The sequence below is a fragment of the Falco cherrug genome, chromosome 3, assembly GCF_023634085.1.
Source record: "Falco cherrug isolate bFalChe1 chromosome 3, bFalChe1.pri, whole genome shotgun sequence".
Lineage (NCBI taxonomy): Eukaryota > Metazoa > Chordata > Aves > Falconiformes > Falconidae > Falco > Falco cherrug.
In genome coordinates, this window is record NC_073699.1 from 98,202,864 (window position 1) to 98,342,223 (window position 139,360).

The window sequence follows — 139,360 nt, forward strand, 5'->3', positions numbered from 1 at the left end:
CGTAGATTGCAATACAAAAGCAGCAGGCTCAGTGTGAACCGTAGCTGTTGGTTATCACGAAAATTCACTCTCTGCAGAGATTTACTTTACTTTGAAGTGTGTTGCCAATAGTAAAAAAAGGAAACGGTGGAATTCTGTTAGTACTTGCAACTGCTAAAAACAAAAACCAACCTGGATCAAGGAGAGCGAATCCTCAGTATTTTCATAAACACTAATGGTGTTATGTCAAAGAGGGGCTCTTGGCGCAGTGCTCTGCGTGCCCTGGGACCCGGCTCTGCAAACACTTACACGCTTGCTCGGGGGAGGTCGGCTGGCCAGCAAGGGCTGCTCGGGCGCTTGCCCTGCAGCACGTGTGTAAATCGTTGTGAAACTGAAGCTTGGTTCAGGCAGGGCCAGATGTGACCTTAATCGGGCAGCTGGAAAAATCTTGGGATTCATCCAGGTTTGCCAGGTGGGCAGGAGGGATTTGGCCCGTTGAAATGTTTCTGCTGTCCCAGGAACTTTCACGAACGGCAAACCTGGACGTGAACTCGTACACATAATTTTCATGTCTTTCCTCCCCATCATCACAGGTAACAGCAGAGTCCGCTCCGGGCTCTGGCCAGTGCTGATGTGAAAGGCAAGGGGGGTGAACGCACCGCCAGAGTGCAGGCAGTAATTTCCTTTCCTCTGGTTTATCCAGCCCTCCCACCCCACCAAATCCTGCAATATGCCGCAGAATGAGAATTTGCTGATGCAGATACGCAGACGTGCACACACACACACCCCCAGACAGAAGTGTCTGTTTGCACACGAATAAATACGTGTGAATTTTTTTTACGCGTACGCCTACATGTCCACTTGATTCCCTGTCCTGAGGACAGCCTTGCTTTGTGTCGATAGGGAAATTCCAAACGCGTTGCACACCTCTACTCCAGAGTTCAATTTCTTTTACATAGACGACCTCGCTTCAGATGTGTTACCTTTACTGATAGGATCTTTTCTTGTAGCACTATACCTTGTGGGAATATTTTTTGATGTAAACCTAATTTGAGAAGCTTATTAAAAATAGAAACTTTTTTTGAAGCACTCACATTGAGGAGTACAGGTAATGTTTTAAAAAATTGCACAAAAGAAAAATGAATGTTGGAATGATTAATTCAGTGTTTGAAAAAGAGATGGCTCTGTTTGAACAGTGAGTTTCATACCTTGTTTGTAAAAAAAAAAAAAGTTTTTAAATACAAAAGCAGAGAAAGGTTGAAAGTTACATGTTTTTTGTATATAGAAAATGTCATGTCTAGATGATCTGATTTGTATTGGCTTTGGCCAGGAAGAATTATTACTTAAAAGGCTCTTAAAGAACAACTGTGCTTAATTTTCTGTTCGTATTACATGGGTCCCGTTTCTGGGGAATGGAGTCACGCTTCACACTGTTTATTCCTGTGCTGAAAACACACCTTGGAGCAGCAATTCTCGAGTGCAGCTACCGGGCACTTCAGAGGGTGGCTGCGGTGCAAACCTGGAGCTTTGCTCTCCAGCTCCACTTTGGCTTTAAGTCTCTCCCGCCCGCGCTGAGGGAGCTGCTGGCAGCGCAGGGCACGGCTGGCTCCGAGGGAGGCCTCGGCTGTGCCCTTCGCGGCCGCCCCGGTGCCCGAGCCCTGCCGGGGATGGGGCTGGCAGCGCCGCAGCAGCCGCCCCGCGCCGAAGCCGCTGCTGGCCGAGCGCGACCTGCTTGGTTCCTGCCCGAAGCCTTTCGGCCCCCGATTTTCCTCTCCCTGGGATGCTGCTCCGTGTTTTTTCAGCACTTCCTGTTGCAGACGAAACCCAAAGAGTATAACCCTGAGCAAGAAGTGCTTGTAACAAGGGATCCAGGCCCAGCGCTAGCAGCAGCGATACCCGCGGTGAGCCGGCCGTCCCCACACGGCTCTCAGGGCCGCGGCGCAGCCTGGCACACCAAGCGCGGTTCCAGTCGTGGTCTTGACTGATGGCGAGACCGGTCTTTTTCAGAAGCCAAAAGGAGAGGATCCCGAAGCAGTTTCTGAGGAGAGGGTCCTTCTCCTGTCCAAAGATTGAGCTGGGCAGCTGGGAGTGGGCGGCAGGGCCGAGTAGGTGAAGTCTGGGGCTGCGCCCGTCCCCTCCCCAGAGGTCGCGCAGGCTCGGGCTCCCGCGGGCACAGGGGGCAGAAGTACTCGCCCTGGCCAGGCGGCCCCCCCAGCACTCAGAAAACCAGCCCCAGTTGTGTTACGATGAAGTGCTTTCAGCCAACAGGTAGTATTTATACAATAACAGTCTCTAAGGTTTCTGTAGTTGTTTTTTGGGTTTTTTTTTCCTTGTCGCTAGCTGAAAGGACTTAAGTCTTCCACTGAGGATTTTATGGAGGCTTCATCCAAGGTTGTTTCTTTTCTGTTCGTTCCTATTTTGAGCAGTCAAAGCTCCTGTGCCCTTTCCCTCGACCACGCAGTAGGTGTGCATTGGAAGTGGTGTTTGCGGCGAGTTAAGTCACCCGTTGAAGCTGTCGTTGCTGTACTACGGGAATGCTGATGCGCAGAAACCCTGGGGCACGGGGCCGTGGGGGACCACCGGCCCCCCGGGCAGCGCCCGCTGCCCCCACACAGTGGCCGGCCGGGGCCTCCCACCCTGGCGTTGGCTCGAACAGTCCAGGGCGCGCGTGCCACCCCTCTGAACGGGCGCTGCGGAACGCCGGGCCGCCAGTCGGGTGCGGGTCCGTGTAGCCGAGGGCAAAACGGGGCCAGGGGTGGCTGCGGGTGGCTTGGTCTGCGTCTGCTGTCTGGCCATGGGGCCGGCCGCTTCGCCAAGTGACTAATCCGGTAAGGCATAGATACGGCTCTTCACGACAGTCAGCTAACGTTGAAACTCACTAATGTATGTATTTGCTCTTTTTTTTTTTTTTTTTTTTTTTTTTTTGAATAATATATTAACTTGTTGAACACTGTTCTTTTTGCAGTGTTACAAAAAAAAAAAGGGGGGGCGGGGAGGGGGATTTCCCAACCTTTTTTCAGTTTCGGGTGAGCTACTGAAAATCGTTTTGTACTAGCTATGTCACCGCTCCCGGCAGCCGGCAGCGGCGCTTGGCCGCGCTGGGGTAAGTTTCAGCCATTCTACAGCAGTAGTTTTTAAGGTTTTTGTTGGTTCTTTTTTAATTTTATTTTTAAATCGGCTGGTATTACTAATGAGGGTTGTTGCAAATCACACTTCCAGTGTAGTTCCTGGTGTAGGCCCAGTAAAAGGGATATCGCAGCTTTGTGTTGGGGAGAAATTGAGCTGACATGGCCAGTACAAAGGAGAAATAGGGAGGGAATAACGTTTTGCACCTTATTGAAAAGAGGAGAAGATTTTAAGTGCATACAGACATAGTTAAGAGCTTTTATTGTGACAGGAGAACTTTTTTCCATATGCGTGCATACTCTCTGTAATTCCAGTGTAAAATATTGTACTTGCACTAGCTTTTTTAAAACAAATATTAAAAAAAATGGAAGAATTCATATTCTATTTTCTAATGGTGGTGTGTCTATTTGTAGGATACACTCGCGTCTGTTTATTGAATTTTATGGTCCCTTTCTTTGATGGTGCTTGCAGGTTTTCTAGGTAGAAATTATTTCATTATTATAATAAAACAATGTTTGATTCAAAATTTGAACAAAATTGTTTTAAAGAAATTGTCTGTATACCAGTACAAGTTTATTGTTTCAGTATACTCGTACTAATAAAATAACAGTGCCAATTGCAGACGCGTGTTTCGTCTTTGTGAGTTATGACTGAACGGGAACGAGCTTTCCTAGGGATGTAATTTGCCCAATTTAATTTCCTCCCTCCCCTGGCAACGCGTTGGAGAGCGTTTGCTTTTGATTGTGACAACGCAGAAACGCGCATGTACCCAAGTGTGGCCATAAAACTGTCTCCAGACCGTCAGAGTGAAGTTCTTTATTGCGTAACAAAAACCTTTCTATTTGCAACTTTCCAACATTTGAAACGATGGTGCCATGCGGGCCGGAGGCGTCGGGCACACGCAGCTGCCACAGGGCAGGGACGCAGCGAATGCTCATCAGCTTTTTGGCCGATGACATAGAAGCGCTTCACAGTTATCGCAGGCAACACCAACGAGGTTTGGACTCTGATTTATTTATTTATGTATGAAAACGTCAACCAGTAAACATTCTGTCAAGGAAATGCCGGGGAGGGCTCACTTGAACATCTGCATGACCACAGGTGAAGCGAAGGCTGCAGGGGGGGTGGTCCACACTGTGTTGGGGGGTGCGGAGCTGTGCCAGCATCTAACCAGGACACGGCTGGGCCCCTCCGCCCCGCCGGGCAGCTCCCAGCCGGCAGCAAAGGGCCCGCTCCTGCGCGCCGGCTCTGGCTGCTGCAGAAGGCAAACTGCTGGCCTTGGGCCTCGGGGGTTTTTTATTATTATTTTCTACACAAGGAAGGCCAAACATGGGGATATAAAAGCCCTCCTGGCTCCAACAAAGAACTTTTGGTAGAAAACATACTGGCGACTAACGCAACATCCCTGGGGTGGAGGGGTGGGAGGCGGTGGTGGACAGACGCGGTGCCTACCCTGGCAGAAAGCTGTAGCACCAAGGCTGTTCCAGCAGCGCAGCTCGGGTGTAAGCTAGGGCGTGCTCGGTTCAGGAACGGCTCCAAGCTCTCATCACGCCCCTGACTGAAGAACACCGGCCCCTGGCCCGGCGCGGCGGGGCTTGGCTAATGGCTGCTGTGTGTCTTGCTCGCCCCCATCCCTCCTCCCCTCACTATTGACCAGCTGGGAGAAGATACAGGCACACTTTGTATGGGAAAAGCTCCTCCAAATAGAAGCGGAGGCCCCTCCTGCCCCTGCTTACAACTCTTCACGGGGTGGCCCCCTCCTACATTCAGCCCCCCATGCCCTAAGGGGAGAAGAAAGCTGTGCGGAGGCGCTGCACAGAGGCACACAGCCAAAGCCCCTGGCCCACGGCTGGCGGGGCTGTGAGCAGCGGGGGAGGCGCACAGCCCCTGGGTGGGTGCACTTGTTCCTTTCAGAGAACGGAGACCTGTGTGGCTTGTTTTGCATCTGGCAGGACGCTGGCTGAAGGCCCACACTCCTCTAACAGGCTGGCCTGATGCCCACGAGGGCTCTACGCGTGCGCTCCTCACAGTCACCACGCAGTCACTCGGCCGTAAGCCAGGACCTTCGTCCCCAAGTAGAGCTCAGGTAAGCTGGGCTGCGTGGGCAGGAGGGCCAGCCTGCCCCTCCACCAACCACGCCGCTTCGAGGTGACTCCAGAATGTGACTGGGGTGACGGGGACACTGTGGGTCCTTACGGTGCCAGAAGCCAGAGCTGGACACGCTCAGCAGGGGTTGCTTTAATGACGTAATGCTGCCCTTCTCAGCATCCCTGCCTGTAGGTCTTTGGTATGTTAAACTAAATCACTGCGGAACCTCAGCGTTGCTCTTGGGTGCCCAAGTGAAGAATTGCCAGGCTGGGGGAAGCGGGCATGACCTTGGCCTCCAGGGCAGGCTGTCACACTCACAGCGTTCCTCTAGACAGGATGGGACCGGGGTGGTAGGGTTAAAGAAGACCTGGTTATGCAGAATCACTCAACACTTAAGAACTTACAGATTTCATTTCCCCCAGAAGGACACCAAGTAACGGAGCACCTGGTTAAAATGTGCAGGTGAGGTAGAGCCACAAATGGCATGTGGCGTTTGTCGGTGGCTGTGGTCTCTGCTCAGCCCACCCTGCGAGGCACAGCGCGCCCTCAGCTCCCGCTCTGCCCGTTCCTTGTGAGAGCAGCAGCGGGCTTGAGCAGGGCACAGCACCTGGGGCTGCGTGAAGGTAAGGGCAACTACTACAGCACGGGGCTGGGTATTAAAGGAGGGCTCAAACTCCTCTTTTTTCCATTTTCCTGCCTGCCTGAGAGCTAGACAGTGTCAGTGGTGAGCACTGACATAGTTGAGGGTTATCCCTGAACAAAACTCACAACGCTGGGTGAGATGCAGACATGCCACCAGTGCTGCCCTTCTGCAGCCCATTTCTCTCTCCTGTTCGCTTTCAGAGACAAGGAGAAAATTAAATAGAAAGGAAACATGCTGCTTATCAAAATGATAGTAAAAGCCACTATCTAGAAAACCAAATGCCCTAAGTCAAAGCTTAATCGGTAACTATTCTTCGTGTCAATGTCATTCACAGCCTAGAGAACTCAGGGGGACAACTCACCATTAGCCTATCCCCGTCCTTTCCTACTAGTCACTGGTCGGTCAGAGGTACGTGCGGAAGGGGAAGGAAAGCGGGTGCAAGAGTGGCCACGCTCACCACACCTGCGGAGAGGCAGCCTCCCCTCGCCCCAGCACCTGCCCTTTGGAAAAGAAACTATTCCGAAGGCATTTCATGAAGCTGCTCTGTTCAGTGTGCGTGCGATCTTTTAAAAAAATGTTTACAAATATATATATATATATATTTATATGTATATGTTTCTTAAATTCCATTTAGAAATGTAGCTAAAAAAAGTAGAAAAGCGCTAGCGGGAGTGGGCGTGAGACCAGCAGGCCGCTGCCCTTCCCACGCATGAAGGCACGAGCATGGAGACACACCTGTGGTCAGGCCTGCGCCGCGATGGTCCAACCCCACTCCTGACGGAGGTGTTCCTTTGCCTTCGTCCCCCGCCCTTCCCAGCATGTGAATAAAGGAACAGTGACCACCCAGAGCCGTGCTGATCACAGCAGCAGTACTGCCTGTACCCTGGGAAGCGCAGGGAAGCGCAGTATGTGGCACACGGTGGGGGTTGTGGGAAAGAAGCCTGGCATCTTCTGAACGTGATGCTCCCAGGCTGGAGGGAACAGAGATCAGGTCCTTCACGACACAGGGCCTGCTTCTCCTCCACGTTCAGGTTCCTTTACAATATGTGGGCAGGACAGACGGTCCTTAAAGCCAGCACAGGCATAACCTGTGCTCACGTTAAGGCCCTTATTCACCTCCGAAGCAGAGGAAGGAGTTACACCACAAGAATTACGTCCTACATGTTAGGTGGAAGACATGTAAAAACCCAGGGTATTTAGGAGATATTCTGTGCTTTTTCTAATGTGCACAACCCACTGCAGAATCCCCAGGGATCAGCTTATGGCCTTGATTTGCTCTTCACTGTGGTCAGTTGTACCAATCCTTGTGCATGGCTTTTTGAGCAGTCCAGCATATGAGTTTAATTCTAGAGTTTCTCTTTGCTATTCCTCTTTCTACAGATCACTCCTTTCCTTTCCAAAGGAAGCCTGCCTCTTTCCACAGATGTCTACAGGAGGAGAAAGCAAGAGTCTGAAGTACTGGAGTACCATCAGCTGTATTACAATCCGAGCAGCACTTTAAAGTAAGTGGCCAAGCATTATTAATTCATTGGTGCTCACTTTCCCATCATTTATCGTAACGAGCTAGTGTGGTATTCACATGGATGCAATGTGTATTTCCAAAGAAATTTCATTGTGATTTAACAATTAATTAGTGGGACATTACACTTTATTAAAGTGTTACCCAGAGTCTTAAACATTCATTACTGCCTTTAGAGCAAATGCTTTAACTCCATCTCTGCCTACCAGCCTCCTGCAATCAGGCTACTCTGCCAAAGCACTCTTCCGCTTTTCATGGTGTCAGAGACTGCCAAGGAGCGGTACCAAATGACCAAAAGTGAATCTGATCCCTCCGGCCTCATCCACCTGGCCACAGACAACGCACAGCACAGCATTTTTACATGTTTGCTAAATGGGTATCAACAGGAAAGGGGACAGAGAGGGCTGCAGAGAAACCCCTCCTTGGTGGGGTTACTGTTGCTGAGTTTCAGTGTCTTAGAGATCTGTTCACAGAGAGCAGGCAAAAGCAGGAACCCAGGGAATTCAGTAACTGCATGCACGGATAAGCAGGCAAGCGCTGAGATGTTTTCTCCTGAATGATCCCCACAGATGGGGGTAGGGGGACAGCACGGGTTTGCTACATTCAGTGCCGGCTGCTCTGAAAAGGGAAGTCCCCCCTTGGATAGGGAGATTGAAGTAAGAATGGCAGTACCAGCCCTGTGAACTGAGAGTGAGAGATCCGGCGCGTTTCTCATCCCAGCCACCAGCAGCCAGGCCTCATGCACCATCCACCTCTGGCGCTCTGCAGGCTGGCAGCCGTGCCACAAACATCCATTCTTTTGCCAGAACAAAGATAAAGAGAATTTGATTTTTGATTTCTCCATGCAATTGCTTGCACATTTTTCTCTCCCAGCCTGTAATTTCTGGAGGGGGCGCTGCCAGAAGCAGTGGCAGCTAGCAGGCCACCCTTAGAAAAGGGGATGCATGTATGTATGCAGGAGTAACAGCCATGTCTGCAAGCCAGTTCCTTGTTAATTGAGGTTCAGCGGCTATTTATCAGAGGGGGGGAAAACAGGTGAAGAAATGTTGATTAAAAAATAAAAAAGGCACAACAATGAAACATGAGGCTGTTGCATTTTGAACCAACAGCGCTGTGTTAATAGCACAACCTTCCTCTTCCAGATCTCAGCCACAGGCCCTCACGCCGTCCTGAGAGAGGAGAGTTTGCCACTAACACAGTATGGAGGAGAAAGCAAAAACCAGCAGCCCTTCCTGCTCCTCGCCCCCACCCCTCGCTCTCAGCCCCCCAGTCCTGGGCTAAGAGAAGACCTGGCTGTGCTGCTGGGTGACCCGGATAAACGTCGTCCTCCTGCTCAGTTCCTTGAGTTTGGCAGCTCCCACATAGGTGCAGGTGGAGCGCAGCCCTCCGAGGATGTCCAGGATGGTGAGTTCCACGTCCCCTCTGTACGGTACCTCCACAGTTCTGCCCTCCGAAGCCCTGGAGAAGACAGCAGTTACTGCATTTATGTCTAGATGCAAAACATAGTAGCGTTTACTGGAGTAATGTGGAGCTTAATGCTCTGCATGTTGCAGTTCACAAACCTTGCCCCAGCTTTTTCTTGCTTGTGTGCCTATTGCTACCTGGTGCTCGCAAGCACTGAAATGCCTCAACTCCAGTCACCTCCAATACTGGGAAGTAGAAGCAGACCAGTCTCGTAGATGCCCCAGTATCCCACGAGTGTATTTACAGATCTGCCCCTTCCTCCCCTCCACCATCTGCCTACAAGCAGGTGAAGCTGACGGGTTTATTGACAGGTCAATTTAACCTTGAGAGCTGCAAACTTTAAAGCAGAAGGAACGTCCAGGCTCAGTCAGCTTACAGAAGGGTTGGAGGGGGTTCTGAGCAAGCACCGCTCAGCACAGCTCGGCAGAGGCTTCACAGCCCCTGGGCGCTGTCCCACATCGCTGACCAGACACAGATGGAAATGCTCTGGCTGCCTCCTACCAGTCTCGTTCTCCAGAGCCCACGGAGAAGGAGTGGGAAACCTGCTACGGAAACCTGCTACGGAAACCTGCTACGGAGCTGTCCCCTGAAGCCAAAAGGTGAGCACAGTTCAGAGCCAGGCAAAAAGGCCAGAAAAAATGGCAGTGCTGTGAATACTACGTACAGCCGCACGCAGCACTGACCCGCACTGTTCCCAAAAGCACATGTGAAGAATTACACGGTGGAAGAATCCAGGCAAATAACTAACTTTCCTCTTCGGCCTTCTCCAGCCTCGTGCTCAGCAGTTCCTCCTGCAGCAGAGTTCCCCAGTACCAGCTGACCTCCCCAGGCTTCAGAGCAAGCTTGTTCTGCACAGCACGCTAGCTCCTTTGGGAAGGCAGGCCTCGGGAAGGGAGGTCTGAACACATGTGGAGGGGAGAGGGGATTGCTCTCCTTTTCCCCTACAAAATGGAGGCAGACATCGCAGCAGGGACCTATCGTTGTAAATGTGTCTTTATTTACTTGGCCCTTAAACAAGTTGTCTAGGGGATAGTGCAAGAAAGAAAGGGCCCGTCTGTTCGGAGCCTGCATTTGCAAATCATTAACAACAGCACCAGCAGCTGTGTGGAGGTACTTCACCGTAAGCCTGGCCGTATTTCATCCTGTTAGTTTAAATGTGAGGTCAAAGACCAAGGGAGATAATAAAGGGGAAGTGTTAATACGCCATGTGAGTAAGGAACCATGATTAATCTCCCTACCTCTGATGAGTAATTGACTCTTTCTTGAAACTCCTAAATAAAACACTGTAATAAACGGTCAATGTATGTACCGCTGCCATCTAGCAGACTGCACGGGGCTCAGAGGTCTGCTGTAGGGTCTGTGCTGCTGGGAGCTCACAGGCTTTTATTTTCCTGCCTGCAGGAAGAGAAGGCCTGGCCCACAAAATGAAACAAAACTAGTCACCCTACCATTCTGCAGAATGGGTTCCAGCCATGCCCACCCCTTCCAGTCAAAGTTAGGAGAATCAGCCCAGGCTCCAGGGAGCTTCCCGCGAGACTGGCAGAGACAGTGCACTATGGCTGGGATTTGGGGAAACCGGTGTGAATTTCACCTACCAGATCCTGCCATCTGAAGAGCTCTGCATGCTGTACTGGGCAAGAAATGCAGGGTTTACTGCATTCATGCATGACTGCCCTTTCAGTTCATGCATGAGAGTCCGAATTATTTATGCATGAATGCCCCATCAGTTCGAAGGCGAACGCCCTGTTAATTCAGCCCGAGCATGAGTGGGGCAGAAGCTGCAGGGGTTTGATAGCACAGAGACAACTGCAAACAAGGGCAGCCCCAGTTACAGTGGTTCAACAGACCTCCAGAGATGGGAACATCGCTCCCAAGAGCGTGAACACTTGGCGGTCCTATTTTTCAGAGCAAAATTACAGAAGTGTGGGACACATGCAACCACTGCCCCTGGGAGATGTCCGTGCAGTGGCTATGGCGGTGTTAGGAAGCTGGAGCTTGCGGGATGCTGCTTTTGGCTTTGGAGACCAAAACCTACAGAAGTGGTGAACACCCTCCATCAGAGCCCCACAGCTCTGACAGCCAGCCAGTTGCTACTGCTCCTCTGCCGAGAAGCTGGTGGCATGTCCTATTGATCAAGGAGTAACCTACAGATAACCATACTGGGGGAAGCATGCGGGAAGAGAGGTGTGAGATTAGCTCCACAGAAAATGTTGAGAGTCCGGTTTCATGTTCATCCTTGGAAAAAAAGTGTCAAAAAGGGTTGAAAATTCTCCTGCTGGGGATAACGGATGTTCCAGAAAGAAAAGGTGGAGTATAGGGTGAAGTGGGACAGAAATCTAGAGCTGTGAGTTAAGCAACTGCAAGCACAGCAAAAAGGCCTGAGCTCAGTTAATGTTACGGCTGTGGAACGTGCCCCAGGAGTGTGTGAACACCATTCCCCACCCCCATTCTGGATGTGTGTGAAGCCCCACAGCTACTGAACTCGTGACCCTATCGGAACCTTCAGCAGTGGTGTTAACTTCTGCTTGTACAATCTTAATCATCGCGCTAAAGCACAATGAATAACTTGGAACTGCCAAGTTCTTGGTTGGTTGTTTTGAGGGGACAAGGCCTAAAATTTGTAGCAAGAATTCAGATGATGATGATGTTCACCTTCAGAGAGGTGAGGGTGGAGTTTGCAATGGGTACATATGCACACTGCTGGGGCTTTCTTGGTTAAGCGTGTTTTGCACAAACGAACTGCTCAGACTGCTGCAGTATTGACCTCCGTGGTCTTGTCCACAGGGGTGAGGGGGTGAAGTCTATATTCAGGTGGTGAGTGTATATTCAGGCTGCGTTAATCTCTAGTCCCCACGGGAAAGGGGCAGAGTTTGTAACAGACAACATATTGCCCAGACCGTGCTGAGGAGTGCCCTGGTTCCCAGGGGGAGTGGGTGGAATTTTAGTAATGCACACGTTGGCGCACCACTGACCACTGTGTCTGTGCCGGGGGTGGGATCTGTGATGGGTATATAACCAAACCGTGACGCTAATCCCCTTTAACATGGGTGTTCATGTTACTAAGTGTACTGTTACAGTATTAATTCCTGCCGCCTGGTCCAAAGGAAGGAAAAGTGGACTCTGTAACTGATGTACATTAAGACTGTGATGATACTAAAAGAGTCGATAATGGATTAACATTCAAAGAGTTCTTTGATATGTGCCTTGCAGAGGTGTGGCGTGCCATATAAGCCATAAATTGCTGGGCTTGCTGCATTCCTGTGAGTGCCAGATTAGTTCATGCACGAGCCCTGAATAAATTAACGCATGAGTGCCCAGCTAATTTATGCATGAATGCCAAATTAATTTTTGCCTAAGCACACAATTAGTTCATGCATGCATGCCCAAATAATTTATGCCCAAGCACGCTGTTAGTACATGCATGAGCACCCAGTTTGTTAGTGCATGAGCACCCAACTGTTGCACATGTGGGTGCTGTGTTGGGCATATACAGTAGTTCGGGTAGCAAGGGCTGCCGGGGTGACCTGTGTAGGAGAAGGCCATCATCTGCTTCATGCCAGGTGCAGAGATGGTCCCACCTAGCTCTGAAAATGGTGTAAGCCACCAAAACTTCAGCCAGGAGAGCACATGACACCTCTGCTCAAGTTTATTTAAGGAACAGCAGCAGCCACTGGGAGAGGAGACACACCTGTGTAGAGGAAGTGCAGAGGAATTATGGAGGAATGAAGCTGGGTTAATTAACACTGATAACATACAGCTGTGGGCTGGCTTCAGGGGCGGTGGGTTGGCTGATGTGGATAAGGTGCAGCTGTGGCTGGTTCCTGCTAAGTAGTTAAACAGCTCTAAGGGGTATGGAGGAGAAGGACCAAAGGAAGAGGAGCATGGGATGAAGAGAGACCTGGAAGAAACAGAAGGAAGAGAGAGTGCCCTGGATGTAGGAGAGACAAGGAGAAGCCCTGGGAGAAGAAGGGGGCCCAGATGAGGAGAGGCTGGCTGGAAGAAGAGCTGGGGTATGGAAAGAATCCTGACACAGCAGAGGTGAGAAGCAGGGTGGATTGGCCTGAAGAGGATGAAGAAACATCAGAGACAGTAGATGAACCGCTGAAACCTTGTGGGGGATTGGTGGCTGTGCTGGGGCAAGGTGTGGGAACTTCTTATTGAATTTAAGCTGGTATGGGATGGTAGAAGCCTTGTTGCAGCCAGCTAGTTTTGATAGTGCTGCAACATACCTGGATGTGCCTGAGGAGACATGCAGCTGGAGATCCACCCTCACAAGGAGGTGCTCCTTGCCAAAGGTGTGCACTCCCAAAGGGACTGTAGTCCCTGCATGACCTATGCCAGAGCAGGGATGGCTGAAAAGGGATTGTGGCCTCCACACAACCCAGGATGGAGAAGGTGTGATAAGAAGGAGTGGCAGACAGAAACTATTACACATGTGACCACAATGTCTTGTGCCACCCCTCTCCTCGCTGAAGGAGCTGGGACAGACTGAGTGACCTGTGGTGAAAGTAAGGGGAGCTGAGACATGGCAGGGCAAAGAGAGGTGGCTGGCTTAAGTGGAGTCTGGAAAAGGGGGAGGAAAGGTGTTTACTTAAATGTTTAATTTTCCAAGGGTGACTAGAAGTTTATATTAGCTGTCAATAAATTAAAACTAAGTTAAAAAAAAATATCCCCAAGTTGAGACTATTTTACCAACAACAAATGCCTGTGCGTGTCTGGTGCTGGATGACCTGGTTTTGGCTGGCACTAATTTTCTCCCTAGTAGCTGGTACAGTGCTGTGTTTTGGATTTTGGCTGAGAGTAATGTTGATGACACTGATGCTTTAGTTGTTGCTAAGCAGTGTTAACACTAAGTCAAGGACTTTCCAGCTTCTTGTACCACCCCACCAACGAGCAGGCTGGGAGGAGACAGCCAGGACAGCTGACCCAAACTGGCCAAGGGGATATTCCATACCGTGTGACACCATGCTCAGTATATAAATTAGGGGAAAAGCTGGTGAGAGGCTGCTGCTTGGGAACTGGCTGGGCATCAGTTGGCAAGTGGTGAGCAACTACATTGTGCCCCACTTGTTTTGTATATTCTAATTATTTTATCATTATTGTTAGTAGTATTTCCCCTTCCTTTTGTGTCCTACTGAACTGTCTTTACCTTGACCCATGTATATTTTTTTTTCTCCTTTATTCTCTCCCCTGCCCACTGTGGGGGCTGGGGGGGAGGTGAGCGAGCAGCTGTGTGGTGTTCAGCTGCCTGCTGGGTTGAACCACGACAGTGCATTACAAAGGGTATCACAAAAGCTGGCACACTTGGCAGTGAGCTGCATAAGCAAGTCAGCAGGAACCACTGAGGGATTTGCAGCTCTGACATCTTCCCCGGAGTTACGACCAGAAACTAACCCTTTCTCGGAAAAGAAAGGTGGACGGAGCAATTGGGATTCCTCAACAGCTGGGAAAGGTGTACTCGGATGCTCTCATCTGCTCATAGAGCAGAGACTGTGTCATTTGCCACTAAATGGTGAATAGAAAGGGAGAAAACTACTTGCTTTAGACTTTTTGCATGGGGTCTGGTCTGCGGTGTGCCCTGTAACTCCTGGCCAACTTAAGCCTGCTGCTTGAGTGGGCACCCTGGCAGGGTGGATGGGGTGAAGCACATGTGATGGTGCTCTGTCAGCCCAGCAAAATGTGGGTCAGGACAAAGGGGTCAGGCTGCTCTGGCATGAGGCAACCTTATGAGTAAAGCATTTAGGAAATGGCAGAAATTTGGGGCTGGTCTTCCAGGCTATCATATGGGATACAGAAAAAGTAAGCGGCAGCCAGCTGCTGGTGCTATTCTGTCTCTGTGGCCCAAATTCCACCCCACAGTTAGTACAAAGGGCCAAACCCCAGCTCAGCAGTAGCTGTGGACTGCTGAGTGAACACAGCAGAACTGCAGCGTTTACACAACCTGTGAAATCTCAAACAGGTCAACAAAACCAAATTGGCTCTAACTGAACGATACTGTGTGTGGTCTCTGTCCCTGTTTGCCTTATTTCTTTTTTCCCACAAAAAATACCTCAATAATTGCCTTTCAGAAATTCCCAGCTCTGATCCATGTTCCTTGTGGAAGGAGGTAAAAATAAACCAATATATAAATGACATAGAAGTAATGAAACTGGCTACACAAATTTCATAAAAAATTAAATGGGATCAACTTGACATATTCATTACAAAACCAACTACTCTCATGACTTTATTCCCTGCTACAGCCATCTCACCTGTCAATTTTCATTTAACTGTTTGCTGGAGGCTCAGGTTCTCCAAACAAAATGTGTAATTTTGAGACTATGAAGTTAAGTGACAAGTAGCCTGATTCTGCAGGGGGCTTAGTGCACACAGAGCTCCCCACTGTTTGAATAAAACATCGTGAGTGTTCAGGCTCTTTTAAAGACAAAACAGCTTATTAGGATCACTGATACAGACCTACACCTGGGCTTTTAAAATGTGTATGAAGAAGCCCCCACTGACTTGACCTGGTTGGGGTACCCAACATTTAAAATGCTGACTTAGTTTTTACTTTGTTAAAATGCTTCTGGTTCAAGGTTGCCATAAGCTAAACTAGTAAGTGACTGAACTTCCTGTACCTTTTCCTGCAGCAGTAATTCAAACCAAAGCCTTGCCCTGTTTCCAGGCACTCCTTCAATGCCCAGCACATTTATGGTGCTGGATAACTAACAGTTGCTATTTTTAAACCACAGTGACACTTGTGCTGAGACAGGCCGTGCAAGACCCAGACCAAGGTTGGTATGGGTAGCAGCTCTGCACTGCAGCTGCAATGTAAACAAGATGAGAATCTGCTCCTTCACAGGTAACAGCCAAGGCTTACAGATTTCATGTTTGGAGCTGTTGTAGCTAGCGGTGGACTGGGGGACTCCTACGTTACCTATTAGTGGCACAAAAAGGCAGTATCTCAACAGAGACTAAAAATTTCAGATTGTGCTTCTGCTCCCTTGTTGCTGAGAAGGCTTCAGACCTTGAGCCCCAGGGTACTCTACAATCGGGATGCAAATCAAAATACAGCTATGGATCAAGCAGGATTTGTGTGGTATTGCCCATAAGGAACTGAAAGGGTCTGTCTAGACTGAGCCAAATACACTGCCTTTCTGTGGCTCCCTTTACCCCTAACAAGGCATAGCATTTGCACTTTATCTCATTTTTAAGGGGGACCAATGTCAATTAATTCTCCTGCTGGTGATAAATTTTGTTGTGAGATCACACCCCCCCCCCCCCCCCCCCCCAACTAGGTGGAGTAGAACTGAACAGCTGCCTTGGTCCTTTGGCCCACTGGTACGGTGAGCTTTCTCAAACTTTCCCTGCAGCCTCTCACCGCTCTGTGGTGGCCAGGCCCTGAATGACTGTGCGGCGCTGAGATCCATGCAGCATGCCTGGGCTGCTCTGTGAGCTCGCAGGGAGCTGCCATTAGCTACATGCCTGAGCAGCGCGAGGCCTTTCCCACACTCCAGCTGACACAAGCACAGGGTAGCAAAGGACAGTGAGTTATCGTATTTCAGATAACAGGTTGCCAGCACTCCTGTGTAACTGGCAGCTGCCACTTCTCAATTATGAGATAATTACTAGTGCTGTCCGCTCAGACCATTTGTTCAGAGGCTTCGATGACAAACAGATTTGCTGGAGGACAAAAGAAGCCCCAAAACTGTACACAGCTTCTGGGAAGCAGCATACAAACACAGAGAGAATCAAAGCTCAGAGGTATGTGGCACATCTTTCTGGTGCATTGTTTCAGCTTGTCTCATATGCGGATGGACCCTTGGGCAGCTTGCTTGTCTGCAAATAAACAGTTGTGCTTGAAAGGAAAAGCGCACTGAACCTGCAGTGCCAAAAGGGCCTTGCAGGTCAGCCAGGTGAAAAGCCAGTCACTTGAGTTCTCACCTGAGCAATCCTCTGGCCACCCTCAGTGTAGCCAGATATCCCGCAGTGTTTTTAACTGCTACACATGCAGCCCTGTATGAGATTTTTTTAAAAAATAAAACATCCCTTGCACATTGACACTGATCTGAACCCCAGAAAGAGCTACACAGGCTCAGGTGAAGTAGGAAGGGTACACTCCAGTCGAGACTGACCTGTATGTCCTCCTCAGGCACAAGGCAAAGATATCCCTGTCCCCTTCTCATCCTATTAGATGCAGAAAAGTCCTGGTTTTAAAAATCTGTCAGGATACATGTTCTCCTCAAACCATAGTATTTGCTGTCTGTTTTTGCTTGTTAAGAAATCTCTTTTTTCCTGCAAAAACAAATGCCCTTGGAACTTGCCAAAACTCATCACAAGCTTTTTTGCCCTTGAAACACTCTCTACTATCAACTCTCATCCCTATGTCCAACTGATCTTTTTCTCTTCAGAAGTCTTCCTCAGATAGTAGTATTGACCCAGACTATGCCTACTAGGCACAGACTATCCGGTAAGCGCAGTGTCTACAAGCTCTCCATTTCCCCATTCTCACACGGGCTTCTCTTTTCATGAGCCTTGGGCTTTCTGCCAGAGCAGGAAAGCCAGTGACTTCATTTGTCTCCAGGTCTCTCCTGCACAATGTCTATCACCAGCCTTCCTTAATCTCCACTATTATTACAGTCTAGGAGCTCATAATAATTTAGTATCTTTATCAATGACACAGGCAGTGGGAAGAGCACCCTCAGCAGGTTTGCAGATGACACCAAGCTGAATGTTGTGGTTGACATGCCCAAGGAGGGATGGGATGCCATCCAGAGGGTCCTGGACAAGCTCAACAAGTGAGCCCCTGTGAACCTCATGAGGCTCAACAAGGCCAAGTGCAAGGTCCTGCACCTGGGCTGGGGCAACCCCCGGTATCGATACAGGCTGGGGGGTGAAGAGGTGGAGAGCAGCCCTGCAGAGAAGGACTGGAGGGTACTGGTGGACGAAAAGCTGGACATGAGCCGGCAATGCGCGCTTGCAGCCCAGCCAGCCACCCGTGTCCTGGGCTGCATCAGCAGCAGCGTGGCCAGCAGGGCGAGGGAGGGGATTGTGCCCCTCTACTCCGCTCGGGTGAGACCCCACCTGGAGTGGCTGCGTCCAGCTCTGACGTCCTCAGCACAGGAAACACACGGACCTGTTGGAGCGGGTCCGGAGGAGGGACCACGGAAATGGCCAGAGGGATGGACACCTCTCCTGTGGGGAAAGGCTGAGAGAGCTGGGGCTGTTCAGCCTGGAGAGGAGAAGGCTCCGGGGAGACCGTACTGCAGCCGTTCAGTACTTAATGGGGCTTGTAAGAAAGATGGGGACAGACTTCTTCGTAGGGCCTGCAGCGATAGGACAAGGGGTAATGGCTTTAAACTAAAAGAGGGCAGATTTAGACTAAATGTAAGGAAGAAGCTTTTTATGATGAGGGTGGTGAAACACTGGCACAGGTTGCCCAGAGAGGTGGTAGATGCCCCATCCCTGGAAACGTTCAAGGTCAGGTTGGAAAGGGCTGAGCAACCTGATCTAGCTGAAGATGTCCCTGCTCGCTGCCGGGGTTGGACTAGATGATCTTTAAAGGTCACTTCCAACACAAACCATTCTATGACTTAGTCCAACAGAGACAGGTGCACATGCTCTGAGGTAGGCTGTGTCTTACCGCTTCATGAAGTGCTAGGTGAATTAGTGCACATTTTTATGGTGCATTTTAACTCTTCAGAGTTGGCAGACAAAACCCACAAAAGCCAACGTCAGGGTGAAGGACAGGAGGCGGGTTCAAAGATGCCTTCTATCTAGTGTGATGTCTGGCACTGCTGTGGTCCTATTAGCATGTCTCTGTCAAAGTGAGAATTCCATTTTGTTTTGTGAATCTCATTCTACTTTACATTCTGCACTGTCACCTTCACAGTGCTGCAACTCTTACCCGTGGTAGCAGCTGAACACGTTGGGAAAAACCCACATGCTGGAGTAGTTGTAGCAGATGAGGCCAACAAAACCCATCAATCCTGAACGTCTGGAACAGTGGGTAAGGTCACTGCTCTGTTACAAACAGCAGTTTACCAGATGGGACCAGAGCCTGAATGTACCCCAGCAGAGGAGAATAATCAAAAGGGACATCTCAACAAACCAATGTATACTGTAAGACAGGAAACATTCTCTAACAGAGTATGCAAGAACCACAAGAACCACGTGGTCTAAGGGCAGTAACTATACCTGCCACTCATAAGAGAAACGGCAGAGGTTTTCTGGAGTCATCTGCTTTTTCAAAAAGTCAACATTCTCAGCACTTACTGGAGTAAGATAGCAATGGACAAGAGATTCCTTTGTAAAGCCTGTCTTCCTTTCCTGTCCCCTGAGGGTATTAACTCAAACCCCAAGCTCCTGCATGCTGCATGATTTGGGGCTACTCTGGTGCTGTTACCCAAAAAGGTGTGGGAAATCTGCTGCCTAAGACCGCCCAGCAAATGCAAGAGGGAGTCCTGGAGCTACTGCCTGTGACTGAGAGGGCTTCGGAGGTCCTGGGCCCTCACTAGTGTTACAGCTGTAACTCAGATCTATACTGGGGAAACCCCAGCTCAATTTCACCAGGCACCCACTTTTTGCAAACAGAAGGGAGCATGTGGGCCAGCCAGGAGCCCATACTCCAACCTGGACAAGCAGAGGGCCAGAAACTGCAGCCTGGTATGCCATGTTCTGGCATTTAATTCATACACATCCCAGGAGACCCGTAAGTCAGAAAAGTGCCTCATGAGTTCCCAGACCGTGCAGCTAGTGCTGCAGCGACAGCACACCGCACTGGCCGCAATCAACCGAATGCGGTTGCTCTCAGCTAGCCACCCCCAGCTCCTTTTCCCTGTCTCCCCCTTGATGTCATCCCTCCCTCAGATCTGCTGCCAGAAGTGTTGGTAACAGCTTCCTAAATGGGAATAGAGGCATGGGCCTGTTTCCAACAGATGCCTTTTGTGCAATTCCACTCCAGAAGTTACTGAAAGGCTGGCTCCTGTGTAGAATTCATACCTGTACTCAGCAACGCCTCCTGCGTGCTTCTTCATGGCTGTATCAGAGCTCATTCCATAGAAGAGTTTCACCTTCTTGCCATTCTTCTCCATAATCTCTCCAGCACACTGGTCATGGCCTGCAAACATTCCTCCAAGCATAACAAAATCAGCACCAGCTCCTGTGATCAACAAAGTGACATGTAAGAAAGCAGGGAAGGGAGAAGAGGACGAAAGACAAAGCAAGAACACAGTGGCCTCCAAAAACAATAGCGAGCCCTGAATAATTGGGTACAGAGAGTTCCCTCCTGTAACAGATGCAGCAAACTTGGAAGAAGTGCTCTACTGAAGAACTGACACATGCTGAACTGTATTTCTCCGGTATTTTAAATGGAAAGAATAATCCTTTTCTGTTGTGATGACAAAGATCTAGATTTTTCTGCTCCACCCCAGACTTTTATTTTCAAATTCAGTTTTAACCCTTTACTCCCTAATAGTATCTGAGCACAGTTCCTTATTAATTACTACTGTGACTGCAATATTCGGAAGCCTTAATCGCAAGGCTGGGCCCTGTTGACCTCGGTGCTGCACGGAGAAGAGGGCAGCTCCTGTGTCAAGGCCTTTCTAGGCTACAAGCTGTGAGTGGGAACGTACCCTGAAGGCAGTATGTACTCCTCCCTACACTGACATAAACCCACCAGGTTTTGTAATGAAATAATTTTTCAATCATCCGTCTGTTCAGTGTGGGTCTGGGCGATCACTTGTCAAAGAGATCTGGATGGGTCTGCATTTGGTTCTTGTTGTTTTAAAACTCTAGGCCAAGGACCACCACCCCTGGGTTCTGTGGTTCTCAGCATGCATCACAAAGGAGGTCTAAGCCATAGCTACAACTCCTAAATATGTTCCAGATACTGAATAACAACACTGAATACTCAATCATGCCTGTTTGGTTTGTCCATCTCCTGTGGCTTTGCAAATCATGAAATCAATTCCACTGGGAGTAAGATCAGGAAGAAGGTTTTTGGAATCACTCTTGATTTTCTGCAGTGATTTCCAATATTTCCAGCTGGGCTGGAACTATTCCACCAGCAGCTCCTCCTGTGGTATTTTGGCATATCTAGTCTTGCTTGGAAAAGTTTGGCTTTTACTCCTTTATGAGCCTGTGGTGACCCATTCCTGAAACAAAACATTTTCCTGTTCAGCCTCTGCTTCTTCGGTGTGTATGTGTCAGAACAGGCCTCCCCTCTGCCCAGCTTTTTCCCAGAACTGGCAAAAGAACAGGGCTATAAACCTCACTTCATAGAAAGCAGATGAGCCTCAATTAACCCCGCCCCATCATGAACATGTCAGAACTCTGGGGAGATCCCAGGCTAGGTAAGTCTGGCGTTAGGATTTGCTCTAAGCTCTTGTCACTATCCAAACGATACTACTGGACCTTGAAATCTGAAAAGTGAAATCATTAAATCTGCTCAGCTTCTGCCATCTCCCTAAAAGCTCTGTACACAAACTTGAATGTGGGAGTATTTGCATCTTAGAATACATAACAACTGTGGAGTATGCACTGATTTATAAAAGCCAGTTCCCTCCCTCCACCCCTTTTCCAAAGAGCATATCTAGCAGCAGCACTTGGGAGCAGAGCACCCAGCTGCTCTGCTGACCTCACCTCCCTTCGCCTGGTTGTTGTCTGAAAAGAACAGTATGTCCATGGTAAAAGGATCTTAAAAACAAGGCTTGTGCAGAACGGCTGAGCGCATCACAAGCAGTATTTATAGCCAGGCACCCATTCAGGTGTCCTGTCATGCCAGCTACCTGGCAGATTTTTCCTGAGCTCTCTCGTTTCAGATGGCTGAGTTTTAAAGCCTCAGTTTGACTCAGTCTGATACTACTATTAACCTGCCAAAACCAAGGGAACACTCATCCTTTAAGACATTCTCAATTACTGGTGGGGAGCTCCTGTTGTTACCTGGCACAATCTTGCTCCATCTTTACAAAAAGTACCCTGGGAAATCTAGTTGATGTCTTCGTCACGGGTGGAAGAAAACAACATGAGAAAGAAGGGATGTCTTTGGGGTCAAGGTTTCAAAGGAGGGTGTTTAAACAAGTCAAAGTCCTGCCCAAGGACTCTGTCTGGTCAATACTATCCCCCGATCCCCAGTTCTAGTCCTGCCTCTACTTGTGGGTCTCACAGACTCCAAATTATTAATGCAAGACAGTCACATGAAATCTACACTTCAGAATCACGTGATTTTGGTTCCTGTGCACTTAAGTATCTATTTATTATGTTTCTTTTGACTGTGTATTTTGGGAGGAAAACAAGTATGTTTGAATTACAGGATTGAAACTCATCCAACTTGAGTAACTTTTGCAAACTACAACATAATTCACCAAGCTCTTCCAGAAGAGAGGAGCTATGTTACAGCAGACGCAGCACATCCAAACACTGGAATGACACATGCTTACTGCTCTGCAGCTCCAGGAATGACAACCCCATATTAAATACACTTTTCCAATGCTCTCTAGAACTTTCCAACTTGCTTCAGTGTTGCAAAGATGTCCAAAGGTTTCAAGTCTGTTCCGCTGCTTTTCTAACAGTTAACATCCAACCAGGAGGCTGTAGTTTTTAGCATCGTCTTTCTTTACTTTGGCGTGGGGTTTTTTTGTATGAACAGAAGCATTGATGATGTTTGCAGCACCCAGCTGCAGTCTTTCATTTTCAAGTACATACAGACAATATGCCATTATTTTAAGATGTGGGGGACATGGAACACCTGGCAACAACCCCCTAGATAATACAGGATGTGATGGGTAACACTGCATACAAGCATCCCAGTAGCTCACCCAGAGTTTGCTAGACTTGACCCGTTTCTACACAATGCCACTTCAATGCACTGACTTGCTCCTTGAGGCCTGCACTGCATCTGGGCTGATTTTGCTCATTCACATTTCACAGTGCCTCCTCTTTCAAGCCCTTACAGAATATGTGTGCTGATGCCAACCCCATCTTGCAGCACTCACAGTTCTGCTGGATCTGGATGGAGTCCCTCAGATGTCTTTTGTATGCCTGGTAATACAAGTTACTGATAACCAGATTGGCTCTGCACAAATTCAGCTGGAGTCAGCCTGGATTTGTAGTCTGGGCAGCCCTCCAGGCAGATGCAGCATTAAGTCTGCCTGGACCACAGCTGGCCCTGGAATAAACATTCACCTGTGCTCCAGCTGAGCCAGCAAGCCTCTGCAGCAGTAGGTAACACACACAGCTATTGAAAACAGGAAAAAAAGCCAGTATGATCTCTCAAGTATATTTTGGAACCAGTATATGTCCCCAGTTGACTTTTCCACATGATTCTTCCTTCCTTTTCCTTCTCTGCTCCTGTATCTCTTCTCTCCACTGCTGTAAGGAACAGCAGTATTGTGTTAAAGATGCTGGCATAGAACTCAAAAGGCACATTCTGTTCCTGGCTGTGTCACAAAAATATATGTGACCTCAGGCAACTGAACTTAGTATTTCTGTGCTTTGACTTCTCATCTTTAAAAAAGGAGACAGTAGTGCTTCCCTGGGGCATTCTAAGAAATGTGCTCATGTTATCAGCCTTTCCAAGGGTCCAGTTATGTGACCCATCTGTGAGCCCAACACAGAGTTTTTCCATGTTCTCTCTTATTCCTGCATCAAAACACCTCTTGTCCTCCTGATCAACCTACATCTTTTCCATTATCATCTCCAATACCCAGATGGCAGTGACATCTCCAGTTTACCAAATCCGTACTAGGTTCCCATCCAGCAGTTCCAGAATTCCAACAGTCTCTCCCAAAGTATCTGTCACTTCTGGCATTTCTGCCCTCCACTTTCAGCACTTCACTGTTCCTTGCCTTCTTCAACAGGCTTCCACTGTGTTTCCCCTCTGCCAAAATGCCCAGTCTGCCTCTGACTCCTGACACCAGTCAATGTGTTTACCTTCCACTTGTAAAGCTTAGCATCTTCTTCATGGTTCACAACTACTCACTTGCACTCAGTCCACTCTACTCCTCCTGTTCCCATGAACTTGCCCCCTCCAGTCACATCTTTAGCCATCTCTCAATGCTAGTCTTCAGATCTGGGACTCCCTCAGGCTTTTTATGATTCAAATGGCTGCTTTGTCACTGCTTTATAAAGAACACCTCAACATCCCTTTCATAAAGACTTTACAGTGATCCACCAAAACCAGATAGTATAATCACTTTCATCAAAAGCCTTCTTTGGGCCTCTTGTCCACGCTTTGTCCAGTCCTCCATCCCCAGGTGAACTGTACATGAGTGTATTATATCACCCAGTCTCTGATATCCAATATATTTATCTAACTACTCCTCCTCAAGAGGCTCTCGGCAAGCACAGAGGTCTGTGCTAGACAATTCAGTATCAGTATCAAGGTTTTAGCTTGTAAATGCTGGGCATCAAGGCTATCTTCTACGTGGCTCACATAGCCAATCACCTCAACAGCATGCAGCAGACACTGATAGCAGTAACATTATCTAGAAGCTTATTTTGCCATCCACCTTTGACAAAGGCACACCTGGCTCCAGCTAGTCAGATGTCCACAGTGTGCCTACCTCAATTACACACAACCAGCTATGGTAAGTTTATTGCCTCAAGGTAATCTCTATCAGTTCCAGCCCTGTACTTGTGACACACGGGTCAGATGGATCTGTCTGGCCTATTGTCAGCGTAGAACTTCTGCTTGCATAATCTCAGCTTTCTGATGCTCCTCTGTCCCAGGGACAACCTGTAGTAGCCTTCACACATGCACCACTGTGAATCCCAGCACCTCTTGACAATCAGCAAGGCCAGAATCTGCCCCTTCACAGGTTTTAAGCAAGTTTCTGTTCAGTTAGCCCAAAGAGACCACAAGGACCCTTCAAACTTGCTATAAACATCACAAAGGAAAACATTTTAAATACTTTGAAGTTGCTTCCTGTTATTCTAACTTCTGGAAAATACTCTTGTTGAAGAAAGACCTTTTCCACGGACCAGGTTTCTGTGCGAGTGGCTGGGAACGCAGTGAGGTCGCAGTCTCAGTTCACAAGCTCCCAGTGACAACACCATCAGCAAGAACCCAGAGAGCTGCAGAGCCAGAGAAAGTCAGGCAGAACAAAGGCCTCGCTGCAGGCGGCATGATGTCAGAGTAGGCTGGGCTGAGGAAAGGTTGGGTGTTTTTTTAATACAATCTTGTTGTCAAAGAGGGTGGATGCCGCTGTTCAGCTATGTCAGAATCACCCAACTGGAAGTATCTTTTCCCTACGCCACATCACCCACTGGGTAACGCAAGGGCGATGTGAAATCCTGTGACTGCGCAGATTCCTTGCTAGTAGCAATCACTCCACGGCTGTGCTTAAAATTTTCTAATTAAGTCTTCCTTGTCATCTGACCTGTCTAAAAACAGGAGCTGTCTGCAAATTTAGAAGACAGATTTTGGCTTCAACCTTTCCAGGAGGCCCAGAGTTTTTCTTGGCAGGTCTGTAATCTGAGTTTAGGCCTGCCCCTGCTTTCCATATTTGCAAAGCTTCCTGCCAAGCAGACACGCTGTGCCATAATGTGCTATCTCTGGTACTGCACTGCCCTGAACTCCCAATAAAGGACTGTGCTCTCCCACTGTATTCCGAGTATTACCCCACTGTCACATCTCCAAAGGGTCTGGCATTTTGGGGGGTGGGGGAGTGTCTTTAAATGTCCTGACAGCCCACTGTGCGTTTAGCACCTGGTTCACATATGCTGCTGCAATAAGTTTATGGTGAAGTGACAATCCTGACCTTGACCCCCTGCACTGATGTAACTTTCATGCCCCACAGACAATACACAGAGATTAAATTCTCTATTCTCAGCAAGAGCTGGTACAATTCACTAAAGCTACTGACATGACAGCAAAATCTGTTAATTATTAACTTAGATGTTTTAGACATCTGCTCAGCTCTAGGGGATACAGTATAAATAAAATCTCATCTCTTCAAGTGGACAGCTGATCCCAAGAACATCTCCAGGGATCTGGCCTGCCTTTCTGTTTTGCTCTTCTGTCCAACACACATTCCATCAGGTCTTCATCCACTCAAGGCCCAAGTCAGCCAGATCTGGCGAAGTTACAGGCATCTTTGAACCCTACTCAGAAGAAACCCTTATCAGTTTTCCTTGTACTACTGTCCCAGAGGCTGTATCTCATGCACACCTGGCAGACAGTTTCTAAGTAGGACTTTGACCATTTTACGTTTTGTCCTGCAGAATTTGGACTGCCTGGTCCAAAAAGCAAATTCATGTCTGGTGTATTAGTTTCGCTGGAGTCGCCCACAGGGACGAATGCAACCACCTATTGCTGAATACACGCATGAATTCTGCATCAACCTAACTCCTGCATCAGGGCTGAGGGTGCCGGGGTCGGTACAGCGGGTGGCACTGCGCCGTCCTTACCAAACGCTTTGGCGACATCTCCTGGGCAGCTGCATCCTCCGTCCTGCACAAAGGAAACACGACAGTGAGTGGCAGCGAGCTCACCCGGGACCCTGCGACCTGCAGCAGAATGGCCCCTGCTCAGGAACAGTGTCAGGAGCTGACTGTGCACCTTTGCTATTACAGCCTCTTGGCTGAGTTTTAAGGGAATCTGTATGATCCTTTCTATTGCTTTTCCTTTTTAGGCTCTTTTACTCTACCATCCACTCTACAGACAATACCACTGCTAACAGCAGCAATGCAACTTCTGACGGCAATCTCCCCAGCCCCAGAAACTGGAAACCGCAACCTCCTCTGGTGATCATTGCTGCCATTTTAATGAAAGGCTGTGTGATGCAGAGGTAACACAAACCCCCTACCTTAAACCACCAAAGACATTTAAAATAACTTTCTCAGCAGTTTACAATACATTAAAAGGTCACAGTGGGAGGGGTGAGGAAATATACCATCAGCTAGGTTGGATTTTGATCTGATAATCTCTAAGCAAATTGGGTAATCTAATCTTTGGTAAGTGAAAACGAATCTCTTGCCATACTCCTCACTGTTTGCTATGGGTTTGGTAAAGAAACAACAGCACTTTGAGATGTGCAGCATTTTAGACCTACGTGTTTCAGTTTCAGTGCAGAGCAAAGAAGCGGCTGACGAGGGGTTTCGGTTGAGGGGAGGGGAGCTACGCATGTGGGATCGGGCTGTAAAAAAGGAATGGCACATAGCAGAACTTATCATGTGCTATGGTTCTTTAGGTTTTTGTAAAGGTCTGAGCCTCGGATGAAAGATCTTTCTGCTCTACACAGTCATTGTACCAAGAGGGCTCCCCATTCCTTTGATGAGCAGGGTCCGTGCAGACTGCCGACAGCTCTCCTGCTTTTGAAGCTACTCCCCAGGCTGAACGGTTACTGCATTTTGTTTCACCTCCCTGTGGGGCAGAAACGCATGCCTCTGTGTGACCTGCCACCGAGCACAGCCAGGTACCCCCGCCATCCGCCATTTTAGAGCTGGCTTTTGTGGGTAGCTGGCAGTGGGGCCGAGTGTCAGAACCTCCCTGTGTGCAGAAAAGGATTCAGACACAAACTGAGCAGCTAGATCCAGAAGTGAGTGGCTTTTCAAAGGGCATCCCACTGCAAACAGCGCCTGGTAGAACTTTAAAGGCTTTTATTTCACTTGCTGATAACCTCCGGCACATCATGCCTTTTGTTGAGCTAGACACTCTTGCTGTCAGCTCCAGAAAGGAGTGCTGGGCTGACAGCTGAATCTCCCTCTCCTGTTAAGGGCTCTGCTTGTGCAGTTCTTTCCCTCTGACAAGTCTGTCAGAGCCTGGAGGAGGGTGTGAGTGTGTGTGCATGTGTCAGGGGAGGAAAAGCTGAGGTGGAAAGAGGGGTCTAATAATCTTCAAAGAGTAGTGTCAGGAATTTGACTGACTCTTACTGTCTGACTGAGACAGGCTGGCTATGAATGCTCTCCGGTAGATGGATTTCAGTCTGTTCTCGTTGGGTGGCTCGGTGTCTGACTTTTATAATTAACCTAGTAGTGGCAGTGATGGAGGATTTACGTTTTCAGAAGTACCATGGGGATGGGGGCCTTAGCGTGTAATCATTAATCATCGGCTTCAAGAAATATCACTTTGAATGTCACCAAATTACAAAATGCTAGGCAGATTAAGAGACTTTCCCAAAAGCTGAGTTACCATTTAAGATAAAAGGAACCGATGATGATGATTCACAGCACTCCTTTATCTGTAAATGTCTCCACTTAACTTCACATACGCAGGTAAATTTAATGATTCACAGAAAGGGAAACAAAAAGAGGACATACTAAGCAGTTATACCAGAAGATGCTACATAATAACACTATATGCATTAAATCACTTCATCCCATGTGAAAATCGAGCACTCTGTTTAGAAAATAAGACTGCTTCTGCTGCATTGTCTGGGAAGCTGCCTCTTGCAGTTCAGGTCATCCCAACAGGGGCCTGGCTCTGGACTCAAAATGACTTGCAGAACTGCTGGGCTTCAGTCACAGAGCTTGCTGCAGGCTCAGGCTCTACCTCAGAGCCCTTGGGAAATGTATCTGTACAAATCTGCCTGTGAATTCAGGAGAACTGGCATTACGCTGAAGTAAGCCTGCTGGAAAGGGTGGCCGTATAGCCTGCAGGGGGCATGACTGGGAGATAACTGGGTGCTAAACTGGAGAGGGGAAAACAGCTTTCCAGTCAACAGAATTACTTTAACGTGCTAAAATAAACGTTATTTTCCCAGTCTTGTTCTCTGAACAGATAAACCATTTTACAACAACAAAATCTAGCCTGAGGAAAAGAAATACAGTATGGAAAACCAGTATCAACTGGCTGAATATTTAATATTATATGCGCCTTTTATTACATTTATAACTATGATTTATATGTTTCAAACAACCTTTATAATAAACTGTATAACCAGCCCTTCTATCAGCAAACAGATAGCTATTTATTATGCAGGAGATGTATAAAGAATGTGGCATATACAGCAGTAGAAACAATACATATGGTGCTTTATTCTGAACTACATATGCTGGGCGTATTTCTGTGGAAATTCTGGAAAGTGTTCTGTGTGGAGGAAGAGATGGTATGGCAGTAGCTGGGTGAAGAACACCTTAGTCATGCTTTTAAATGAACACTGGCGGCCCATCACCCAGGCAGGGTGAAAGGGATATAGGGATCTCCACCAAATGATAGCCAAAGAAGAGATGACAGATGCAAGGCTGCTTTCCATTCCCCACATTGCTAGCTTACTAGAATACGTGACTGCCTCTCTATCCAGCAGAGTAGTTCTCTGACCTATAAGGAACAGAAACTTTATCTCAAGTAGGGCATTTCTGGAGGAGCTCTGCTAAATGGCCCCTCCACTGTAACTCACTGCTGCGCTTTCTCAAGGCCAATGGATTAGCAAGAATGAAAATCGAGACCATTGGCTCCCAGACAAATAGCACAGGACAGAAACAGTGCCTGTATCTTAGACAGGGTTTCCTCTCTTCTTTCAGTGAGTCATGAAAGATTCATTTCTGAGGTGAGCTTTAAGTCTTAAAGATAATTTAGCATGAGGAAAGTAACTGGTGCAATTCTACCTTCCGCTTCTCTGTGCAAGTGACTCTAGAGAGACACCAGGCATTCACTCAGACTATCATGTTTGTCTAAAAATTGTCACTTTCTTCATCAATATATCAGCTCCAAAAATCATCCATGATCACTTCAGTAATACAAACATTTAATATCCCAGTTTGTGCTGCCATCCTAGCAGAGCTACTTCAAAATGGTTCAAGCGTGCAGTGCCTCTACTGCGCTCAGCGCCATCACTTTCTCATTTCGTGGGTGGGACTTCTTTCCTTTCAAATGCAAGCTGGCCCAATGTTACAACAAAGAGGAGCAATTCAGTGAAGGTACTGGACAAGACAGAAGTGGATGCAAGAAAGCACCCCAAGGGACTAACCTGCATCATACCATCAGCTATAATCTACACGAAAATAGCTGGTAGGCTTTGAATCTTTTCACATCCTTCCTGCTGCTTCCATATCAATATGATAAAAAACTGCTGGATATATTTTCTCCTGCCAAAATGACGTAGATAGCTGTGGTAACACCTTGCCTGTAGTGGTTTCCTTTGGCTCAGGCAGGGTGTGCCCCTTCCTGAATCTACACAATGACAGTAGTGAGACATTTTGAGGGATGCCACGAATACTTGTTGCCACTAGACCCAGTTATATACTTAGGCTTGCTCCCGTATGGTGTTTTTCCCTGAGGAGGACACCTCTCTTGTGATACTCTTGCCAGAGCTCTGACAATGACCATGCAGCCCAGCCTTTTCCTTCCCCAACAAACACATGAATACCTATCTGAATGCTGCAGAATTCAGGCATAATATCCTCACCCTTGCTTTAGTCTCCTTAGCTTGGGCAACGGAGTTGAGTTCCAGCGGTGTTAGGGATCCCAACTCCAATTCTCTTGGCCAAGATGTTGTAGCAGACAGGTATTGAATTGCCTTCCTGTACTCCCCCTGTCATAGCTTGGGGGTCAATAGCTGTGGGCTCACTGAAGCCAACATTACCGGAGCAGGTCAGGAACTGATCCATCCCCAAAGCAGGAAAGGAGAGGAGGAATAGTACAGAACTGTCTTATTTTTCAACAGTCTAAATACACACTCCCTCTTTTCTTTTAAAATCAAGATAATAACATTCTTCTGAGGGTCCTAGCAGAAAGTGATTATTGCAAAACTAGGATGGGTCTCTGAGCACCATGGCTAGGATGATGCAGATAGTTATCCAGCCTTCATGGTAAAGAGTCAGTTTTTTATGCTCTATTGCACAGGTGTTCTGCTGTCTGCTATAGACATAAACATCTGTAATACTGTCCAAAGTCATAAAATCACAGACTGCTTTTTTCTGCAAAATTCATGCTCCAGCCATGGAGGGGAGGTTATACATATGCATTAATAAAGAGCAAGAGAGATCTAACTATAACGCATACTTGTTTTCCTGCTCCATTATACCCACAGCTCCAAGAAATACAGTCAATACCTTTACCCATCTCCAGTCACTTTGTTCTCCTCTCCCCTCCTTCCTCAACAACACAACACATCCCTTTCCTCACGTGGGTACTAGTCACAACTGGGTCAAACAAATGAGGGCCTTCCAGCGATTTCACTTGGCAGTAGATCTAAAATTCACTGTGTGCTCTTTTCTAGGGCTGCAGCGGGAGACTGTTGGCTGTGAGTGTACCTGTGAGCACAGCACACACTGGTCAGCCCCTGTGCCAGTCAGATTGCTGAGACTGCCAGCCTGACACAATCAGGGGCACAATGACTGGCTGGGCATGCCTAAGCACACAGCACCTCTGGGTGCTCTAGGCTGCAGTCTAGCTCACTCTGGGGCCACGCTTACAGATTTGCTTTTTTTATGTGAGGTGAATCTGGTCTTGCTGGTAGAGTGGAAGCTGCCACTTCTGCAATACTGGCACATGCTCTTTCTTCTCCACAGGCTCATTATTTCCCCAGAGCTTTGAGAGAATGGAAGTGGCTCATGCACCAGCTCTGCTCACAGAGCCACCTCTGAAACACTGCTGCCTCTGCACAGGCAGCTCTGTGAGGATGCTATCTGAATCAATCCAGCTACTAGAGCACAGATGGGGTCATACTATTTTATTCTGCACTCCCCTCTACTATTGCCTGTCCCTCAGTCCTCTCTGGGGAAAGCCTTGTTTACATTTCACTCATTTTTGAGAAATCTTCTGTAGGAATGATCGTGAAAATCAATGTGAAAGTACTATCAAGCTTCCTATTCTGTTCACGTAACAGCTTACTCCATTCAGGGAGCAAAAAGCAGCTTTCCAAAGGCACAAACAGGAGAGAGGTGCCCAAGCCTTTTGAAACATCACGGGGAGTTGGTTTCTTTACATTTCACTCTCTACTAACTACCCTAGGAGCTAGTACAGGGGTCAACTGGAGATGACAGAAGGATAGCCTTTAACATGCAGGGTACTGGACTGTTTGATCCTCTTGTTCCACAACGATTTGCACAGTGGGAATCTGAGTAGATGATATTTACTTACAGAGATGATATGTCCTTTCAAGCCATGTGCTGAGTCTGCACACTCAATAACAGCACTTAGCTGTGGATAGCCCACCCCCGTCTTAATCCGAGTGGTACACACAGAACCTAGACAAGAGAATAAGAGGAAAAAACATATTCCACTAGGCTGACAGAAAAGATACCGCTTGTTTTCTTTTTTTTTTGTTTTTCAGAAGAAAAGTGTTTCTGCCCGTATTTCTTTCCTCAAGAAGTCTCCATTGCCAATGTTGCTTTCTCATGGGTAAAAGCAACACATAGGAACTTGAGTTTTGAAATACTATCACACCACTCCATGGGAGCTGTAACTGAGGTGACTAATATCCCCCCTTTCTTCTCCAGGGCCACAATTCCCAGTTTAGGTCCTATCAGTAATGCTTCGTGGCGAGGGAATTACTGTATCATGAGAAAGCAAATCTGACTGAGGCACCTGAAGGGAAAGGGGACAAAAGCACCAGAGTCACAACCCGTGAGACTCAGCAGCAGCATTTAATACCTGAATATTTCTTCCAATAAAAATTTCTATCTCTTTTCTACATATGTTTTTGAAAATAATTATCAGGGAAAATCTGTGCTTTTGTTTTCTTTTTTTGTGATGATTTTCCACAAGGGACAGAAACCCATCTTTTGCCCAATACTTAAAGCAGAAATATTTGGTTGATCACAATAGTTGGGAATATAAGAAAATCAGCACATAGCATTTAAGAGGTGAGACAAGTAATCACCAGAAAGCTGTATAGCGTACTATTACAGGAAACATACTAATTATATCTGATTATTAAACTATAGTATTTATACACATACATGGTGCATGAATATATGTATATATAGAAATAAATGTGTATATATGTATACGTATGTACATATATGTAAATGTATGTATATATAGAAACATACTTACATATATATAAAAAACCCACTTCAATTATAGTTCAACATGGTAACATGGCCATAGATCTTCTGTAATACCTTCTCTATTTTTCTCCTCAAATTATGAGTCAAAATAAGGACTTCTTTTTGCCAGTTCAAGTCTTACAATTTAGGATACAGACCATAAAGGTCTGCACGATAAGAAGAATTTCAAAACAGATGCTAAACCAAATGCAGTGAAACCTGGATCCCTTCACCCAGCTGATATCCAGGTATACTCAAGCTACCAGTAAAGTAAAAATTTCCAAAGATCTTTCAAAGAACTGACAAGGTGAAAACACTGGAAAGTATTTCTGCAAAGTAGGAAGAAAATTAGTTTTAAAATAATCTCCACAGGGTATGTACTTATATATGCAATGCTTTACAATAAATCACTGACATTTCCCACAGGATGGACCATTATCTGGAAAAGAGCCTCACGGCTTGATCTTCTGTGAGGAACATTTGTTACTTGTGGTGCTGGGTGGTCAGCTTGTACAGATCTGTTCAGAAAGATCTCCAGGGAGGGCTATAAAACATTTGCTCCTATTTCCACTGTGAGGCTACAAACTATAATAATTCTTCTTTTATATCTGAACTTGCCTGTGACCATAGCATCATGACATCTCTGTTGATTATTCACGTATTTTGCAGTATTTACTGTTGTTTGCTGTCTTCCCGGGCACAACTGCAACCTTTATGACATCATTTGCTCTGCTCAAATTATCCATTTATGGACCATAACCATTTGGCATTGCAGAGTAAACAATCTGCTTGCACTGCATTGGCTGCTCACAGCTACATGTCAAGTGGCACTTACGTTGGCAGTTTAAAATCTAGCCCACATATGGTGACTCCAGCCACAGTCTAAAGACAATCACAAAAGGATGGAGCACATGAAGAAACGCACAAGAGAGGCAAAAGAAAAAAGGGAAGACAATATGGCAGTATATACCAGACAACAATATTAGGGAAGGAAAGGCAGGAAAACCACTGCAAGAAATTTAGGGCCCTCCCATTTATCCATGGGAATGTTACAGTGATAGGTAACATATAAGTGCCTTAATGTAAATTTTAGCTCCCAAGCAACAGTAACAGGTAGAGGCAATGTTATCCATGCTTCACCCTTAGCTAATGTCATTTTGTCTTTGAAGAAATTGACAAAACGAGCAACCTCAGCTTAACAGAACGCAAATCATAAAGCTATTTAGAAACCTATCTTTCCTTGATAGAAGTGGATACCTGAACACAGTATCCTTTGAGCTTTAGCTGGGATGACTCAGCCTCTTGTCAACAGGCTAGAAAAAGTGTTCCTAAACAGAACATGCATTATCAGTGATAATGTCAGCAACTCGGGCAACACAGTGCTTCCAGTAACAGGCACGTTCACTGCCAGAAGATGCAATCTGTAACACTCTGCGGTACAAAACACTAGCACCATGCTGATGTATTTCTTAAATACGCTATGTGCAAGGGCACTGCTACTTTATTGACCTGAGTGGGTCTAGGCATCCTAGTCCAAATAGCATTATACACTGGCTCCATCTGGACAACTCCTCCACCAATGTCACCAAAAGTCACACTTATTTGACTGGATTTGACTTACCTGGTCCGATACCCACTTTAATAATATCTGCTCCAGAAAGAATAAGTTCTTCTACCATCTCTCCTGTCACCACATTGCCTGCCTAGACAGAAGGAACAATATCACATATATGGAAGATTTCAAGACTGCTGCAGTAAAGACTAATGATAATAATGCATTTTTATCCCGAGCTTTTACAAGTTGAACTATATAGAGTCATGAAGAATATAGTTTACCATATCGTTCACTGTGACTGCCACAGAGATTTAAAAAATCACACAGGTACATTCGCAAGTTAAAAAAAATTCATGATTGGTCCCAAAACCCTGATACTTAAGATCCCATCAGGATATCTGCTTTGCCTTCCATCCCCCTCATCCTCATGCAGAGGCTCTCAACCGCATAATTCCTAACCGTAAGGGCCAGGCAGCCAAACTTCTCCTTTACATACAGTGCAACTCCTCCACCTCTCCTGCCCTGCCTATCCCTCCTCAACAGCCTGTAGCCCTCCATCCCATCTGCCTACCTTACTTCACGGGAATGTGTTCAGATTACATTTAAACCCCTGGGAAATATCTTTTTCCTTTAGGATTTAGCAGTTTAAGTACTGAAAGAGTAAGGAAGGTACTATTCTTGTCATTTTGTACACTGGTGCCAAAATTGGTATGTACATTCAGACTATGTAAATAAGGTAATTTATATCATATACATTAATTTGGTTGTGGTGATGCCAGAGGTGAAAGAAAGGGGTTTGGATCCCTCTGCATGAACTTCACAGAGATATAGACAGTGTGCTGCTTATGGTGACGTCTTCTTCTAGAAAGAAGTCCTGAATTGGTTTGTGTCCTTTACAACATTTTTCCTTGCACTTCAATACCTCTTTTCCTCCTTTGGCCTGCATACTTGATACCTTTCTTGAAAGCAACAGCAGCCCTCTCAGCCTTTGTCTTGCTCCTTCTAGTCACCTTCATCTGTAGGCCCTCCATGTCCCTAATCAACTGCTTAGACTTTGTTTGCCTCCATACCAGACAGAATTCCTCTTTCTTGCACCTATGGAATGAGAACTGTCCACAGTAGTACAGGTGAGTTCTCACCAGTGCTTTGCACAATGCTTGCCTTTCCTACAGACGTATCTTCCCAACACACAAGAAGGCATCTGCTTGTATCATGCTGGTGGCTCATAGTCACCCTGTGACCTAGTCATGCCTCCAGGAACATTTGCCTACTCTGAGGTTTCCAAACCCATGGCACTCCACCTAACATCACGTTACCTATTTCTACTCTGCAGCTCTTCACGCATGGTTTGTTGATGTAGGGCTAGACAGAAGAGATCTTCTGTCAGGGCTTCAGCTGGCAGGGAATATGGGGGCTGTAGAAATATACCGTAAGATACAGTTTTTTCTGGTTCATAGATGCTGTCCTGGTTTCAGCTGGGATGGAGTTAATTTTCTTCTTAGAACTGGTGCAGTGCAGTGTTTTGGAATTGGTGTGAGAACAATGTTGACAACACACATGTTTTCAGCTGTTGTCAGGTAATGTTTACACTAAGTCGAGGACTTTTCAGTTTCTCAGGCCTTGCCAGCAAAAAGACTGGAGGGGCACAAAAAATTGGGAGGGGACAGAGTCAGAACAGCTGACCCAAACTAGCCAAAGGGATATTCCATACCACAGAACATCATGCTGTGCACATAAACTGGGAGGAGTTTGTCAGGACCTGCCGATCACCACTCGCAGGCTGGCTGGGCATCAGTCAGCAGGTGGAGTGCAATTACATGGTGCATCACTTGGGTTTTTTCCTCCCTTCCCTTTGGATTTTGTTTCTCTCCCCTTCTCCCTTTTTTTCATTATAATTGTTACATCATCGTAATCATTATTATTATTACTATCATTATTATCGTAATTAATAATAATTGTTTGTGGGGGCGTTGGGTTTCTTCCCCTATTTTATTTTAATTATTAAATTCTTCTTATCTCAACCCTCAGGTTTTACATTCCTTCCTGTTGTCCCCCCCACCCATCAGTGGGCAAGGGACAGGGAGCAAGCAAGCGAGCGTCTGCATGGTACTTAGTTACTGCCTGGGGTTGAACCACGACAGATGCCATGAAATCCAGAATGTGGACAAGGACAGCTACGCTTCCTGAGTGATGGATTTCTGCAATCTAAATTCAACAGACCTGACCACAAACATCACTGTTTCATGTATTTGGTGACATCAAAGTATGAAAGGTGAAGCCTGAGAGATGTGTTAATGGGGCCTTCACCCATCAGAAGCCAATGGGAGTTCAGCTCCATGTAGTCACAGCCAGCGGATCCAGCCCTTCACTGGCTGGGTGAGCAGCAGATGCACTGTGTGGGGCGAGCTCTCAACAGGAAGCTGGTGGTCTTAGTCTAGTCTCTTCAGAAATGGATATCTCGTCCTAGGAAAGGAAATAACCACAGCTAGCATGAACGGAGCTTCCATTTTGGAAGCTTCCTCGGAGAAAATGCCAAACGAGCCCAGACACTGAAGAAGCTGCAAGAGATGAAATGCTGGAGGGTCAGTGTGTGGCAGTTTGTAGCGGTGCTGCCTGTGGGAATAAGCTTTAATCTCCAGGAGTGTGAAGACAGGTCACCAAGATTTTAAATGAATTCTGCAGGTATTTAGCAAAGAGGAAGGTTGTTGCTGATAATGCGCACGTGGGTAAGGAGGTGGCTGGCCCAGGGAGCTGTCCCTGCCCTTGGTGGCCAAGCACTGGGCACAGCTGCTGGGCATCCCTGACACTTCCTCTGCCATTTGGCTCCCGAGACAAACCTAGTGCTGTTACTCTTCTCTCAGGCCACGGCAGAAGCCAACCCTGCAGCCCACAGACCACCCCTATTAGCCATCCCCTCTCTGCCCCAGAGCTAATGTCTATGAGACCACACAGTGAGAATGACCAGGAACTTGATCTGGCTGGACACAACCCCTTTTCCAAGGGGGTGAGTGGGGCTGATATCAGCAGACACAGCCTGGAGGAAAGCCAAAGTGCAACCAGAGCAATAGGCTGGGATGGACGGTGCCAACAGACTGCCATGGAAGAAACACAGGATTTGAAAAACAAGTGAGTGGAGGTTACATTGGTGCAGTGGAAAGGCTGGTCATTTTCAGACCTAGAAGATTTGGACAATGCACAGCGAGGCAAACAACAACTCTTTCAAATCGTAAAAATAGCCCGCTGCTGCGGTTGCCATCATGTCCCCTTTTCCCTCTGAAACCAAGCTCCTCTATTAAACACATCAACTGGCCGTCTTTATACGGGATATAAAATGCACTTCAACCACGGTGTAAAACTTTCACAGCTCACTTGTGACTTCCATTTTTCTGAGAGTTGGGGAGGAGAGGAGAGGGGAGAGGAGTTGGAAGGGACCTACAACAATCATCTAGTCCAACTGTCTGACCACTTCAGGGCTGACCAAAGGATAAACCGTGGTATTACAGTCATGAAAGACTGACAGGCATGGGGCATTTGACCACCTCTCTAGGAAGCCTGTTCCAGGGTTTGACCACTCTCTCAGTAAAGAAATGATTCTTTATGTCAAGTCTGAACCTCCTCTGATGGACGCAGCTTTGAGCCACGCGTCCTGTCACTGGGTCCCAGGGAGAAGAGCTCAGCATTTCCCTCTGCGCTTTAGCTCCTCAGAAAGCTGTAGGGAGTGATAAGGCCGCCCCTCAGCTGCCTCCTCCCCAGACTAGACAAGCCCAAAGGCCTTAACCACTCCTCATAAGAAATTCCTTCCAGTCCTTTCACCAGCTGCGTTGCCCTCCTCTGGACACATTCAAGGTCCTTAACATGCTTCCTAAATTGTGGGGCCCAGAACTGCTCACCGTACCTGAGGCGAGGCCGCACCGACGCTGGGTACAGCAGGAGAACCACCTCTTCGGACCGGCTGGTTACGCTGTGTCGGCTGCACCCCAGGACACGGTTTGCCCCCTGGGCTGCCAGGGCACTGCTGACTCGCACTGAGCCTGCTGCCAGCCAGCACCCCCACCCCCTGCTGCAGGGCTGCTCTCCAGCCACTCCCAATTCACACTTGTGTCCAGTGTTACTGTCTCTCACTTAAAGAATCTGGCATTAGTTCCTGTTCATCTCATGCCACTGATGATCCCCCAATGCTCTGATCTATTTAAAACCCTCTGAAACGCCTGTTGTCCCTTGAGAGAGTCCATAGCAGCTCCCAGCTTAGTATCATCAGAAAACACACTAAGGGTGCGATCAACTCCCACCACCATATCATTGATAAAAATACTGAACAGGACTGGCCCTAGAACTGAGCCCAGAGGAACACCACTGGTAACCCGTCACCAGGCAGATGCAGCCCCATTCACTACAACCCTTCAAGCCCTGCCGTTCAGCCAGTTCTTCACCCAGGACATTGTCTACCTGCTCCTCCCACACTTGGGCAACTCTTGTCCAGAAACATGCTGCAAGGGACAGTATCAAAAGCCTTACTAAAATCCAGAAAAACTGCATTCACCACCTTCCCTTCATCCACTAGGTGGGTGACCCTACTGCAGAAGGATATTAAACAGGACTTTGCCTTTGTGAACCCATGCCTGAATATTGCATTGCTCTTTAAATGTCTTTCAGTAGTACCCAGTATGATCTTCTCCATAATTCTGCCAGCTACTGAGGTTATACTACCATCTGTAGTTTCCCAGGCCTTCCCTCACACCCTTCCTGTAAACTGGAGTAATGTTGGCTAGCTTTCTGTCAGCAGGAACCTTCCCAGACTCCCAAGGCCTTTGGCAGGTGGGTGTGAGGAGTCCTGCTGTAGTATCACTAGCCACTTCAGTACTCTGGGATGAATCCCATCAGGCCCATCATACCACCATCTCATCAGACATTTGAAACCCAAGTCTAGTTTAGGTTTCAGCTCTGTAGCTTGCCTCATGTCTACCGCATGTCCCTAACTAGAAAACCCGCACTGAATAAACCTGCATGAAACATGAGTCCAGTTGCCCACAACACCTGTTTTGTACTTGTACCAAGATGGGCTACGCATTTGTGGAGATCTGAATTAAGGATCTGTAGATGTTCAGAAGACCACTTATTTAATGATATTCCAGGACTTAGCCAGTGTTTGTGAAGTACTGATATGGGAAGAGATATCCTTACTTAATATTTTCGTAGTTTTTATTTAAACAACACTCCTGCTGAAGTCAACAGGAGCTACCTAAGGAGTGCTAGGCCAGGCTTATTCTCCACTTACTGATTTCTGGTTCTATTTCACTATTTATTTATTTGTAATGAATTTTACTTCCCCCTTTTATTAGCCTGAAACGGCTGACAAGCCACGACCTGAAGCACTTACAAAAACAACGATACTGTTAGGCAGCAATTTGTGGTCTATGACACAGGACCACTTAACTTTGCTCAAAACTTCATGATATTGATTACAAATAAAATAAAATAAAATAGGACAGTCAGGAAATAAAGAATATATAATAGGTACAGTGTTTCCAGCTAAGTGCTGCTTCCTTTCTGCTAAGCAGTAATTTGTTATACTAAGTGTTGTACACTCCAAGGTGGGGTGACAGAGAGCATGCTGCTTACAACATCAATGAAGCATCTTTGCTTCATACATCTGGAAGGCAGATAACTACCTGTGCAGTATGACACTAAGCACCTTACAACTTGGTGAAACACTGGAGTATGTGCAACAGATTCATAAATGGGAATGAACAGGTCAATGGCTCCATGAAATTTGGGATCAAATATATATTTAACTTACAAGGCAGTGTCTTCTTATTAGCAGAGCATAGCGGGTTGTCAAACTGTCTCTTCAGAAATACTAACCAGACGTTTAATGTTAAGTTACTGCTAGAGAATGTTGGAACTGCATATGCTGATACAAAATGCTCATCCTAGCAGGGAAAAGCACTTATGTCCCCAGCATACATTTTTTTCCTGGAATGCATGTACACACATCAGTGGTTTCTGCCTTTCTGAATCCGCAGATCCTTAACAAATTTTCAGGGAAGACACAGATCTCTACATAGCAGACTTCAACGTGCCGATGACAGGCTTGCTTCTTTTAGGTACCTTTTGCAGACCTCAGATAGCACCAAAATAAACCCTATGAGAGAGGCACAGCTATCTGTACATGAAGAGACCCTTGTCCCACAGCTGAAGAGTAGGAATGCTGTTTTCTCACATCCAGCTGAACTCTACCTCCACTGAAACCAATGCTTACTTTACTACCGATGCCAGGATGACAGCTGAATAGAGGCAAAAGGGCTTTTCAAAGCCCCACCTGCCAGGTAAAGCCAGAATACTTCAACAAAAATACCCAACAAAACAAAACAAAAAAAAAAACCCAAAAAAAAAGAGAGAGGAGGACTGAATCTACAGAGATGAAACCCCCTTAAAATTAACTGAGTATAAAGAAAGTAAAGTAATTGGAACAGGGACACAGAAACCACTACAGACAAAACATTTTGTACCATATTTGGGCAAGTAGTAGGCAGGGAACACTGTAATTGGTGGAAGTACTGTATTAGCAAAAACCACGCTCTTCTTGATAAGACCATGTACCAATGCATTTCTAAACTGCTGCATAACTGGCTTTCTGGAAAGAGATATAGCCTAGCGATTACCTTACTGCTAATCTAACTTTGCTACCCCCGGCAGTAAAGTAACAGCATCAGTAACAACTGAGTGTCAGGTGAACTACCATGCTTTCAGTGCGGTGAGTTATTAGGGGCTACAACAAATTACCCGGGCTGGAGCCTGGCCTTATCCACCCAGGGAGACATTCAGCTGTACCATCACTCAGAGTGAGGTTTCAAGTAAGCGTCATCCTGGCTCATTCCAGCACTATCCAGGATCACTGAACTGTGGGTCAGTCCTGAGGGAAATCCCGGCCTCAAAAAAGTCAAAGGGAGTTTCACTACCGACTTTAATGGGATCAAGATTTCACCTAACAGGATTACAAAGGCTACAGCTTCTCTGACAGAGATACAAAATTAGTGAACACAGTAGGGCAATGCCTCTGAATTTCAGTCAGGCATTTGATACTGTGCCTCATAAAAGCCTGCTATAAATACCGACTCATACTGACTAAGACAGGAACACTGCTGCACTGATTGAAAGCTGCTGGCAAATGGCAATGGATCAAGCTGGGGAGAAGCGTCTGTGACAACAGTTCTCAAACTTTCTTCTTGTATCCTAGAGGAAAGCACAGTCTGTGCCTCCACACTATTAGGAACGCTGCCAGAGGACACTTCCCACCCACGAAGGCAAGGGGTGCTTTACCATAAGATGAGGACCCTTTGTGAGGCTGAGCCATACCAGGTGGGTGGTGGCACTCAGTATTGTGACTGACCCAAGACAGCCTTGGCAGCATCACTGTCTCCTACCCTAGGACATAGCTGTCCCCTGCTCTGAGACCCCAGCCCTGGTGGACATGCCATGAACTGGACTGACTCTGCTGCCTGGTTCAGACAAACTGGGAGCCATATGCATGGATTTCTCTGACTGAATTCTGCCTCTGCCAAGGCCCTGAGAAGTTCTGCTACTGACTCCAAAGGGAGCAACAGTTTCTGGCCCCTGCTATTTCCCACTGCTCCTGCTTTTGTGATTCCACTTGCCTCCCTCTCTGGCCACATCTTGTGGATGCTACTGCATCTGCAAAAGTGTTTCTGCACCAGCATTCTTCCTGCCACACTCCCTGCTCCCCCTCCCCAGAGTTTCTTCTTTCTAATGAACAGAGAACACTACGAAAAGAAAAATTCAGGATAAAAACTTGGCAAAGTTTGCTGGCAAAGATATCTTAGCTTGCTAAACAGACTTCCAGTGAAATGGAAGACCCCTCACGTCAACAATTACATTAATAAATAAGGACTATGCTTACTGTAATATAAAAGCTCTGACCCTCCATAATGAATGTCAACTGAAGTTTTGCTTTAGACTTTAGTGAGCAGGAACAAGGCAAGCACATGATGCTGTGCTACAGCAGCAAAACACCCCACTGGACCATTACTCTTGATTCTTGGGGGCAGTGCTGCATTTGTGAGACACTCAGGATACTGCAATACTGCTTCTTCCTCCATCCTCAATCTAATGAGTGATTTAAGGCAGGTCATGTTCTACCTTTGTGCCCCTGTTTGTCTTCCCTATCCTTTGTGTTCCATGGAGAAATTGATCTACTTTGCAAATTAACATGAAAGGCAGGAGTGAAAAGAGCTTGTGTCAGAGCCAGGCAGAAGAAAACAAGGTAATGTGATTATAAAAGCAAGTATTAGAAAAGGTAGAAACATGTATTTGAAAGGTGGTTACACTCGAGACATCCTCCATCTGCACTGGAGTATCGGCCACAGAGAGTACAACATTAACCAGTTGCTTTGCACATCACCTTTTAGCCTCAGAGCTGGACCCATTACACGGCCCCTGGGAACATACATTCCCTGAGACCCGGGGTTGGGTTACTGTTACGTACTGCACTGCAGCTGACTGTGGAATGAATGGTCATGCTGAGGAAAGCAAACAAGGCAGCCTGCAAGGTCCTGGAGATCGCTTTCAGCCATGAGAAAGCTTCTTTATTTTTATACCTTCTATTTAACTGCTATCCCTTTTGTTTGAAAGCTACAACAACAGAGAGCATACTGCAGGCATAGCACGGAGACATCAAAGCAGGCAGAACAGGTAGCAGCAGGACATGTCTTCCAGAGTATCATAAAAAGGAACCTAAACGAGCTCCTGCATTTCAGCCAGGAATAGCTTCAAAAGGCCATTTTGGCACAGAGTGTAAAGCAAACTCATTTGGAAGTGGGGTAGAGGTATGTGTCCCTAGCCGAATCAGAGACCTGCGGCACTGCACAGACTCTGGGGGCTTTGGAAAACAGAAGGTTTTTGAACACTGCAAGTTTGTTAGCAGGCTTTTAGGAATGGAAATTATCCCTGTGCAGGAGATTAACAATACGAGCCATACTAAACCACATTCAGTAAAGGGAGCTACAATTAGAGAAGGCAACTGAACAGCTCAGGGCTGTGTATGTGCTCAAGCAGGTGGTGCTGTCAGGACAACTGAAGTAACAATAACCATAGTCACAGAAGCAGAGAAACTGAGCAGGGTAGCTTAACAGATGTGGGAGGTAGATGAGACTGGCTCAAGGACCTTGGACCAAAATCTGGGCTTGATATCTGACTTTGACTTTGGCCTCCTGTGCCTTCCGGGCAATTCATCTTGGTTGATTTCCCTTCTCAGTCCAAGTCAGCAGTCTGTGGTAGAGGAGTGGATGACATACAATTTTCTTTCCACTCCTGATACCAAACATTTTTTATTTTTTAAGCTATGTGGTTTATCCTCCCTCCCATAACACTTCAAGCCAAAGATACCAGAGTAATAATGTCACTAAGGACAATACTTCAGATCCAAAGCAAGGAAACAGTTCCTTCCCTCATGGCAGTGAACATGGAGCAGGAAGCTCAAACCACATCTATCATTTCATACTTCCAAAAGCTCTCCCAAAAGCCATGGGAAATATGGTCATACTGAAAAGGTTCCCATGTCTGCTGGCAGCTGTTAAAGGATGCCTATTCATTATTCCATGGTAACCCAGAACCCCACAGGCATTCCAGCCCACTTCCATTTTCCAATGTCACCATCAGAGGCAAGAACACTGCCTTCCTCTGACACGAGGGGAAGGAATGTAGTCTCCCACGAGCTGCTTGAACGTGCAGTTCCCTACTGCAACTCAGAGTGTGCACTTACGACCATTTTTACTTCACATTTACTTTACATGCATGAAGTTTTGTGTCTGGCATTGAAAAAAAAGAGAGAAAGCGTTGCCTAAACACATGAATTTTTGCTGCACTTGCTTGAAGAAAGGCTGGTGTCCTCATTAAGAATCTGCTGCTTGTTTGAGAATTTCTGCTATTCTCATGGAAACAAATTCAGACCCATTTCTTCAAGGGCTGTGGGTAAACAAGCAGGAACAGTTGCACTGTGCTGCAAAGAGTCCTGTGTTGATGCAAACACTCTGGCTGGAGGCAGCATGGCATTAGCGCTCTGAGAAGGTATAGTAACATTAAAGAAGGCGCATGAAAAACCCCAGCACTGACTATTTTGCTCCCTGATGATCCCATTCACAATTGCACAACACCCCTATGATTCTTAGGGGAGGCAAAGATTAGTCTACATTCAGCTGTCTTCACAGCGGTCTAATAGACCAAAACAGCTATCGGCCTCAACTGGCCAGAAACACTGGCACATTCCCACAGCTTGGAATCACCAAAATAAACCTACCTATGATTAGAGGTTGCATCTGGTGTGGGAGGAAGGATGTGAGTAGGGAAAAAGTAGGATCCACCCAGCCTGCCATGCCAACATCAAACTGCTGTATCAGAGCAAACATCGAACGTTCCCACAGAAATTATCAGCAATGGAAGACTGACAATGCCAACATATTATTAAACAGTTATCACTTGTCTCAGAGTCAATGTCTTGCTGCATTGAAAGGGTAGATGAACACAGCTGCCCTCTGTATTCTCAGAAGAGTATTTTTCCACATGTATTAGTCTGGAAGACGTCTGAGCCAGACTTTTCTTTCTTTCCTTTTTTTAAATGAGGAATCAGAAACTGATGGAGCTACCACAGAGCTTCTGATGCCTACCAACCAAACTCTGGGCCCTGTTCCTGGACAGAATTCCCACACATACCCTCCACCCTTTCTACACACTTACCATGATGGTGTGATGTGGGAACAGAGCACGAACAGACTTCACAAACTCCACGAAGTGCTCTGAATAGCCATTTGCCACATCCAGGCAGATGTATCTGAGAGGTGGAATGGCCTCCAGAATACTTGTTAACTTGTCCAAATCAGCTTTTCCACTACCTGAGCTTGCTGCTACATGCTAAAAAGACAGGGAGAAAAAAGGAAGTAGTAGTTTGTAAAAACTAGGATAAACATACACTTTGTATGCCTTTTTCTGCATAGGCCTGGGAGGACTTCTGCTGGAAACTAGTGAAAATCATACTATATAGTATGAAATAAAACACCTTGCTGCGAATATCGGTCTATTCTGTTTCGTTTAAAGGCTCTAAAATAAAGTAAAACTAGCATTTTATCAGCTTTTCATTCACCAGTGGATTCTCACAGGCAAATATAATCACCTGAGATGGATGAAGGCTCAGCCGTACTCATATTAACAGAAACACAGAAGGCCTAAATTGGTAGATTTCCAGGAAGGCTGAGTGGCAAAATTTGGGGCACTGTCAAGAGAGTGGAAGCTGGGTCTTTAAGTTCACCAAATACCACCTTGATCTACAGAATCACAGAATAGTTGAGTCTGGAAGAGACCTCTGGAGACTGCATAGTCCAACCCTCTTGCTCAAGCAGGGTCAGCTACCACTGAAAACAAGCAGATTCCTTCCCCCTTTGTCTTCCTATGTTCTTTCCAATGGAAAAATAGTTCCCACAGCTGTTGGCCCACAAAACCTCTGCAGAGATCCAAGGTTACAGAGCAAGTCAATATCCAATCACTAAAAGGTGCTACTCCAGTGATGATGTACCACAAATGAGCTAAGTGCTGAAGTGTTCAGACACAGGATACTGCTGGGGACCATTTTCTACCCTATAGTGGCATATAAGCAACCCTGATGAACCTAAGTGATAGGCTGGCTTTCAGATAATCCTGTAATTAATAGTCCTTATAATAAACTGTAAAATGCACCACAGGTAAAGATACAATACAGCTGTGTAGTATTCTTTTCTATACAGAAAAAGTTTCAAAACTGCACTGAACTCCAAGGAAGAGGGGAGACAGCCAGGCATGCTCTTACACTGCCTCTCCTGGTATAGGAGCCTGCCAGACGAGCACAGAAGAAATCTGGATATGAAAAAGTCAGAACTTAAGTCAGTGCTTATCTTTACTAAATGGTGTTTCTCTGTAATGGCTCAGGCTAGGACCCTGATCAAGGTCCTAGGTCAAGGAGGGCAGCACAGCTAACAGCACAGCGTGAGCTCTAGTGTGAGAAGGTAAATGGAGGACACATATGCTCTGAGAACTTCCAGTGCTCATCCTTGCTTGGGCCCAGCACCTGGGCCCCTCCAGCCCACAGGCTCCAACTCCGCTTGCAGACCTGACAGCAAAGACCCTGCCTAGCACAAGGGCACACAGGGCCAGCTTGTGGTTGGGTTACTCAAGGCTATTTGCGTTGGTGGTCTGAGCCTTCTCCCTCACTAGCACTACCACAGCTCCCAACAGCAACAGAAGCAGTTAGACCTATTCCCAAGTATTTTCTTTTTCTTCGTTCAGGATACTTCTGTGTTTTCATTCCAGACATATACAAACTTTGCTTTTTTGCATCTTAATATAAGCACTTTCATAATGGACTTGCATAGCTATTATTTTTAAAGCAGGACAAGCACTTCTTTTGATGCATTTAAAAACAGCAAGTATCTTCATTCCCCAAAACCTCACTTGACAACAGTACTCCCAAGAGACTACAGTGTATGCAAGTTCGGAACAAAGCAATAAACCATAATAATTTACAGTATGAAAATGTACCTCAAGGCATTCTGGGTGATTGGCAGCAAACAGTTTCCATTCTTCCAAAGAATAATGCTTGTGAATTGCAGTGAACATTGCATGCTAGCAAAAATAAGAAAACTGATATTAACGTCCAAGTTAGTCATCTTTCCCTCAGCTGTGGGATAACGACATACCAGAAATTCCCATTTTAAGTACAGGCTCATCCTGCTTGAAAGTAACAGTAACAGTGAACAGACCAGGCAACTCCAAACGGCTCTTCAAAGGTAACTTAGCATATTTAGCTGACCTTTCAGGATCAGGTTTCTGATATGTTTCATGAAGTTATGGTCAATATTTTGAATGTGCTTAATAAGCACTGCAAGAAATGAAGGTGAACCTTGAGGCCAGAAGCTAATTAACTAGAGACTCCTAACTGCTGCAGCTTTATCCAGTAACCTACACTTTCAAAACTGTTGTGAGTTCATTTTTTTCTGGAAGGGAGCACAGCACAGACCTCAAAACCTAAGCTCTTAGGAGCTCCACCTGAAGCTAAGCTACACCCAAGGCGGAAGCTTCCCAGTAAGCATCTCCACTAAAACTATCTTCCATCTGAAGCTCTGTCTCTGGTAACTGTACTGCTGTAAAAGCACAGCTGCTTTGCAGTAAAACCGCACCTTCTTGTTCTGGATATTTTTAACTCATGTCCCCCCATTCTCCAACAAACATAGCTAAAAATTAACAAAAGCTGCTCATTGTCACCCAGTGGCTTCCAAATTGTTGCATAAATGAGAATTAAGACTTACTTTCGCCATAACCACAGCCATTTCAAATGTCCCCACAGTGTCCATGTTTGCCACTATAATAGGAATTCCTGTGTATGTCTGCTTGGAGTTGCGGAAGGTGAAGGTGCGCGTGAGGTCGACCTGCAATGAATAGGCACATGTTATTTTAAGTAACTGCAATCTAACAATAGTTTTGCCTCTGACTTCAGATACAGAACGTTTAGACACTGCCGCTTAATTTTCCTCATGTTTCCTGTTCCTCCTCCTTCCATTCCACTGTTATCATAGAACCATAGAATTATTTAGGTTACCTCAATTTATTTTGTTACAACTTCTGCCTTACAAGTAAGAAATAAAATATAAAAGTAAAATGAAGTTTTCTGTGTTATAGAGTTCTTGCTGATAAAAAAGAAACAAGTCAGCAAGGGTTGGAAAGCACAGAAAGGACAAAAGGACTGCGGATTATTTTATATAGAAGTAGCCTCAGCTGTTTGTTTGGCTGCCTGAGAAACCCAAGTTGAAGTCCTAACTCCACAGAAGTCACAACTGAAACTCCCTCTGTCTCCAAGTCAGGGAGGACTTTGTCCCAGTCTTAAATGCAAATGACAATATAATAAAGCAAGCGCTTATTTTTGGCTATGGTTAGCAGCACTCTTGCCATATAATTATGAACAATCATACCCTGGCTTATTAAACCATGAGGATGCTAGTTTCAAATTTCTTACAACTGCATCAGTCTTCACCTTCAAAGGTGTTTCTTCTTTAGCATCCTCAAATGACCATGGTAACATGAGGAATTTTGTTCCTTAGATTTGCAAGAGGCAATCTCAAATTTAGATCAGTTCCCACTTGTCTACTTAGCATCTTGCAAAAGGGGGAAAAATAACTCTAAGAAATGCACAACTGAAAGACATTAGGTTAGACTCTTTATGAAAGAGCCTTCATTTTCACTGTTACTAGTCTTCATTACTCCTCACTTCAGCTTTAATCCAGGAACATTCGGAGACATGAACTGAAATCCACCACCAGAAAGGAAGCAATATAAAAAATGTAGGACTCCGATTATTTATTTACAACATATTTTGAGAACCGTCACATTGCAGGCTACATTATGATTGATTAATATGGTAGAGGGGATTATTACTGATATGTGTAAGAGAAAGAACTTGGTGCCTCAGTCATATATTGTGAAACAGGTTCTCATTTTTATAATCTCCTAAGGGAAGGGTCACTTTGGTGAGCAACTCACCCTTCCCATTGACTATCAGAAAGGCTCAGTTCTCCACCCATCACTGATGACATAACATTCTTATGGGAATTTCAGCTGCAGCTGATATGAGAAAATAGTATGAAGAAGATAGGTATGAAATAAGTATGAAAATGTGATATATTTCACTCCCTTTTAATGAAATTGACTAGAACCGGGGGTGGGGGGTGGGGGGAGTGAGAGGAGGGTAAGACAAGAGTATCACACATCCAGTTCTACACAGACAATAGCACCATACCATTGCCTCACAGTTTTACAGAGGAAAAACATCTCTTTCAAATGAATTTGAGAAAGAAGTAGAGAAGAAGGTACGTTTAAGAAAAGACTGAGGCAAGACGTAAAGCTACGCAGGGAACACAAGGCCATTACTCTTTCAGTGCTTCTCACCTCCGCTTACTGTAACTTCTCATACATGGCTTCCTTTAGCCAGCCGGCCAGATGGATCTCACGCAATTATCCACACAATTGATAATACTGTGATGGCAGGAATTCAGTAGGGATAATTGCGGGGCTTTCTCTAATGAGGCTTTTGTTCCATAAGAACAGGAGAAATGGCACAGTGGATTGGAGATGTTTATGTGGTGCCCGAGTTCTCCAACAGCCAGTACCAGATGTCTGGGAAGGGAACATAAGAACGAGGTATGTTTTGAAAGACACTTTTCCTAGTTTACCTTCCCAGGTCCCAAGAAGCTGATGTTTGGAGACATGCAAAGACAAATGTCTCCTCCAATCCACTTAACTTAATAGCCAGTCATGGAAAAGAGCTTGCCTTGTAATTTTTTTAATCCTTCACACTCTTAGCCTCTCCAGTATCCCACAGCAATACATTTCAAAGATTAATTATACACTGCATAAAAACTACGACCTTTGCCTGATAATTACATTCAGTGCTTCCTTTTTGTTTTGTGAGAGGCAACCAACAGCCACTTCTCAGTTTCACCATTTGCATTCCACTCCTTACTTCATACTTCTAGCATGCCCTTCACAGCCTCACCATAATGAATAGTCCCAGTATGTTTAATTTTTTTTCCCTTTGTGGAAATCAGTCAATACTGCTGATCATTCTGGCTGCTATTCTCTGTAACTAAGTTAGCATATTATGATACTATCGTGAAGAGATCAACTGTGTATTCAAGATGAACACGCCAAGGAGCATCACAAAGCTAACTGGTTTTCCTTAGCTCCTCTAGAAGCACTTCTGACCATCTCTTTGTCTCTCTCCTGAGTTGTAACAGCTAATTTATAGCTTAATATTCTATGCATTAAGAGAAAATAAACTCTGACTTTAGGATTGTGCACCACTCAACAACAGTAAAAGTTTCTTTAGAAAGAACATAATGAATTGTATTTTGTAACTCCTATCTAGACCCTTGACATATGAAAGTACTAGGACATTGGCTGTTCTGTTAAAGCTCCTCGGACTTATTTGAATATACAAATTTAAATTAACGACTAGACTTCCTACGTAACACTTGTCTGGTGAACTTAAAAAGGACAGCTTGCAAAGCCAAGTCTAGCAAAGGCAAGAACAGCAGCCTACATGAGTACAGAGACCACACAAACAGATAATTCTGCTCCCACTCCGATCATTGCTTTAACCAATTCTGATAGTTTAATTCAAGCCCCAAATTTTCTACTACTTTTTAAAAACCAGAAAGCAATCATGGAAAATGAAGACAGTACAAGGAATCAAAACCAAGTACCGACATAGCAGACCTACAAGAAGAGCTGCAAACACCCCAAACTGCCTCTCTAAGATGATGACTTAATCCTAGTTACTGCATAAAAAGCGACCCTTGCGCAAAATAAGGCATTCACACCAGAGAAGCAGACGCTTGCTGATACAAGCTTCAAAGCAGCAGCTTGCTGGGTAACAGGCACTGTAGTATGCTGCCTCTGTTCCTCTGCCAGAACTATTTATTTATATTCTTGTTTTGAAGCAGACTGGGGCTGTCCATTTCAGATCTGGCTCTCACAGACACTGTTTATTCCTGTTGCTACAGCCTCAGTGATAGTGTCCAATTTCTTGACCTTCATCGGTTTTCACTGACCCCCTCCTGACATGCATTTTTTTCTCATGTGAAATGTTTTTAACAGTTCATCACAGCCACCCGGTACAAACGCGCCCTATCAGCTCGCGTTCCTCCTATCACTTTCCCTTCCCAGCAGCCTTTCTCTCCACAGCCTGCCTAATATATAAGCTAAATATACAAAACACTGCACTTCAAGAAGCGCTGTGTCACTGGCTGGAGCAGAGCTCCACCTGTTTGCAGGCCAGCACAGGGAGTTCGAAGAGGGACTAGAGGTCTCCAAGCAAATGGCTGGAAGGGGCCTACAGGCCTCGCGAGCAGCAATTGCACGCGATGAGGAGTTACTCAGCCTGGACACTGTTCTTTGCAAATTAGAAACAACTAGCCTGAGATCACCTTGCTAGTGAGCGGGCCTCTCCAGTCTTACACCTTCATAATGGCAAAAATGTTTTGCTTAGTTGTTAACCTCAGAACTGCCGGGCATAGGCCTGTAATAAACATGGCCATCCTGCTTCTCTTTCCAGCCTTGCCCTTCTACCTCGCTTAGGTTGTCTCAGACTCTCTTACAACTCTGCTTCCCCTGGAGAAAAGCTTAATCCTCTTTCCATCCCCCAACACAACGTAATTCCTTCATTAGTCAAACTAAACCCTTCGTTAATCTTGGGGTTACGTGAGGTAAACGAGAAGGCACCTTCAGTCTACAGGCTGCCATTTTTTTTGGGTAGAGGCAATCCTCATGGGATTTCCTGGGGTCTTTCCTGATCCCTGCTGAGAAGTAATCACAGCAACACCCGTGGCTAACAGCAGCCCTGGGCCAGCCGGGCGGCAGAGCCCCAGGTCACGCAGCAGGTCGAGGGGCTACACGGGTGAAGCCCACCCCCCACGGCCCCACACTCCCACCTGAGGGCACCCCATGCTCTGGGAAGCCCTCCCCAGCATCTTGGCTGGTTGTTGTTTATTCCTACTGTTTTTTAAAAAGCACAGGGCTGTTACTCGCTACCAGCGCTGCCCACAACCCCGAGGCGGGGGGCGAGGGTGCTTTTGCCAGCCCAAGCCGCGGGGCGCGTAACCGGGAGCCCCCCGCCCCGGGGACGGGCTGGCAGAGCTGCCGGGTCACCTACGGCTGGCAGCCCCCACCGAACCGGAGGTCACCCCCCGCTCTGCGCCGCAGTAAATCCGCAGAGGCACCTGTCAGGAGCAAACACCCCCCCACCTCCCCTCCCGCTGCCGTTTTTATTTTTGCTGGGAGCGGGGGAGGGCAGCGCCCGCCGCCGGGGCTCGCCAGCGGGCGAGGGGGGCTCCGCAACCCGGCCCCGTCTTGCCCTCGTCCCGGGAGCAGTGGCATCCCCCCCGCCACTTCCACGGCGTTTCGCTCGGGGAGGGCATTGCTACGTTAGCCTGGGGAATAAAAATAAAGCAGGGAGGGAAGGAGGGTTAAGGAAGTTAGGCGCTGAGAACGGAGAAAAAGCATGCTGGCTTTGAATGCCCCCACCTCTGATCTGCTTTTGAGGCTGCTTCTTTTAGGTCTGAGCAGGACATCTTTAAAGTCCAGTTTGAGGTCTGCGTCTACCCGGGGCATCTTGCTGGGGCGCCGGGGCTCTGCTGGCGGCGGCAGTGGCGGCCCCGCCGTGCTCGCTGCGCTGCGCTGCGCCGCGCCGCCTGCAGAGCCGCGCCGGCCGGAGCCGGGGGGCCGCGCACGGAGCCTATTTATAGGGCGCGGGGAGCGCGGCGCCGCGGCCCAGACCCCATCGCTTTATTAGGAGAGGGCCGCTTGGGGCCGAGCAGCCGGCCGCCCCCTGCCCCTTCTCCCGCCAGAGCCTCTCCACCAGGCTGGGGGGAAACAGAGAGGGGGAACGGAGAGGGAAGCGCGGCGCCCGCCCGTGCGGGGTGAGGCGCGGGCACCGGCACAGCGGCCTTAAGGGCAAAGCAAGGGCAGAGGAAATGGCGCCTCCATGTGACCGAGCGGGCGGCCGCCGGGCCCGCCGCCGCTGCTGCCGGGCGTCTTGCCCGACATCTTGCCCCCCCGGCGCCTTCCACCGCCCGCTCCTGAGGCGGCCCGAGTGACGGCGGCTGCCGACGCTCCCCAGCCTTTCTGAGGCGGCTGCGGCACGTCCCAAAACTTTGTGCCGGCAACTAGAAGCCCGGCCTTTGGCGCCCCTGGGCTCTAGTGTAAATCCGGCGTTCCGAGGCGCTCAGCTATGAGCGCAAGCCTGGCCCCCTCCCTGCCCGCCATTCTCGTAAAGCCGACCGTTGCCCGGCTCCAGGGACCCCTACCCGACTGCGGAGCGAGGGGCTGGGGGGGGGCTCCCCACACACCGGACTGCGGAGCGAGGGGCTGGGGGGGGGCTCCCCACCTGAGTGCAAAGCGAGGGGCTGGTTGTGTGTTTTGGGCGTTAGAAACGTTGAGAAATGTGCAGCTGGTTGGTCATAGGAGAGTGGGCACAGCACCAGCCACCTGGACTGCCTCTGCGCAATCATTTCCAATTTTAGTACATGTAGAGAAGCAACGGGGCTTTTTTGGGTTTTGGGGGTTTATTTGCCTTCAAAGCATGGAGGAGTCTGATTTGTGACTTTATACGGTCTGTTTTCAATGGCTAGCCACTGTTCCACAACACCCCCGTAGCAGTAGGATTGCACATATGCTGGCTCCATCTACACCTCTTGGTACAAGGATCGATACAGGGTTACCAGGTATCATAGAACTTCCACAGGAGCTTTGAGCCTTAAACTGTATTTCTGTGAAGTTCAAGGGGTTGTATGATTCGGACTTCTTTAGAAGCATGAGCTAAGCCCTGTCAGTGACTGGAAACGAAGCGAAGGAAGATCATGGCTGGCTTCCCTTCCGCAGGCAGTTTGCAGGATGAGGTGGTGCTCTCTGCTTTATCTGAAAATCGCACACATGTGGTCAACACCTTACCCTACTTCTACACCGCTCGGCACAAGCATCACAGATAATTCAGTATGACCCAGCATGAGGCCCAGGCTTTACACAGCAGGCAGGGCATTTGGGTGCTTGTGGTTTGAATGTCCAGGTTGAGAGGTCCTGAATCTAGTTTCCAGGAAGTCTTGAGGCTTCAGAACTCCAGATGATGTTTCAGGAGAGCCTCACCACTCTGGGTATTTCCCACAGAAATACTCAGGTGAAACAGGACCCTTTGTAATTAGTGTTGTCTGCATAACAGAGGCCATTCACTTGGTGGTTTCTCCACTGGCTTCAACAATATAACAGAACTACTAAAATTCATACTCCAGACAGATAGCCGCAGCTCCCACCATTTGCTGTTCCATCATAAATTAACATTTTGTTCAGGAGCAGAGAGTACTGATGAAAATGGGTCCTGTGAGAGTGGCATGCCTGTAGCAGAGGGTTGAGAATGGAGAAAAAACAAATGCCTTCTGTCTGTGCCTGGCACCATGTCTTCTCTTTGCCCTCATGGCAGGCATGTGATGCTGAGAAGAAAGAAAGAAAGAAGCCACTGCGCTGCACTGTGCATTCGAAAGGTCAGCACTGCTGTGGGGAGCAGGAGATGGAGGCTAGCAGTGGTACTTGTAAGCCCCAGAAAATCCATGCCTGATGCTGTTTCTTATTTCCAGTATTTTTCGTTTCCACTCACAGAACTCACCATGCTATTTTTTTCTGTGGACTACAGTATCTGCTAATATCTAGTATTTTCCCCATGTACACATACCAACAGACTAGCTAGGTTTCTCAGATCAGCTCTAGCGTTCTTGAAAATGTACAAAGTTTGAAATCCTCCAGTTTCTTACCCGGGGGTATATCTTCTGTAATTAAAATTATGGTTTCTTGTTGAACCACCTCTTGTCATTTTCGGTGTCCTTTCTGAAGTATGGACACCAGAAGGGACATGATGAGTAATCACATTAATATCATAGCCAGAAATTAAGATCACCTTGTTACATATCTTTGCTATTCCTCTTTACACCTGCAGCAATCCCATAATATATCTTTGTGCTGTGGAAGAAAGAGCTGTTCAGCCAGGCTGTATGCAGTTTCAGTATTTATCCTGTAAGTGCAAATGAGCTATCACTGATTCCAGAAATTAGCATATGTAAATTATTTCAGTTACTTCCCTTCAGAGCTCTTCTTCATTGTTTTCTATTTATACTTAAAAGCAGATGGAACAATGCGCTTGGAAGAGAACTTTTCAGCCACCGTAGCTGAAAAGAGCAACAGCAGTGTATCTTTGTAGGTATTGTGACAGTATTCTAAACTTGGGGGTTTTTTTTGAGAAGAAGGAACAGTGACCATAATAATGCAAAGAGTTTGGGTTGGAAGGGACCTTTAAAGATCATCTAATCCAACCCCTTGCAACGGGCAGGGACATCTTTGACTAGATCAGATTGCTCACAGCCCCATCCAACCACATCTTAAGGAGAAATATCTGACTTCAGCCTATGACTATCTAAGAGTTACTGTTGTCCTTGTGGTTTTCATCCTGTTATTGTAATTGTAACTGCTGTTGTATATCATAATAGAAAAGAGTTCACAGATGGGACCTGGTTACAAAGGATGTGGAAGAAGCTGAGGTACTCATTGGCTTCTTCACTAAGATTTACCTCAGGAATCCCAGGCCCTTCAGACCTGTTGGAAAGTCAGGAGCAGTGAAGACTTGCTTGCCCACAGTAGAGCAGGATCAAGTTGGGATGGAGTGGGGGACAGTTTCTGAGGACTATAAAAAGCAAATGTTAGTCCTGTCTTTGAGAAGAGTAGGGAGGAGGAAGGATCTGGGTAACTACAGTACCATCACTTTGATGCTTAGGAAAGTGATGGAGCAAATAATGGTAGAAACCATATCCAAATGTATGAAGGACAAGAAGGTGACTGGAGGCAGTTGGCATGAGTTTACAAAGACAAAATCACACTCAGCTAACCTGATTACCTTCTACGATAAAAGGACTAGTTCAGTGGATGAGGGGAGAGCAATGGATGTGGTTTATTTTGACTTTGGCAAGGCTTTTGACAGACTCCCAGTAACATTTTTGTGGACGAACTGATGAAGTGCAGTCTAGCTAAAAGGACAATGAAATGCATTGAGAACTGGCTGAACTTCTGGACTCAAAGGGTTGTGGTCAATGACATGAAGTCTAGGTGGAGGTCAGGCATTTGTTGTGTTATGACGTTAATTGTATATGACATTCAAACCATCCCCCTTTATCCGTGCTTATTTTTCTTCTAATTTAAATAAGAACTCTTTCCTCACTAACTCCTTGATACTGAAAAAACCATTCACTGATAATGTTAAAGTAGGAGCACTTCTGAGCATGAGAAACACCTCTAGGGTGAATGCTTAATGAGGTTGTCATTATTTATCAACAGAAAGCCTGGTCACAGCAGAGGCACAGCTGACACGACTGAAAGCGCATGCTGACTTCTTTGCTGTGGTCCCTAGGGAAATACTATAGCCTTATATAGCTCCATACATAGAGCCTGTAACATAATTAGCACACACATTTAAGGAGTGTGGTGAGCAGTAGTGAAAGCATTGTGCGGCTGGCAAGCGCTCTCACACCACAACTGCGTGTCAAAACTTCCCAGTAAAATCCCGTATCTGGGAAGAACAACATGCTGCAGGACATGTGTGATGAAGATCTTTTACTACAAAGGAGAAGCACTACGTTTGAGGAAATAGCCTTGTTTTTCTTATGAGAAATGTAAATTGTTTTTATTATTCTGTTTGAATTTGGGCCTTGTCTACACTGAATAGCGTTTCCAGTGGATGGATCAAGAGACCTAACTCTGTAAACCCTGCAGATGCATGCAGAAGATTTCTTTTGGTTGTGGAGATAAGGGGGTTTCTCTGAACTATCACTAGTATTACAGCATCTATGCTAAGGCTTTTGCTGGCTTTGATAGCCACCAGAAAGGGGAGGAGTGGGGCTGACACGCCTGACTTACACAGCTTGCCAAGCAGACTTCAGCTACACGCACAAAGATCACTTGTTATGAAGCGACTCAGATGCCATAAGTATTGTCATTAAATTCAAAGGTCTTCGGGTAGACCAGTAATCATAGGCTGAATCCCAGGCCCATGCTGAATTCAGTAGAACAACCTCCCATTCGAGGTACAGTTACTCTAGGAGTAGCTGGCAGTATTCATTCCCATTTGATTTCAGTAGGTTTCAAGCGCTAATTGTAAGTAATCACAGCACTTAATGAGACTTCGATCTTCCTTGGCTTATGGAGTAAGTTTAGAGTCTGTCTCTGCTGATAAATAAAATGGACCACGCCTCATCTCTGTCCCTGCAAGGCAAGGGACAGGGTATGGCTCACGTGTACCATATGTGAGCTTCAAGGGGTTCCGCTCATACTGCGTATTGGAAATAGCCTGATGCTATTCCCTGACCTGCCATCAGACTACCTGCCGGAGTGCTAGCTGCCCACATTGCCCAGAGGAGTGTGATACTAATTAAAGAGTGCGGACCATTGCATGGTAGAGCTTTTGGCCTTACACGGGTCCAAGTCTGGTTTACTGCAGAGCTTTACTGTTACGAAAAAAGTCTGTAGATTTTATTTAGATGGGACAAAAATCTGTTGTATACTACCCATTGCGAACGGATATTTCTGTGAATTACATACAAGTCCCACATACTGTAACAGAAAGTGAGATTCTCTCCATGGAAATTTTAAGCCATCTCACAGGATGTAACAGGTATTCTGTTGCTGTTACAGAGCTTTATACATGGAGCCAGGCTCTCCTCAGTGGTGCCCACTGGCAGAACAAGAAGCAACATACACAAACTGAAACACATGAAATTCCTTCTGAGCATAAGAAACCACTTTTTTTTTTTTTTTCCTGTGAAGGTGGTGGAACACTGGCACAGGTTGCTCAGAGAAGTTGTGGAGTCTCTGTCCTTGGAGACATTCAAAACCTGACTGGACACGGTCCTGGGGCAACGTGCCTTGGCAGATCTTGCTTGAGTAGGAGTTGGACTGTATGGTCTTTAGAGGTCTGTACCAACCTCAGCCACTCTGCAATTCACTGGTTCCATATGTTACTTTGTCATTACAGAATATCTTCCCTTGCAAGATCTCAAGGGCCTTTAAAAATTCTAGTAATTAAATACTTCATTTGATGGTCAAACCATTAAAGCTTGTTTATGCAAGAGAGGCATAGAAAGACAAATTTGAGGATGAAGCAAAATCCTAACCAAGTTACACATCAGAACTCTGATTATGATCTCACTGGCTATATAGCAGTAAAACTCCACTGTCTTCGGGGGAGTTGTCCCTACTTAATACTACTGCAGGGAGAAATGGGCTGTGGAGTAAACTCAGTGTGGCAAAGTGCCATAGCCTACATTGATTTGGCACTTACAGCAAGCTGACTTCAGGCAGCACATATAGTGGGTTCCCATTAACATTGTTAGGATTGGTTACCACCAAAACCTGGTGAAATTTGTCATTGAGTTGTAAGCCCTCATGGCCCAAGTCATACAGAGGGTCATTTTGAGGGTTGGTACTGAAACCAGAAAGGTTGGTACTAAACGCAAAAACTCACATCTCAGGGTGTGTTCAGCCTGACAGAGCTCCATGTCACGCTCTCCGTTCAAGCTGTGACTCTGCTCTCATGAGGTTTTGTCTCTGTCTTGTATACACGTTGCCTGCAAGCCCACAAAGTCACTTCATCAGCCCCTTCCTAGCCATGCCCATGTGGTTACCCACACCACCACAACACCTGACAGGACAGGGGCTGTCTGGCAGCGGACCCTATCCTTTTTTTCTTACATCTCTGAAGAAGTTCCTTGGTGTGGTGTTCATGGCTTCTTGCACTCTTTTTGGGAGGGGTGGGTATTTCCAAGGCCTCTTCTATGTTTTCCTCCTTCCAAATCTTACTTTGGCCCTGGAGCCTCATGCCTGCCCATGGTTTTGCCTCTCTTTTCCTCTAAAATCATTAGACAGCCTGGCTACTTGGCATCACCATCTCGGATTGAAGGGATAGAGGTCTTTTGTCTTAACTGGACATAAACCAGTTTACCAGGACTTTCCAAAAGATGCTAGACCAAACAGCAACTCAAGTGAGGTAGAAAAACTGCCTCAGTAAATAAGGAATTATATTTACAAATAAATAAATAAAAGCAATAGTGCACAATTGCAGAAGGATTTGGGCTGAGAAGAACTCAGCAAAAAATGATCTTCTGGTGAAGATTACTTTTTGTCAGCAAATCACCTACTGTCATGACAGCGCATGAGAATTTCACACCATGTTATCTGGTCATACTCCCTCCTCCCCCTGTTGTTTGCAAACTTGAATGCAAGCTTGCACCTGATCATCATCCATCATTTCTAGCCTAGAAACTCCCAAGAATCCATTATCAAGTCAACCTCCTCATGTAAAGAGAGGATAACACTGGATTCAAGAAGCAATTCTGCACAAGCATTTTTCATGCCAGCAGCTGATGTTACAGTATGCAATACAGCAGTCACAGCACTGCTGGGACAGTGCAGATACTAATATTGCTGTTTGCCTCTTTAATATTTATTTTTAATGTATCTGTATCAACATGCTGCTTCCTTGATGTTAACCTATTTCTTGTGGAATTTGTGAGTTTTAGGTTTATCCCTGAGTTTTGTTACTTGGGATCCAGGTGGTTAACACAGCAAAAATTAAAATAAAATAAAAAAAAATAGTTCTCTTGCGCTTAACACCATTAATTTGATCCGTCCCTCAGGCATAAGAAAGGCTAAAGTCCTGAAAGTCCCGTTTCCTGCTTATGGAAAAAGTTCAGGACACTGCCTTTTCTAACCCTGGTAATGTTTGGGGGGGTTTTTTTGTATTTATTTGGTGCCCAAAGCCTGTTTAAACAAGCACACTGCCATTGCTATATGTAAGAAATGAAAAGCACATCATTAATTAAGAAAAAAACCATTACATAACCAAATGGCATTTTCTTTGTTTTCTGGGCTTTCCTTGACATTTTTGTATTATGTGGAAATCTTGCTACAAATCTTAAACTGGAAAAATATTTCTAAACCATGAACATCTGTTAATGACTAGCTTTCAAACCCAATTTAATCTTTATTTAAAGAAAAACTTAGTAACTTTGCTGCCCTACTGCACCATCTACAGGCAAAAAAACCCCATGCTATTGGTATTACAAAACGTTAGAACTGTATTAAGCACTTTAATCATTGCAATTAATAAATACGAAAGTCTCCAGTTTTAATCTCAGTAAGTATGAGGTTTGTATGCTTTTTCTGTTTAAAATTACATTTCGCACAACTTTAAATACCTTGTATGCTTTAGCCAGGGAGTTTTTCTTCTGCAGAACTTTTATTAATTTGCATCTTATCATGGGGCGATATCAAACAAGATTGGCTTGGACCTTTATTGCATTTTAAGAGTTTAATGGGATGTAGATAAAAGCTGCTGCATTTATCAGCTGTCACACTTTTTCATAAAGACACCTACATAAGGATTATGATTAACATCAACTCGGTTGTCACCACTTATGCCTTTCTTACCCATCATTCCTCACTGGTTAAAGTTAAAGATATTCTTAAAATGACCTAGAAAATGCTGCCTCTCTTTCCCACAGCAAATAAAACCTTGCTAAATATTCTTGTGTATCATTATGATAAAATGGGAAGGGAAAATTTAATGCCTAAGCTTGTAAAATATGCACTAGTTTTGCAAGGCTGTTTAAAAAATGATTATTAGCATGTGAGGCCACAACAGCTGCACATCTAGCTATTGGCTTGTATCTAACATGCAGTTTGGGTGCCCATTATATTTAAGTGATCAAATAGGACAAATAAGACATGAAACTGATGGATCAAATCTCATTAATTGCCCTCTTCCTTTTTAGGAAGAAAGCAGATCCTCTTTAGCTGTTCTGTCCTTACTGTAAACACACGTGTTTAAAAAAAAACTATAACCAAGGGAAACTAAAATGAAATACAGTCCTTAGAAGCATAGATACTTGTATTATCAAGAAAATTCAAAGGAATTTAAGTGGTTTTGTTCTGGTGGGGGAATAAGGGGCTAAAGGTGAGATCACTTTTTTACTTGGATTTTAGTCTTGTACATAGTGCCTTTGCTGGGAAACAGCAGAGCAAGAGCGTTATTTGTTGCCGTGAATATGCAGCACCCAGAGTCAGCAAGGCATGGATCCTGATTGTAGCCTTTTTGCATTAGTATAATGAAGACTTCAAAAAATACTGCATATTTTTGGTTTGTTATCCCACACCCTTGCCTAGCAAATTTGCAAAATGCAAAATTTGCATTTTGATTTGTGCCTACCTGTGTCAAGCTGCTGTGCAGCAGTGCTGGATTCTGATGTTAAAAGTGTTGGCACATTTCACTCCTGTCGTCCCATATTTTCAGCAGAGGCAGTAGTCACTTCCATACATGGTTTGCAGAGTGCTTTGGGATCCTTCAGGATGAAAGGTGTGATATAAATATAAGATACCATTCATTCCCTTTTTTCCACAGCACACTCAGTGCTAATAGGTTTTGCTTTCATCTTGAGCTCTCCTGACTAAATTGTCAAACATCTCAGTAATACCATGAACTTTTGCTTCAGGCACAGTCATAATCACTGTTCTGTTAGCTCTGTCCTTACAAAAGGACGGCTATTCTCCAGGCACACAATTGACTCACCTACTACCACCAAACGTGTCTTTCTTCTTATCATCCTGAATAGCTTCTCACAATTTCCCTTGAGCTTCCTTCTAATCCTCTGGATCTCATTCAGGTCCGATTTCCCATTTGCCGTATCAGTTCACCTGCACTACATCGTAAAGTCTGTGCTGATCCTCAAAAAGGACCAGCATAGGGGTATTTTCTTTGGACTTCTGAGTCCTGTGTCTGTCTTCCTTCCTTCCACTGCATTTAGATGGCAAAGGCTCTTCCTCCTCAGGCAGAGCACTGTGAGCAAAACAGCGATCAGCTTCTCCAGGCTACCTAAGCAGCACCTCATTCTCTTCTCAGAAAAAAAGAGGCAAAACACAGTTGCTTTTTTAAGTCCTTCTTCCCAGCTGTGTGGGAAAGGGACTAATTAGCCCCATTAAGCTACAGGGCCAGCAGCCCCTTGCCTTCCCTGCACTCCCCTTGCTTGACCTCCCTGCTTTCGAGCTGCAGCCAGTCCCCCGGGAAATACAGCTGGGCAGGTGAGTCGCTCCCAGCTGTGGCCACTTGCCACCCTCTGCTCTCTCTCAGGTGCTGCTGGGGCACCCACCCAAGGCCACACACTGGCCCTTAGCTCCGATGGTAACTGCAGAACATGATGGAGCATTGCCATGGGCTCCCCCTTTTTCATTCCTCATTATTCTGGCTAAATTACTTTGGCTCCCGTGTTTCTGGATCCTCTTGCATTCAGCTGCAGGCTACTTCTTTTCACCCTGGCACGCTGCTGTCAGGTGCTAATGTATCATGCATTGGAGCAAGAACTTGTCAAGAAAATCAATGAGCTGTGGTGTCCCTTTGGGGTCAGGCAAACAAATCTTGTGGAATGTGTTAAATGAGATATGTGGGGCTACGCGGTCTTTGGCGGGGGGACGACGACGACGATAGGAATAAATAAATGGCTATAAGCATTTGATTTCCTGATCTTTGAAACTGATCCACTCTAATTGATGTGTCTGCTGCCCAGTTTGGCAAAAAGACATCTTTCTTTACTCCTGGTTACTTTCCCAAGCCTTCCTTTGGGCGGTGGTGTAGCAGACTGCTGTATCCCATGGCATGGGATCTAGCTTCCCTCACTTACATGGTAAACCAGGTAAACTACACCTACATCGATAGGAGCCAGTGATAGTGAAATCATGTAAAATTCACATGTGCATGATCAAAAGGGGTCCTTGTTTTTCTTTTCGCACAACTCAGAACTGAGATCAGAAACACAGAACCATTTTGATATTTTAAAAAAAAACATTTGATATTTAATCAGAACAGAAATGTGGCACGTGAAGAACATGGACATATATCTGAGCTGAGCTTTGGGAGACATTAATAATGAATTATGCTGATAAAGAACAGCTGTATTCTTACATCAGAAACCATGGGGACAAATAATTAATTTGCCTTCATTAATTTCCCAGTCCTTTCCTGGCAAAAAGTCCAGAAATGCTTAGACTACAGATCTAATTGCCATGACAAGAGTGTAAGCATTAAGAGATTGTATCAATTATTGGGCCATCAGATGTCATTCTGAAAGCTGATTTCTGTTTCTGCAATGTTAACCTCCCCCAGCCCCGAGTCTTTTTTTCATTGGCTACTAACAGGAAGACTGGAGAAAAAAAATGTGATAAAATGTCGATGATGATTTTCTTATTTAATAGAGAGGAGTCTGAGTCCATTCCTGAATCTCAGCTGAGCAGGGCTGCGCTCAGCCGTGAGGTGAAATGGTAAAACAGAGTATGAAGTTAATTCCCTCTTGAATTACAACAGTATGGAAGGCACAGATTGTGTCCCTGGTCACTCTAGACTATGGGAAAAAAAGTAATCCCTAGATCCCTAGGTTTAAATTTGCTGGCTCAAGTGTGGTTTAAAAAAAAGAGAGGATAATCTAACCACTTGATCAGATGGATGTGGGAGTTGAGTTGGGTGGCAGAAGAGAAGGGTAATAGAGGGACGATGGGTTGTGTACTGAATGTTTCTGAAAGGACGATGCAGATTCCACTTACCATGCTGGAGAGGAGAGCACCGTGCCACTGCTACCATGGGGAGCACGAGCCAGAGGGCAGGGAAAATGCCGTGACACACTCAAAGCTCAGCTGCCATCTCATGCAACAACCCCTTTGAGGGGGGGGCTTGCCACTGACTCCTCTGCCCAGTGGTGGCCCATGACAGCACTGCAGGATGTGATGGGACATGTGGCAGTGGGCTTGTCTGGAGGGAAAGTACATTCAAAGCTGTGCCTAGCTTGTCTATGCTACAGATGGAGCCTTCTTCCCTTATATGCCTCTGATGCCGGAGCATAATGTGAGTTTAAATTTGTGTTTCAGAGAATAAGGACATAGACATACACAGAGTACATCCATAAAAATCTACCCTTCACAAACACTCCTATTGCAGCAAGCCTACAGACTGGGGAAATTATTAGGAACTGGTAGATACTCATAGGACAGAGTGGGACCCCAGTTCCTGGGAAATACAGGCTAAACCTCACCTGGTATAGCTCTTCTGAAGGATGTAAAGCTTATATTTATAATTGATCAAGTGCCTTTGAATGAGTCAAACTTTATCTCAGTGGCAGGCAGATCAGAAATCTCGGCATTGTTTCTTGTCTTGAAGCAATCTTGACAAGTATATATGGCTGGTACTTAAAAATTCCTACCGCGTCATTAAAACACTTCCAGGCATCACTTAATCAGGTGAAGGAGATCTTAGCTCACTCCTTGTTCTTATTCAGGTCTGCCAATTATAGCTTGTCTAGAATTTTGTCTCCCGTTACTTGCAAATGTCTCTTCAATTCTTCCTAATTTCTGCAGCTAGTCCGAGTGATCAAAACCAACACTGCCGGCATGCCCAGTACGTGCTGCCTGCCTGTGCACCGGGCACGGCCACACTGGTAAGCACTGAGCCCTCAGACCTGGCTGGATACTGGATATAGGTCTGATATTTTCTTCGGAATGGGCTAGGAGGGCTGGGGAGGTAGGAGTGCATGGCTGCATGCCCCTCTTCCATTAGGTGGCACACCTTACTCGTCAGTACCAGGCGTGCCAGCTGCGTAGCTTTCCTACAAAATCTGCGTGCATGGAATGATTTGGGGAAGTTATTTATGTATAGTTTATAAAAGCAGGTTTTTACTGGGGGGCTTTTTATGCATAACCACTAGTTGAATTGGACTCCAGGGTGGATATCTGCTGCTGGTTTTCTCCCATGTCGGACTGTAATATCAGGTGCTGGAGATGCCAGGCTGCCCTGAGAGGAAAGCTACCAGAGGTGCTTTCTTTCCAGGCAATGACCTGGTTCCTACCCCAGAACAGATTTGTCAGAGGGTGCTTGATAATCATGAAAATCATCTGGTAAAAGTCCTTGTACTTCACAGAGCAGGTGCTATTCTGTCTTGGTCACCCAGTTTGCAGCCTTAGGAGGCAGAGGGCTGGTATTACAGCAAACCCCACTGACTCTGACGAGAAAGACGGGTGGAGTCTTGAGGAAATATGTGCCACATTTGTGACAGGCTACACTAGCGCGTGTTCCTGAAGAGGTGACCTTCAGGAGAAGTTGGAACCTGAGGGACACATCACTGCCTCTAGCGCCTAAGCATCTGGATGGGAGCATCAATGTGAAGGCTCAGATATCCAAAAGCCATCAGAATATGGTCTTGGGCAAGTGTCTGTAGGTGACGCCGCTTGAGTAGGAGGGTTGGACCAGATGACCTCCAGAGGTCCCTGCCACACTCTGTTCTGTAAGCATGCAAATGGACTACATACCTTGACATACAAGACCTGCAAAAGATCTTTAAACATTGTCAAGACCTGTGGACCTAACAGCATATAGGAATGAACTTCTGATCCTTTCACAGCAATTTAGTAAGCACCTAATAGGGATAGCTCACCAGGAGCTGACACGAGAGTCACATAGTGTAGAGGTATCAAATAGACAACAACTGAGAGCAGCCATCTGCACTTCTAGGCCAGCACAGCTTGCAACAAGTCTGTGGTGCCACAGCTGTGGCTTCAGGGGTTTTGGCAGGTGGCTGTTGCTGCTGGTGACATTGAACTTGTAAGCTTTGTTGGTGAAGAACAGGCCTACATGCAGTGTGGCCACAACAGGCCTGTCCTTACTTGTCCATGCCTTTGTGGCAGTCTGTTTCACCTGCTCAGGTTTCTCGTTTGGCTACAGGATTGACCTAACTAATTGGCTTGAGTAGTCCCCAGCTTTTTTGCTCCTCCCCTTCTTCTTTCTCCACGCTTTCATTGCAAAAGTTCCTCTGCCTTTGCCTCTGCACAATAACTGCATTAGAAGTTCTGCTCAACTTGAAAAATAATCCAGCAAAAGAGGTTTTATTTATCCCTGACCAGCTTTCACATGTAACGACATGAATGGCTGGGCCAGAGCTTCAGCGAGAAGACACAGGCACCAGAGCAAGCGGAGGAGTATGTGCCTTGGAGAAACACATGTCGTAGCATCTCTGGAAACTGTGGATGTGCTGGAGGGATTGCAGAAGGGTTCAGAAGTGGCTGCAAACTTGAGATGAGTTAGGTGGTGTTAGACAGGTTGGGAGGTAGGGTGTCGGTGAGTGGGAAGGGACTAGATGCTGCCAGAGGACTGTAGAGTGGGTTCCTCTGCCGGAGAATTGCAAATTGCTCTTAGACATTAGCAGCAGCTCAGAATCCCCTGAGGTGAGCATCACCTCAGCAGCCAGGATCAAGTGAGCTGCTGCCATTCTGGGGGATGCACAAGCCAGAAAGGAGGAAGAGCTGCTTTCAAACCATTTGAGAAATGCCCTCTGAGTGTCGGGGTCCCCACGCTCCGTTACGCAGCAGCACCTCGTGTCGGGGTGCGAAGGGAACGAGCCCTTGCAGCATCGCTCCCCGTGGCTCTGGCTCTCTGCCCACCGCCACCAGCCCGCAGACCCCCGCTCAGGGGCACAGGGCTTGTGTGGCTCACAGGGGTCCGAGCCAGACCCCCACCTCGCTGGGCAGGCTGAGCCAGCCCCTGCATTCACCTCGGGGCTTAAACACACGGAGGGATGGATTCCCGCGGGAAAATGACGACGCCACATCTTCCACATTCCGTTTGGATGGGTGTATTTTCATTATGTTTTTTTTTCCTGATGAAGATAATCTGTTAGCAGCATAGGAAGCGATTTACTCCCCATCTCAACCGCCCGGTAGCTGCCGTGTCGCGATGTATCGGGAGAGCCACCTGCAGGGGGCAGCTTTACCCTTGCGCGGCCGCTGCCGCTTTGTGCCAGCAGCGCCCCTGCTCGCCCTCCCGCAAGGGAAAATAACGATTTGCATCGTGTCATTTCCCCCCGTTTCTTTTTCTCCACCCTGCTTGTGACAGAGGAAGTCGCCCCATCTCCTATAATCTATTTGGGTAAATAACACACAGTTCATTTGCGTGGCGTGTGATTAGAAGGTTCTAGAGGACGCTAATTAGGAAGAAAATCTGGGGAGAGAATAGGGATTAGAAAGTATCCGTCAGTCAGATGCCTGTCAGCCAGCAGAATAATAATAATTAATCATAATTAACAATACATTCTGTGTCAGTAGTGCATCTTATCTGAGGACTCTACAAGCATTTTGTATTTAATCTGCGCAGCTCCTTCTGAGGGGAATAGACATGATAAAATATTTAGAACTGAATTTGCAAGTGGCATTTCTGAAATGAGACCCCTAAGGCAGTTGCATACAACCGAAATAAAGTGCCTGGGTTTCAGACGTGCTGAGCATCTGCAAACCCCACAGTCTGTGTGGTAGTATTAACTTAGGTGTCTCTTAGCACCCACACGAGCACCCACCGTTTCTTGGTGAAGGGCAACAACATTGCAAGTGATATGTGCTGGGAAATGCAAGTCTGACCCTGTGGTCCTGACCAAATTTCTCTCTCATTTATAGTATCTGCATGCAAGCACGCACTCTGCAATGGAAGAGCCTGATCATACATGCAAGACCAAGTTCTTATGCATAAGCTGTGCACAGGTTGGGGACGTGCGAGGCCGAGCATGCCACAGGTCACTTCACCTGCAAATACTTCAGTTCCAGCTCTTCTTAACCATGGTCTGGAAGCTTTGAATACAGCTGGGATGGTGCCAGCAGTGATGGAAAATGCACGGTTTGCAGGACTCGCTGTACTTACTCCTGTTACATCAGCTCTCAAATCAGTGTACAGGCATTGTCCAAATCACTGAGAAGTGTTCTGGTGAACAAAATACCAAGTTGCCTTACAAGTCAAACTTCTGAGTTATAACCAAAACAACAGCAATGAGAAAAAACTTCCAGCAGTTTTGTGAAATATCTGTTGGTTTAGACCTACACATTTTTTCAGTGGTTTTTTCCCCTCAGATATGATCTCAGGATGTGTAATGCTATTTTTAGCAGCATCAGAAAACAAAGATCCAGATTTTGAGCTCGCATGTACAATGCCTTGCTGCCACATTTCCCACACAGATGATTTCTGTCATTTTCATACTCTGCAACCCTGAAACCAGAAGCGTTACAACCTTAAAGCTGAGCCCCTCTATCTCTCCAGGCTCACTGGAGGCATACGTGCCACTTCAGGTGATAAGTGTTTGGTTTGTTTTATAATGGTATGGTCAGTCACTTAATTGGATGCTACTCCACCTCCTGCAGACCTGGCAATTTTTTTGGTAACACAAGTTAACAGAATAAAGGCAAATAAACCTGTGCCACAAATGACTCCTTGCAGCCCCAGGGTATATAGCCCTTCCTGGCCTGTGTTCAGCCTTTTATTGTCCTTTTTTTCTTTCACCATCATAACAAAGAACCGATATACTCTGTAGGGAGGGAAGCCTAAATTCTGCCACGTGACCTCCTAGGTCTGTGGCACAATGGCAGAAATCCTCCAAGTTCTGTAAAAAATGCAGATTAGTTAGAAAATCCCTCTTTAGAATTGATTTAAGTATGGAAAGAAAAAATACATCCAGTGTTGCAGCTTTAGTGCTACTTATTTGAGATCAAAAATTCTTCCCTCTCTTTTTTTGCTAGTTGTCAAATTTCCTATTTCTGCTATGCTGCAATGCTTTTGAACCAGAATGAACACAATCCCCTATAAAATGATGGATATAGGACAAAAGGTTAGGAGTTCTGGCAGTGGACAAGGTGTCAGATTATACATTTGTAATGTCCCTTTTGAGTCTCAGAGTTATCACCTCTTGGTAAACAATTGGGCAAGCTTCACTGTTCTCCTAGCTATTGTTTCAGGTTGCCTGGGAATACAGGCAGAGCATTCTGTGCTGGTGACAACCTGACACTAAAGTCAGTAATAATCACTACCTTGGGGCCCAATGTATTTCCTCTGTCCTTAAAGATAAAATTCTGCTATTCTCATCAACACAGCACATAAAAATCTTGTTTGTAGATTTGACAATGTGGCTGCAGAGGTTTCTGGGGGTGTCAAGAGCCCGCTGACTTTTCTCCAACACTCAGCTGGAGAGATGCAATCTGAGCTCCTGCAGAAATATTTCTTTGCATTTTATGCAGAAGGGACTTTTATTTCCTCAGATGTTCCTGCCTTTTCCACCCTGTAGGCAGTCTCAACTGCGCTGTGACGACTAAATCCACTTAAACTACAGTTACCCCTGTGCTTGCAGAGGACAGTATCACTTGGGGCAGGAAGTGAAATTTCATCCCTTAGGAAAGAGCTTGCCATGATTTTGCAAGGCACAGCAGTAACCTGGTAACCGACATATCCATTCCTCTTACATTTTCTAGGTCAGCATGAATCATTCTTAAGGGAGCAAATTTTAACCAGGCAAGTTGAGAGGACTGTAACTACCCTGCACTCCCCCTTCCCCAGCTAGTACTGCCCAAGGAGAGCTTGGTGCTTTCATGGCACTTGGTGTAGTCAGGGCGGTTCAGTCCCCATCCACTGCCCAACCTCTTGGGGTGCTGCACACCTCTGTTTTGCTATTGACAGTGAGGTTAACAATGATTCTGGTTCCAAAGATCCCATCCCTGGCATCTCACTGAGCAAATTAAGAATAAAATGAGAGAATAAAGCAATTTCAGTCTGCAGCAGGAGGTGTACATGTAAGGGCACAGGGGACCAGTGGGAATGCTCAAAATGAGTGGCAGGTTCCAAAGCAAGGTGCCAGGCAGAGAGGCGGTGCTAGTATACACTTCAGTTTAACCCTGTATCGGACATGAGAAGGAATCTGTGAGCTTGGAAATATTAAGGGTTCCCCCACTACACACATCCAAGGATAGTGACATCCATATGGAAAAAATACTCCTCCCTTTTCTTGTGATGCTGTGAACAACAGCATCAGCAGTTGACATGACTCACTTTTGTCCAGTTGAATAATACTTTCCTGAAAGACAACAGTGTACAGCACGTAAATTTGGCCGCACTGCAATATTTCTTCAGTGTTACCTCTGACAATACTGTGCACCAGAGCCTTGGCCATTTTCAAACCTGCAGCTCTCATGCCATAAAGCTAAAAAATGTGCTGGCAGGGGTTACAGACTGCAGTGATTTGGGCTGAGGACCAACAGGGTATGACATACTGATCAACATGCAGTCTTGGTGCAGCATTTTGGGGGCAAAAAGCAACTCTCAGCAGGAATAAACCATGAAAAACACAGAACATATCTTCATCAATTATGTGGAGTATTTCTTAGCCCACAGTTATCACCAATTACGCAAATTCTTTTCTCTTGTGATTAACTTCTTTTTTGACCTTTTATAAGATACTCCACTTCCTCTGCCTCAGTTTCCACACAGTGGGTAGAAATAGTCCTTTAACTTGCACAGATGTTCTGCTGATTAATTAATGCCCAGCTGCACTTTTTAGGCTTTTGAGATGAAAAGTGCAATGTGTGTATTTACTTTTAAAACTGTATTTGACTATCTTGCTGAAAAAAGACATTATTTAGGCCACTGCCAGCATGGGGAGGGAAGAGTTCTCAGCGGACACAGGAGATCAGAACCAAGTGTATCTTGCGCACCCCCAAACCCTGCTTTTCCAGGACTTGCTCAATACTTACTGCAAGGCCAGGATATCTGCAAAATACCTGCTGTCTCTATCCAGGTTTAATTTTGGCTAAATATTATTCAGGGAACAAATTGTGACAGCTGCTGTTCAAACACTGCAGGCCTTCTGTTGATGTCAGTAGCTGTATCAGAGACAAATTTGGCTTGCTATCCCATTTTAATGAGTGCACGAGTGTATGTATCTCCTGTGTGTAACGCTGAGATGGTGTTAAAGCAGGTCAGGATTTGGTTTAAATTCCTCAGCCTCTGGGGCTCTCTTATTTCCTGCTGAAGAACTCGGCTCTTCAGCAAAATGTGTGTCACGGCAGCAGAATCAGGGGTGCCGCCTGCAGTTGGAAAGCCGGGTTCCACAAAACGGTGCCGTTGCTTTCAGGGGCTGCACTGCATCTCCTGATGGAGCCTCTGGAACGTGGGCCCTCGTTTGGAGAGGTCCTGCCTTGTTCTGTTGCGGCAGCTGCTGCACAGAGTAATAGGAGTACAGTTTTTCTTCTAATCCACCTGAGCAACAACCCCAAAAAGTGTGTGATAGGGAGAAACAACCCCACTGTGCAGAGGACAGCAGGCTCTGAAGTGAATTTTTAGGTACAAAGCATGTGTGGGTTGAATGAGTAGCTGGGCAACAGCTGAGAAGCTATGGAAATCAGAATTTTCCTAGATCTAAGAGCTCTAAATTTTTCGATGGAGAATAACTGTGCCCCGTTGTAACAAAGCTGAACGTTGGGGGTTTTTTGGGTTGTGTATAAACCCTTGATTTTGGCAAAGAGCAGCTGACTGGGAAGCTGGAAGCCGTGTGCTGTGCATGCAGTCTGTAAGCCTTTTGTCATTCTGAATGTTGGTTCAAGTAATCTTTCTTTGACAGCTCATTTGCATCTAAGCTATCCCCAAAGAGTCTGAGAGTTTGGAAATAATAGAGATGACATTTGGGTAAGTGTTTAAAAATGCACAGCAGCAGCATGCTCGGAGGCTTGCATTAACAAGCAGAAACGAATCCTGAAAGTGAGCTATAAAAAAAGAAGTAGAGAATCTGTCTGAATGAAGTAAGCTTCACTGGGCATCTGATGACTAAGTAGGAAATGTTTTGTGCCAAAACCTGGGAAGGTAAGCGTTACTCGCACGATGACAGCGCCAGAAAATAAACCAACACCAATGAGGCTTATGGCTAGAATGCAGTATTGAGCACAGTGTACTCCCAACCTCTGTGAAGTGCTCCATTGAGAAAATTGCTTGCAAATCAGGCTGAATGGCAACGGAAAAACAGGGCAACAGAATGGTTTCAATGAGCCAAAAAAAATTATGTGATTTTAAATGTTCCTGTCCTCTAGCACAGGCATGGTGCCAGCAAATCTGTTCAAGCAAGCTTTGAGGATTAGGAAGATGCAATTTTGCTAGTTCCCAGGCAGTCGATGTCATGTGCAACCCTGGAGGTGTTGCTCAGTACCAGTAGGGTGTATCCTGACGAGAAAAGAGCTGGTGGCTGGTGAGTTTGGGAGAAAACTGCTTATGCCAGGATGGGTACGTTAAAACTGGCTACGTGTAGGTAGCTCCGTGCAACTGAAGCGACACAGAATTGTAAGTATCAGGAGCATTAAAGTTCATGAACTGGATTTGCCCACTGGTGTTTCCATAATGTGCAAATATTCTGATTTTTACTCTTACTGCTATTGTAATAGCTTGTAAGTGCAGCAGTTCAGCTGAGGGCCTCATTTACAAACACACAATGAGAGACAGCATTTGCCTGAAAGCTTTTTAGTCCGAATGGGGTAAAACAAATAATGAACTGAAAAAGAGAAAGAAAAAAAAAAAAAAAAAAAAAGCAAGATGAGAGGAGGAATTGCCCTGAAGTAAAAAGACAAATTAGGCTGAAGCCAGAACTTCCAAGTTCAGCATCACGCCTGTAACAACTGTGCAGAGCTGCTCAGTGGATATAAACCACAACTGTCTCAGGACCAGGATTTTATACTCATTTTGCAAAGCGTAATTGCCTTCGTAAGGGAAGGCAGTGTGACGTGTCGGGCCCTCTGAAGGAAGAGGACAGAAGCACTCAGGAATTTAGCTCTAAAACGGGTGTTTGGGGTTCTGGAATGTTACAAAACAGATTCATTTGCTGTGGAAGAATGGAGATCAAATTCATGATGTCTACAGATTCAGGACCTGGCTATGAGCGCCAGGGCCTGATCCTGCTTGGGGAGGCACAGGGATATGGGATTTACGTGGTGTTCACTACAGTCTTGAATCATGGCTCACTCCTGCCCAAACTCCTGCCTGCCACTTTCAATTCTTAACAAAACACAGCAGGATCTGCTAAGCATTGGAAATAAGTTTTAAAGGTCATTGATTTCAGCCGTTTCTCCTTCCCTGTTTTCCACATGCTGGATTGTGTGGTGTTACCTGGAGCTGTTTTGGAGCTTGCTTTCTCTTGTGGCACAAAAAGTCCACCAGTGACATGCTCAAGAGCACACAAAAGCCAGAAACACATAAATTACCTGCCAAGCAAGATCAGAGGCAGTGAGCTGGTGTTGACTGTTCTCATTCATTTCAGTGAGCAGCCGTAATGCAGCAGAGCTCCTGCCGAGCGCTAGCGCAGCCTGCCCCATTGCCTTCGGACCCCTCACCCCACACAGTGCCTCTGCAGCTGCACTGCTGCCTTCTTTTAGATCCAGAGGAAGCCAATTATAAGGAGGCAATCACATCCTGCAGTAATATACGAGCAAGAGTCTTTTATAACTGTGCTCCTGCCTGGAAAGCCAAGTGGCTGACTCGGGTCTAGGTGCAAGCAGCATGGGCACCGGGGAGTTTGGGTTTAGCAGGGCTGAGACCCCAGGCTAACACGACAGCACACACAAAATCCCTCTGCAAAACCAATTGTTGTTTTGCAGAGGTCAATTAGTCATTAGGAAGCATTTTTTGCAGAGAATCTTAAATAATCTTAAATAACGGGATTTTCTCTGTGATGATAAAGATGGACATTTTGAAAATTCATCTGCTTCCTCTTATTCTGGAAAAAAAATCGGAGTTTTTTTGTATGATGCCTGCCTTCTTCCTCTGTTTCACAGCCAGGTGCTTTCCCTTCTTCCCAAGTGGGCTGCATGGTGAAATGGCCAGGTGAGGAATCAGCCGCTCAGACACTGAAGTGAGGAGAAGGCCAAGGGAACACTCTGATAACTGATGTTTCAAAAAAATCAAACCTTCGATGTTCGAGAATTTCTGAATTCCCATGGGGAATAAAATAACTAAGATCCCAACTCAGAAACAGAATCAAAGTATCCTGCAACACCCAACTGCTCTTCTGGGATGGGATACAAATAAAAATGTGATGAAAGACCCAGATGAAATTATCATTCAAAAGAAGCTTTCTTGTTAAACATTTTTAAAATACCAGCAAAGTCAGTTTAAGAAAGAAGCATCTGATTATTGACAGATTTTGTACAGAGGTTGTAAAACATCTGAAAGCTAAATGACTTGTCAAATGGAAATTTTGTGTTCATCCACTAAAGATAAAACTATTTTTTTTTTCTTCCCTCCCTTGTCCTATCCAGCTTATCACCAAAGATTTGAGAAATTTTGGGGGCAAAAATGTATGGAAGTCTTCAGAGTTGGATATATTTTTTTTTTTAGATTTCTACTGAACCCCACCATTTCGGAGTGTGGCCAGCTGTAGTGAGACCACAGAAAAAAGTAAACAGCAGAGGACAACAGAACTGCTCCTGCCCTTAGAAACCACAGCTCAGAAATACGGGTGGAAGTAGTTGGAAAGTTCTGGGGCACTTCTGGGTTTTTTGTTGGAGCAACAAGCTGGAGAAATATTTATTTGCAAACCTTGGTCATGGAATAAGGAGACGGAGAAATGACTGGCAGGATCCTAGACCTGCTGAATAAACCCTGTTTGACATGACAGCCCACTGAAGGGTACAGTATTACCTGAATCGGTGCAGAGCCTCAGTGCACAACTTCTGTGATCACAAAAATACCTCTTTTGAGGTATTTTCCTTTTCATTTTCCTTAGCGCATCAACTCTTTTAGGTTCTGTACACTTCCAAACAGAAGAAAGCAGGTGACTTGCTGGTTATGCTGGGCTAATGGGAGAAGCAAGCTTTATCTTTATTTTAAGAAAGTGGGTGTAGATGTGCCTGTTTGGACCACATCCCATCTCAGTCCCTGTGCTGTTTGGGAACAGGCGGCTGTGACATCCTTGGCAGGGGTTTTGCAAAGGAAGGCAGCGTACCATTCACTTGCCCCTTTCTACCTCTAGCCCTAACTCCTTCTGAGCAAGGACTTCTCACAAACAGGCTGCAGCCTGTAAAACATAATAAAATTCACAAAAGTCCATTAATATTCATAAACTACAAGAGGCTCTGGAGAGATTCTTGAATGCTTTATTACTAAAGTAATTTTCATGCTTTTTTTAGTCTTTATTCCTTCAGGCTTCTCCACAATATTTCCAAATCACCCATGTCACAGATGTCATCAGGGGGAAATAAAGACATCTCCAAAGAGCATAGTCCTTAATCTGAGTCCTTTTTTGTTATTTGCTTTTCTTTCAGATAGATGAGGTTGAACAATGTGATCACATGGTCAGTATGTATGGTTAGTAACATGAAATGCCTTATCTGTTGTTCCATCTACAGCTGCATTTTTATTTGGTACAGTAATGTAGTGTTGAAATGAACCCCCTGGTCATTCCCACTTCAGGAACACAAAATTGCTTGGCACATGGGAACTAGGCTTCCTTTGAAAGAAACTGCACCAAAAGCTCTACTCCAGACAGGCATCAAACATGCCCCAGCTTTCCAATGAGGATATAAGGATCTGGACCTATACCCATCCGTCAGAGAGCTTCAAACCACATGCCTGGGGATGATCAGATGGCACCCTGCATGAAACCAGATGAATTCAAGCTCTAGATGCATCTTGTGCAAAACGCAGAAGGGAGAAAAGCAGTCTGGACTGTCAAATCAAGTCAGACAAATGAAGTCAATAGCAATGGCACAGATCACTGTCTTCCCTGGAGGTATTTGCTGTGTGTCAGTCTTGCTGACTGATTCCCTCTTTCTCTATAGCATTTGAAAACCAAAAATAAATGAGGAATTTTTTATAAATAAATTAGCAGTTAGCACTGTTACTTGCTGTGCAGGGAGGTCTGTAAAATCTGGGCTGGGTGCCCTAGAAATGATGCTACGGAAGAGCGAGGGCTGCCCAGCCGTGGCTACGCTGGCGTGCACCACTGATGCCAACCTTGCCCGGGCTGAACTCTGGGGGATGAAGAGTTTGACGTGGCTTGAACGCTGGTACGTGGCAGGAGTGATGGTGTGTATCTGTGTCCCTGCCTTCTCATATCCCTCAATAAACCCTGACGTTGCCACTTCTTCACCCAAATGTTTTGCAGTGCAAGGAAGGATAGCTCCAGTTTTGGGGAGTAGGCTGTGTAAGCAGATCCTATTTGCTGTTACTTTGCCTGTGTTAAGCATTGGATTTCTCTTGGAAAAGCAGTGATATTTATTGTCCTGTCTCTTGCACACGCTCCATTCCCCAAATATTTTATGAGACCAGAGTTCTCATGAGCTGAGCACTCTGCTGGGTCTGCTTCAGACCCTCAGTGTTTCCTTAACTCTTCAGCAGGAGGCCGGGGGATTTATTTGCTGTGTGAGTTGCCATTGTGTGCTTTATGATTGCTCTGTGCTTCATGCATCAGAGCTTCTCCATACTCTGTCTGCTTGTCGTTACTCTGAACACAGACAGCACTGAGAAGGCACATCGGGCACACTGGTGACACATCGGGCCAAGGGGTCGAGGTGAGCTAGTTTCTGCAGCTGACAGCTAGAGGTATGATAGCACCGTGTTGAGCTGCTTTTGATTCACCACTTAAAGAAACCAATTATAACTGGTCTGTATGAGACTAGCATGAGTTTTGAGCCAGACCTCTGGTCCTGTAGCAAAAGTCTGGATGACTGCACCAGCGGGCTCTGCCATGGGTATAGAGTCATTCCAGACTGCACAAAGCCTTAAAATAGCAAATCTCTGCAAATGAGGATTATCTTTCTTCTTCCAGCTCTTGTTGGTTTCTCAAGGAAATGTATTATAAGGGCTGCCAGTGATGACTTTTTAATACAGTCAAAGCATCCAGGTATCTTTCAGGGTAATCTCATTTTCAAGCTCTTCTGTTTGTTCTCACATGAATGTAAATATGACTTCAAACCTTCAGGTCTCATTCCACTCTCATGGGGTGACAATCACCCACAAGGGGTTGGGATGCTGGGGCTCTGTCGGGTTGCCTGCTGCAGGCTGGCTCTGTAGGTATGACGGCAGACCAAAACCTAGCTGGCCTCTGTCCGAAAACCACTGAGCTGGAATCCTTTCCATCAAAAACTGACTCCAAGAAATGGGCAAAAACATAGCTATAATTTTTCTGATCTGCTTTAGCTACAACATTAAACACAGTGGAATACCTGTACAGCATGAATAATTATTATAGTCTTATTTGCTTTTCTGCTCCATGGAAGAATTGAGCTTGAAAAACTTAAGAACAATGTAGTCACAGTCCGTTGGAAACAATTACGAGGGCAGAAGAACCTGAGAGGCAGCATCAACTTTGCTTTTTAATTTCCTTTTTTCCCTCTCCTTTTAGTTTTTCTCTACATGGCTTTGCTGACAGCATTATGTCACATTTTTCCTAGATAACTTTTGTTGTGAATTTTGTATGATGTTTTTATCCATTCTTCAAGGCTGATGATACGATGAATTACTCAAAGCAACCTATTGTTTTGCAGTTCATATCAACCTCATGGTTTAATCATTTGACACGGATATGTTCTTTGTTCATTGATACACTTTTTTTTCTATATATAAATCAAATGGGAATCAAAATAACAAAACAAGAAAACATACACTGTGAGCAGATTGTCAGACAAGGCAAGCCACCAGGCTGCCACTAACAAGGATTATTGATGTATTTATGAAAATAATCCTCCATTTCCATCTCAATGTACACTCAATTTGAATGTCTTTAAGAAATTCATTGCTGGGGAAAAAAAACCAAACCACTTTAATTATAAATAAACAATCAGTTCTTGATTTTTGCAATGCTTAGCATAAAATCAGAGCACAGATAAACCAGCACACACCAAACCCTCTGGCTTTTGGCTGAGCTTAGGTGTGTCAGAGGTGCTATCGATGGGCAGAGATCTTCACGCGCTGCATTCGGATCCGTTTCAGCTTAGATGGTGGATTTCATGTGCTAAGAGAAGAGAATGGTGTTATTACTATTTTCTTTCTGAGTGACCAACAAAATTCTATACTTGGGTTAGGCTTTGCCCAGGAAGTTCTTTCCCCATGCATGGTTGTTCACATGAGCTCTGTCTGTTGCGTACAGGCAGGAGCACAACAGTCAGGAAAAAATCATGTCGGGTTTTTCCCCTGGAGACTTTGGGGAAGGAAAAAGAGGGTATTGCAGCACTGGCATTTCCAGGTAAATTTATCACATAGGAAACTAAAAGCCTTAATTCTGGTACTTACGTAGCTCTGAACTCCATGGTCAGCCACCTAATAAGCATGGCTCATGTTCAGCCAGTGGCCAGCAGGTTCTCCTTCAGCCCATATGGAAAGGTCTTGCCTCTGCGTATCAGGAGTTGTCTCCAGATACCCGTGGCTGGTGTGCAGCCGTGTCTGCAGCGATACCGTGGCCATGCGACAGTTCTGAACACATTTCGTAGTGGGGAGGTGGCATCAAGCAGCATCGTGGCAGGTTTCCATACGGTGCTGCCTCTTCACCGGGCGGGAGGCGCTGCATGCAAGGTGGCTTCCTCCAACAACATAGCTGGTCATTAAAGCAACTCGGTTCTTTTTTGTTGATGTTACTAAACTGAGAGATAAATCCAGTGTTTGTGGGTGTGTAGGAAGGCAGGCAAGTAAAAGAGAAAACAGAAAGCCAGAAAAAGGCAAACCCATACAGCACACAGCACAAAAGCGCTCGCAGAAGTAGGTTGTGTGTCCCTGCAGTGCTTTTATTTGTCTTTCACCCCACCGTAATATGTGGGAAAATAGGCCTCAAAACATGCTGACACACTGGAGGAACAGGGTGGGCTCCTCTTCATGTTCCTTGAGGGACTTTAACTTACTGAGACTGCCCTTAATTGCTGGGGTTGAAATGATAAGCAAAGAAAGGCTTGACTAGGGACCTTGGTAGCTTTCCTCCTGTCCACAGAAGTGAGAAAATTGCCGCAGGCCAAGGTCGCTTCCCCAGAGATGTTTGCTCAGTTATCTAACAGATCTTGCAGTTGGCAACACCTATATTTAATTACGACTTCAGCATCATGGTAATGGAAAACTGTTTTTCCTCTGCCCTCAGACTCCACCGATGTCAGGCTCATCTGCTGCTCTCTTCCAGCTCCCTGATGGAGCTGCAGAGAATAACAAACCCGCGCATCCCGCTGCACTGTGCATGAACGCTTCTGGAAGCTACCCAGGAAACACCCGCCAGGAAAATTCCAGAGACACTCTTGATGATTCACTCAGCACTAGTGAACCACCGAACTGGATGTGAGCACTCACCCCGTCAGAAGGCGCTTAATCTAATCAGCAAAATAGGAGCCTGACTCCAACCCTTTTCATTTTTTTTTCTTCTTTCAAAGCCATCTGCATCTCCGACCTATTTCAGAACATGCAAATCCACAAGTGAGGTGAAATTTCCCATCGACCGGTAGCCTGTGAAATGCAATTACGGTGCTAATTTTGAATTCCAAGCGGTCAGCACAGGCTACGAGAGCTTGCTCAGCAAACACGTTAACACAATTACAATGATATTAAAACCAACCCCACTGAGATTAGGCGACGACTCTGAAGAATGACAGGTAGCTTGGTTTGGGTCAGAAACCAGACAACAAAATGCCTGATAAAGGTTTTTGCTGGTGCACAGATGCATTCTTGATGGAAATGGTGGAAGGCAGAAGGAAATGATAGCGAGAGGGCATTGCACCCCGGCTGCTCACCCAGCAGTGCTCAGAAAACGGGCGGCTGTTGCGAAACCTGCGCTCTCTTGCAAGGTCTCTGCTACCTTGTATGACCTCTGTCAAGTTATGTGCTCATTCAGCACTGCTGCCTGTCTATGACAGGGGCTAATGACGCTAAGCCTGCTGGATAAATCCATGTGGGATTTATGGCTGTGCAGTGCACGGCGTTTCAAGGTATACAGTATGCCAGTTTGACAGCGACAGGGGTAAGGCTGTGAAGCTGTTTCAAAAAACGTTTCAAAAAACCTTAGCAAAATCCTGCTTATGAGATCATTTTCCCATTGCTTCACAGTGGAATAGGAGAGAGATTCAATACTATATTGTAATGGAAATAATTTTGCTGCTTCCAGTAAAGACATTACATGGCTGATTTTTTTTATTCTTTCAGGAACACCTTTGGGATTCGTCTAATATTAAAGAATGTGTTTTGGTGGTGACAGCATGAGGTACATAAGCCAAACTCTGGAGTAAATTGTACTAACACAACCTCACCAAAATAACCGGGGACATAATTTTTGCCCATTAGCATCTCTAATACCAGTGGTGGGGTCCAGGCTGTGATGCTTGGCAGAGGGAGCTCAGCAAAATTATCTCCATGGAGTGGAAGGGGGAATATGTCTCACTGCATCCGAGACCAATTTCAGTCTATTGTAGCATAGTCAGAAGAATCAAACAGCTCAGCAGAAAACATACAGAAGAAATTCCTAATGCATAGATAAGATAAGACAGTGTACTGACAGAGGCAGGGGGGAAATCCATTTTGGCATACATGCTTAAATCAAACAGCCTAGTGATTAGAGCATGGGTTCAGATGTAATCTGACTTTGGTCAATCTGATTGAAAATCCAGTTACAAAATGCAATTTCTCTCTGACCTTGGTGCTGCATGTCTGCAGAGCAGGACCTGGGGGCAGAAGACCTGGGGTGCTGCTGGATGGAGGTGCCAGGCAGCACCGTGCTGGCCTGCTGAGGTACTCCTAGGAGAGCACAGAAGCTGCCATGAAGGTTTAGAACAGCAGTCCGCAGTGTAGATGTGTTTTGACAACCAGCTGGGAAAAGCATCCTACATCCCATGGCTGGCATCATGTGGGAACTCCACGTAAAAGCAGAATTCAAATCCAGCTCTCCAGGGCTGAGGATGGCTGCTTTAAGCATAAAGTCATTTTTCTCCTCCTTCCGTAACACTAACACGTTCTCCAAGTCTCAGTCATTTGAATGAGGTAGGAAGAAAAATAACCACAACTGAATTATACATATATACACACACACACACATGCGTGCATGCCTGCACACACAGAGATGCATATATATATGTGAGTACAGGTATCAATGATCTGGATGGTACACACACAAGAGATTTGCATAGGCAGGAGTTTTCAGAATGGCAAAACAACCTATTTTTCCTTAGCATCATTCTCAGAAAATTTTAGTTGAGGTTTAAAAAAACCCTCCATCAGTCTGAAGCAGACAGGCAGGCAACACATTAAAATAAATTCTGAGTGATGCAAATTGGCATAACATATGGGCAAATAAATTACTATTTATTTGAATAGAGGCAGACATAATAAAGGCTCCCTCCTGCCTCTATTAAAATGTCTCTGCTATAGAAAATCTTCCATGAGCTGCAGTTCTCCTTTCTTTTAAGTAGTTGTCTGAGCTTGTTTGCCATTTACAGTAAAACAATACTGAACATTTTGCTGTCATGCTGGGTCACAGGACAAACAATGACAAACAAATGAAAGAGCACAGGCAAACAAAACGGAGGGGTCAGTGTATAATGTCTAACATTATATCTGATTGGAAATGATTCCAGAAGTCAACATATGCAAATAGTTAAATGTGGCTTATATTTTCCCTTTGGTCCAGGGCCCTGACTTTCTTAATGGCAAACACCCACAAACATACCATCTGTTGTTAAAGAGTGAGCAGTTTAATGAGGAGGATCGGATTTTTTCCATCTCGCTCCTTGGTGCCCATTCCATTTTCTGGGCAGTTGTCATCTGCAAATAATACACTGTTTCATTTGGTTTCCTTGAGCTGTTGTTCAGACTCTTAACTCATTAGCTCAGTGATTTGGGATGCAATCAAGAATGTCAAATACATTTTATGATTTTTAAATCATTTGCTTTCAAAAGGGAAAAGATCTGATGAAATCACTCAAATGTTATTGTCTGAGCAGCTGTACAGTGTTTTAAAAGCAGGAGTGTAGCACCAGGACCAGCAGTCTTATATACATGTACCTGTGCACACAAAGTCTCTGTAGCCACCTCACTCAATTTCCACCAATCTGTTGATAAAGCTATGGAGGGGGGTGATGCTGCTGTCCCTGTGTCCTGCTTCATCTGGACAAAAAATTCATCTGGACAAATTTTTCTGAGCTTCGGGACCATGGTGTGGTACATCTCCCACAGCACATTCCCCACACTGGGCTGGTACGCTCATCTCTTGTGACCCTTTTCCAAATGCCCTGCTTTGCTTTCACCTACCCCGGCAATAAGGCTCCAGGTCCTTTCCCTGCGGTTTCCCAGCGCTCCTTTCCCACTGCAAACCTGCCAGGAGGCAAAGCAGGACTTTTTGCTCCTGGAGATGATGGTCCTCCCTCAAGCTTTACCCAAACGACAGCCAGATTAGTAACCAGCAAGGAGCCCGTGAGCAACCTGAGGCTTAATTTTCATAAACCGGAGACATTTATTTCTCAAAGGCCATTGTACAGCTAAAGAAGCCTGACTGTCCAGGTGGAGCAGCAGAGGCTGCCACACTCCATCTCTGCCAGCTACTCCTGGTGGCAGTTTGGCGTTACACTGCCTTTGCACCAAGGAAACTGCCAGCAGGGGACATGTCCAGACAAAGATAAAACTGGATCAGTCCTTATGTTTGAGATGAAGGTTCTGTTCTGCTGCTGTCACCATGAAACAGGACCTCAGATATGCCCCTTCTACACCATCCATCTGGTTTAACAGTAGTTTGGAGAAACTGGGAATCTAGTTGGTCATAGCAGCATTGATGGCAACGTGTTGTTTGATGGGATAAGGAAAATGAAGCTCAGAGCGTAAATGGTCTCTCATCCTAATTAAAGTCCGTGTAAAGACTTGCACAGTAAAATGAGGCTTATGACTCACCTCCCTTAGCCCTAAGCAGCTCTGGAAGAAATGTTCATTTTACAAAACACAAAGCAAGAAGCAAAGATAACCCACCTACCATGAGCACTTCTGTTTGAAGAGGAAGACCTGCCTTTTGTAGGAGGGCACAGCATTTTCCAGAGGATGGAAACCCCAGGGTGGTAATTACCTGATTCTTCAACCTACAAACCAGAGGGAAAGAATGAGTGTCAGGGGGAAAGAACATGTCTCAGTGTTTAACAAAAGCAGGAGACATGCCCAAACCGTGCAGCTGAGATCCTGATCCAGATGGCAGCCTCAACTTTGAACTCCCACACTGGGGGTTTATTTGGTTCCACCTCAGTGCCCCTTACAGATAAAAGCCAGGACCAAAGTCTAGAGAGCTTGAATGCTGGCCTTGGACTTGGGTCTGCATTTGTGGCAAACTGTGATACCTTGTAAGATCACGAAGAGGAAATACATGTATCACAAAAATACTTAGCAGATGGCTAAGAATTAAAAATTCTAGCCTGGACTGGAGTTTGCTATAGGCTAAGACACTTAGAGCAGAGGCAAACAGAAGTTTAGGAGGATTAAAAAATTAGCAACTATCATTTACTTGGAGACTCTGCAGAAAACTTTGCTGTACATTCTTTGTTCTCTGGGATGAGTTAGCTACAGACATGTAGATTCAAAACTAGCAAAATCCCAGAGTTACTGACTGAAGTTTAGGTCCCTATTTGGCTTTTTCCTCAGAAAGGTACAGCACCATCGCTGGTTTGGGACGACACATCTGGAAGGCCAGCTGTCTTTTGCTTCCTTCATACTCAGGTCATCAGAGATCCAAGTGCCCACACTGTGCCATCTCATGTTTTAAAAAATGCAGCAATGTCCTTTGTGAAAAAAAGCAGAAGATCAGGTGGGACAGGCAATTTGTAGGAAGAACCAAAAGATTACAGGTAACTGTAGGCATTTGGGGTTTTGGATTAAATGAAGAGTAGGGAAAATACTGCTGCATAGCAAAGAATATTGCAGCATGCAGGCAGAAGGTGATTTAGAGTTGAGCAAGCTGGCGTGCTCCTGGGGTTTGGGTTCAAGAACTCAGGACTCCTGAAAAGGACAACTTAAAGCACGAGACTGAGCCAGGGGGGATCAGCAGGGCAGGGTTTTGTGGGGGAGGGGGAACAAGGAGATTACAGGTAGAAGCAATTGGTGGCTGTAGAGGGCAGAAGACTATGGTGAAGCCAGAACATTACATCTTCGAAAACAAGACAGTGCCGTGTGGGATGGGAGAGGTAACAAAATGTGCAGCAGAATATGTAACTCAGGGTAGAAGAGCTTTGCACTGGATGCTGTGCAGAAGCTGAAGGTGAAGTTTCAACCTGGTGGTGGTTTGGCAATAGAGGGAATTATCACTGAATTTGCAGAACAGTTTCAATTATAGCTACTTGTCTAAGAACCTGCAAAACTTTCTGAAAACGCCTTTTCCTGCGAGTGAAACTTTTCATGTTTGCACTGAAGCAACAACTGTGTGTGCCTGTGTGAATGTCTCAGTCTGTTTTGAGGGTACATAAAACCTGGAGACATGATTCTCATAATTTTCATAAACTGGCCAGAGCTACAAAGGAAAATATCCTTTCACTAAGATACCCAGCTCTTTTTCTTTGAATACATCCATTTTACTAGAATAAGACGCTTTATCAAAGTCATTTTTCACATGCAAATTGACCTTACTTAGGAGAAAGGTATTGTGGTGTAGAAAATGGAGTTGGCAGCTGTGTGGGGGAATGAGGAAAAAGTCCTAAGAGGGAAGTATCACCTTGTGCATGGATAATACTCAGTAGGTACGTGGTAAGGGGGGGGGAAGCTGCAGGGTGTTTCATACAGCAGTGCTGTATCCCTTTCACAGCCAGCCTGGGCAAGAACAGGCACCAAGGGAAAATGTGCCCCGGTGTAATCGTAAAGGACTTGAGTCTTCAGAAGAAACCCAGGGAGGAAACACTCAGCTGAGGTTTAGCTGCGAGGATTGTATCTGCACCGCCAAAGCAATGTAGTTTCTCTGTGGCTGTAACCGGTATTTGATAAAGGAGGTTTTGGCAGCCTGGGGTTGTTAATTTAGCATTTGCATAGGAAAGAGCAAGGAAAGAAGCTTATGACATGGTGCCATTTGTTATTAAAAACTTCAGCAATGTATTTGATTTTGGGGGAGTTGTCCTTTAGCTTCCTGTCACTTGTTCCTTGCCCTTGTTGGTTCCTCTTTCCCCAGTCACATGTTCCCCTCTGGCTCAAGGACATGATTTTCAGGACGAGTTACAGCTATGCTGCTAATTTTACATCCATTGGCCCGTGCTCTGTTCCTGGTGTTCTTCTGCCTATTTCCATCACTAGAGAGCTCCCTGCCACACGGAGAAACTACCGCTTGCGGTAACAACCTTGACTTGCAGGGCAGGGCGGTGGATTTTGAGGGAAATCCTTCCAGTAAGAACAGGATATGAGGGGGAAATGCCACTGCTCAGGCACTTGGTAACCTACCCAAGATGATACAATATTATGGTCTTTCAGGCAACAGTGTCCGTTGTGGCAATGCATTTGCATCTCTCCTTTTCCTTCCAAAAGTTTTTCCATACCTATCGTTCCTACCAGACTCCTCCAAGAAGGGGCTAGCAATTATTAAAAGCAGAAACTGAGCAATCCTCTCTCTTTTTCTCTCTCTGTCTTCCTTTTAAAAAGATCAGGGAAGAAAGACTCAGCCCTCCTCTTCCTCCTGTTGTAGCAGAGGAGTTGTTCACTCAGGGAGTAGGAGAACCGTGGCCATTTACTTCTACAGCCCCTGGGGAAGTTCAAATGCGTGTGTCCCCCAGGGCAGGAGAGCCCTAGTGACAAGGTGACAAAGCATCACTTTCAGTGCATGAAGCAAAGATCCTGCAACTGCCCTTCAAGAGTAACACGTGTGTTGGCAGCGTGTTGCCCGGACAGGATGCTCTCAGGACGTTTCAGTATTGCTTCACTCGGCGGATCTCGGAGTGGCGGTGTACGAAGGCAGCTGCTCCAGCCACAGCAGGGCTGCGGGTATTTTAAAAAATTCCATTGCAAACAATGCCATAGGCAAACAGGTTTCAGGTCAAACACGGCCACCCGGTGTGGTGGTGTATCGCCAGGGCTGGTTTGCTGCTGGGCACGTGCTTTCTGCATTGCCCTTTTGGAACTTCAGCTTCTGAAGCAGGAGTTGGGTTGGCTTCAGATCAGAAGTTAATTTCTGGCTGTGTCTCCATGGCTGGTTTACTTCAATCATCAATACTGTTTGAATGAGAGTCCTTTATTGACTATTTATAGTTCTAAACACGGAAAACAAATACTGTCTCTTCAGATGAGCTGGCACTGTCTCTGTAATTCCCGCAGTTGTAGCGCTATATTGGAATTTGGTGCCAGATGCATGGATTCCTCAGACAAACAGCTTTCTGGCAGGAGAGAGGAAGATCTGGCTCCGGCAAGTCTATTTATGTAAGAAGTTGCCACGTTACTGTCTATCATTACCTGCACTGATTTGCTTTCAAGACACAGAGAAGCTAGACACCAACTACCAGATAAAAATAGAGATGGCAAACACCTTCACACTTAAGCACACCTAGTTAATCCCATCATAACCACCAAGTGACCCTGAAAGGGTAACTATAGTAATTTTTGTTTAGGTACCTCAATGGTAAGAGGAAAGATTAACTTATGCTGATTAATTTCCTGCTGCTGCAGATGGAGAGGGTGCCCTTTGTGCTCCTGACATGGCATGGAAAGAGGGAGAAAACAGGAGAGGCTGCAGGAATAAGGAAGGAAAGGTCAGCAAATAGTGGACGGGCTAAAATCAGGTCGCTCAGGCAAGGGACAAAATGAAGGCAGAGAAAAGCGTCAGCTTTCGGGGCAGATTGAGCCCCCTCCCACTTGTGTCGCGCCCTCCTCTTGCCTCCAAGGGGTTGGAAAGGATCCTGCATTTTAGTTGGCAAGAAAGCAGCAAGTGACCTGTTGTTAAGCTCTGGGAAGGCTGTAGGGTTTGTTTGGTTGACCTTTTTCTTTAAGGAACTTGGTGTACGCTCGAGCGCTCTGACCGTTCACCCCCAGCCAGTCCCTGTCCTGGCAGGTCACACTGAACCCTCCTCCTCATCTCTGAGCACAGGGGAGAACCAGCTCTTCTGGCTCCCCTGCATCCCACTCTCACAGAGAGGAATCACGATTCCCACCGAGATTTTGGACTTGTCCCAGGTTGTGTTTTCACACCATTGCACCACCCAGCACCTCCTTCAGCTGGGGCGCTGAGCACCCCTCCTCAGCCCCAGCCCGGCTCACACCACCCTTTGCAGGGAACTGGGGGACTCAAACCGCGATAGCTTTTACCTCCCCGGCCTGTTGAAGGTGGCATTGAACCAAGGGGCTCCCGCCGGCGCTTCACCTTGAAGTTACGTGATGTTATGAGCTCCTTGCAGACCAGGAGCTTTGGCTGTGGCCAGCCCAGAGTGTGCTCCACTGGGATTTTCCCTGGGGAGTTACTGGCCCAGCAGTGGCTTGCCCGCCCTGGCGTGCCTCCCCCAGACCACTTCCCACCCGGTGCTCCCTGCCAGGCGCCTGTCGGGGGGGCAGCCCTGGCCCCCGCACCAGGAGCCCCCTGCGAGGATTCCTCCAGCCCAGCCGCACTCAGCTCTGCTGCGGGAAGTTCGCCTCCCTCCCAGCAGCCTGCCCCGGCCGTGGGCTTTTCACCCTCCCCAGTTTTACTGAGGTTTCTTACTTTTAAACCCACATCAGCTGCTACTTCCCTGTCTTAACGGGCTCCTGCTGGCTGAATGCAGGGGCACAAAGGCGCTCAAAGCACTTACCTGGCCCTAGAGCATGCTCTCAGTGAAAACGGGGGGCGTGTGTGTGTGTGTTCTAGAAGGATGTTTGACCAGGCATTACTGAAGCCAAGGTTTGTCAATTTGTAATTTTAAAACTCCATGGAAAATTTGTTGTTTACAACCGTATACAGGAAATCTGAGCTGTAATTTTCCCTCATCTTTGATCAACACACCAGCGTGGTGCTATGAAGTGAAATAGTGTAGGCTGATGGATGAGGATTTTCCCCCAAGGGCATTCCATTAGGAATGCAACAGTGCTGATTTAGCAAGGAAATAAATCTTGAATATGTGAATGCTGCTGTGTACACATTTTTACGGCACTTGGGGAATAAAAATAATTTTAAAATACAGAAGCCTTCATTTTACAGGTCTTTAGCATTTAAATTTGTATGGACCTTGAAATGAGCAACTACATGCTGGAGGGTAGAGCTTTTGTAATAGTTGTAACTCAAAATACCTCAACATCCCACCTTCGTAGTCCCTCGCAGGTCACGCTCTCCATAAGCAGAGATCTTGATGCAGCAAAGGGAGAGTGAAAGCCAGGCAGATACTGGTAAAGCCCTAGTAGCACAGATGTAGTTATAGCTAAATCACTGTCTTGTTTATTAGTAACATTTAAGTGTAACAGTATTTTAGTAAAAATGTCCCTCCTACAGTTCTCCTACTCAAACCCTCTCTCCACATGGCCACTTTGGAATGCTGTTGTACCGTCAGGAGGTACAAGGAACTAATGGGGCTCCTGCTCTTGAATTTACTCTGAGCCACGCTGTCTCTGGAGGTGTTTTTCCCATTTAGGTACTTGTAGCAGAAACCTGAGACTATAGCCTTTTACAGTGACATCGCACACACAACAGGATTGCAGCAGCCGCAACTGCAACTCTGAAGATAAATGAGAACTGAATTTTCTGTGAGTTTTCTTACCAGGCTGTACTAGCTTTGGGGAGCTGACTTCATTACGAGTGCCTGGTATGCACAGAAACACTAACATAACGTGTGAGAGGCACCAAACGAGGCTTTGTAATCAACCCTCCTGCTCCAGAGGGAGAAGCATAAAGGACACAAACTCCAGTTGTTCCCAAAAAACTATGCTGCTACTGCCACTCCCCCCCCCCCCCCCCCATTACAACATTCAGACAAAGCATCTTAGGAGGAAGAACAGCACCTGGGCAAACACAACCTGATGTTTTCTGCAGTACAGCTACGTGGCACGTGGAATCCAAGACTTCCCATTGTTTCTCTGACTCCTTGCAGCCCTCGGCAGCTCACAGAGGCTGGACACGGTACCTCCTGTAACAAGTGTGCTGGAACCGCAAACACTGAGCAATGCAGCAGTTCTGCATGGTTAAGCAACTTTTCCAGCATAGCATGAACAAGTACATCTCAAACAATGCTTCCCAAGAAAGCTGCCTGCGAACAAATCAAAGCTGCTCTTACATTGTTTCGCATCCTATTTGACCTTACATATAAACCAAGCGGGGCTGTTTGCGATTCACAGCGTTCAGAAGAGGTTACCTGGTGCCCAGCTCTCAGAGCAGGTAACAGGATTTCACCAAAACCACACTGGCTGCGGAGCGGATCGACATGTCCGTCTCGCCCCTCCTGGCTGGAAAGAGCCACCGGGCTCTGCTCGCACCCCACGCTCTGCTGATACCAAAATAGGCTCCCAACAGCCCCAGGTACAACCGGTCCTTGCCAGGCTCCTGCCCAGGCCTGTACCTCGCCGCCTGCCTGACGCTCTCCGTGGCTTTTCAAGTCTAGGCAGAGCACGTTTTCAGAAGTCACAGGCTTTGCCTGAATTCCACCGATGCCACATAACCTGTCAAACCCCACCCTGATTAGAGTTCCAACTGCTGAAATTGTTTATTAGGGATATCTAATTACACAGCCAACTTAATTACCAGGACCTGGAGTTAACACTTGCCTATTTTAACAGCATGAACTTGTCAAGTGCTTTAAATCAGACACATGTATTAACATCTACTTATATCAATTTATAATCCATTTCAGCCAGCTGCCATAGGATGATGGATTAGATGTTGCTAACAATTCTGTAGCACAGAACAGAGTGATGTTGGGAAGCCGGGAAGGTCTGCTTCAGCACTAATGTACATGGGTGCAGTAGCTGGATACAGTCTTTGAAAACTCATGTACCCATGCCTTCCTCATACATGGCATATAGGGACAATTTTTCTGCAGAATTATAATCTTTGAGAGTAAATTCAGTAGCACCCACTTGCCGAGTTGAAGTTTTCATCTTTAAAAAGGCACCTTGTGCACACCACTCTACATTGAGTCAAAGAGCACTTTTATACAGGATTAGTTGCCTAGTTGCCAGTATCTTCCCTCTTCCCTGACCACCCCAAAGTATTTTTATGTCCAGGGCCTCAAGCTTCAATCCCCAATGACCTGTCTTAACAAGAAGACATGCTACTCTGCAATAATATTTTAAATAGCAATAAATTTAATTTTAAGAGGTCATAGGTAAGTAGCTTCAGTTCATACTTGCCAGAATAGAGCTCCTCTGATGCCAGCACTGTCTTACATCCTCCAGCCAGAGCACCGTGCTGGAAGTGCTCAAGCACCATCTCTTCAAGAACTTGAAAGCAGAGTCATAGGTTAGTAAATATAAATAGCTTCAATCAAAAAAACCCACAACACAGCAAGACATTTGTAATTAAGAGCTTTCTAGACAGGACTACTGAAACTCCAACTCTCTACTCAAGCTGTGTTTGTTTTGTTTTTTTATTTTTTTATTTTTCTCATCTCACTGGAACATACCCCATATATCTGGGGCAATTTTATTGTAGGGAAGTTCTTCAAAGTTAATTCTGAAGGCTGTTTTACAGTTGGAATATGGCAGCTGTTGTAAGTACACTGCCTGAAACAAAGGTGGCCACAGCATCTGTTTTCCTCCCTCCCATGAAATCTGCATGCACCTGAGGAAACTTCACTAGCTCTCAAAACATGACACAACATTCAAGACTGTAAACATTAAAATACTTCATGCTGTATTTTCAGTTCAGTAATGCCTCAGATGATATAAGACTTGATGTTCTGAAATTCAATAACACAAAGTAGATTTTTAAAGTCCTTTATTAATCTGAATATAAAAAGACAGAAGCTGCCTACGATATAGGACAAAGCTCTTGCTTCATGAGGAAACAAAATCTTCTTTACAAAGTGAAAAAATAAATACCCTCTTAGAGTAAGGTTTATATGCTAATGTGTCATAAAAAAGTAGAGTTTTAATATTTTAACAAAATGTCTGTGCAAAGAAACAGATGCATAAACACACATTACTGCTACATTAAGGCAATATGAAAAGTATAGTCAGAAAATTTCAGTAAAGTGACAGTGTACTTTTCTAGCTTTGATTAAGCCAGTATTGCACCCAAACATGGTCTCTAGTTCCCTCTGTACCCTGGAGAATACACTAGGAAACCAGAGCCCAAAATGCCCAAGTAGGGGGGTGGAAATTAAGAACATTTTAGCAGGGAATGACCTACCTAATAAAGATGTTAACTAAAGAAAGCATTTAAAGTTATACACAATGCTTTAGAAATTAATGGTACATGTTTAATAGTTTAAAATCAGTCTCCAAAAAAATAAAGCCAACTTAAAAGGGCAGCTGACTACAGCTCCCAAGACCACCGGCCAAGCTGGATGTGGGAAACCTGGGAGCACGTTGACCATTGAGAGCTGGGAATGAAGTCCCCCAATGCTTCCACAGGACACTGCCAGCCAGAAGACCTTCTTGACCCACCCTCAACACTGAGATTAACTTGTCTTACTCTTCCAAAGCTATTCTGTCAGAATTGTTTTCTATATTACAGAATTTGCAGTTAAACAAACTGGATGAAGCCTTGTAACTTTAGTTTAAGAACCAGTTTTCTTCAAAAGAAATTCTCTCCTCTTTAAAGCAGTTTACTAAAAGCAGAAACTATGAGCCATACTAAACTGATATTTGTAAAAGCTACTCTTACTATCAAAATAAACAAAGTGACTGTACTAAAAAGGATTTAGAGAGTGTAAAATAAAAGGCTGCATTGCTCTCACTGGGTATACCTGTCTGTGTACACATTTCTCCAGGGTTACCAAGCTCTGTGGTAACACCACCATGCTACGAAATTAAGCATCATTCTCCTTTGAAGTAAAATCAGTTATACTTCTGCTCTCAAATGTCCCAAACCATTTTGGACATGCTGAATGACAAATGTGTATGTTGAAAAAATGACATATTTTTGCTTTTGATCATGGATAGGTGCCAGAGTGATTGCCTTCTTCACAATCAATGGTTGCATCTCATATTAGTGCAGTTTAAAGAGTACATGATGAGTTTAACGTAGATCATATCACAGTCAGATTGAGAAGACTGGTGTGGGTTGGCAAGTACACATGCTGGACATGCTCTACACGAGATCTGCACACAGGACACAACTGGAAAGAAAAAATATTAAGAAATTAGTTTACTTCATATTTTGAGTCTCTACACTTACTGGAGACTTCCTCCACACACAGTAACAGAGCACTTCTCCATAACCTCCGTATTTATAACAGGGTATTGTGAGAAACATGCAGCTAATCTTTACCCTCATTGCAAGTTCAGTTAGCACAGCTAAAACTTATCTTCCAAACACACTGTCTAAACAGAATGTTCTTTTGAATTAGTTTACCACAAACAAAATTGTAAATATAAAAGTTTCACTAGAATAGCAACATAAACATATTAATCCATGACTGAGGTATACAGAAAGGCAAGAACTCCCACATATCTGGTAACACCCATCTTAATGATCTTGCAATTACCTGTAACTGGGCAGCACAGGTCTTGCAGCATACGGTGTGGCCACAGGGACAAAAGGTCGAATTTATTTCTTCCTCACAACACACCATACAAAGCATGGACTCCTTTAGCTTCCGCAGCTTCTCTTGCAGAGCTTTTGTTTGTTGGCAGCTAAGACCCTCACAATTGTCACAGTTCATGCTACTTTCCGAAGACTTAAGGGGGGAACTTGGTGGGGTCTGGTCACTTCTTGAAACAAGATCCACAATGCCAGCATTATAAAGAGCTCGCCTTGCATGATCATAAACTTCTTTTGATGTTCTTTTAATGTCAAAGACATATTTTTTACCAAGATTAATGTTTTCATTCAGGAATAGAGATGCTAGGTGGCCCTTTAAGTCTCGACTATATTGCATCATGACAGCACTGGTGACAGTGTCACACCTATAAAACAATAGGACAAATGCAAGCTTGGTTAGTTAATACCAATAAACCTACCCCTACAGTAATTTGTGCCTAAAGCTGAAGTAACAGCACTGAAATCAAAGCAAATAAGAGTAGTCTGAGGTAAGTTAAGCTCTGGAATGTTGTCTGCAAGACAACTCTACTTTGAAAAGTGTAAAATGGAAAAAATACTTATTTTACATCTTCATAAATGTGAAGTGTCTGGTAAAAGAGTCAGCCTATGGAAGGGCCCTTCAGGCATTATGCTAATACAAGCAGACAACACTCACTTAATCCATGGTGCAGGTTAGCAACACTTATTTACACGGTGATTTCCAAGCACTGCATTACAGAATTCCAATTAATAATCTTTGGCATAACACTTCTTTGTTTAGACAGGCTCTCATTTTTAGCATAGTCAAGCTGTGTCTTTAACCAAACTTCCACTCAGTACTTTAAAGGCTAGTGTATCATCTGAAGGGAACCAGTGCAAATGCAGCATAGAGAACTAAATTAAGGCATCTGTATTTGCCACCAAGTATGTCAACTACCCTAAACCATGCCCGTCACATTTCAGTGACAGTTAAATTCTGCAGAAGTCTAAGGCATATCACTTCTCTAGACAACATGGGAAAGAAAAGCCAAACAGAACAACAAGGACTACAGCCTCACAGGGCCCAAGGTCCAATATCTAAGCTATGGCCAAATCCTATCGCCTAACTAAATTCTGCTCAAATTAAAATGAGAAACTGCAAAGGACAGCAGAAGTTACAAGCAGAGACAAAGAACAAGTTTAGATGGTCTAAGTAGTTACATAATGCTTTAATTGTCTGGAAAACAATATGAAGAGTGCAGAACAGCAGTCCAAGGGCATGTCATTGCAGAACAAAACAAGACATGCTTAACATCTGGCTCACAAAAATAGGTAGTGGTTACGTGCCGATTAGCTGCAGTGGTTAGAAAGGCAACTAATTAACATTAATTGCTGTAACTGTATTAAAATAGATAATTTGAGAAGCTGGACAGGTCTTTGCCTAGTGTAAGTACCTTCTTCTAAGTCCAATTCTTCCCTTACAAAGTAATTGAAACTGCTGTGTGGTAGTTAGAGAAAGCACCACTAAGTGTCTTTGGCAGTTCTACTGATAAGTGTTGGGCCTCACAGTAGGAATGAAAAGGGGTTTATAAAAGCCAGCCTTTGACAAATGAGTATCACAGCCCTACCCCAAAGAACACAGGATAAAGACAATGGATAGCTGCTGGCATGAAACAAAATCCTGGGCATGTGAGCAAGTAGAGGAATTGTAGGAAAATTTAAATATATGGGACAGAAAGGTGGCATACAGGTAACTTCCAGCAACTGGAGGAGCCAAATAAAGGAGAAACAAGGCGTACATGTACATCTGAGCTACATATTCTGAAGGACAAGATCTTTTCTCTTCCTTTGCTCTCTCATCCTCCTACTCACATAGGGACAAAAACCTATGTGCTGTTTATGAAGCATCAAAGAACACAGCAAGTTTTTATTCTGAAGTGTTGTTATTCATAGAGGTAGACTGAGAAGTTTCGCTTACTTTCTTGTATTCCCACACAACAAAATGGAGAGCAGCAAAAAACTGTTCAGCTTCTGGACTTAAGAGGAAAGTAGAGACTGCAAAGACAATGACATTTCGCAAAGAATTTCCAAAGAGCAGTCAGACCGCTGGCTGCTTAAGCGCTTCATGCAAATACTGTGGAAAAGAGCAGCAGTAGTCGACTCCAGTGGCAGTACCAACCTGTAAAATGCATGTGTCTCTGTAATTGCTCTGTAGAGTCCACTTGCTGCCCTTGTACTGATCATCTTGAACAAGAGAACTACACTATTACCAGACTCCTTGGTAATGGTCAGATATACATTCTTCCCAGACTGAGTTGCCATTTGAACAACAGGGTAAGCAATCCTGTAGATGAATATAAAAAAAGAATTGTTTAGCTTTTAAGGATAAGGGTATTTTCCACATACTACTACAGCCTAATTTTTGGGGGTTACAATAATCTCCAACTGTGGTCTGTAATGCTGGACTGAAGATGCTGCCTCAAAAATACATATAGAAATCAAGAGTACTGAGGCCAGCTGTCATCTTGATAAGCAGGTAGTGTCCTCAAACCATACATTCCAACAGCCCCTTTTAGTAATTTATAGAGCAGTTGTGTATTTATGTAAAAAAGAGAGGCATGCTCAGTACTTCTGAAAAATGGAAGATGAAAATGGTTCCACAAAACACATACCTGTTGATAGGACTGAAGTCATCTTTACAGATGCATATGCCTTCAGGTCCAACACCAATGAGGAGTTTTTGCCCTTCGCTGTCTCTTACCGAGTGCCACTCTACCCCATAGTTCTCCAGTGTTGTAGCAATCTGTAGAACCTGGTACTCAGCAGAAGCTTGACTGAGACCTTCTAGCTCCTTGTGCTTTGCAATAATGCTGTTGATAAAAAGATTAAGGATAGGTGAAATTAACTCAGGTGTGTGCCGTTACTGTCAGCAGCTTGTTTTAACATGGGTTTAGATGACCTAGTTAAACAGATTAAACACTCCTGACCTGCTTTATCTGGCTATAGACTTCCAGTAACCATGATAACTGGAAAGAATTGAGAATTACCCAAACATCCTGAGAATGCTCGAGAGACAATACTGTGCATTTTCTTAATAATTAAGAAGCTACATGTAATCAAGGCTTTCCAACTACCCCCCTCCAACATATTTACCTGAACAACCATTAAGTTCATAACCAAAATAAGACCTACAGGAAAGCATGACAGTTTTTGATACTCAGGAATTTAGCTTTGAAGGTGTTTCAGGAATCCCATTTACTTGTCAGTGTAAGGGTACTAAGCCAGATAAATTCTTGTTACTTCGTTTCACAAGTGTAGGTCTAAGATACACTTGCAAATTGATTACCCTGCTCCAAGTACTATACAGCTTTTGCTCTTCACAAAAAACCCAAAAACTATTCATAATTGAGCTTAAAAGTGAACTGAAATCAGAACAGTAGTTAAACATTCAGGTTGTATTTTGATCTGCAAAGCCATCTAAATTGTGTTTTTAAGAACACAAGGATTGAGTACAGCATCAACAATAAAGGGCATAACATTTTATTCTTTTGTCTCCAGAAAGGAGATTATATCATGGTGCTCTTTTTACCTCTCCAAAATGGTAGTGGTGAGCTCTTTTGCACACAACTCTTCATAACTGTACTTGGCGGTGTTCTGGTTATAATCTCCAAACTTCATCTGTGCCAGCAATGCACTAAGTTCAATTGCATGCTCTGAAGAACACTGAAGATTACCAGCAAGAAGATCTTCTTTTATATGCAAGAAAAACATATGCCTGCAATGGAATCAGAAATATTTGCTTACACAAAACATTGAAAGATGTTTGTAATCAAGATATGTATCAAACATCTCAGGTATGTTTGAGTAGCCATTAAAGTCTGGCACAGGGAAAAGAAAAGGGCCTCCATCTTATTCACTTGAAAGTTGAAGTTACAGTCTTCAGTTGTATCTAAAAGCATATCATGTTCTTATTCTTAAGAACTGCTTTAATCCTCAAGACCACCTAGCAATTTCAATTTAGTGAGAAAAATATCAATGAGGTATTTGGATTAGTTCTGTTTAATTTTTTGGTTGCCATTTACAAATTACTCTGCATTTCACAAAAGCAAATTTGGGAAGAGCAGCCCAAGACAGCATACACACTTTCATCACACAACAGGAGAAGCCATACACTTTCTCTATGCAGTAGAAATGCCTCTGCCACCACAGTCAAAGGGAAGATGGTGCTTTTTTCAGGGACATGATTCAAACTCAAAACACCTGAAGAGGCACTGTGGAATAACATACAACAACATCTGCTGTGTAAGCACATTTCTCAGACCAGCCTTTACACTTGATGAAGGCAGGCTTGACAAGTAGCTGGAAAATTCACAAAGCTGCTCTTAATTACCCAACAGGTCAGTTAGACAAATCAACATTTCCACCAACATTAACAGCAGCCTGCTATTTCCTCTATAGCCTACCTTAACTTCTATAAATTCATCCTTATCTCCCCTCAGGGAAGACAATGTGAATTTCCTACCATTTGTTCTTAAGCCTCAACATGTTTAGAGAAACCAAATACAGAAGTAGTTATATATCACTGAAAAAAATCTTTCAATAAATGAAGCCTAGCACCCACAGATGTATGTCTTAGCTTCCACTGTAACAGGACATTCACATTTTACTTTTCTAAAGTTCAGTGTAATCTACTTTCTTTAAAAACCTGTAATTAATCACTCATTGAAGCTGAAGATTCTAAGAAGTGATTAGCTTTCCTTCCAACAGGAACTTCGGATAATCTGTTATGTATATCATGTTGTAGCACTCTACAATTCCATTGTAGAGCAGGGAGAACAGGGCTACTTCTTCAGCACTATGAGCAATTATGTAACTTGGAAAATCTGCGTTCATTTTTAGCTTTACTATGTAACTCCTGCAGCTAATACTGGCCCGAAAGATGCCCTGTATCCAGAACTTTTGTATTCAGGAAAACAGATACAGAATTATCCCATAAGCTGCCCTAGAATCCATTTCCAAACCCACACAACAAGTGACATCTTCAACACCTCCCTTTGCAAGCAGCTTGAGGCATGCCTGAGCTTCGCTGCAGTTGTGACAGAAGTGCTTAACTGCATCACTCTGATGTCTAGACAACAGTCTACACTTCAGCAGTTCTAGCTGGGGTCTGGTGGGAGCAAGTATGCTCACTGTGCTGCATACAAGTTTAGGTGGCAAGAGGATCAGAACTTCAAACATTACAGTTGTCTCCACTGTTAACAGGTTAATCCTGTTCAGGATTTTTTTTTTTGGAGCCAAGTCCCAGACCTCTGCTACAATCTTTCTTTCCTTGTTAACATTTGGCTCGGGCCACAGAAAGCCCTACCCTGTGGCTTTTAAAATGCACTGGTTGTACATGCTCCTTTGGGGGCTCAGTCCTTAAATCCAAACAAAGTATTTGCCGAATTACTAAAATGCTATGGCAAAAAAAATAGTATGCATTTCCCCAACTCCAATCAACATTTCAGAAAAGAAATGGCTTTTCATGCACTTTTGAACCTCTTAATACTAGAACAGGTTTTCCAGTCATTATAACTATGTACTAATTACACATGCAGTATTTAAAAGAAGTATCTAACAATTTTATTCTCATTCACTGAAATGTGTTTAACTACCACACCTAAATGCTTGGATCTTCCATTTTATGCATGACAGCACTGACTACACCGGGAAAAAAGTCAGTCTTCTCCCCATGCTGGGAAGACCTTATTGACATCAAGCAGGGAGCTGAAAAACAAAAGACTGCTCCTGCAAATACAGACACATCACAGAAGCAACTACAGCAGAGGCACAGCTTGTGCTCTAAAAAGCCAGTAATGGCATAGGTAGACAAAAGAACTAAGGCACAATGTGAAACAGCATCACATCAGCCAACATACTTCCCATAACTGGCTCATATCACATAAGGGAAAACATCTCACAGACTAAGTGACTTTGCATTTTTCTGATAAAGGGGACAGATATGGCATCTATAAATAAGAGACAGTTATTGCAAAGTAACTAGAATTATGCAAGTTTGTGTCCTGGCTTACAATGTGGTAAGCTATTTTGTTAAGTCAGAGAAAATGGACAAACCCACCCACATTTAATAGGCCATCTCACAGTCATTGGTTTGCACCCAAAAACCCCATTGCTGGCCCAAGTCCATTGCCTAAACTGCACCCATAATTGGTCAGAAACTAGTTAACATAGGGCCTGCCTATTTTCAAACAGCAAACAACTTTATACTGATATGCCACAGCAGCTACCCTGAACCAGAGGTCAGGTAGCAAATTCACTGCTGATTTGTTGGTTTGTGGTTTGTTTTTTTTCATTTTGGATCCTTAATTGTGTTTAAGCAAAAGCATCTAGAAATTTGAAAGAGCTGCAAATATTTTATACATCTGAAAAAGCGATTCTGATTAGTACAGATTTTGATCAGCCCATCCAGCCTTTAAGACTACACTTCTCCCAAGTTAAACATTAATATATCCATGGCAAAAATCACCCTTCAAGGTTCAAAGCATGACACCAGCCAGAATCTGATTATAAAAGCACATTTTTCTTTCTTTTACGCAAAACTAAAAAAAGTCTTTTGAACCTTAGAAAGGCAAAAAAAGTGCTTTTATTGCTGAATACAGTCAAGCAAAACTAAAGCATTAGGAGCCTTGAGGCAGTTCCTTATCTAATTCTGCAGTCTAAAGGACCCAACAAATTGTCTGTAGAAAACCCTGTCATATTACAGATTCTATTAGCCACCAGAAAGTATTTAAGTTTTTGTAAATTAGATTGTGACCTAATCAACAGCACTCAATCCACTGCACTTCCACTCTAGGAATCTCTAGGTACAGTGAAAATATTGTTAAAGCTTTTCCCATCTCTAAATATACTGAGGCTGTACAGTAAAAGGGTACTCAGTTTTTCAAGGAATTTCAGTGTTAGTATTTTACACTTAATGGAATTTATTAGTAAGTTTAAACTGTTAAAACTGAGAACTGAACTGTGCATAGCAAGTCCTCTAAAGGTTGCATTTCCAACATCATGGACAATGTCCTAGTTTGACCACCATGTAAGAAACTAGTTTGTTTCTGCATCATTCACCACTTCAGTTACACATAATACATTAATACTACCTGTTATAAATCTGAGAAACAAGTCACACAAAAGGTATGTTTCCTACTGCCTGCCCCAATATTCTCCTGGCACGCTCTGCAGCTTTTCACTACTTTTTCCAAAACTTCATTTAATCTTTAAATCTTCATAGAAAACAAGTCAGTCTTCACAACTCTGAACTTCAATCAATTGGTGTGGCTCCTAGTCATCTTAAAACCTGGCAGACACATTGGGACATTGAACAACTAGTGGCAGCTTTAAGAACAAACAGAGCTTTCCACTGCACTTGTAGCCCAAGTTCTACACACAACAGCATTAGTACAAAAGACAGTCTATATAACCTAAACCAGTCTTAGTTTCCACCCTGAACCTCATGCTAGCTAGATATTCCTGTGGAATAAATCATGGCACATTTCCTTTGACTTTCACAGTTCAGAACAGTACATAGGAATACTGCTTAGAGGACAAAGCATTAAGCTGCCAAAACTATATAGTCACTGCCCAGGCAGAATTTCTTCCTTTCCAAAAGAAAAAGCAGTTTTAAAATTAGGACAGGACTACATGCTTTCTTCAAGCACTAGATACAAAATATAAAGTCAGTGTAATCTTTTTGCCCCTGTGCTTCCCATAAAATTCAAGTTCTATGTCATTTTACTGAGTGTTTTAATATGCACATGTACAGTGTGATTAATGTGTTTTAGTTGCAGATAAATAATTTCACACAAATGCTGTAGAAAGGGAAGGTTGCAAGGAAATTTCAGCAGATTTTACAAAAAGCTAAAAGCTACCAAACCGAAGTCACAAACCTAGATATTACATCAATCCCTTCCTGCCCCCTCTGAAGCAATTTATGCAGGCTCACTATACTGAACACCACTAGCAGAAACTGATGTCAGCATTTCAGTACAATGCAATTCCTACAGGAGGCAAATCACCTCTTCTGTATTCATCTGAGCTGGCCATGACAACCCCACAAAATAAGTACTACAAAAAAGAGTATATGCAATAGAAGATCGATTTCTCTTTCATAATTCATTAAAGACAATTATGTCCATTACAAATCAAAGTTCTGCACTGAAAGCTTTGTTTCTACTACTTTTTAAATCCAAGGAAGGAAGACAGGACAAAAATCTAAAGACTATACTAGAAGTTTTAAGCTGTAAACTTAGCTGTCAGTGGAAAAAGTGACAAGCCCCAATCCTTTACAAATATAAGTATCTGTGTATGACTAACAATTCCTAAAATAGAAATAGAGCCAAAAGAGCCCATTTCTTCACCAGACTACTGGCAAGAACCTTAGCATACATCCCAAGGAATTGCCCGTTCTCTTTGGGGTATGACATTTCTTACCACAGGGTAGGGCTCTTCCCCCTGCTGTGAATTTACAACTCTCTGTAGTCTAAAGGAATCAAAATAGAGAGGCATAATTTTTCTCCCTAAAAATATATTGAAAAAAGACCTCTAAATCTATAGGAATAATATCTGGTTTTAGAAACAGAAAAAGGCCACTCCACATGAAAAAGCAAAGCCATCAGTTACAACTATGTTCCTCAGTATCTTTGCTCTTATTTGCTCTCAGCAGGGTGGGTGAAAGGTTACCAACTACAATCAACTCAGATTGAAACAGATTCATTAAATTCATCCTGGTGTCTACTACAGCAGGCTTTTCTTGCTGTATAAGAAATATGACTCCACTGCACCAGCCAATGTTGTAAGATAACATTATGGTTTTTTCCTATTTCCTATCTACTACATGTGTAACTTTAAAATATTTTGCAAGCCAGCTCTTAATTTTAACTAATTCATCAATACAACTGGTTAACAGTCCTGAACTGATGTACTTTGTAAATAAAAGTCAAATACTGGGAAACATCACACAGCTTTCAACCACTTCTAAAACATTACCTATCTCAAGCCTGGCAAAATACGGCTCTTTCAAATGCTTCATGAGATTGTGTGGCTTGTTAGAATCCAACACATTTTAAATTGTCATGGTTTACATACAAATACTCAATTTTCAGTCATGTTACACAAGACAAGTAACTGCCCATTTTGAATCACATCTGGGTAAATCTTACATTGCTGAAAAAATGATTCACTTCAAAATTATTTCCACTTTTGTGCAGTCACCACAATGTTGTCTTTATCCTGCCAGACTCAAAAACCATTGTTCTCCTGGACGACCGCTTGGCACAATCTGCCTCTTGCACAGCTCGGCAAACTCTCTCAGTTAAGGTGAATGCCAGCTTCAAGACTTCTCCACTACATGTTTCACAAAGGCAGCTTTTAGCTGAAGCCCAAGAACTTTCCACCCTGAGACAGCAGTGCAGGCCAATCACTAATTGTAGTTGGGCTCCGTGAGTGCCATGCCATTGCCCATTTGCCCAGTGGCTGCCAGCCAAGGTTGCTACTAGCCAAGGATACTGCCAGGCAGTGGCCTGCAGTTATACCGCTCTACCCACCCAGGCCCTCAGCACCACTGCCAGCCCTCAGCAATGCCTGCTGGTCAAGCACAATCTTTCCTCCCAGCCCCAGCTCCTCACCCTACTTCAGAAAATCCAATCAGACAAGCACTCATAAATCATCCTGACAAAACCCCTGCTTTTTACTTTTTTTACTAACTGTTGCATTACCTATCAAATACAGGGCACAGTGAAAACTAACACAGAGCTCATGATCTAGATCTCAGACCATCAGATATCTTTAAGCAAAGAGACAGCAGTCATTTTCAAGCCAGTGTGATCCTCCATTCAAAAAAAATAGTTACTCAAACTGCTCTAAACAAGCACACTGTTCACATTTCAGACTTTGTTTGTGAAACTGGCCAACAGCAGCAGATGAAATTTGAATAGTGTTCTTGCACTGAAAACAATTCCAAACTACAAAATCCTGTGGTGAAATTCAGTACCAGGCAGTCAAAAAACCCCCTAGAAACTGAGATCCAAAGAACAATAGAAAGAAATCACTTTTATTCCTGTAAAAAGAAAGAAAGTGCCTTATGAAGGGGTTTTTCTTTCCCCTGCAATTCTTCCATTGACAAAGCACTTCATGAAGGTCGTTTGTTCCCATAGTGGTCAAAGGTACAATAACCTGCTCTGCCTTTGCACTCAGTAGGCAAGAAGGCTCCCCTGCATAAGAAGATTAAAATGCATGGGGTTGTGATCTTCCACTGGATTGCACAGATTAAAGGTAACAGAAGCAGAGGTTGATGTTCAGTTGCCAGATCAGCTTCTCACGCAGCATGTAGAAACCTGAATATTAAATTGCTACAAACATACACCCGAGTTGTAAATTTAAAAGACTAAGATCTTTAACAAAGCAGTACAACTGAGGTCAACAAAGCTTCTGAAGTACATAGAAAAAACTGGTAACAACTGAGTCCCAACATTTGCTATTATCATGATGAAGCATATCAACAGAATTTAGAATTACTTGCAACCTCCCAGATTTACAGAAGCAGTCTCAACATGCATCTTATTTCTATATAAAACCTGCATCAGAGGCAGCCAAGTAAAAGACTGGGAGACTTCCTCAGCAGTCTTCACACAAGGGACAAGACAGCAGCTCTGCTAGAATTACCTTGTACACGAGTTGTGGACACAACTGCTAAAGGAAACAAAGGATACCCATCACTGCTTCTTCATCAACTAGCACACTGACTTTGCAAGTAAAGGTAAAAAACAAGGTGTCAGCTGTAACAGTACAGCTAATCCTTGCAATTCCATGATACACCTATTGATTTAAAGTTCAGTGACTGGTTTCATAGAATGTTTCATCTTCTCCTTGACACCACAATTGCTTACATGAAAACTAAATATGAGTGCACAGCTATGTGCACACACAAATCTTCAAGCAGACCCAAGTAGGGAAAAAAGGCTCATCTGAAACTGTGTCAACACTACAGAAATACACATTAACCACAGACACTATGGAATTCTAGGTCTGCTACATGTCAACTCCTGGGCCCACACAATTAAAAGGCAGCTACCACAGACTGGTTTACAGCTTGGTTTTAGGAAGAACACTAATAATACTCAGGATGTAGACTGCACAGCTTAACTGAAACCTCAGGACTATTCACATTTGCAAGAGTGACATTAAAGGCTAGTTTCAATGCCTGTTGCTCTCCAAAATTTTAAGTAATTGTTTCCACAGCAGAGTTTTACTAGATCTGATGACTGAGCCTCTATTAATTTTAAAATGGTTTGTTGAAAATACTAGCTTTAGAACAGTCTTAATTCATACATAAAAGAAAAAGCCTGTCCCACCTACAACCTTTTGAGTCATCTTTATAGCAGAGAAGTACTTGCTACTTTGATGTATATATACACAAGCTCTGTCACATTCCAGCTACACAACCTGTCTTTTAGGCCCTTGGGGTATGTTTCACCAGTTCAAGCTCTCTATTAACTTGTGCAACCTGCCAAGTCTTGCATTGACAGTGTTGAAGGCAAGAACACAGGTGTCTGCAAAAACCTTGTAAAGCTGAGCAAACATTCATCAAGGATGGCATAAAAGTGCCAATACACCAGCTTTAGGCTTCCTCTGGTTCACTCTGATTTGGTCTGTGTGTGGAGACACATCCAACATGCTCAGAGCAATCTCTTCTGCCTCATCAGATATGAAATTGTGTTGCTCCTTTTGTTCGACATTAAAATCCTTCATTATTTGGTTTTAAATAATCTCAGTGAGTACAACTATAAATAAGATGACGAACTTCTTCAGGGAAAATACTCCCAAATGAGGCACATCAAAAAAGGAATTTGGTTAGAATGCATTTGCCCAACTAAAGCTATTATATAGGACAACTACAGTCTAACTTCATAGCAGCCTGAAAACTTTTCAACCAGACTGATGAGCTAAAACCACTGCTCCCCAAAAGCCTCTCCTCTGTACATTAGTTCAAAAAACAAGACAATATATGCATGCTCCTAACTCAAAAGCTTTTCTCTATAAAAACATTGGACCATGCCGTCAGCCTCTGACCAAATTATTTAGACAAATATTCTGAAGAACTCTATTGTATTCATGGTCTTAATTCTGAAAGGACCAAGTTAACATGAATAGTGAAAACATGTTTTGACATTATCGTACAGACACTAGATTTTTATTTGTCCCATTTATATTAACCAGACTATCTAAAAACAAACAAAAAAATGAGTTGAAAGGTCAGCATTAAATATATCTATGCACAGCTTTCTATGAAGGTAACTCAGTTGCTATTCACGTAGTAAACAAACTCAAGGAGCAAAAGCAAATGTTCACTATAGTAATCTTAGGAGACTCAATTTTTACAACTGGCTAGCAGTATAACAATTTGGTTAAGAGGACTGGCAACAGAAGCAGCAAAACAGCTGTTTCTTTTGTAGCCTCAAAGAGCCTGTAGCTATTTGAAAGTTACTGTAACATAATACCAGACAAAAAGGAATTCAGCAAGTTTTTGCTCTGTGGGAGGAATTGTTTCCTGCCTTTCTGTACCAGTGGTTTAGAACGACCTAGAGTAACACCACTGAACAGGGGTTACTATCGGACATGCAAATACCATATAAGTAATATGGTACTGGTAGCTCATTTTCACCCACTTCCAGCACTAAGTGCTCATAGAATTATGATTCTATGATTCTATGATTACTTATTACACTGATTACTTACTGGTAGCTACACAATATTTAAAAATATCAGCAGGTTTTGTTGTTTTTTTTAAAAGGAATAACATTTAAAGAACACTAAGGCTTTAAAACTACACAGAAAAGTCAAGCAAGATTACCAGAAGTAATAACTAAGAAAGAAATAAAACCAATGTGTAATTACTTTCAGAAGTTACACAAATTAAAAACCAAATAATAAGTTAAGTCTACTTACAATCATCTTTACCTTACCTTGTTTGTTCTTGTAAGATAAGATGCGGCTCTACAAAAAACTTTACTCTTAATTTCAACCGGTAAGGGGCTAAACCATCCATCTGCTGGGAGATTCTGTTCCTCAAATTCAGCCACAGGTTCTCCCCTTTGCTGCCAGTGAACTGCAGTCCAAAATAATCAACTTCTATAATTCCCAACCTTCTGCAAACCTGAAAGAAAGAGGTCCTTTATAATGAAGCTACAACATAATGATGAAAGTTATCACCTGAATCGAGCATCGTTTCAGACTGCTCACTTAGAACACAAACAAATAAGCCCTGCTGGGAGCACCTTTACACAAAAGGTTACTTAATTACTTGGAGTTTAAGTTGCAAACAAAAGAGCACGTAGACAAATACCAAGAATAAACTGGGAATTTCTCCACCAGCTGAAAACCACACAGACTTCCACGGTCAAATCTCATCCCCCCTTCTCACCCCCTGAACAGGCACTTAAGAGGGTCAGCGGATTTCCAAAAGAGCTGAGCATCTGTTATGCAACACCACAGCCAGCAGCGCTTTCTAGGCAAGAAGAAAAAGAAGTACAACCCTTAAGTTTTATTTAGGTGCCACCACCAGACCGGGCTGCTGCGTTCGACTCTCCCCATCGTCCGCCCCTGCCACATCCAGGCGGTGGCGACCAAAAGGCGAAACCACCTGGCCCAGCACGGCCCCAGCAGGCCACGGGGGCCACCTCGGCCCCGCCCGGGCGGCCCCACCCGGGCCAGGCGGGCCCCACCGGTGCCCCCAGCTGAGGGACGGCTCCGGCCGGCTGCGGGGGCAGGCCGGGGCCCGCCTGGCCCACAGGCGCCGGGGGGGGAGAGGCGGGAGGGCCGGTGCGCGCCCGGGCGAGGGATGCGGCAGCCGCCGCATCCAACATGGAGAGAGAGGAAAAAAGAAAACAAAAAAAAGGAAGAAAAAATACAGAAGGGAAGCGGGGAGACCGGGGCGCCCCCCCCGCCTCACGCCCCCCCCGCCCCCAGCCGCCGGGGCGCGCGCCCGCCGGCTCTCGCGCGCGCCCCTCAGGCGGCGGCCCGTCACCCATCGCCCGCCGCCCCCAGCCCCGGCGGCCGGAGCGGAGAAGCGCGCAGCGCGGCCCCTCACCTGGTTGAGGCAGTCCTCGCCGTTGGCTTTCGCCTCTACCTCCACCTCCATCACCACCGCGTCCGGCCTGGTCACATAGCACAGCATGGCTGGGGGCAGCCAGCGCCGCCGCTGGCACGAACACCCGGAGCGGCTGGTACGGCCGCCGCCGGCGGGGAAGCGCCGCTGTCGCTACAGGCTGAGGTGCCCCCGCGCCCCCGGCCGCCGCCCAACGCCCGGCCACCGGCAGCGCGCTGCCCGCCGTCCCCGCCGCCCCCGTGCTTGCGCTCCGCCGGCTCCGCTCCCTCCTCATATACCCTCCGCCTCCCCCTCCCCCCGCCGAGCGGCACCTGCGGGCCAATCACGAGGCGCCGCTCAGCGCTGCGGGGCCGCCGCCGCCACCAATCAGCGCCGCCGTCCGCGGGACGCTGCGGTGGCCGGGCTGGGCGTGTTGTTGTCGTCGCTCTCTACCGCCCCCTGCCGGGCCGCACCGCCCGCGGCCACCGGCGGGACACCCGGGGCCACCGCCACCCCGCCCGGCCCGGCCACCCCCCCCCCCCCCGCCTCAGGCCCAGCCCGCCGCGGCTCGGCAGCCCGAAGGAGCCTCTCCTCGTGGCCTTTTGCCTCGTCACCACCTAGCGTCCCCAATTACCGGCGTCCACCGTCACTTGCCACAGCCCAGCGCCTCGCACCTGGGAATCGTGTCCGGTAAAAGCTGGCTCTGGTGAGTGTGGTGGAGGCCCAGCCCGGTGGGGCCTGCACCCCCTTGACCCCCCAAAAATCAACGTGAGTGCGAGTGGCCATGGGCAGTGTGACCACCAGGGACTTCCAGGGCCGATCTCTAGGCCTCATGAACCTTCCTTTTTGTCGAGGGATAAAACCCGCCCGGATTCTCTCCCATATTCTCCTTGGCTGTGGCCCAACCTTGTGTTACACAGCATTGAAAACGCTGGAAATGTGGAAATTTTAGGAAGGGCCTGTCAAGCGATACCACAGCCTCTGTGTAAGGTCATGCTAATGCTTGATGGAGCTTTTACACCGGTTGATTTCTCTGTGTGTGAAGCCTGTAGGTGATTCCCAGCCAAGGGAGGGACACCTGCACTGGCGGAGCCCTTAGGAAGAATTTATTTGACCAACATACGCCGTGTACCTAAAGTAAAGTAGTTTATTGTTGCTTTAGCAATGTAAACTGGAGCAACGGGGAAGACTAAGCACAAAATGCATGCTGTGTGGGTTTCCCAAAACAAACACAGCATAAAGCAGTGCTGAGCAGCCCAGTGATGAGGAGCAGGAAGAACTCGGAGAATAAACGGGGATCTGAAAATGCAGTGAAGGGTTAATAGGAAGAAGAGCAAACCACAGCGCTAATGCAGGGTCACCACAGGGCTCAATATATTCGCTTGTTCCCCTGAGTATGGGTCACTTCTGCTTGGGTATTTCTGCTGTGCTTGTCAGGGTTGTTTGTATTAAATTCAGTTTGTATTAAAGGAACGCTCAGAATAGACGCTCATTCTGCTGGGAACTCTGCAAACACAGTCCAGGGAGCTCTAGCCATTTTGCTCATGTGAACTCTGTAACTAGGAGACTGCTCAGTTCTGAACCAGGCGGAACTGTAGGAGGCGAGTAAGCCTTGGGACATGAGATGTCAAACATGTTTCACCTGTACACTTACTAGCTCAGATTTTCATGCCCAGGTCTATAATGTTTTAAGTTGAAGAGCTTAGAGTCTTAGAAGACCAGATTCATAGAGTGAAGCGTGGAAGAAGGGAACTAACATGAAAGAAAGATGAACAAAATTGCAAAATTATGTTAATTCTGAGATTTTTATGGGGAAAAACCTCCTTGGAAGGGTCTTAACTATGAGGGGGTTAGCCACTAAAAAAACCCAGAAAGTATTTTAGTATGGAAAAAAGCCTGTATTCTCCACTTGTTCTTTAGTTTCTGTTGGAGTGGATGCAGGAAGTAAGATTTTAGGTTTATTTTAGTTGTAATTCTATATATTGCAGTGCTGTGGTATTTTGTGTGATGTCTTATTTCTGTCATAGTCAAAGGAGTCCTAGAGTTGTTATGAAGAAGAAACACAAAAACTGTCATGATGACTCATGCCATTAGTATTTTGATATCCTCTCTCTGACGGCGGCTCAGATCAGATGTTACAGAGGAAGGTGCAAGAAATCTTTATGTAATTGTGAGGTAATGCACTTGTACATTTTCTGTAGCACTAAACAGTTAAAGCTGTCTTATACCTAATAGGTTAGCCTTTACTTATTTATCCATGTTATTTGTGTACTAGGAATCAGTTCACCTTGTGCTAGGCATTGCCCAGACAAACAGAAACACATAGTTCTTGTCCCAGAGATCTTACCTTTTCTCTCTATATTAATATCCATTCTGTGTTTTCCTTTTATCTGACTTAATGTAAATGCAGGTGTTCTTATTATGTCTGTAAAAGAGTTCTCCTGCTTTGAAATCTGCTAAACTGTAAGCCACAAAAATAGCTTGTGGCAGCAGGGTGCATTGATTGGTTAAGCCCTCTGTAAAACAACCATTTTTTTACAAGGGTGTCATCTGGACACTGCTGTCATAGAAATATATTCCATTTCACAATCTCTCTGTGATATTTTATTCATACTGTACAGGAGGGAGTAAAAGGACTGAGTCCTGCATTAGCACACAGGAGACAGCTCTCGTGACAAGTGCCCGTTGCAACAAGTGCCCCTGTCTGAGGGGAAAAACTGGAACATCTTACAGCCTCCTGCCTGGTCTCTTTGATGAATCAGCAGCACTCAGTGAGGTACACTGCCAGCTACTCATGGCATGGATGTTCATCCTTTGTGTATCATAAAAGAACATTGCTGATCAACATGTCATCTCGGTGCTGTATGTCATGAAATGCGATGTGCTGTACAGTGTTAATATCTCTATGATGGGTCAGTCTTCAGCTGTTGTGTCAATTTGTGCGTAAGTCATTCACCTTATAAACATTAATATATTTAAATTTCCTTGCCTAGCACTTGTTGATTATTTTTCCTTGATGTAATCCCTCTACAAGGTTTACTTTTGGTCACATCTTACTTCACAGAGCAAATATTAATTGCATTGCCTCCTTGTCTGACATTTGAATGGAAAGCTTGTGAAAAATCCAGTTGTTTGGAGAAGGGAGCTAATAAGTTCCAGATCTTTGAATTTAGACCCTAACATGGCAATATTGATCCTTGTTTTCAATAAAGGCTAATGCCTCTCCTTGTGCAGATTTTTGTTCACAATTTTCCCAAGTAGTTGCCTCCAACCTATTACTGTGATACTCCATCTTGTGAGGAATCAGTGTAGTTACGGTCTCTTTACCCAGATGTTTATGCAAGATCTTCTCTAAGATCCTCTCTTGTGTTGGTTGTTGCCCATAGTATTTACTCTGAAAAAACTGAGGATGTTTTACTGCTACAGGATACTATGCTATAGTGTAAAAGGTTAGAAATGCTCAGCTGCTGCACGTGCTCAGGGTGAGGCTTCATCAAGTATTTAGAAGTACCTATCATTTATCTTTACTGTCCGTTGGTGGCAGTCACATTAAAGGCATTCATGGAAGTACTGTGTTATCCCTCTTGGTGCCAAAGGTGTGCTCTACAGACTGCGAAGGAGACAGTAACACAGACAAATTATGAGCTTCTGTGTAGCCCTGTGTAAAACAGCAGCCTGCCCTTCTGTGGGAAAGCTAAACACCAACAGACTTCTCACAGTGCTGGTTGTGTGTGGTGCCTTTTGTTCTAGCAAAAATGAATTGGTTCATGAGAAAATATTTTTCATTGTAATCCCAGATTATATAGTAATCAGTAGTGGTATGAGGATGTAGGACCTGGCTTTCTGTTTCCCTGTTCTTGTACCTTGTGTATGTTCTTCTGCTGTTCTAATTTATTGCTTTCTCATTTTGTTTGGCTTAAATAAGAGATATTGAGTAGGTTTAAATACATACAGTTCATTAGGCTATTGACGGATTATTGGCTTACTCACACACCTGTCACAGGAGACCTGTGAAAGGCCAATCTTCGCAAGCCCAGAGGAGCACAAGGGGCACAATGGCAGGCAGGAACCCAAATTAAAGACTTAAGAGGGAAAGAGAACCTGTCTGGTCCCCTCCCAGGGCTGTCTCAGCAGAGCCTCAGCCCCAGTGTCCAGGCGTGAAACCCATCACCGTGAGCCATGGGGAGCAGCTCTCCAGGTTCCCCCTTGAACTAAGGGGGGTTGCTAGCTGGAGGTGTGGGGCACATAAGGGGATGCAGGACAAGAGCTTTTGGGGGTTGAACCGGATTTATTATGGATGTTCAGGGGAGGAATCAAAGGCAGGACAAAGGAGGGATTTAAGAGATTTGGGCAGCAACAAGTGTGGGATAAGGGAATAAAAGGATGCCTCTGGTGATGCCCTGCACCTGACCAGAACAGTCTGTCCTGTCTCCTTGTTAAACTCCACCTTCAACTGTTTTCCAGTAAGGGGCTCTATTCCCTGTGGGTGGGTGGGTGTCATCTGTGGTGCAGCAACTGGAGAGAGTGTGGGTGTGACTGCTAGAAAAGAGATTACCAGATGAACCAGTGAGTAGGTGAAGTGGGCTGGGGGTCAGGACGGGTTTGGAGTCTCTGAGGGCTACCTCTGTGTATGACAGCAACGGCGTGTCTGTAGGGGAGAGAGCACAGGGGTGTGGGTACTGGGAACAGGGGAGTCCTGGACAGCTCTGGCTCTGTGTGTGTGTGAGGGATGGTCTGTACCAGACTGTGTATGTGATGGTCTGTACCAGAGTGTGTGTGTGTGTGTGATGGTCTATACCAGAAGCTGGAGTAGGGGGCTGCAGCCTCAAGAGCTTGTATATCTAGGTGGCGGCAGGTGGGGAGACTGGGATCCAGGGGCAGCTGCTGGACAGACTGTCTAAGCCCTGCTGTTGGAGGGCTCCACCTTGTAGATATGTTTAGACATATCTATATACATATACATATACATAAACCTTGTAGATATGTTTAGACAGACCTCTGTCCCGCTCAGCTGGAGCAGGGAGCAGGATGAGGCTGGTGGTGCTGTCAGTGTTGGTGTGAGCGCTCTGCGTATCTGCCTGTGGTCTGTATGGCCAGCACTGTGTCTGTACTTATATTTGTGGTGTATACATGTGCTCTGTGTGAGTGTGTCTACTGGGAATAGATGTTCAGCCTCACTACTGGTTGGACCTGGGGGCATAGAGTGGCAGCCGCCTTGCCTCTCTCAGGCTGCCGGATTAGGTATATTTTCCACTAACACAAATCTTTAAAGAAAAGCACTGGAAAGCACATACCATACCATTGTTGCTTTAGTTCTGCTTTCCATTTTTCTTTTTATTTTCTGACTGTCTCTTTGTATTCTATATCAAACTGAGTAAGCGAGGCCCAGGTCAGCACAAATGCATTTTAGGATGATTTGAAATGAAACTGAGTGGGATCACATGGTCGTAGTCAGTGTCTTCTGCTGTCTCCTGCCTGGGTAAAATTGCTCTGTGCGTGAACACAACAGTAGTGTCTAGCTTCTTTCTTGTCACTGTCAAGGCTGCTGGTTATGTTGCAAATGCACATCACTCACGTGGATCATGATCTTCCCACTGAGAAGCATGGAGGGAAGCATAGAATTGAGGAGCTATTCTGACAGTGATGGTTGCTTAGGGAAAATACCATAATCCATCCATAAACACACAAACACTTTCTTTTCTACCTGAAAGATTCTTTTAGTGTTCTCATAAATATTATGCCTCTGTCTGAACTTTTTGAAAAATTCTCCTCTGCTCCGCACTGTCCGCAGTGCTTAACCAGCTTCAATGGAAAAAATGTGTGTCAGTGACTGACATCCTTCTGACAGTGCTGGTTCACCTATACCAGTATAATGAACACAGAATAATGTGCTAAGACTGCCTGTGCAGCTAACAGGCCATAAGGTGAGTGTTTTGTGAAGCATTGTCTGGTGGTCATCCCCAAGACTTGACAAAATTAAAAAATAAAAATAAAAAAATTAGGGATGTCAGTTCAGTCTTGGAGTATCTGATCTGGGACATTTTAAAGACATAAAAACAATCCTACCAGCTCAGACCAAGTATTCATATAGCCCTGAATCCTGTTTCTTGCTGATTTAGTCCAGTGGTAGACAACAGCATGCTTAACATGCAAGAGGTACTTATTGATGCCTATATGCTGCAAAGTGCCCGAGGCCAATACCTCATGGTATATCAAAGAGTATAAGAAAAAAATTTTATTCTTTCTCCCCAGAATCCCAGCTTCCACTGATTTCAACTCAGGGACTTCTAGTCTATTTTTGTGTTAAGAGAAATAATTTTGTCAAGTGGAATTGAATTTCCTGCTCCAAAACCTTCCCAGTTTGAGACCAGTCTCATTGTAGAAACCCTGTTCTTGTGGCAACATGTATCAGCTGCTTGTTTAATCTATTAATTCCATTTCCTAACCAATTAATTTATAATTGATAGCATAAAGAAGTCCTTCAGTCTGCACTTTTTCAGAAGCTCCTAACATCAAATCACCTTTGAATTTGAGCTTGTTTTCCAGGTCATCGATTCCATTTCTGAGCATTTTACTTCCTTTAGTGCTTGTAGAATGGAGTCATCATTGATTATTTTCATGTTGTTAAAAATGTGCTCTCGTGTACTAGAATCAAAGCTTTCACAAATTAAATTCTCACTAATATTTGTTCCTACTACTGTCACTATAAGCTCATATATTAAATCTGTTTGCCCTTCAGAACTTTACCACTTTCAGAACTGCCAGGACATTGAGACAAATGGCTTGGAATTTAAACAGATTAAAATACAAAGAAAGACTTGGTATAATAGCTATTTTTGTATGTGTCAAACAGCTAATAACACAATTTTCAAAAAAATTCATCTATCTAGGAAGGTTTTACATTGTCATAATAATAAAAGTCAGTTCCACAAAATACAAAGGGGTATAATACAAAAATATCATATCAAAGGTATTTTTTCATTCTGTGTTATCAGAGCTGTCAAACGTTAATTTTATAAATCTTGTAGTATAACCCTCATGGTTTTATCTCTGTCAGTCAATCAATATAACCTTTTTAATGTGCTTTTATTACAAATAACACCTAACAAAGAGACCTGACAAAATACATATTTCTCTATTTCTGTGTGATTTGATCTGTGCATTTGAACTAACTTTGCCTATACTCATTTCCACTGTTCCTCTAGTGCAAACCCATCAGTTGTTTGTCTGAAGAAAATGCAACACACTGTCACTGATGGAAAAACAGGAAAAAACCACCAGTGCCATTAAGCCTTGGTATGATAATAGCGAATATAAAACAGTAAAAATGTAAAATCTCATAACAAATTCTACTTTTTTCTGGTTTTTTTTGCAAGGTTGATTTTTAATCTGTGTGTTTTCTCTAGCAGTAAAGCATAGGGCTTTCAGCAGTGCCTGAGTTTTAACATTATTTGATCTCAGGGGATGGAACTTAGTTTTAAAAACTGAGTCATGCTACTTTCAGCATGATATTTGCTATGAAGTATAAGACTACTAAAGATGTGTATGTACCTTTTTAGTGATGCACTTTATAATATGCTAGAAGATATTGATGTATATTAACTTTTTCATTTTTAGTGCTGAATATATAGTTCTAAATAAAATAAGCATCGGTTTAATTATTTAATCACTGAGCTATCTTTCTAAAGTAAAATACCATGCAATGCATTGTCATCTTTTATTTTGCATGATGCAATAATTTTCTAATGCTTGAGATGAGATTGATCTGTTTTTCTTTCTTACATAATTTCATATAATAATAGCAACAAAACACATTGGGAATGGGTTTTGATGTGAGAACTGCCCTTCCTCATTAATACAATTTATGAGCTTCAGCTTCATCAGTATAATTCTACTAAATTAGAGCTATGTTAAGACTACCTTACTTGTCTTGCTTATTTATGTATTTATGCAGTGAAGGTTGGGGTGTTTGTTTGCTATTATTTTATGCTACCTCACAAATTTCAGTTTCACTTATGTGGATAAAAAAAACCAACAAACCAAAACAAACCACCCCACCTCAATTCCAAGAAGTTATGTTGAGTGTGAATAATAAATTTTTGTAACTGTAACAGAGTAGTACATTTTCCCTCATTTCACAGTCCCTGTACATCCTGAGCTCAGATTCCTCCTTACTTTTTAAGTGTCTGGGTAATCAAAAACATGTATGATAAGACACATATAACAAGCAAGGTGAATACTAATGGCAGAGATGGTCTTAATTGTAACTTTTTTTTTTTTAATTTGGAGTTCAGGACTTTGCAAATAGAGTAACTATTCAATAAAGTATATTACAATAATTTTAAACTGTTTTTCAAAGAAAAAAATTATCTCATCTCCCTGCCTCTTTTTCTTCTTTTTGTCATTATATTTCCTCTCATCAAACAGCCTGAAGTGACGTTCTCGTGCACTACAGAAACATTAGCTTCACCGCACTGGCGTAACGGAAGCTAACAAAATTATTAATAGCAGTAGTATTTTATTAAAAAAAGAAATCATTTTTTCCTTTTACGACTGGAAAATATAGGCCTCTCAGAGTATTCAGTGGTTAGATGATGTCACACTGGTTATTTGGTGGCAGAAACTGGGATTATGTGAGGTGGATTCCTCCAGAATTCTGACTGGACAAAAGGTTCTGTATCTAATTCTGTTGTCCTGTAATAATGGCCTGTTCTCCTGATTTTAGAGCTACTTAGCAGATTTCACGGATCCATGTGCAGCTCTGAAAAAAACCCTTCACATCAAGTCTTAAAAAATATCCTCTCTTATGAATCATTCACAAAAAGTTGGAAAGAGAAGTGGCCATTTTCTGCCAAAGAATTGAACAGTAGGTATTCCCCTGGCTGCTTTAATTCTGAGGAAAAGAGAGCATCATAGTTACTATTATCAATTCAGTTTATATTTCCTATTTCACTTAGGATTTATAGAAACATCATTATTTCTTGAACCTAGCAACAATTTTTACTGATCAGTAGCTTTAAAATATTTTATTATTTTATTCTAGATCTTACTATCTCATTTACAGTTAGTATAAATTTAATTCACACCATTCTTATCAGCAGCTGAATACATAATTTGTGTATAGCCTAAAAGGGAGAAATAAGAAATGCCTGGGTTATTATATCTGTTTCTTCTGATAGACACTGAGTAATACTGTTTGCTGCTAAATACCATGTCTCCCAAGTAGTATTATTAAAACAACTTATTTGAGAAGATAGCATTTGATAGCTATCAGTTGTATTTACTGCAAAAAATGTAGTCCCTAGGAATTAATGTCTCAGTATTTAGCAAATGAATGTCTGAAACAAAGGCATATGAACACAAAAGCAATCTGATTGCACAATTTTATAAGCATATTTTTCAGGAAGGCGTTTTGATGGACTATTATCTTTCAATTGAAAGTATTTGCAGCCAGGACAATTATGTTTTGTTTTAAATGTCAGCCCACAAGATTGCCAACAGAACAGAAGCAAAGCTGGTTGCCCTTATAACCAACATAACTCACCACTTAGTCATTTTTTCTCTTACCGTATCTTCAAACCGGTCTATCTTCAGTAAGTTCAGTGTTCTTATTTCTTATTTCATAATTAGAAAAAAGCTTAGGGTCTACAGCTTTCATGGCCACAGTAAAGCGCTCATAAACTAATTGGAGGGATTAATATTTTCATTGCTTTCAAATGTTGCTCATTATTTTTAACAAAAGCAAAACTAATCGGACAACATAACAAGTTCCTGTTCTTTAGGGACTGAAGCATGCATGGAATTTGTTGTGAGCAGAAGAGGAACAGTTATCAAATTGTGGTAATTCCAGTTAAGTGGAAATATAATGAGCAAATTAAGATAGGTCAGAAACTTCCAACTCTGCCATAAAAGGGAAATAAACCTTTTACAGAGGTGATTATTCCTTTCTGTGAATAAGCTTATCCTTTCCTAAGAAAAGCCAAAGTAAGGAGCTGTAGATAGAGTAGGTTTGGAGAAGTTAATGCAGTGTGTGGGTTCTCTCTGCGTGCCATGTTTTAGGGAGAATTTAGGTCAAAGTCAGTGATTTTGTCACTTGGCAGATCCAGTACTTATCACTTCTACAAAAAAAGGAAGTTCTAAGTGACACTGAATTCTGCCACCCCGGCAGCACAGAGCGTTGTTCTGTGCTGGGGTATGGAGTAGGTAATGTCTTCTTTCACAGCCCTGAAGGGAAATTAGCTCACAGATTAGCTGCTCAGTCTGTGTACTCTATCAAAGACAGCACACTTAGGGGGGAAAAAAGAAGAAAAAAAGAAGAAAAAAAAAGAGGAAAAAAGGCAAAAAAGAGAAAAAAAAAGCTGCTGTGTCATTTAGTTAAAGAAAAAAAAATGGTTCTTGCTAGAAAAAAGTAATTCCTACTAGAGACATACACACATGTATGTATATGTATATATATGTATGTACTTTGATTACTACCTTCAGAGTGTGAAAGATGAGTTATCTTACATTGTCATTGTCTGCCCAAATGGGTGATACCAATTGTTTGGTGAAATCAATGAAAAAACTCGCCAGTTTCAGGAAATAGATAAAGTGTGACAATTGATTTTCTGAAACATTTGTCTCACAGTTACGTGATACGTTCTTAGCAGGATCGAGAACTTGTTAGACAAGAGGCAAAGCTCGTGATACTGACTGTGTTGTGAATGAGTTTGTTCACATGAATCGGATCCCCAAACTGACACTTGCTTAGTGTGTTCTTGAATGCAAAAGAAAAACATTTTCTGAAAGCTGTGCTGTGGTAGGTAGACTGCTTATTAAGAATATTTTTAATAAGCTCATGAAAAAAATGTATTTTATTCATAGACACACCCCCCCAACTCAGCTGTAGTTGCCTTTACAGCAGATAAACTGCTAAAAGAGCTGGTAGAAATAACTTCATCTGTTATTTGATTAAACTAGTAGAGTAAATAATTAAAATAGAAGTCAGAAATTACATGCATCTTTAAGGATACGTAGCTGATATATGTGAAAGTCTCCAACAGCCACATTCGCAGCTTATGGGCACTGCAGTGGTTCTGTAGTACAGGGATGAAGCCACGGTGGAGCATGAAAAGGACATTAGTGATGAGAAAAAAACCTGCAGGGATTTGGGGAGGTGCATTTGTAGGAGGAGAAGGAGGTTGCTTTCCTGGTGCAATTTGGGAAACTAATTTTGAGCAGTCAGTAGTGAGCTAAGGATCTATGAAACCAAGGCAGTGCAAAGGAGACAAAACAGACAAACGAAAGAATACATACAAGTTTAGGAACAGAAAGAAACATAACAATAAAGTTATGTCCTTGATAATGAAAGAAGAGAATTAGAACTTGATTTTCTTTCCTTGTGAAAGACTGGAGGAAGAAAGTGGATAAAATTGAAAATACAAAGAAAATTATATGAAAAAGTTATCTGGAGACTCTACTGGGAGACCTCTTAACCACAAAATACATAAATGAATGCAATACTTTTTACAAAGAACACAATCTTTTGATTCAGGATCATCAAAAACATGAAGACTTTTTCAATTATTTCATTTTTTCTGCATTTGCCTTCTTTTGAATTTGATTTCATGCTTGATGAGTGTTTGAGAATGTCTGTCTGTAGATAGCAAAGTATCTTAATAGCCTCTCATGCTGAGAGTGAAAGCATGTAAGATTGGCCAGAGATTAAGGTAAAATCCAAGAAAAGTGGTCCAGAATTGTGCTTTACAAGCCAAAAAATATTCACATTTGTTCAAAAGGCAAAATGGATATGCAGAAATGGGTATTCCTGGATGAAAGTCTCTCAAAATTATGGTTGATTTACAGTTGAGCATAGCTGGGAAGAGAACAAAAAGCAAATCTTAAGTTTTCTATAAAATACGTATTACAAAAGTAGGAGTCAGATAAATTATCTGTATTTTCAGAGGCTACTTTATATCTCTTACAGCTTAGCACGAAAACTAATTTCCATAGACTGGTTTTGCATCTGCAGTTTTTGTGCAGATTGCTGGATTGCTCTGGAAGAACTGCAGTGTGTTTTGTTGTAGTCTGTGTGAATCATGTGCAAGTCATTAAAGTCAGAGCCTGTCCATTTTAAACCCATCATTACTGGGTAGGCCAAGGTTAAAACCAAAATGTCTGGTATATGATTCTGCTCACTCTTGTAGCTCTGGATCAATTCTTATTACCAGAAAAAAAAAAAAGAAAAAAGAAAAAAAAAAGTGCTTGAGAACTGACAATTCGTTGCAATTTCCAAACCCTCTGTTCAACACCCACTTGACAGCATCTCTTTGAAGGCTCTCTTGGCTAAAATACCATGTTTGCACCTGGCAGCTCTCACAAATATTTACAGAAAAGCAAGAAGTGTAGCTACAAAACAGTACATGCACAACTCAAACTTTCAGCGCAGAAAATGCTATTTTCCTGTCTCTGCAGAAGGCCTTAGAGATTCAGAAATTCCATTTATAAAGATTATCAGATACTTTTTGTATTAATTACTATTTTAGACTGAGGAGAAAACAAAACCAAAGTAGAAAAAAAGAGCGACATGCCCATGAAAGAGCACAGGACTGTGTCTCTTGCTTGAGGAAACCACTTTTTTCATGTGCCATCAACATGGGCTCTTTCACTTGACTTGCTCGGTATTTTTCACAGAGCACTAACAACTACTTTAATGTCAGCGTTCATTTAAGGCCAGTGTAAAGCCATCTGTCTCTTCCCATAGATTTTTAAATCCCTAAATGACCTCCAGATAGTTTTCAGAAGTTTTTTCTTTTCTCTGTAGTGTTCTTCAGAATCACCAACCTCGTGCCTTTAAATGTCTCCCTTCTCTTATTACCAGGGCCTTCCAATTAACTGGCGACTGGAAATATGTTGTCCTGTGCATTAGTCTTAATTACTATTGTGGGAACTCATTCTCAGCAGGAACTCTGTGGGTCAAAACCTACATTTAGTAAGAACCCGGTTCCCTTGTTAAGCTGTTAGCATGTAGGTAACACAGCCCTTGGTCTTGTTCTGCTATCCCTTTATCAGATGTTCACAAAGGTTGTGTTTGTTGGTTTTTATTTTTGTTGTAGGTTTGTGGGTTTTTTTTAACATCAAACCACTCCCAGTTTTGTATTCAATTCGCAAATCATGTTTTGGTAGGTGGAAAAAATGATCTGTTTGTGAAGCTGCATTTGGCTCTGGCAGGAAGCCGTTAATGGGCAGTTTCAGTGAGTGCTGGCATCCCATAAACAACTATTTCCCTGAGCATCAGAACTATTGAAGCCTATGGATCTGTCTTGTGGTTGGATTCCTAGCTGCTTAATGACCTGCTGCCTGTCACTGAGGCTTCTCCTTTGGAGCATTCATAATGTCGCTCTTGTGGTTTCTCTAGTGTCTAATAAAGGCTGAGCTCATACTGCAATCTCTGCTCGGTGAAGAGACTATTCATGTCCCTCTTCTCTGCACAAGCACCCAGTTTCCCAAAACTTACATGATGACTTGATGTCTTCGAGACAACTGCCTCTCTGTCAGACTTTGCTGAGACTGGTCAACAGTTTTGGAAGTTACTGGATTAGGAATCAGCAGAGAGCCTATATATAAAAAAGTGCCATATTTACTTAGGAAACCAGGCTCAGTGTTCTGTTTTGGTTTGGCTTTTTTCACATCTAGGAGCTGAGGCCACAGTCTTCATGCCCATTTGTTTATGCACGTATCGGTTTTTGCTAGTGAGGAATAAGTTAGAAGCATCTGAGTTTGACTATACGACTGTAAGAGGAATGTGTTTGTAATCTTCTTGAACTATCCATGCCTATTTCCCATAGGACAGACTCTGTAATTACCCTTCAGTGTCATAAACTCCCTCAAATTTTCTGTTCCAGGCATCTTGCAGTACCGGCTGCCTGGCAGAGCACTGCCCTCACATTGCTTGTGCAAGCAAACTAGGTTAGGCATGAGGTTTTCTACAGCAATTGCTCTTCCAACAACTACTTGCACCCCTTCTCTGTTGGAAAGAATTACCAGTGAAGACCAATACCTCAGGGAATATCTGTCTATGTTGTGGCATTTGCTAATTCCAGCATGCTAATTCTATTATCATGTATTGACATTTGTTTGTTCACTGGCTTAGTAATCATGTTGTTACCCCAATTTTTATGTGAGTCTTTTCAGATGGTCTCTCTTATATCAAAGCCAACGCCTATGCAAACTTTCCTACTCTACATCAAAAACAATCTGCAGCACTTTGTGATGAAACACCTGAGGCCAAAAAACCCGAATGTGGCAGTGTGTGGCGAACATCTTGTAAAACAGGTATTTAAGCATACACTAATATGCACTCTGTTTTGCTAGCAGAATCTGACAGAATCATGCAGATACAAAAAAGGAGAGAAAAATATTTGACACCATTTAATCTAGAATTTCATCCTGTGTAAACAGTAGGAAGTACTCCCTTCTATATATTTACTTATTTTTGCATTGTGAAGAATTACTTCAGTGAGATGTTTCGTCTCTCCTTTAAATGTGAAAAGTTATTCCCTCTATTTGTCCCATCGCTCCCTGAGGAAAAGGCATTTCAAACATGATTTTAGCATATGCTTTACCATGGGCTTTTGCTGTGGTCCCAAACCCTGGTCCAGCACGACCCTTTCAGCTCTGCTCTGCAAAGAGTTTCCTTTTGCCTTGGAAGACAGCCTTAAACTCTTCCTCAGTTGTTCTGTTCTCCTGAACTTCAGCTGAGATTGGGCTCTTGATGAGAGCAAGAACCTGCTATAATTTTGAAGTCAGTAATGGGTACTTTAAATACAATACTATTGCAGATCACACACCTCGTGGAGACAGAGGTGGGGGCTTAAAGCAGTTTCTTTACCTGCTGATAGTCTTTCCTTCAGTGCTCTGTTACTTTTTGGGGTGTACTTCTTGTACATCTTTGTCCAATTAAAATGGACAAAGAAGTACCCCATTTACTGTCAGGTCTCTGTCTTCTACTGCAAGTGTTGCCTTTTGCTACGATGGCAATTTTTTTCTGAACTAAAAGCGCTGTTGTCATTCTGTTTCGCTGTATGTACACCAACATGCTCTGCTAGTACTTGCCAATTTGTGCAAAGTGGTAAGTTAAATTCACTGAAGTTTCTCTGTCTTATGACTAACAAGCCAGGCTTAGCTTGTGTTATTCACCACAGCATGTGCTTTTTTTTTTTTATTGCAGGTTTACTTCGACCTCCACATGTCTTCCTGCCTCAAGCTGCTTTTATCAGAACCACATTGTCTGAGCACTGTCTATTCTCTACAACTGTTGTTCTGACCAAAATAATTTCTCGTTAGCAAATTCTGGATGTTTTGTCATAAACTAATTTTAGCCTACCTGTTGCACTTGTGCTCTTATGCACGCTCTGTCTCAGATTTTCATCCCATGTCCCCATTATCATTTGGTCTTTTATTAGGTCCTGAATTGCCTCCCCAAATTGTCAGTTTGCCTCTTCTTTTGATTGCAGACTCCATTTCTCTAAAGTCTTTCTGTACTCTTTGGTGGGTATACACCTTACTTTAGATGACTAAGTTAGGAGGCCCGTGTCCTACAGCTTCCTATACAGTCAGTGGAGAGAGAGGGATTCCTTACGAGGACAACTGCAGCATTTAGACTGGGCTCTGAATTACTCTTTAAGGAGCCTCCCATTCCCAGCCCTTCCCTTCCTCTCTCTTTCCATTAATAATCCACGAAGACTGTCCCTCTAATTTAGCTACCTAATTTATAAGACTAAATTTAAGCAGTCTGAGTACTTCTAAATGCTCAATAATGTATTTTTCATGTGTTTTATTTCTAAATGCTATAATGTAACATTTCTATAAAGTTTTCTAGTTAGCTTGCTCTGCTTGAGCTAACTGAAATCCATTAGAATTGTGCAATAGTTACCCAAAATAAAGCTACCTTCTGACCGATCATCCTGGTTTTGCTGGCATCTGCTGCTTTAACCTTCCCCAGTTGTCTTCTGCACTGTACCTCTCCTGCAGAGCTTTTAACAGGTCCATCCCTTTACTGAGGTTTTCTTCATTTGTACCACTGTTCCTGGTATCACATCCGGTAATTAAAAAGTCATTCAGAGCCAAATATCTGACAGAGCCCTGCTTCATTCAGCATCTGACTGTGACTGATCAGCACTGTCTGCCATAAGTCTCTGAATAATCTCAGTGTCCACTTGCAGCTGGTTCATGTCCCAGTTTCTTCAAAAACACAGATATTCAGAAGCAGTGCTGCTCCAAAACGTGGGTATTATAAATCCAAATATATTCTTCAGAGCAAATCTAAGGAAAGGTCCAGAACATAAAAGTCATAACCTTTGAAGCCTGTTCCAACCCCAGCGGGCCAGTTTCTGCTGGTATTAGTCAACATTCAGCCATAACTAATAACTATAATCAAAGAGAAACAGGATCACAGGGTGAACTCTGCAAAGCAGATTCCTAAAGCACTTTAGCCAGATGGCTGTGCTAATCCATGAAAACTAATTTACAAAACAAGACAAAAGCGTTCCAATGTTAAGAAACAAATTGTAAATAGGGGTACTAAACCAGAATGTGATCTTATTGGAAGTTATGTAGAATTCCATTAAATAGTTTGGGCAACGGAGCTGGGGAAGGGGCTGGAGCACAAGGCTGATGGGGAGCGGCTGAGGGAACCGGGGGTGTTGAGCCTGGAGAGGAGGGGGCTCAGGGGGGGACCTTATCACCCCCCAAAACTCCCTGACAGGAGGCTGTAGGCCGGAGGGGTCGGTCTCTTCTCCCAGATAACAAGCAACGGGACAAGAGGAAACAGCCTCAAGTTACACCAGGGGAGGTTTAGTTGGAAATTAGGAAAAAAAATTTCCACTGCAAGGGTGCAGAACATTGGAACAGGCTGCCCAGGGAGGTGGTGCAGTCATCATCCTCAGAGGTGTTCAAAAAACGCATAGATGCGGTGCTTAGCGACATGGTTTAGTGATGGACTTGGCAGTGCTGGGTTAATGGTTGGACTTAATGATCTCAGAGGTCTTTTCCAACCTAAATGATTCTGTGATTCTATGATTTTCTGTGCTCTAAGAGGTGAGGAAATAACACTATTTACTCTAGCATTACATGTCCAATTACAACTTTTGAAGATTTGCATCATTCATACTCATGGCAAACAGTTACTGGACAGGGAGTGAGGGATTTTGAGTGTGGAGTTTTGTGTTTGCATCTTACAGACAGTTTATGAAAGTAAATAAGATTTTATTTGAAACATTTCTAGTTAAAAGTTTAATGAATCATCTATGATTTTTCAAATTTGAATAATTTGCTAGGAAGCTGACATGCAGTACAACCTACAGATTTGAAAGTACCTGATACTACTGGGTTTTGTTATTTAAAGTAATACAATATTTAGACATCCTCAGCGCAGATCAGAGCCCTAATGCTTTATGTACTTCAGCAGATGGGAGATACTGGTTCCACTTCTCCTACTGGTACGATAGGTATGACTGAATGCTCTGTAACAAGAACTGCTCTCATTGTGTATCAAAATGGGTCGGCATCAGTCTAAGAACAGGAGGTATTTTGAATGGGTATCACTAACCTGTCAAATCACCCATTTAAAACAGAAACTTGTTCTTGAATCATGGATGTGTGCAAAAATGTTCAGCATAGTATCAGAGTCCCATATTTGGGACTTCGATACATTTTTGAGTAAAGCTTATCACGGTTTCTACTCCTGGAGTGTGCTTTACTGGTACTTGAAACAGATTCAACTTGAAGCAGAGTTCTTCAGCTACATTGATGTAATGTGGGTTGTTGCTGTTTGTTAGCCAGCAGATTCATCAGTATTTTGTGCTGTCACGGCCCTAAATAATATTAATATGAGCTATATCTGCTGGTGGATACACCTCAATGTGGAAGGACAGAGTGCTGATAATGAGAAAGCAGATCTGAAGGATAAACAAGGATTTTATCTTCAGCGGTATTTATAGGCCAAAGTGGCTTTCACCCCTTCACCAGAATAAAGTAAAGCAGAATTAAATAAAGCTTAAAAGAATACAACAACCCAGGAAATTGTATATTAGAGGAAAACAGATCATACCAAAGCTGGCGTGCTGCAACTCCATGCCCCCAGGTCTCAACCAGTAGTGAGGACAGACTGTGCTGGTCAGGTGCAGGGCATCACTGGACAAGTGTCCTGGCCAGCCTCTTCTTTCCACAGGGTATCCTCTGGAAACGTTAATGCTGTTAGCTGGAGGATTCTGTACACCAGTCGTAACAACTGTAATTACCTATGATCCCTACACAGGTGTTACAGAGGATCATCCTTATACCCTCTTCCCTTAGCATAGCCGTGAAAAGTTGAATTGGTGTCTGCAATGCATTATAGTTCATGCAAAAAACTGCTATGGAACGAATAAAGTAATATAGACTCCCCCCCCAAAAGAGTTAAGAGAAGCTTGTTGGGGGCGAAAAAAATTCTGCTTGAGGAAAGAAATGGCTAGACCACATCTGTGGGTTATGCAGCAAACTAAAGGGAACACAGAGTAAGCAGTAGATAAGTAACCTGGATCATCTCCAGAGGCGATCGTTTGTATGGGATCTTGCCAAGATTGTAGACTTAAGGCAGTTACTCATCTTGTCTGCGACACAACATCAGGATTGAAAGCTGTGTTTGAGTTTCAAAAAGGTTTTACACTGCTTGAAAGGACTGTTCAGAAACACCGGTTTCCTCTGCCTCCAGGCATTTGTCTTGCTTATATCATGTACCTAAAAGTAAGAAAATTAAATACAAGTTCTTAATAAGATATTAATCTGAATAAATCTGTAATTGTCTTGAATTAAAAGTGTTTATGAGGTCCTGAACACAGTACATCTTCACGAACTATATGACAGAGAGTTTGACAAGCAATTAGGAATCTCAAGATAGAAAGCACTATCAAAGTCCAAGGTACTCTCACTATTAATCATTGTGTAGCTCCCCACTACTGTAAATCATCAGTACATTGAAGTCAATGGAGTAATTGAAGCAACATTGATTTTTCACAAGCTGCAATGCTGACCCAAAGCATTTCAATTTTATTCAGGTTTCTTTAAAGAAATACAGTTGCATTTTTTCTCTGCTTCCCCTTTTTGTAAGTCGAAGAATGTAAATACCAAAGCTAGCATTAATTGCTTAGAGTTGAGCACATGAGAGGATTAAGAACATACATTAAGATATTTTTTCAGCCTTTCATGTATATTTCTATTTGTTTCTGAACCAGACTGTAATTTCAGTTACAGCAATGTAATTATGCAGCATTGCTAACAAAATACAGTGCTATTACTGAGATAAATATCTGACTGATAGTATTTTACATGCACTCCGGTGCATTGTTTACATTGTAGCCATTTTTCATATGGAACAAGCTTGCCAGAATACATCATGAAGATATTTGTGTAGTTACAGATTCATAGAATCACAGAATGGTTTGGGTTGGAAGGGACCTTAAACATCACCTAGTTCCCATCACCCTGCCCTGGGCATGGACACCTTCCAGGCTGCTCCCAGCCCCGTCCAGCCTGGCCTTGGTCACTGCCAGGGATGGGGCATCCACAGCTGCTTGGGGCAGCCTGGGCCAGCGCCTCGCCGCCCTCACAGGGGAGAATTTCCTCCTGGCAGCTGATCTAAATCTACTCTCTTCCAGTTTAAAACTGTTACCCCTCACCCTATCACTGTAGTACCTGATAAAGGGTCCCTTCCCATCTTCCCTGTAGGTCCCCTTTAAGTGCTGGGAGGCTGCTACAGCTGCATTTCTTTGTCATCAGAGTGAAAAATGGATGCAGTGGATTAGTGAGTGCAGGTTCCTGCATACACCCAATAAATTACTGTGCTTGTTCAAAGTAAGCTTTTGTGTGTTGATTGCTTGTTCACCATTAAATATACAGAATACGTCAGATAACACTGGCGTAAAAAACATTTACCCCAGTGTTTTGGATTACCTGAATTTGAGTATTTTGAGCTATCACATTTCCAAAAGCTAAAAAGGTGGAGCAGGGGAGAGAGGGGAACATCCCGCTAGCAGCACTAGAAGGGGTGGGAGCAGAGCAAGGCTGTTCACATCTGTGCCTCCATACCTGTGCCTGCTTTACAAGGTGGTAAGGACATCAACTGCCCTTGAGTAACCCCAGTGACTTTTGATCTGTAGCATGCGGTGCTCCCCACGCCTCCCATCTCTCCTTCCCCCCGCCCCGAGTACTCCTTCTCCCAAGCTGCAAGTCCTCACTCTTTTGCCACAAGTCTGAACACCCCAGTCTGTTATTGCGCGCATCCTCCTTTCCTGCCTTCTCTCACAAACGCATGCTACAATCCCTCACTCCCCACGCTCTGCTACCAACCCACCTCCTTTCTGCTAAGACCAAGCCCCTCCAACCTTGGAGTTCTCCATTTATTGCACACTTTATGCCTCCTCCTCAGGTCCAGCTTCTCCAGGAGGCTCTGGTAGATGTCACACCAGCATGGTGTCCTCCAGCAATTCCCAGTCAGCTGCTGCTTCTGCTGTCTTTTTGCTGTCTGTGCTCCCATGGCTACCAGCATGCACCGAGACCCTTCCTGGTTTCAGCACCTTGCCTACAAAATTTGGCTTGTGGCAGATGAAGAAACCCAGGTACAGGTCACATTTACCGAAAATCCACTTGGATGGTACTCTTAAGAAAAAAAAAAAAATGTTCAGAAGAAAAGTCCACAAATGTATCATGACCCTACTAATTTATCAAAATTAGCACTGTATTCATACATTATTTGTTTGAACTTGGTGTTAAATAAATGTAGGTTCTGTTATGCAACGTATCATGTCATGGAGAATAGAGTGTACTATAAATTTATCATATCTGACATGGAATAACCTCCAGCAATAGGTCAAAATGAAAGCACTTTTTTGGTTCTTACTGACAGTCAGACCCAATTACCCCATGGAAACCATCCAGTTTTGGAAGAATAGGTCTGGTTGTGAAGCCTGTAAAGCAGTTGCTGCGGAATCTGTGTAGGGTACTTTGCCGGATCTATATTTACCCAAGCCTTGTCAAACTGCCTTCAAACAGATATTGTAAATAACTCTTGTCTTGAGTCATATCATTTTATTGCTAAAGTAAATGAACTGAGAAGGAGAGGAAGAATGCCGAGCGGAACAGAAAAGGTCAGTGTTACTTTCTCTACAGTGACAATAAAACAAGCTAAAGTGGGGGCAAGCAAGCCCGAGCTGGGAGGGGGGAGGGAAGGAGGGATACCACAGCACTACCTAGCAGCAGCATGTGATTTATGAAGCAGCAATGCGTGAAGAGGAGAAAGGGTGATTCACCTGAGAGATTAACGCTACTCAGTGCTGCAGCACCTCTCATTTTGGGGATCTGAGATGGTACATCTGCGTGGCGACCTGAGCACTGCAATTGAGTTCTCTGCAAGCAGCAAGTCTGAAAAAAAAGGAGCTCGGGTCTGCTCAGCTGCTATGGAAATAGAGCCAAAAATTATTATACACCAACTCTCCCTATCTTTTGAAAGAGGAGTTTTATTTTTAACTCTAATTCATTGAGAGAGGACTGAGGAGCAGATACGTTAAGTGCCCTTCCTAAACTCAAAATACAAATCAGTGGCTGATCTTTCATTAAAACCCAGATACTTTCTCTGCTGAGTACCCTCATTACTCAGAAATGACTTGTAAAATTTGGTATTGGCTCAGAGTTCCTCTGAATTACCCCAAGAGCAGGAGCAGCAGTTGCTGTTGCAGCAGCCGCCGGTCAGGTCTCACTGTTCCGCTCTTCTGTCACACTTTTCCCACGAGTAGCTGCCTGACTAGGAACTTTGTAGATGTTAAAAATCACATTTCTAAATGAATAACTGCCATTTCTGAAATTGTATTTCTGTATTGGAGTATCATGCTATATAACTCGAACACGATGTGTGCTGACACTCGTACATTGACAAGAGCATCAGCCCTCGTGAGCAGATACGAGCTGCAGGAGTGACCGGTAGCGTCAACTTTCAAGGAGATTGCTTGAATTTCACAAATCATTAGAGAATTTCATTTTGGGGTCAGCAAGCTGGTAAACCTAGCAAGTGCAGATTCTATTCTTTCTACACCTGGCTCTCAGAAAGACTGAAAGGAGGAGAGAAGGAGAGGCATGGAACGCTGGCAGAGCCGGCGGCGCCGCTGGTGAAGAGGCTCGCGGGAAGCTTACTCCGCCGTACCGAGTGCTCGGATGCCATCTGTCTCTCACTCCTCGGAAGATCCAAGTTCTGCAGCGCTGGACAAAGAGATGGGAGGGCTCTGGATAACCCAGCCGGCCCCAGCAATTCACTGCCACTCCTGATCTAGAACTGCGGGGTGTAACTCATCATTTGCCTGTGCGGCTGAGGCAGAGAAAGGAGGATTTTGCTTTGGGTGATATCCACAGAGCAGGTCAAAGCCCGTGGTAGCAGGAGGGGAGCGTTGCTTTGCGAGGTGTGCTGGATGTTGAGAAGCAAGAACAGTGATGCGATGTTGCAAGCTATACGTGACACGCTTAGCATACACGTGTGTCATCGACTGCCTTCAAGAGATCCGTCAGCTCTCGGCGAAGGATGTCCCTGGCTTGTACTGAATGAAGGCACTATAAAAGTAAATTAGGGAAGACTGGAAACTCAGGGATGCTTTTTCTAATTAGGAATGCAAGAAGCAATTAGTTAGGCAAATTGCAGCTGGAATTTGGCCAGTAAAGTCAAATTCTGTTTGTATGAGAAGCAGCACCAGATCTTTAAGCGCACAAGTCTAATCTAAGAAAAGGAGAGGAGATGGAATAATTGCCCTTTTTTTCCTGTCTTAGTGAGGTTCTTTCATTTTCCTGATTTTTGCTTATAAATTACTTAATTATATTTCCTATTCATAAACATTCTACAATACAGTTGCCTGGAAGTCTAATCCTACAATTGTTATTGCAAATTAACAGAAATATGATTTGAAGGGCTATACATTCAGAATAAAATATCAGAAGAAATCCCTTGATCAGGAGATTAAGCATATTTTAGTGAACTGAGTACAGGTCTCATAATAGACACGTATATTGTAATATGAAGTTGGAAACTAATTCTGAATTTAATTTTTCATATCTGAATCAGACACTTTTATTTCTCTCATGATTGCAAAAGCCAGAGAGAGTACAAGTGTCATTTTTGTCACAGATATAAATCGGACATCTTTTATTTGTTTGCAAAACAAATTTTTGTTGCATAGAGTGTAGGCAAATTTCTAAACAAAATGAAGAGCAAAGCACAGTCATAACAAGCAACGTTCCCTGAACGTGATAGATCCAGGGTTTGTTAGGAAGAACCCGTCTGATAACAAAGCACTGTACAAGTGGATAAAGGTTTGATGTTAATGTGTGTTAAGCTGAACAAAGCAAAATGACAGGATAAGATGATTTTAACTTTTACCTGTACATACAAATATATGTGTATGTGTGTTACTGAGAATGAAAGGAAAATATTGCTTCAGATTGGTTCATAAAGAGAAGAGCTAGAAGAAGCAATTTTTGTTTTTCTTTTGTAATCTATATAGTGTAAAATTATTCTGTCTTTACAACCTCAAGGCAAAGAAGACAGCCTGCTTCTCTAGCTATAAAAAACAATCTGTCAGATTTTTTTAAAGGAAGTCACAACTGATTTCTCATAAAATAGAAAAGCAGGAGGATTACAGCTTTGTGGTGAAATCTGCTGAAAACTTTTACAGTGAAACCCAGAGCTCCAGCAAGGTCTTGCTTGAGACATCGATCCTGCAATAAATGCAGTTTAGATCCTGTAGGTTCAGGACTTGAACTGCCAATCATTTAGACCTCCTTATTCATCCGCATTTAAATTTTTGCAAAACCTCCTATATTTGAATAGAGCTGAAGGTTAACAAAAATAAAACAACTGCAACAGACAATCCCTACACTTAAAGCATCTACGCAACCCTTGTCCTCCCCTGAGAAAAGTGGTTGCAAGACAGGTGGAAAAATATTTTTTCCAAAAATATAGTTCTAAACAAATGGTGACATCTAATGTCTTAGATTTACTATTCTGCCATATTCCATGCCACTATGTCCAACTGGCATTCTTTTTGTGTACTACCTATTTGCAGTTAACAGTTAATTTCTAGCTGTGGGGTGATGCCCGATTGTTTCTTTTTTGTGGATTTGAATAGGAACTGAGTTTCCCTGAAGTTTTCGAGACCTCCAATATAAAGGTATTGGACTACCCTCTAAAAAAATAGATGTTCTTCTCTAGCTCTAAAGCCCACTCTAGCACCTATGACTCTTTGATGAACTTTTAAACACTAAGCTCAGGCACACAGGGGAGAGCCAAAGGAATTGGGACAAGGATCCAGCTTTTCTGCTCAGAACCTTTCTGCAAAGGCTGGATCATAGTCTTATCTAGAGCTGAACAAGCTTAATTTGTGCAAGTACGGTGCAGGGAAATCTTCCAGTACTGTTCATGCTTGGCCATTTGCCAAAACAAAACAGAATCTGTCTCCAAATTAGCGAGTACTGAAGATCAGGAATTTCATGCCTGTATTTGTTGCTTTAGCAGTTAGCATCCTGTGGAAGCTGTGCAAACAATCTCCCAAACCTCCTGAATACAGGCAGTTCTCTGCCAAGTTATTCGAACTCCAGGATACTGTTTAATTTACCATTTTACAGAGATTGTAGTTATGTTAGGTACTGGCGTGCACAGAGAGCTAGCACAGTTCTAGAGCAGATAAAAAAGATTCATAGCTCATCCTGATAGTTACAGAGAGATTTTAAAGGAACAAAAGGAACAGCAGCCTACAACTGTTTGAAAGACAGTTACAGAGATGATGGAGCCAAACTCTTCTCGGTAGTTACAGACAATGCGGTAATAGGCAATTGCCACATAGCTTTGGGTTGGGCATTTAGGGAAAACACAGAGACGTGGTGGAACCTCTGTCCTTGGAGGTTTTAAGGACTTGGCCAGGTAAGGCCATGGCTGACAATAGTTCTGCTTCAAGGGGACTTCCAGAGACGCCTTCAACTGGCATTTCTGCGGCACAATGAAAACCAGATGTCCCTTTTCTGTGGGCTTACTTACATAGTGCTGTGCTTTTGGAGATCCCTACTTCAACATGATTTAACCTTCACACTGCGTCTACGAGAGTGGAGGTGGAAGAAGTAACAACTGGTAGGAAGGAAAGGATGCTCTTTGTGCTTACCTTGACGGGTATTTTCCAAGTCTGAGGAAAAACATCAAGCAAGTATTTTCTTACTGACTGAAAAGATGTGATAACCCTCAATAATATACGATAATTTGCATAACCCCCAAAGAGGTAACATTCAGCACTTTTAACTGAATTGGATTTTGTGCATGCGTACACAAGCCTCAAAACTTAGTATAGGTGTAATCTATGGGACAGAGCCCGATTGCAGAGCAGGCTGGCATTTCACTCTTAAAATAAAAAGTGCATTTTCCAGACAGATGTGTTATGCAGATAGTACTCATTGCATTCAGGTAGTTGTAACACTGCATCTATCTTCCCTGTGCAAAAGCAGAGTTTAGTCCTGGAGCAAAACATTTGTTTTACTGTATGTAAATGGAATTCACCTTTTACTTACCTTAATGGAAGTTTCAGAATCGTCTTTGCTAGTACCTGTGTTATATTTAGAGGTATATACACTTGCAACAAAGAGAAGCTTCCACCCACATATCGAGAAGTGTGTGATAATTCCCAAATCCCAAGCAGGCAACCTGTCTTCAGCTAGAAGCCGTGACTTTGAAAACAATTTGAAAACAACTTTGAAACGTCTACCATCAGCTACTTGAAGAAGCTTTGATCTGGGAAAGGGAGGAAGACTGGAGGCTGACTTCTTTTGCTCGCAGTCAGATGGAAGAAGTCTCGCCCTGTCTCACCATAACAGAAACCCAGCGAAGGAACGAGTGATGCAGAAATCTGCAAAGCTGCCTGGAGGCCAGAGCGGAGTTTACAGCAGGCTGCTCACCTCTGATCGCAGCAGACTGTGGCCATGCCAGAAAGCAGCCATTCATACCAGACTAAGCAGAACACTACACCGATTTACAAAGAATAACATGTCAAGAGCAATTTTCTTTCTAAAACCCCTTATTAGTCATCGTGGTTTACAGGCTTTCTGCACAACTGCAGAAGACAAAAAAGGAAGAGAATATTTTACAGCAGAACTAGGAATTCACCTACTGTGCTGCTTAATGTACCACTGGAACTTAAAAAGGTGCTCAGCCGTTTCATAAAATGATGACTTGTGTAGCATTACTTCTGTTTTCTTGCCTAGGAAAGGAGATGTTATTTATAAAAACGTAAAAGATTGAGAAAGCAGCTTGGCAAGATGTCTTGTCACATACTTCAGATCAGATTCCTCATTTATAATTTATAATTTCATGAGGTTATTCATGTTGTAATTTCCTTTCTTCCCTTTTCTATCACCAAAGTGTGAGAACAAAGATAGAAATAATGAGTCACAGAGAACCTTTTGTCTCTAGAAGTACCCTTCCCCTGAAGCTAGAAATCATATTATGAACTTATCCAGTAAAGCAGAACAAGTTCATTAGAAAGGTAAATCACAGGAGTGATTTGTACCTTCAATTTTTATATAAACACATTTCTATATGTATTACATATTTTATAAACAGTGCTTCCACCTGAAACACATGGCGATGGTACCCAACAGAGCCGCGTTCTGGGACTCCAGCAAGTTGTCCTGGCTCCGCAGCCTTGTGGTGGCTCCACAGAAGTGCTGCCCACCCTTGGTCACCGAGCAGGAGACAGGACTGCCTTTCTTTCTGCAGATCAACCAGAAAAAGCTCAAGCTTCCTTAAGCACATCTGCCATGTTCATCCCAATAACCTGAAGCACACCAGCAGACGCATTAGGCTGCATTTTCATGGCATCTTTAAGCTAATCTAGGTGCAGGCAGCAGCTGAAACATGTGATCTCAGCCTTCCCTGGCACCCCGGGAGATGCTGCTGCTCTCAGCTTTGCGTTGGTGCTCACACTAATGTGCGAGCGAGAGCAAGAAGTGATCTGGCTGGAAACTATCACTTTTTGCTGGGTTTTCAGGCCGAGCAGCCCCCTGACCTCACTTGCATGCGAGTGCAGGAGTGCGAGGGGCAACACAAGGAGGCATGGGGAAAGCATGGCATGGAGCAGAGGGGTGGGGAGCAACCAGCTGTTTCAGCAGCAGCTATTACTGAAATTATCTCAAAACAATCCTGCAACCACTATCACACTTACTTTTCTGTGGTGCCTCCCCTTGGGGTTCGGAGCAGCAGCGAAGCAGCGTCCCTCCTGGCTGGGCACCCTCCCAGGGGCAGAATGCAAAGACCAACAAATTCCTTCACTGTCCTTCAGGGTCTTAGTCTGTGGCGTACAAAGCTTTTGCCTCAACCTCTCAATTTTAACTGCTTCTATTGCCTTTTATACTTACAGTATGAGTATACACGCTTACTACAGCTAAGGACAACACTTGCAGTTACAGCCGTTAGCAAGCAGGTTAGACATCTAGTAGAAGAAAACACTCTTATTTATGAGAAACCTCCCCGATTTCCAGTTGGACTTCGGTTCCCTTATAGCATGCCGGCAATGTTAAAGGCCACGTATGTGGCAGATTCTGCTATAAAGGAGCCACAAACCTGGCTCGCCCAGAAAAAGTTTCATCCGGCTGAAACGCTGTGGGACAACAATACATCGCAACAGCCGAAGGGGCAAAGGAGAGCTGGAAGGGTAATGGTGTAACTGTACAGCTTTGTTACTGTGGGTCCTGAAATACTGCTTGGCTGTAAAATGTCACTGTTCATGTCCCTGCTGAAATGTGGCCAGCTGACATCAAGCAGCCAAGGGCTTTATAGGGATGGAAATCTAAGGCTGCACTAGGAAAATGCATCGTTTTAATGTACCGATGACAACTTAGATTTTGCGTGCAGCAGAATTGTAGAACATACCTTTTGACAGAATATACATGACAGAATTCAGAAAAGGGCAGAATATTCTACCTTATTGCCTGTGGGACAAACCCTGCCTGTAGATTTGTGTGGCGTTTGCATGTACAGTTCAGAAGAAAATTTGTCCACATACATATGTAAATAGAAAGATAAATTGATTTTGTAGGATTAGTACTCCAGTCTGTACTGATACAGTTCAGAATAAAAGACTGAAGAGTGCTTAGAGTGGTCCTGCTCGGCGAAGTCTTTAACTTTTTGGAATGGTCAAGTAACACTTCTTTTTTTGCTCTGTGTAAAGGTCATGTAGCACTGTGGGGGGAAAGAGAGTGGATTTGAAGTCCACCTTAAAAACAGTGAGCATTATCACTTCATCATCATTATACCTACTAGAAGGCTGCTGCAGAACTTCATTGCTCCTACTATTAGGACTGCTGGTTTAATTTTCAGCCCATATCAATACACTCTCTAAAAAAAACGCAAACAAAACAAAACCAAAACCCAAAGTTAATTGTTCAGCTGAATTCTCCTTTGTTGCAAATCAAACTAATTTCATTTTGTCATTTCCCTTGGCAGAAATCACAAACAATTCTACAGCAACAGTTTTATCAATCCCTTCTTTATAACCTCTTTAGCCATTTTATGTTAGAAGACACGTGTCACCTGAATTTCCTTGCTTCTAGACCAAAGCAGCCAGTTGTTTCAAGCTCTACTCATAGGTCCTATGTTCTGAACCTTTCTGCTCCTCTCTCTCACAGCCTGCTCAGAGCGTGGTGACCCAAGCCGGCACACACCTCCCACAGAACCCTCTGGGGAGGAGCAGAGCACAGTAATTATCTCCCTTGTGTTTTATATGACGTTTTTTGTTAATACGCCTCAGAATACCATTTCCCAGTTTTGGCACCTCATTGCTGCCTTATGTTTCACCTGTAATTCTCCGTAACTACACCTTGTTTTCTGCCATGCTGTTTCTTTGCCAGGTATTCCCCAGTTAGTATTTCTACATTTCATTTCCCTTCCCTTTGCACTTCATACTCACCTTTTGTACTGGAGGAGACATCCATATTCCTATCATCAGCCAGCCTGACTCCTTCATGGCAGAAGAAATACGTGGTAGCTTGTCTAGGAAACATGGTGTACAGGTGTGTTGACAATTAGTTACGCCTGCTGGGGGGACAGGACAGAGGTAGGGCTGCACACGGTGGGAAAACATTGATGAACAATTAGACAATTAAACTGTGGTGGGGCTTCGGCGAGCCCTCAAAGCTGGGTTATGCTTGTAGATCATTACCTAGACGGGAACGTACAGGTCTCCTGGAGAACATCAGAGGAAGGAGGCAAGCTGCACAGTGGATTTATGACAAGAACAAATGTTCGCCTTCGTGCTGCACCCCGTGAAACCGACGGGCTGCGGCAGAACAGCAGGGCTGTAGGAGTCAGTTGCTAGCGAAAAATGTGCAGAGCTGGTTTAAACCTTTCAAAGTACAAAAGGGAACAAGAATTCAAGCTCAGGCATGACAGTTACCATATGCCGGGGTTTTTTGTATATTCTTCCCGAAAAAGACAGGGTGGGGGTGGGGGGCTGGGCTGGGAAGAACATCACATTTAGGCATAGATTGCCCTTATTTGCTTTCATGGAAGTGTGCAATGAACTTCTCCCTGTCCTTTGAGCTCAGGTCAAGCACAGAGCGACCCTGATACCACAGAAACCATTTGTTTTCTCCGTCTGTCCTACTGCTCACTGGGGAGGCTGCTAAGCTCAGTGTAGTTGCCCCTCTGTCATCACCCCTCTGCCGCACAAGGCAAGGCGAACGCGCTGCAGACGGGCTGGTTCACACGTTACCGAGGGCACTTCACGAAAAATTTGCCTCCCTGCCTGATATCAGAGCTCCTTCTTATCAAGAGGTGGCGCCGCCTAAAAGACTGCGCTAATCACAACTATCCAGCCTTCGCCAGCAATCCTTTTGGAGGTGACAGCACGGAGGAATGGCAGGGTGTTTTCCCCAAGGACACCTAAGTACCCCTTTCCACAGCCAAAACAGTTTTGCATCTGCATAGCTTGATGGGTATCATCATTTTTGCCCACTGTAAAGTGTATCTGCACATTATGCGCCCTTCATTTACCCGTACGCATGGAGGGCAGTGGGAAAGGTCTGTTACTTCTCTGCAAAACCTACACAATTGGTCAGCACGGTCAGAAAACCTTATTTAGAAAGAATAGAAATACCCAGGATAGCAAAATAAGGGCTGTTAGAGTAACAGCCTTTGTGCATTACTACTATGAGTTTGGGAAATGAAGAGAAAGTGATTTGGTAGGGTAATGTAAAATAGAAATGGAAAACCATAATGAAAAATTTGTGTCTCAACTGTAGTCAATCTATTAGTGCAAGTATCAAAAATGATTCACCACAAATGACAAAATAAGTGGAGTTGTCCCTGCTTGTGCATAACTATTATGTTGCATGGTTCATACACCTGATGCACTGGAACATATAGTGGCTTTCCAGATTATTCAGTGACACTGATAACTATACGTATGAGTATATGCACACATGTACCATGTAGATGTACATACTTAAGTACGTACACATACATAGATGTGAAAAAACACAGACACAACATTGCACTTGTAAAGTGTGGGCAAACCCGGCAGTTTAAAGCATCATACCAACCATATACATTTTTCACTTCAACATTCCTATGAAGTTGCTTTACTCAAACCGTTTTCCTTATCGTTTTTCTGTTAACTTCTCTTCACTTTCTTCTGATTCTTGAAGTTAGCATTCAGGTTGAAATACAAAGCATCACGAATGAAACACAAAGCCTGGATCTCACTGAGAGCTTGCGTGAACTCTGGGCCGGTGAAATCACATCCCTTGAATATTCATGTCCTCAGGGGCCACGCGTGCCTTGGTACTGAGCGGCATCCACAAGTGCCTGATTTGTTTCTCTTTTTACAGCCTGTGACAGGTTGAAGACACTTGGTCATTGAAACCTCCCTCCAGCTCCCCACTCCTTGCCACAGGACCACTGAATAAAACCTCAGAGGAAAGATTTATGCTCAAAACTTCCCTTTTCATGATAGCGACTCTCAAGGCTTGGCAAGGAACATATTCCCGGCCAGAGACTCTCAGATAAATTTAGGATTTGTGTACAATGACAAAAATTTTTATTCTCATCGTGATTCCTGCTGCTAAGAGCAAGTGCTGGGGAAGCTGAGGAGAATTTGCCTTGTTGATTGTCTGTATGAAATGAATTTAAAGATAGTAGTTCCAAATATAGCAGCTTATGAAACTGCGCATCACCAGACTGTCACTGTCTCTAAAGAAAGCGGTGAACGAAATACTCGCTGACATCCATTAGACTGCGATAGTGGCAGTCTGATGGTGTAGTTTAATGGTTTGAATGGTGTAGTTTAATGGTAACAGACCACCGTAGTAGTGGCCTTGAGGCTGCTTTGGTAAATGGAGGTTTCAATGTGTATAATCCAGGTATAAGAGCGAGGGTGGGTACGGTGGGTGGTCAATATGCCTTGTTCCTGTGAAATTCACCCCAGATCTCTCTTAAACCAGATAATCTTTCAAGGGGAAAACACACGTTGATCGTAGCTGAACGTAAAGAGCCATTAAAATATCACAAACAAAGCTAGAGAGGACAAACGAAAACCAATAAAATCCTTTTGTGAAACACAGAGTTACTGAAATACTTTCCTATATGTCATTATGGATCTCTGAGACTCGAGAAAGTGAAAGAACAACCCAAAATCTTTTACCCTGGATGTTATCTTTAAGTATTAACCTTTTTCAGCTCACCTGAGTGTTTTACTCTATATCTCCAACAAATGCTGCTGTGAGTCTGTGCACTGTCTGTCCATTGTTCAGCACCGAACACTCTGCTTTCCTAAGTTTTGCCATATTCCTTGATGATCACATTTCTTCTTCTCTATTAACCCTTTGCTCATCCTACAACAGCCAGTTTATATGAAGAATTTTTTTCCTGCATGCCTTCATTAGGCGCCAAGCTCTGCTGAACTACTCTTTGGATTGCCTTCTCAAGCATTATTTAAGTGAGTCTGGATGAAATGATTTTGGGTAAAACTCACTTTCAACATGTATCATATTCCACAGTGAAAAGTTTTTATAGAGGGCAAATATGCAGATGATATTGAATAACTGCAGCAGCTATTAAGTCAGATGACTTTCTTTGACTTTGGTCCTAGATCCTGTTTTATGCTTTCCATCAAATCCAGCGCTCTTCAGGACCCTTTCCATACAACAACAGGGACAAGGCCAGCACCGCTATTACAGCTTAGGGTTGGCTGTGATATTTTTGGCTGACAGACTCGCTACAGACTCCTACAGCCTCTGATGCAGCCCCCAGAGAAGGACCTAAGCTCATGCTATCATGATCAAGTACTCCATCCATAACCCAAATCACTGCACCTGGAATCATGACAGCTCTCTGCCTTACTCCTATGGATAAGGACTGCTCTCTGCAAATCAGAAAATCCCAGGCAAAACACTCAATCAACTGGAAAAGCATTAGTTACTTGTAGGCAAAATAATTTGCTTGCTATATTGGTCTTACCTCTTGCTGACTACAGCCTCGCTACCTTATCCCAGAGTCCAAAGCAGAGGAAATGAATGTGCTGTCCGCTGCCTGGCACGCGTCTTTCACCAGACTTCAAAGTTCAGGGGCGTCTTCTGCCTTATCTGGAAGAGTGCCAATACGAAAAGCTGGCAAGGCAAGCACCCGATCTAGGCCACTGACCTTTGAAATAATTATGCTTTGAGCTTCGCCGTTAGTCCCGCACCCAGCTCAGAGGAGCAGTAGTGCAATGACTGATACACCAAGTGGTCTCCATTTGCACCACCATGAAGAAAATATCAGCTTGTGCAGATACAAACGGGCATGTGA

At 44.3% G+C, this 139,360-nt stretch overlaps 2 protein-coding genes and 1 long non-coding RNA gene across 7 annotated transcripts; all 3 read right to left on the minus strand.

The window, feature by feature from the left end:
- Positions 1–3,129: 3,129 nt before the first annotated feature.
- On the minus strand, positions 3,130–52,824 carry GMPR (guanosine monophosphate reductase). 3 transcript variants are annotated; one of them, XM_005434908.4, is made up of 9 exons: positions 52,402–52,824; positions 47,634–47,753; positions 46,867–46,950; positions 45,037–45,210; positions 34,354–34,435; positions 31,822–31,928; positions 26,208–26,250; positions 19,800–19,959; positions 3,130–8,813 (listed from the first exon to the last, which is right to left on the minus strand). In XM_005434908.4, exons 1-9 carry the CDS (start codon positions 52,486–52,488, stop codon positions 8,633–8,635), a joined length of 1,038 nt encoding a protein of 345 aa, XP_005434965.1. In that variant the 5' UTR covers positions 52,489–52,824; the 3' UTR covers positions 3,130–8,632. The 3 variants fall into 3 exon arrangements, with proteins under 3 accessions (XP_005434965.1, XP_055561387.1, XP_027654961.1); XM_055705412.1 differs by lacking the exon at positions 52,402–52,824 and adding an exon at positions 49,267–49,390; XM_027799160.2 differs by lacking the exon at positions 52,402–52,824 and adding an exon at positions 48,862–48,918.
- A 22,091-nt stretch (positions 52,825–74,915) lies between these two features.
- On the minus strand, positions 74,916–83,008 carry LOC114014664 (uncharacterized). 3 transcript variants are annotated; one of them, XR_003558241.2, is made up of 3 exons: positions 82,943–83,008; positions 78,068–82,860; positions 74,916–77,789 (listed from the first exon to the last, which is right to left on the minus strand). It is a non-coding gene; the product is annotated as an uncharacterized LOC114014664 (long non-coding RNA). The 3 variants fall into 3 exon arrangements; XR_008731560.1 differs by lacking the exon at positions 82,943–83,008 and having other exon boundaries at positions 78,068–79,255; positions 81,465–82,936; XR_008731559.1 differs by lacking the exon at positions 82,943–83,008 and having other exon boundaries at positions 78,068–78,413; positions 79,103–82,936.
- A 7,601-nt stretch (positions 83,009–90,609) lies between these two features.
- On the minus strand, positions 90,610–106,742 carry MYLIP (myosin regulatory light chain interacting protein). Its single transcript, XM_055705215.1, has 7 exons — positions 106,489–106,742; positions 105,365–105,555; positions 95,944–96,129; positions 95,027–95,224; positions 94,534–94,698; positions 92,341–92,761; positions 90,610–91,971 (listed from the first exon to the last, which is right to left on the minus strand). The coding sequence occupies exons 1-7, from the start codon at positions 106,573–106,575 to the stop codon at positions 91,882–91,884; spliced, it is 1,338 nt and encodes a 445-aa protein (XP_055561190.1). The 5' UTR covers positions 106,576–106,742; the 3' UTR covers positions 90,610–91,881.
- Between the last annotated feature and the right edge of the window lie 32,618 nt (positions 106,743–139,360).

Excerpts from the sequence above, each read along its gene's own strand:
- GMPR (XM_005434908.4), bottom strand. The coding sequence starts at position 52,488 with ATGCCCCGGGTAGACGCAGACCTCAAACTGGACTTTAAAGATGTCCTG. Across the intron at positions 45,211-46,866 it reads ATCACCCAGAATGCCTTGAG|CATGTAGCAGCAAGCTCAGG; the intron begins GTACATTTTCAT and ends CTGTCTTTTTAG. Across the intron at positions 31,929-34,353 it reads TAAAGTGGGTATCGGACCAG|GTTCTGTGTGTACCACTCGG; the intron begins GTAAGTCAAATC and ends TCTCTTGTCTAG.
- MYLIP (XM_055705215.1), bottom strand. The coding sequence starts at position 106,575 with ATGCTGTGCTATGTGACCAGGCCGGACGCGGTGGTGATGGAGGTGGAG. Across the intron at positions 96,130-105,364 it reads ATCTTACAAGAACAAACAAG|GCATATGTTTTTCTTGCATA; the intron begins GTAAGGTAAAGA and ends ATTCCATTGCAG. Across the intron at positions 94,699-95,026 it reads GACTTCAGTCCTATCAACAG|GATTGCTTACCCTGTTGTTC; the intron begins GTATGTGTTTTG and ends ATTCATCTACAG.